The sequence below is a fragment of the Ambystoma mexicanum genome, chromosome 3q (assembly GCF_040938575.1).
Source record: "Ambystoma mexicanum isolate Mex_15411 chromosome 3q, UKY_AmexF1_1, whole genome shotgun sequence".
Lineage (NCBI taxonomy): Eukaryota > Metazoa > Chordata > Amphibia > Caudata > Ambystomatidae > Ambystoma > Ambystoma mexicanum.
In genome coordinates this window covers 378908293-379052471 of record NC_090926.1, presented here as the reverse complement: position 1 = coordinate 379052471, position 144179 = coordinate 378908293, and the positions used below count along the sequence as shown (strand labels likewise).

Below are 144179 nucleotides of genomic sequence, written 5' to 3'. Positions count from 1 at the left end.
GGTCACATTTCAAAGGCAAACTAATCCAGGAGTTTTGTCAGGAAAAGAGCATTGAGCGGCTGCAGCACGTGCCCTAACATTCAGCTGCTGCAGAGTTAATTGAAAGAATGAATGGGTTATTAAAAGAACAGTTGCACAAATCTGGATACGGCAGTTTGGCAGGCTGGCGTGATCGTGTGTTTGATGCGGTGCAAGTATTGAACAATAGGCCTGTGTATGAACATGAAACTCCTTTGATGCGATTAATGACTCCTACTTTACAGGTGCAACCCAATTCAGTCAGAGAAACACTATTGTACTGGGAAATTACTCCAGGTTCTTTAGCTCCCTATCGAGCAACTCCAGAGTCAGCAGAGGTAGACTTGCATTCCCATGAAGAAATCAGATTAGATCCAAGAAGAATAGTTGTAATTGAAACAGGGATTGGAGTAGAGCATATGGGATGGATTGCCCCTAGATCTGGCCTAGTATTGAAGGGAGTTAAAGTGTTGGGAGGGGTAATTGATGCTGATTACCAAGGCGAGATTAAAGTCATCCTAATGAATAGTGGGGATCAATTGTTATCAATACACAAGGGTGATCGAGTGGCCCAATTGATAGTCATTCCCATTAAGTTGTCCATGATTAAGAAGGGGGAGCCTCCTACAGTGTTAACTACCCGTGGGGATTGCGGTTTTGGCTCTTCAGACAGTATGGTACCGGGTGCAAAGGTGTGGGTGGAAAAGCCAAGTGGCCCACCAGTGCCCGCAGATGTCATTGCATCAGGCAAAGATCAAGTAGTTTTAGTTATGGAGCCTGGTAGAAGGAAATGGCAATATGTCCCCGCAAACAAATGTTACCTGAGAGAATGATGTGCAACACTGATATCTCTTTTCTGGGTTTGCTTTGTAGATCCTGTGTCTGGTTGGTGTAACTGCGGCACTAAATGGACTCCATTTGGGCGAGTTAAACAGTCTGCTGCTACCAACGAAAAATGTCACATCTGTGCCAGTGATCAAGGCGATACTGATAGTGATGAATAATGTTGTCCCCAAGCAGCCTTATGCCAGTGCCGAAAAGCCAGCCAGACCGAAGACATGGATTCGTGAAATGTGACAAATACATCAGGAGCAAGTGAAAACAACATTGATGCCAGTCGTGCAAGATACGTTCGTAGGAAGGCGGAAACACTCTCCTATGATTATGCAAGAGGAGAATATGTGGATATATCTGGCACAGCAAGTACTGAACATATCACACTTTTATCTTACTGATGTGCCCAATGCTGAAGCTTTATTGACTACGTGTTTAGTAGCGGTGCTGACGCCTGTTCCGGTTTTAAAGCATATCTTCGGCGTCGCACACAATGATTCTTTAGTTCAAGACTCAGACATTAGACAATCTTTTTCAGTTTATGAATACTGTCGGTTCTGTCAAGAGACTGACAGTAAATGGAGAAATTTGACATGTGTTATTACTTACAATATAACTCAAGGTGATGTATGTTACGTTATGACCTGCAATGCACAAGAAATTGGCAAATGCCGACAAATAGAGTTGACCAATCAGCACAATCATATGATGTTCGAGAGGCGACTATGTTCGCGAATGTCACGCAAATGCACCAGTGTAAATAACACTATGTCCTGCAAGTGATAACCGCTAGTCATTTGAATCATGTGAAACTTCCAACAGGATGGCTCTTTTCATGTGGTAACATTACATATACTATTCCAGCTAACATTTCTGGAGGTCCATGTGCTTTAACCCGATTAGGACTAATGATGTTTCCTTTACATCCAGCGATAACTCGAGGTAAAAGGTCAACTTTTGAATCTGTAGGGCTATCCCCTGACTGTGATTCACATGTACATTTGTTATCAGAAGCTGAGGTTCTAGCATTAACCCTTTCATTAGTGGGAGTTTGGGGTTTAGCTGCTGGAGGTTACAAATCTTTGATGAAATTAGCATGTTTAGTAGTTAAAAGTCTTAATCATACTTCGCAGGCTTTGGAAGAATTACTCCTTGATAGTCAAGTTATTAGAAAAGCAACTTTGCAGAACAGAGCTGCTGTTGATTACCTATTGCTAAAACATAATTTAGGGTGTAATGCATTTGAAGGTATGTGTTGTTTCAATTTAAGTGACCACTCACAATCTATTGAAAGTCATATTCGAGGTTTGTTGGATCTCATTTCTCAAGTGTCTCAAGATCGTAATAGAAATTGGTGGGATTGGTTATTTTCATGGATACCTGATATTGGGGGTACACTACGTTACATTTTTGCTTGCATTTTTATTATATAGTCTATTATAATTGCTTGTTGTTGTTGCATTCAATGTATTCCCGATTTAGTCTTAACATTTCCTAGGTTTTAGAGACCGGTTCCTGTGCTACCAGGTTATGGAAGGTAAATATCCAAGGGTGGAATTGTTATGCTTGATCTAAAATGGCGTTGGTGCGCAATGCATTCTGGGAGCGCTCGGAGCCATGATGGATATTTACTTCATGCCGCAGTGAAAAGCTGCACACATTTTGCTGAGTGTTAGATTCACAGTGCTGAGAAAAATATGCTTTCTAAACCTGGTATGCGGTCAAGGACATTTCTAATGGGAAAGCTAACTTTGTTATGGTTTGCTACTGTTCTCCGCGGAGCGTGTTTTTAGAGAAGGGAGGCACTGCGCTTCTTGGGGGAAGCTCTCGATTGACCCGGCTGGCAACCGACGGCTGTTCCTCAACTGCGCAAGTGCAATTTCCAGAAGGTTCGAGAATTGACTCCCCTTTGTGGAGTGTGTATATATGCGGAAGCCCGGAGGTGGTCAGGTGAGACTTCAGCCAGACAAGGACACTTACGTCCGGCCTTCCTGTGAGCTGTGGTGCTCTTGGCCTGGCTGTTCCCGGGGTCTTCCAGCCGCTTCTGGACGAGATGAAGAATCCTGTTACGCTCACAGTGATACATTTGCTTTTGACTTCTTTACTTCTTCTGTGATCTATGTCCATATTATTTTTGGAGTTATTTCTATGTACTTTTAAGATTTGAATAAATAGCCGTAAAGAGCTGTTTATCTTCTAAGAGTGCGTGGCTGTGAGTTATTGTGTCTGTCTACGTTCAAAGTATTTTCTCTGTAATTGCATTGATGATTTATGGTTGTTCCGTGCACATTTGTGGAGAGCAATACAAATACTGACAACAAAATGATTGTTAGAAGATTGCTCATAATCATCATTGAAGAGTTTTTGAAGTTGCCTGAGTTCAGTGAGGAAAACACAAATACCCCTATCACCTCACGCAGCACATAGATTGGTCAGTGTGGTGTTCTTCTGGCTTATTGAAGACTATCTGCATCTCGTTGGAAGACACACAGAGTGGTGTCATTTCTTAGAGACCCAAGAAATACTGCAAACTTGAAGGGGATACTAGAAGGTATCATGATCCAGGTGGCAATCTACTCTGAAAGAAATCACAGAGCTGTGTAGAAACTTTCCTCCGAGGGACAGATCGAGGAAGTGATTAAAAAAAACTTAAAACTTTGTTCATGCTGACAGGGAAGCTACAATGTCCTCTGGACTGAAGGAGATTTGAGGCATCGATTGGGAACTGGTAAATGAAGCAGAATTTATAGACGCTCACAGAAATCATCTTTTTTCATGATAAGGGAACATTTGCACTGCGACTGGTGGAGAAATTGGTTCGAGAAAGCAGCTAATTGATCAAGGAAGAATGCTGCAGAAGACAACAAGTTTCCAGAAGCAATTTAAAAATGTAGTGTCATTAAAGGTGTTTTTCCTTCCTTAGCATCAAATGATCGAGATGGGCAATCAACGTAGCAACTTCGTGTTGCCCTAAGAGGACAGACAAGCAAATTGCCCCAGAAGCAGATGCTTTAAGATTACCTGTCATTGTATTGTTTACACATGTATTGAATTCATACTCATATTGCTTTCACTGACAGTTAAAACTGCTTTTATGTAGGGGCACATGATGCAAAGGTTCCTATATATGTGTCTGAGCAGAAGGAAAAGGTAAACATGGCAACTACAAGACAACTCAGGCTATTCATAGCCATTCCCGTCCCTAGAAAAAATGGACAGATATCTGAGATCGAAATGGATGTTATTAGTAATGTATCACACAAAACACTTGTTTCAAACACTACTTTTGAATGCCAGAGACAGGGTCGGCGGAACAAGCAAAGTAAAGGGTTGACAAAGGTTAGGCCCACACAGACAATGCATGCAGACTCACCTGGTCCAGTGACAAGAAGCCCGAGCACAAGTCCCACAAGACAATCACGTGCAGAGATAATAGCAGAATCTAAATGGCCGTTCTTAGCCATTGCCAGAAAAAGACAGAGGGATAAAGAAAGACTTGCTGAACTTTCTTCTACTCAGGGAACCCGGATGGGTGTTCCTGAAAATCGACCAGCCAGAAGAAGCTATACCGATGTATTCAGAGATGTGGTTATAGAAAACTACAGGAAGACTTTGAGAATTAAAAGAAGCACCCAAGAAGACAATTATGATCTGTATGATTATCTAGACAGGACAGCACACTTGGGAAACAACATATGGTACCAACACATGAAAGAATTTGGAAGAAGGACGTCAGATGAAGACTGCTTCGTATGTGCCCTCTTGCCATACATCATGGGGAAGTCAAAGATCTTCATTGCAATTGAAATTGATGTCCAGACAGCTCATTGCCTATCACACATAGCTCTTTGCAAAACAAGAGGTCAATTTATGGGAAGTGATGCTTCTCTTAAATGGGCAACTGAAAAGACAGATCCATATGAAGATGACTACATACAAGATATAAAGACAAGAAACAGATCCCATATGAGAAATCATGTGATCAGATATGAGAAACCAGGAGTCAAAGGAGCTGGCATTAGATGTGAAGTGAACAAAAAACTTCATGTCAAAGGAAAATCTGCAGAAGAAGCTCGCAGAGGGCAAATGCAAATTTGGGGAACAGTACTATCACCATACAGATGGGAAAAAGGAGTGGTGATCTTCAGGGCATGGGTAGTTATTGGCTGTTACCAACCTACTATTGATATAGTACAGAATGGAAACTATTGACATGGGTCGAAGACAGAGGATATATACTACCATTAGAAAGTTCTAAGTTTTGCTTCAGGAACAATGGTACAAGAAGAATGGGGGAAAATCAAAACTGTGGACTAGTATTCAATGAACCAGGAATGGTACATGGAACTGCAGTAATCAATGATCACTACTGGGCTTGTGGATCAAAAGCCTACATCAGACTGCCTAAAGATTGGGGAGGAATTTGCACATTAGTGAATGTCCATGTTCCTGCATTGGTGATTCCTAAAGATGACCTGAACATTGATAGTTTTTCAAAAGCAGATGCTCATCTGTGAAAAAGGAGATCTGTGGAACTGATAAATCGAGCAAAAAGAGAGAACTACTTCTCTGCTAAATCAATAGAAGCCTTTGATGCCATCCCGTATGAACACAACAGGCTGTTCAGCCAGTCCTCATCATGGTTCACGATGGTCTTTATGCCAAGAATCCAGGTTGGAGCAAATGCCAAGTGGTTACAAATCACCAGATGGGAATTGCTGCAGACAATTAACACAACTATAAAAGGATTCAATGCAAGCAGAGAAGAACTGTAAGACTAATGGCTCTCCAGAACAGATATGTCCTGGACATGATTACAGCCAAGGAGGGAGGTGTTTGCGTCAAAATTGGAGAAACATGTTACACATTTATACCTTCTCACGATGACGAGAATGGAACTTTAACAGAGGCCATAAACATGCTGATGAAACTCCATGGCAAGATTATAAGAAGTAGAAGTTATTGCTGACGACAGCTGCATTGGATCACTCTTCTCATTGTTTCCACAATGGATGGCAGATATGTTCAAATTTCTTGGAGCTTTGCTATTATTAGTGATGCCTGGATTTTGTGTAATAAATATAATAATCTCGCAATGCAAGAAGTCTGTAAAGAAAGCCATAGGGATGAAGATCATGATCGATGTTGAACCAGGATGGAAGCCTAAAGACTTGACTGATGAAGAAATCAGAGACTTTGTAAAGTCTAGTATCCCTGCACCGAGGGAATGAAATTCCAGTATCCAAAGGACCACAGAAAATATGTGGGAAGATGGATCTACTGCAGTCCAAGTGGACAGTGCACGCTCATGACATGGAACAAGGATGAGCACGTGAAGTCAGCTGAATGCCTGAAGGGAGTCATAAAAATATGGGTCCCTAAGAGGCACTTCTTCAGACCAGGATGTCTAGGAATAGAAGACTATGTGAGAGTGGTCGATAAATCGCCCAGAGGGGGGAGTGTAGAGGAGGAGCCAAGTACCCCCACTCCACCTGCACCACCTACATTACCTGAGAAGTATGAACCCAAGTTTGTGACTTATACTACACGAATAAGAAAGCAAGAAGAAGAGCAACGACTCTGTGCAGTACCCATAGGAATACCTATATCAAAGAGAATATGAGAAGTGAAGTACACATTGAGAAAACCATACCTACATCCAAGACAATATGATGGTCATTTGAATACGATTCCTGATGAAACAAAGAAACGGAATGACCAAGATGAATGGTGACGCCATACGTAATTGAATCGACTCCATATAGAAGATGACCAGACCAGACCAGACAGACGATTTATGAAGAATGAAGAAGTACTAAGGATAAGTGACATCTTGAGATGAAGATAAAGAGATTTATGTCATAAGCATGATGAAGATACTTATTTTAAACGTGTACAGATGCAATGAAAAGCAAGCAGCAAAGCAATCAGGAAACCAACCAAATGCTTATCGTGAATAGATTGCGGCAAGTGCTAACATATACATATATATCTCAGAGATACATATGGATTGAATAAAGAGTGAATGTTCCACTATGTATATATCAGTCTTGAACGACGAGGAAGGCCTCAATTCAGTGTCGCAGTTACAAAAACAATTGAATTAAACAGAATATATTTCAGCTAAGCAGTTGGATGAGCCAAGAGAGCCAAGGTCTTATCAGAACTAGAATTGGCTGACATTGGATACAATTAATGTGAAAGAACAGAAGCTCCTGTTCAAGAAGGTCAAGTGAAAACAAAAGACGTCAGAGGACTATTAGAGAATAAAATCAAATACACGGAAAGGCTCAAATCGTGGTTCCCAGTCACGTGATGGAAGAAAGTTGGACGCATGAGAAGATCACACCTATGCACGAAAGCCAGACAGTACACATACTCCTTAAAAAAAATCCCAGAGAACAGTACAGACTCAAGGCCAACTTCAAACACTAATTGACACTGAACTATTGAGGTGATGGTATCAAGACAAGTTCACCCGCACATGGTTGTTCGAAGCCAACCAATTGTAGAGGACCACGTAGTTGGGGGTCCTATAGTTTGTGTAGCCAATGGGACGTTGTATATTTAGTGACATTCATAGTGGCCATTTTGTAGGGAGGGCTTAGTTGCTCCACCTGACATTAAGTATCCAATTTGTTCTCTTCGTTACTTCATACACGTAGAACACCTATGCTTAATTATTCACTTAGACCCAATCCCGCTTCTCGATAGATTTTAGAAATTTGCTACGTAGGTGGTTGGTATGACGTTGATGTTGGTAATGATGACTTGAGTTGAGTATCGAGTGATTGTTGATGTTCGTTGTACTCCCTGTTTTAGTTACTTGCATTAAAACAGACAAGTTTTGCAAAGCTATTTGTGTCATCTGAATTATTGATGTTTGATTAAAATCTGCATCCCCATCCATCTCCAGGGTATTGCTACTCATCTTAAAGGGCTGGAAGTCTCCAGTTCATCGGTCAGCAGTGCAGTCAGTTGCAGCTCGAGGGGCTCGACTGGCTCAAAAATGTAATTTAAGGCAGACGTTGGTGGATGCTTGTCGATACACTCATCCAAGCTTCTTCACTGGGTTTGTGCCGTTCTTTAAGGTGGACAGCCCAAAGCTGAGGAAGTGTTGCAGGGCAACTGCCTTGTCCTTGGTTTAGTTCAGAGACTCTCTGGCACTACCCACCTTGGAAGCTTGTGGAAAAGCCTAGCAGGACATGCTGTGTGCTGACTGGGTACCGGGTCTGGAGCTGCTGGAGGCTCCCCTGGATTAGGTAACTCCCTCTGTTCCCTTGGTGATGTTTAAGAGAGGTATCTTGCTTCCCTCTTTGGAAATCCTGGCCTTCCTTCACTGGTGGAACATCACCATCCAGTTCACAAATCTTTCATCAGTACAATATTGCTTTTTTTGGCTGCTTTGCAGTAAGTTAAGTGGCCCCTTATTTCATCCAAGGGCCATGCTTTACGACACTTTCTCTTCTTGAGTAAAATAGTCAGTGAAGGGGACATTGGCATAATTGGGGACATAAGGATGGGGGAGTCCATAAAGAGGATTGTTTCTTCTTCTTATTTCCTTCACTTCAGCAGCAATGAGCATCTGGCTGGCATCCCCATGCCCTTTTTCATCACATTTTTAGGGCCTTTCTCCCTGCTCGTAGGCTCGTGAGCAGAGGTCACTTGAAGTGCAGGTGTTTTCCGTACATCTGAAATATATTAAACTGAGTGAGTTTCTTGAAAAATAAGTGTATTTTATTTTCAGCATTTCCACCTTAAACTTAAAAAAGACTACTTCAATACTTCTATTTCTTTAAAGTACTCCTACCTCCTAAAATACTTGCTACAAAATGTCCTCTGTAATTTAATTAAATGGCTGCTTCTCCTTCCCCTTGTGCATACCTTAGTGTCACCAATGTTTATCTATGCTTTTACCTGGGTGTGTGTGACGAATCAACTTCCGGTGCACCAGTCGCCGAGGGATGAATATCGGTTTCTAAACCATTAATCAGCCCCACACCTCCAGTTCACCAGAAGGGATCTGAACAGATTGCAACACAAGTAAATTATAAACCACTTTGTCCAATTTTTGGTGATGTGGACAGAATGGCAGTCTTATCTCTGCAAGGTCGTGGATCATCGGTTAGTTGCAACACAGCAAAAATACAAATATTACCCAATGATAAAAGGGACTGTCCAGTCAAGGTTGTATAAAAATATTTACTCTACTATTATAACAGACAGTTCTAGCACACTACAAAATACAACCCACACTGTAAAGGAACACAGAGGACAGACAGTTTCACGAAGGAAAGGGATGCACTCAGCATACTGACAGGAGGGTAGTCGGTAAAAAAAATCAATCTTAACTGTTCAAGGTTATTTGTTTTCAGCCACAAGGGAGCAAGGGGTTGTAAATGTCACTAGGGGCCTTCGGAGAAGGACCAGGGGGATAGAACCAAAATGTACCTGGTGCTTGAGATGTTCTTGATGCTTAACAGTGCCGTGTCGGTTCCAGGACGCTTTGCAGCTCCAGGACAGAGTTCAAGACAGGAGACAGCTGCGGGTATCAGGCGGCAGGCAATTCAGCAAGCAAGGCTGGCGACGGCTGCAGGTTGGCCTACAGGGGGGTCTCAGGGTCAAGAATCATTGCCTCTGTGGTGGTTGACGTATCTGGAACGCTGGTAGAGGCATCTCGGACGGCTTTAGTGACTGCAATGTAACAATAGTCAGTGGTGCAGTCGGTCGCGGTTCGAGAGCTCGACTGCCTTGAAAATGTCCTTAAAAGATGGACGCTGGTTGATGCTTGTGTGGCACTCTTCCTAGCTTCTTCGTAGGGCTTGTGGCATCCTTTCACGGAGGACTGCTCAAAGCTGAGGAGATTGTTTGCAGGCAACACCCTTGTACTTTGTTCAGAGACTCTCTGGCACTTCCCACCTTCAGAAGTATGCTGGCAGAACATAGCAGGTCACACTTTCTGCCGGTTGGGTACCGGTTCTGGAGCTTGTAGGACGGGTCCTTTTGAGTCTGGTATCTCCCTCGGTTCCCCGGGAGATGTTTAGGGGAGGGAGCTTGCTTCCCTCTTGGAAATCCTGGCCTTCCTTCACTTTCGGAAGCTCTAAGGTAGACTGTACCTTCAGGCAGGGTCCAATGCTGATTTCTTCTTTCCTGCTTCTGGTGAAGCCTTCAGATGATCTGCTAAGTGAGGGGCTCAACACTCTTTTAAAGGCAAATGGGTCCCAATGATTGGTGCAGGCTAAGCCTACCTTAAGGAACCAATCCATGGTTCCCACCAACAATCTTCTGTTATGCGTCAGGTCAGGACCAGAGTGCTTTGCAGCAGGGAAGGTAAGAGGTGACAACATGTACTCCTAAGTCCCACCCATCTTCCTGTCTGTTGTAGATTAAAGTGTCTCTATGGTTAACTGAGCCCTTGAAGTTTGTGGTGAGAATAGACTTCTGTCTCCCTCAAATCACACTTTATCCATCTGAAAGGGGTCCTCTCTGCAGGGGTTGCCTACGGTACATAGTGGACCCAGACATGCCATTTACTGGCCTTCATACAGAGGGATGAGAGCTAGCTTCATGGTGACACATTGCATATCAAAGAGGTGTTTGTTTTCCTGCCCATTGTTAAGTTATGTGACCAGGCCTATACGCTTCAATGAACTCATCAGTATGCGGCGCCACCACACAAAACTTAGACAATAGAACAGAGTGGTTCCATTGAGCCTTTGATATTTAATTAGGCTGGCCATGGGAGGCGGAAGGTGTTGCCCTTCTCCTCTGGATGTTTTTTTTGCACCCACTCGCTGTCACCTGTGAAATAAATGTGACAGGGAGGACTGTGCCTGTAGGCTGTGTCCCCAAGAGTACACTGGACTGTGTGTTTGTTGTGCGGCGACCATTAGAAAATGTGTCCAGATTAGCCCCACAGATTTTCGGAGGTTGTTCTCCCATCATTCCATTTCCTAAAAAAATCATCAAAAAAAAGCCCAGGCGAGCGCACACTCCCTGTGTGGATGGTCAAATCCCTCACATTGTGCCTGTTACATGGGACCAAAAAGCACACACATATATTGTTTTACCCTCGCTTTCCCCGCCCTTTTCATAGGTTCACACCCCATTGTGTCCTTCTTGGTGCCGTGCTGAGCCGAAACATTATCTCCAAATGCTTCTAAAAAGGAACATTTCTCCTTTATCTTTTGATCAAACTGATTGTAAACGATTGTGTCATTTTTATCACTACTGGGGTAAATTTTCCCCTTCTTCATAATCAAAATAATAAAAAACAAAATATATAAGACAAAACCAACAACGACACAAAAGGAACAGTCTTCTTCTTCAGCCGCTCTTCTTTCTTCTTGGTGCATTCATGGACACAATTTAATTTAATTCCTGTAGAAATCAAATGGAGGCAAAAGTCATGATATACTAACAAAGAGAACTGTACTTCCCTAAAATAGGTCTTTCTTCCTTCATCTGCATGGAGGGTGCTGGCCTTGTCGCTTTGTTTTTCCGTGACGTGATGGTGTCATAAGTTTGTTTCCATGGCCAGGTAGAACGCAATCTCATCTTTGTAAAGTAGAGGCAATGGTGCACTATGCTTTCTCTTTTTTATGTAGATTTGTTGGCAGGCCTGCTTTTAGCACTCTTTGTTTTGCTGAACATTTTCTCTGTACATCTCTTTTTGTAGTCCTCCTGATGTCGCCGGACCGTGGTCTCTTCTTTCTTTACTGTGTTTATTCTGCAGAAATACAATTAACACTTAATATTGCGCATCCTACTCTAAATGACTAACCCTGATGCTGAAAAGAAGCACATATGCTATTTAAGTGCATGCAAGTGTGACATATATGCATACAATGTTTGCCTATCTCTTCATTTTTATGGCCCATTATTTCTTTGTTCTTTTCCTAAAACATAACATATATAAAACATACTTTCAATACTTTTCATTGACATAATCAGAAAATAGTTACTACACCTTCTTACACCCAGGAGTCTTCTCTGCCTTCTTCACTAGTTATACATATACTATACTTTATTTGCACATGCTACACTCTACTTCGGAGAAATGCTATTAGTTTGAAACCACTATATCCCTCACTATCTTCACTTGTACTCACCTCGGTCCTCTTTCGTCTAATAATAACCAATTAGGAAATCCACACATTTCTTGTGTCCACAGGTGCCTACCCCTTCCCTCTTTATTCATCTCCCTCTTTCATTCACTAGTACCTGCCTTTTCGTAAATTGTTTCTTCCAATTGTATCACCATACTCCACTAAGGCCATATAACAATTCATCCTGTGCTCCAAAAATGACACTTTCCTCCTCACCCCTCCTTCCTGATCTTGTCATTTGCATATTACTGTGTGCCCTTTTATATTGTGCGACTCCTCCCTTATAATTAAAAAAATGCTCCAAACATACTAAAAGAATCATGTGCACTTTATGATCTCCTATGTTGTGTTTAGCAGGACATGGGATTACTATTGCTTAAATTGACACTATACTTGCTTTGTGGGAATATTGTCTATTATTGTGGGGGTATATATATATATATATATGTATGTGTGTGTATGTGTGTGCAGGGTATGTGTGTATTTGTGTGTGTAAATGTCGCTCTCCCCTCTTTATGGCCATAACATGACAAAACCCTAACCTAATATCCCTATGTTTTTCCAAATCTCGTGCATGATGTCCTCTTTTCACATCTCCAAATTCCCCTCCTCTTCAACGCTTCTAATAGATCACTCAGCATAGGTACTACTGATCCATAACATGCTCAGTACTTGTGCCACATTCTCCTTCTTTCCGTTAGCAATCCTTAAATACTGAATAAACTTCCATTGCACAAGCCTTTGTTTGTCAAATTAATCTATCTGTGTTCTTCATTAAGAGCCATCACTGTTCTTTATTTGTATGCCCTAATGTTTTCAGCTCCTAGCTTGCTTACACTCATTGGTCCTTCTTTCTCATCCATCAGTATGTTTTATCTAAATAAACATTCTATAAGTAATCGTAACAATCTACCCTTTATTCTTGAAAGCCCCGCTAATCAGGGTGTGTGCTCCAGAAAAAAATCATTATTTGGCCTTAAAATACTAGTGTGACCTCTTGTGTAATTACATAACAAATCCCTAAAATAATGCATGTTATCTCCTGGTTACTTACTCAAATCTGTCCCTAATATATCTGTTAATATTTTACAAAAAATGTAATAATGATATAAAAAGCTCATGCTCCCCTATCTTATAGTGTATGTAACGTCAGTCTTGTACTGGTGGGAGTGCTCCCTCTCATTACTATTACTTCCCCCTATTCTGAATACAATTGTTTGTGTAAATGCATGTGCATTTGATGGCCCTACTGCAGAAAGTGCTTATAATTTTGTTAATTCCTGCTGTGCTCATGTTGATGTTTACTGTGATCTGGTGTCAACTGATATTATGTTACCCTTCTCTGTTTGCGTATTTTGCATTTATAATTGTAGTTTTATTCTCGGTGCATACCTATCACCATGTGTGATTTTGGGCATATTATTTCAATGTTTCTGTGCTGTGTAGGAGGGCATATGATCTCCCCCCTCTTTCTGTCGTTAGCTACTCTTCTGCTCAGTGTCCTCACTGTCTGGTTATTTGTAGCACTCTCCTTTGCCTTCATTGCAATCTGCATTTCACTCATGTTCTCCCATGCCTGTTTCTTTTCTTACCACAATTTCTCTCCCTCTCCTTCCTCAATCACTTTCCCATTTCCCTCGTCTAACGTACTTCCTTTCCTTCTTATTGTTACAAATTCTATGAAAATGAACTGTGTGCCTCCGCTCGTCCTTTTGTTTATGTATTGAAACGTCTAAAGGCCCTTCAAGTTGTTGCAAGCATTTCTATGCTCTTTAACACAAGTATGTAAGGCACCTCCCTGTGCTCATTCATTATATGTTAGAAAAAACATTAGACAATGTACCTTTCCGTTTTCCAAATTAATTTTCAATAATGTGCTAAACTTTAAATATGGTACTTTCCATTGCTCAACATGCCTTTCCTCTCTTATCTGTTTGACGAGCCTGTGCTCACTTATAGTATATGCCTTTTAAAAATGCCTCATATATCACTAGTAAAGGTGCCTACAATGTTTAAATGGGATTAAAAGAATTTGGGGCTCTAATGTGTTCTAATATAATGGGCCTCATTACGACCGTGGCGGTCCGGAAATAATGGTGGCGGTAAACCCGCCGCCACCGTTGTTTCCGGACCGCCTGATCCCGACCCCTGCAGGCGGGAGGTGATGTTCCCGCCAGGTCTGACCTGGCGGGTTTAACACCGCCCGCCTGCAGGCGGACGAGGAAACACCGGCAGCATTACAAGATGCTGCCGGTGTTTCCATGATCCCGATTCCCATTGAGTCCCATAGGACTCAATGGGAATGGGGATTTACACCATTCCGCCTCCGTGATTCCCGGAAAACCGGGGTTGTGATGCCCCGGTAATTCCGGGAATCACGGAGGCGGAATGGTAATACGAGTCCGGCGTTAACCAGGCGGTTTTACCGCCTCGGTTAACGCCGGACTCGTAATGAGGCCCAATTTCTATGATCAGGTCCTTAAAAAAAGTATCTGGCATAGCTCCAAAAAATCACAAATAACTAATAAAACCTTAAAATGAGAAGTGGCTTGTGTAATTTTAAAAAGTGATCAAAGGGGACCAATCTGATCCATATATGGGAAATGCAGGGGGCAATTTCTAGTGTGAAAAAATGAGCTCAAAATATGGTTAGTCACACATACATTTTGACCAAAAACTAAAATACTTAAGAATATAGACCCTTACCAAATAAAAACAGGGATTCATACACCCCACAATCCCATACATATCAAAGGCATCCCAAGGGCACCATCTCAACATAACATATAACAATAAATTCCTTCATTTGGTGTTGTTATATCAAACAAACACTGACATCTCTACTCAATAAAAACCATTATTACTGATATATCTCTTAAAAAACCTTATAAATTAAAGTCCATTTAATGAGACCTGGCTCTAAAATACTTTTTTTTAAGGAGTGGAACTGAGCCCTGCCTCACTTAAGGCCCTGTATTAAAAACACATTTATTTTTTACAAAATAACACCACAATCATTCTGATATTTTCTCTACTGGCAATGTCAGTCCAAAATCAATCAGAAATTCACCAGTTATAGTAAGCCAAGCTAAGCAACCATAACTCGTGCCACCACTGTGCACTGGCACTGCTAAGACTAAGACCCAGGACATTAAAGATGACATCACAAATGTTATTGATGACATCACATGTGAAATTAATGTTGATGACAAGTCCCTACCTACAAGGGGTTGTTTTTATTATGTTGGTAACAAGATGTCAGAGGTGATTGTGTAATGTTAAACATGTAAAAACTAGCTAACAATTCAAGGCTTACTACACACTTGTGCTAGTACAAACAATACATATGAAGGCCCACAATGCATATAAAACAGAGGCACATACAGGGAAACTAAAGTAAAGAAGAAAGAAAAGCATCATTAGAAAATGTTAATAGCATGGGTGAGGTCACAGGAAAAGCTGAAGGTGGAACAAAAGACCAAGCAGAGGATTAGAGAGATTGTGCCAGAGGTTAGCAAAGTTGCATTGTGTTCCTGTTTGTGGGAGGACCCATAAAACCCCATACTATCCGCGGAGCGGCCGCGGAGTTGGCAGTTCAGTTGAGTTGCTGCAGTCTGTGGCAGTCTACTCTCTCCTTCTCTACAGAGACCTGAGTCTCTCTTCAGTTGCAGTGTGTTCCTGTTTGTGGGAGGACCCATAAAACCCCATACTATCCGCGGAGCGGCCGCAGAGTTGGCAGCTGAGTTGAGTTGCTGCAGTTTGTGGCAGTCTACTCTCTCCTTCTCTACAGAGACCTGAGTCTCTCTTCAGTTGCAGTGTGTTCCTGTTTGTGGAGGACCCATAAAACCCCATACTATCCGCGGAGCGGCCGCAGAGTTGGCAGCTGAGTTGAGTTGCTGCAGTCTGTGGAGGTCCGTGGACAGGAATGGCAGATCACCACTATATGGAGTCTGAAAACCCTTTGGGTGGTACAGAAGAAGATGGGCGCTGGATGCGGAGTGCCAGCTTATCCTTCAGCAGACCAGAGTCAAACCAGGGCCCCTCGGCCTGGTCGACCCCAGGTTCGCGCGGCGGCCCTCCATTTACATTGTCCAAAGAACCACTGGCCAAAGAATTAAAGGGAACAAGAAACGCTGTAATTGCGCCAACATCAGCCGCATCAGCCGCTCGTGCGAGTCGCTTGCCCCCCCTTCTCCAGGTTTCATCGGCCCTAGCTGACTTGGCAGACTCTAGCAAACTACATACTCCAGCTGTACTGGAAACTGTATAGGGAGTAGCATCGGGAGTAGCAATGGACACAGCACCGGACGTTCTAATACAGTCTGAGCACGTTCAGGCGGTACAAACTCCCGGCTCGCCCCCAGTGCAGCCTGCCGAAGGGCGGTCTGCGAGGGATTCGCTAGCCGGTCCGAGTTTTGCCGCCGGGCTTGCTCCAAGATATGAAGTGCAGCCCTCCCAACCACCTTCATTCAACCTCACCGTTGCTCCGGCGCCGACGACGGGTGTTCGCGGCACACTGTTCGAGGCCTCTGAAGTCCCACTATGAGTCCCGGGCACAGATGCCGCCTCCGCACTTGCGGTGCTGGGCGGCGCGGAGAGGGGACGGGGGTCTCCCCCCCTCGGCATGTCATCTGAGAAAAGGCTGGTGGAGGCTTTATTCCACGCCCCAGAAGGCGTGGCCCTGCCTCCGAGTGGAGTGGCTCCCGGAAGGAGTCAGGCTGACAACGCCAGAGTGAAGAGCGATGCGGGCCTCCCCCTCAGGAACCAGTGATCAAGCAGACAACTCCATAGAAGAACTGAGAGAAGTAATAGAATCTTCTACCTCGTTTTCAGCGACCCCTCCCCCAAAAAAGAAAAACAAATTAAGAACTGGACCAAAAGTGTCCCACATACCAACGTAAAAAAAAACAGAACAAAAAAACCACTCAGCAAACTTTACAAAAAAAAAAAAAAAAAGCTTTGAAGGTCCTGTCCAAAACAAGAATATGTAATTCCTTGAAGGAATACTTTGTGAGCCAAGGAAAAAGAAAATACGATGTTCTAAAAGAACTCACGGACACAGAGATATTGGAAGTTACTATAGAACACCCAATAGGTCCAATACAAAGTCTACCTGCCTTAGTAGCAACAAAGAACCAAAGCAAAGTAAAGGGCCCTTTCAGCGACCCCAGTGCAAGTATCGAAAATCAGAGGCCTCCCCGTCCTATTCTTCCTCCAACAGCTGCAAACTTACCATCCCCAACTAATTCCATTGGTGTCGCTCAGAGTCAAGACCGGGCGCAAGTCAATTCCACTCACCCAATACTCAACTGCTCGCCAACACCAACCCCCACAGAACCGCTGTTTCCGCGCCCTCTCTCGCCCAACACAACACCATCGGAGAGAGTGCAGCGACCTCAATTTTCGTCCGAGGACTTTCTTGCCTCCCCAATTCAGGCAGATCCAGAGGTCAACCACACAAGCTCGCCCCCAGGGCACCCGGTACATCGACCAGTCTTATCACCAATTTCTAGGGACTCAAGCCAACAAAAAGGGCACCACTGCTCCCTCCACTTCCGACTCTGCCTCCAACCACACCAAGAAGAAAAAGCAAATCTGGCGAGCAGCTACATGATGAAACACAGAAAGACTCGCCTCCAAAACGACTAGACCTAGCGACCTTAATGTCTGCAATAACAATTGCCCTTGCCCCGTTCGGCAAACTGCACGAGGCAATAATCGACTCACTTAAGGACCAAACAACTTAACTGGCAATGACTCACACTAAACTGATTTTCCTGGAAGGATATATCACTGCTAAAGAAAAACAGGACACTGAACTGTTTAATAAAATTCTGCTGGCCCCTACGAGACCTGGGCCAACACCGGAGCTTCCATTCCAGAGAACCATTGTTATCAAGGACTCAACAGACCAAGGCTCTCAAACGGAAATCACCAATACAACGAGCAACTGTCGGTACCTAAACCACTAGCGGCAGACATAAGGTCCCTTCCTGGCAATTGTCCTGACCATCAAAGCAAAAAAAAAGAACCCGTCTCACCCTGGTCACCCTGACCTATCCAATGTATTCTCAATTGGAACTAGTAAATAGGGGTCCTCCAAGCCCTTCTCATAATCAAAAGGGCCATCAACGAAGTTGTCAGAAAATTCGAAACCAGCGGAGATCCAGTCTGGTGCACAGACGCCTGCAAAGCGGGCAGAGAAAGCAAAATCCTCTCTACAGGCCGACAAAGCCTCAGATCAACCCGACCAAAAGGAAATTAAAGGACAGACTCAACAAGCAGGCCCCTCGGTCAGGCCAAAAGTGAAAGATCATAAGGAAAGTGAATCCTCGAGGACTACGTCGAAGAGGTCTCCAGCAGAGAAAAGTTTCATCCTGGCCCCTTCAAGAAAGTCACCAATCACAGCAGAGGATTTAATGAGAGATGAAAATCTCATGAACTTAACCCTCCATACATCGCCTACGAGTGCCGTCGACCCCCAAAATTGGCACTTTGGCAAGCAAACCACGTCTACAAAATGTAAGAAGATTGTCTCTCCAGTCTCTGAAAAACGTAGGCGAATGAGTGGTCCTCGCACGGAAGAGACCCAAGCAAACAACTCCAGATATCCAAGAGGTCCGCTAAAGCTGAGAAACCTTTCATCACCTCCAAAAAACCGTCAAAAAGAAACGGACATAAGGTCCTGTGAGAACCAAAAGCCAAGAACCAGAAGAAGCGTGGACAGTCCCCGAAGAGGATCCAGTCCGAAAAAGCAAAGAAGTCCATACAGACAAAAATACACCTCCCGTCTCCACGGGCATCAGCACAACCTGTCTCCTTCCATCATCTTTAAACTAGAACAGATCCAGCAAAACTCCGAAGTGATAAACCTGAACAGGGGCACAGTCCTGAAAATTCTGAAGCACTCCAAAGACTTCAAGCATCTGACGACGGCTGACTTAACGCTAGTCGAGCCGTACCACAAAGGACATAAGGCAAAGGCCTTTTTTCATGTTAAAATACACGATGTGAAGAAGGGTTCCAGAGAAGGCGAATCCGACCTAATCAAATGTGGATACACCATCACAGAGTGGACAAGTTCAACAGATAAAGAAATTGAACACTCGACGAATATGGACCACAGCCAAAACCATCCATAGCGGAAACCCAGAGGAGCCTGCATGATCACCCTAAACCAGCGAGCCATCGGACGGCCACTTTCCATGACCTTGGCGCAGAGGGCAAACGTTTGAACTGGAAAGGCAACCAAAATCCCACGAGCGGGGTAAGAGAAAGGAGAAACCTAAGCCCAGTATCACACGGGACACCTAAAACAACAATTAAAAACGAGAACGGCAAGTCAAATGAAGCGCTGAGTGAGAGGTCCCCTCTTCCACCCCGGAAGATCTCGTCAACATTCGCTCCTATCAAACAACTGCTAGCGTGGTTGCCTAAAGCTCCAACGCACTCGATGAAAAAATAGCAATTAACACCAAGGAGTCTGCTAAAGAGAGAAAAGACTCAACCACCACATTCAGCAGCCGCTCAAAGCATGAAGACGCAAGAAAGCTCTGTCCTTAAAATGATGTCTTGGAACACAAGAGGATTTAGTCACCTAACAAGTCCAGGAGAAGCCAACCTTGCGGAATACGACATCATAACCCTACAAGAAACATGGCTTATCGACAAACCAGGAATTGATGGTTTCTCAGTAATGGTCTCACCAGCCAGCAAAGGTCGACTGGGTCACCCGTCCTCCGGTCTCCTGGTAGCAGTCCGGCTCGGAGCTGGTCTGACAGTTAAGAAACGCCTAGCTGCAACCCAAAACCACCTCCCGTGTTGGTGGAATGGGCGAGACCCTCTGTACAAACGACCAAAAAAAAGGAGATCAATTGGCTGGCCATAATTACAACGTACTGGAATCCGCAGTCTATCACAGATGAGAAATTCCTTAAAATCATCGAAACAGAGATTCTGGAATTTCGGCAGCTCAGGAAGAGCCACTAATCATAATAAGTGGTGACTTAAACGCTAAATGCCCGAAAAATGGCCAGAACACCAACCACTCACGACGACCAGAAATCCAGGCAGAGTCTCGAGGGCAGAAATGGCAATCTCTAATGAATACCAGAAATCTTCACAACATCGAGGAGGCCCTTCCCCCAGTATGCTACATTCCGACCTGGGAAAGAGGCGCTCAAAAGGGGACCATCGACTACATCTTTACATCAGAGGGTCTGCTTACTCGGATCACATCATTCAAAGTCCTACGGACCACTGCCAGTGACCATAATATCCTGAAAATCAGTTGGCCCTCTGAGTTTAGCCCAAGGGAGTACTCGTCTGAGACTACAGAACCCACAGCCCAAGGAAATCATCTCAGACTCACGACTGAAAGGATCAGAGAACTTACAAGAAACTATACTAGACAGCAGTACAGGGAGTCAGGAGCCTTAACGCCTTCATCAGACTACCAGCCTCTCCTACTACCTTACTATTCAAATATTCAGAAAAAAGCAAGGGTCACTACACACCCGATTCACGAGTACAACAGGGCGTTGGTCATTAAAAGGTGAAAACTGAGGAAACTAAAGAGGCAAGCGATTAACTTAAAAACAAACGATGCTGAGAAAAACAAAAAAGATACAAGTCATGGCTAAGATTCCACAGATTTACTCTATATCAACAAGACGCTGAAGAAATGTTAAGGAAAGTGGCGGACAAAAACTCTGGAGCTTTTTGGCAATTGATAAGAAAGAATGACAGTCCCTCGACCCTCCTACCAACTAACTGTGTCACGGAGGACGTCTGGAAATCTCATTTTTCTACCACTTTCAAGCTCCCCAAGCAGAATTCAGTCATTACGGAAGAACCCTGCGAAGTTGCCACCTGGGAAGACTTCTCTGATATTGACAACATTGTGACAGCCATAAAAAGGCTAAAACCCTCAAGAGCACCCGGACCCGATGGAATTACCAACATCGATTTGAAAAACCATCCGATAGAATGGGCCTCATTTATCAGTCAAGTTTTCAAAAACTGTACCCTGTCTAGAACAATTCCAGGCTCTTGGACTACCTCTGTGGTCGCCCCTTTATACAAGAAAGGAGACAGGGCGGTCCCTGTAAACTACCGCCCAATTAGGAGTTGTGAGCTTAAATGGAGTCAAATAATAATTAGTGGGTACGGTGCACATCATCCTATAGGATGGGGAAGCGCCTGCGTGGGTCCGCCCACGCTTTCGATAATTAAGAAGAAGAAGAAGAAGAATTGCTTTGCTAGACACAATCGGAAAGATCCATGGTTCGTTCCTACAATGGAGCTTTCAAACATGGGCAAAATCTGCTCAATGCAACAACCCTTTCCAAGCGGGCTTCATGAAGAACTGTGGAACTACAGTGAATATCATGATCCTTAGTATTTTAAAGAACAAACTCATGGAAGGATCAGGAAAGGTTTTCTTTGCTTTTATCGACCTTACCCAGGCATTCGACCAAATTGACAGGGCGATGCTATGATCAAAATTGGCCACCTGGAATGCCCGAACACAATACTGGACCCTGACAAAGCCCTTCACACCGGAACCTACATGAGAGTTAAACTGACCCAGAAAGGCCTTCTCTCCGAAGAAATACCAACATTCCGAGGAGTTGAGCAAGGATGTCCCCTTGATCCACCCCTGTTTATCTCCTCCCTAGGCGATTACATAGAGAGTGCAAATCAAATAAGATCTTTTCCGCCAAAAATTGGCCAAACAGCCTTGGCTCGACTTCTTTATGCTGATGACATTATCCTCCTCGACCAGACAGAAATTGGCCTCCAAAGACAACTGGATAACCTGGCCTCTTACATATCTGCAAACAATCTGGAGATAAACAAGGAGAAAACGAAAATCTTGATAATGGAAAAACCACCTGGAAAGAAGTCAAAAAAATCAAGCTGGCACATTGAAAAAGCTTCCCTGGAGGTAATCAAAAACTTTAAATACCTGGGAGTAATGATAGACAGTTCAAAAACAGAAGTATCAATGCAAAAGCACCTGTGGGAAAAAACACGGAAGCTAACAACTCAGGCTCTGATCATCGACAGGAAATATGGTCGGTTCTCACTGCTCAGTGGTGCCGTGCCTGGTCTACGGAGGCAAAGCTTTGCCCGCGATCCCATCAACAATCTGGCAAAAATTGGAGGGGTACTTCTGGTGGAAAGTTCTCCACTTTCCAAATTCAACATCGATTGCAGCCATCAGAAGAGAATTGGACCTACGCTCCCTGAAAGCAGTAAAAGAGGCAGGAGAAATGGCCCTTTTCAGGAAAGTGCTCATGTCTGAATCTCCACCACTACACAACCTGATAAAAATGGAAATGAATAACGATAGCTGCAAGATGTTGACTGCATGGGCGACCAAACAAAGAACAAGCCTGGCTAACATTGCATGCAGAGAAGAGATACTGACTCAAAATCCAACCAAAGTCAAAAAGAAAATGGACCAAGAAGACTGGATTGAAACCCAAACAATTGCAGAAAAAAACAAATTACTGGTGCATCTCCCTCCTCAAGCAAAAAAATTGCACGCCACGACTGAAATCATCAAAAGATTTCCGGACAGAGCTCTTCGCTCAACTTTCCTAAGGGCAAGGCTGAACTTGCTGCCAACTAATGAAGTTTGGGCCTTCAGGGGGCTCTCTACGACAAACCATTGTCGCCTGTGCAAAGTTTCATCAGAAAAGGAGTCAATGAAACACCTTCTGTTAAACTGCTCTAAGACTATCAAATGGAGAAGAACGTTCCTCTGCCCTCTACTTGCACCATTCTCTCTGTTTGAAGAGGAAGTGTGGTGGTCCCGTCTAATGAGTGGCTCAAAATCTTCATGGTCCCTAGCAACGGCAAAAATCCTAAAATCCGCCTTGGACGAATGTGCGAAACAAGAGACGGAGTAACTCACAGTGAGCTTGGCCGACTAGTCAGGTCCAACGCCTAAAAACAACAGACTCAAAACAGATAAATCAATAAAGAGAAACCAAAGAAAAAAAAGAAAGAAAGAAGAAAGAAAGGAAAGGAAAATCATTTTGCAAAATCATAAAATTGATAAAAGAAAAAAAAAAAAAAAAAGAAAAATAGCAATAATGTTTATCTTCCTGTATACAAGTGAATTGTGTGTTTGAGGTCTGCTATTGCCGCATGCATGTGCACCATGAGCTGAGACCAAACCCTAAGGAAAGTACTTTAAGAACATACAACAAGGTTAACTTTTTGATATGTAGCAACTTTTGAATTTAAATATTCTGATTGTCAGTGAATAAAACCACCAGGCCTAGATTCTTCAGTGAACCAAAATAAGTGAGCCAGATATGTGATGTCATCAGTGATGTATGTCATCAATTACATTTGTGATGTCATCTTTGATGTCCTGGGTGTTAGTATTAGCAGTGCACAGTGGTGGCGCGAGTTATGGTTGCTTAGCTTACCAAAACTGGCAAATTTCTGAGGTTTTTCGGTTTTACCTGTAACCATAACGTCCCTGTTTTTCCATTGAATTTCATAAGGTTTTTATTAGTGCAACGTAACCATACCATCCCTTTAACACCGTTTTTTCAGTGAATTTCATGGATTTTTACCAGTGCATGCTGTTTTCCTACAATTTACTAATATCATACTTAGCCAATAAGCAATATAATATTTTTTCCAATTTACAAAGTTTCACCTTGACATTCTGCCATTTCCCACCTTGTAGCATCATTTTTAACATGCCTATACACTTTTTGCAACTTTTTTGAAATAATTTTGCATCCGTAGACGTCCGGGAATGTCTGACTTCATCGCAGACCTTCTGGACAGTGCCACGTGACCATACGCTTGCACGCGGCATGGTGATGTGTTCGCGAAGGCGTCTGCACTTCGTGATCGTATCCGTGCTTCGAAGACAGTTCGGAACTGCATTTTCTACTGATCTAGGAACTTTCAACTTCAAAATTTCCCTTGCACACCCCCTACACCTTTTCATACTCATTATCCATTACCAATCAGGTACACAGTACACACTTGGAATAATTTTTATCAAAATTGCTATTTATCTTAAAAATGGCTTCAGTTATTGCCATCCCTCCTCCCCAGCAGCCACCACCAGCTGGAGGACATTCACAACAAAAAAAGTGCAGTACTTTCAAAGACAATGAAGAGGACCAAGAAGATGAGTTAAAGGAAGTGCCTACTTCTAGCACCAAGATCGAATCATGGGTGTGCCAGTTCTTTGCTACTGTTGGGAATGTACCAAAGGCTAAAGCTACCAAAGTGAAATCACCAAGTACAATTTTGTACTCAGTCGCAGACTACCTGGACATTACTCCTACGGGACCACTTCCATGCGCCGCCACACCAAATCCAATAACCGCAATGCTCTCAGAAAGGTTGTTTCTTTCTCAGCAAGTAGTAAGCTGTCTTCCTCCACCTCATCTTCCTCAACAAATACTGTAACCACACAGCCAGATGTCTGCGGGCATTGGTGCGTTATAAATAAATAAATAAATAAATAAATAAATAAATAAAGAGGGTTACGGACCATTATCATCCATTTCAGCCCCTGAAATGGGGGATAAAGGCCATTAGCACCCATGGCTCCCAAAGCGGGAACCCAGGGTGCTAAAACATAGATTTTTCTTCCTATAGCGGGACGCCTGCAGCATCCCGCTGTAAGAAGGAAGGATTATTCTTCCTACAGTGGGACGCCTGCAGCGTCTCGCTGTAGGAAGGAAAATCCTTTTCCAAGACAGCCAACATTGAAAGAGAAGGAGGGCTCCGTACACAGCTCCTCTTCCCTTGCCATGGCGGCCATGGCTCCCTTGCCATGGCAGCCTGCAAAACCCTATGAACATATTACCATAAGCACTTTTTTCCCTTTCAAACCTATCCTACCTTTCGAATAACTTTACCACATAGCCGGTCCCAGGTAGACATAGCCACTTCAAGACCATTTTACATCCCTAGCAGTCATGCCAGTAGCCAGATTGTCTGCATCATGACCTTATGCCATGACCCAGACAATCTGGCTACTGCCCACTGCCACATGCTATACCTTAGTCAACAAAGGTATATGACAATTTTTTGTGCCTACATTATTACAAAGTGTCAAAATGTATGTTCATACAATAGTCATATAACTTAGCCCCCACTTGACAAAATCCATTCAGTATTTAACCCAACAACGAAGGTTGGGTCTATAATCTTTCTCAAAACTTTTGTCCACATTCGTCAAATAGCAACAAAGTTATAAGCCATCTAAAAATGTTGAGACCCCCCCTCTAATTTTACCCCCTCTTGAGAAAATCTCACCAAACTTTAGAAAACCATTTATATCTAGATCCAAAATCGTTTTGTCAAATGTTGGGCAGATTCGTCGAATGACACCGCATTTATATGCCTTAACAATATTTTGGGACCCCCCCTCTTGACAGATTCCCACAAAACCATTCAGGATTAGTTCTAGAATAAAATTGTAAAAGTACATCAAGTTTCATTGAGTGGTGCAAAAGTTATAAGCACAGGACTGTCCCAGGACATCTGGAGTGTTCGCGGACTTTCACGGGGGTGAAACAACACATGTTTTGGCTTCTTATGGCCATATCCACTCCACTCCTCATCCTCCCCACATCCCCAGAGATTGTTTGTTGAGTTTGACAAGTGCAATGCTGCTTTTTAAAAAATGTTTTCACTGCGTTGTCCGCGGACCCCATCTTGCGAATCCAAGATGGCGGGCGTTTCAGGAAAACCGATTCATTTCACGTTTTCTTACCACCCAATCAGTGGCCGCGGACCACACGGAGTATCCGCAAATTGTTCTGGCCAATCAGAGGCCAGTCCGTGGACCGAACAGCCAATCAGAGACCGAACAGGGAAGTGAGTCCGCGGAGCAGACATAGATATCACTAATTTTTTTGCCTTACGTTTTGGACGTTTAAAATAAAACTACTGGATGGATTTACACCAAATTAACAAAAGCACACTTTCAGGACCAAGCGGCCGCACCTGCAACAGATTTGGTGACAATCCGTCTAGCGGTTTGGGCTGTAGGCGCGACAGAAATGTTTCCCCATTATGTCTATGGGAAAAAAAGAAATTTTGGGACCCCCTATAACTTTGCCCCCCTTGACCAAACCTCCCCGAACTTTGCATAAACATTCAGAGTGGCCCATATACTATTTTTGGAAAGTTTGGTGAGGATTCGTCCAGGGAGAGCAAAGTTATAAGCCACCCAAATAAAAGTGCTCTTCCTATGAGTTTAGCAACTTAACCATAACTACATGGCCGCTACTGCAGCAGTAATATATATATATTACATGGCCTGCGTATATATTTATATATATACTCTGATACTTACATAACTCCTAGATTGAAGGCACTTCTATTTTGAAACAACTTCTAATTTTGTGTCAGCATGTATCATGACTCATCAAATACTCCTGATTATTGTTCAACCATAAAAAAAAACATTCTGTCACTTTTCCCCATATTATTTGAAAAATACTTGCAAAAACAACCCAACCCACCTTTCTAAAAAATCCAAACCCTTCATATCATTTCTCCAACCTTCTCCATAAATATTCAACTGGAATCTACCAACCGAAACACGTGTAGACAGTGTTTGACAAGCTGTTTTTGTGCTGTTTAACAATGGGCAAACCTGTATTTGTTGGATAAAGTGTCTAGGATTAATTGAATTATTCATTTGTTGAAAGGATGTTATGATACTTATAACCCACCTGATTATATGATGTGATTATGTTGTGAGTTGGAGAGAATGTGTATGTATGGTGGAATGAATTATGCAATGTTGAAATTTGGAATGTACTTGGTTTTTTATGAGTTTACAAATTTTGTGATAAAATTGATTTTTGTGCAAAAAACGGTTTTTGTAGTACCTTGCCAACCTCATAGCTAAGGTCTGCCTTGTGTTTACCTTCCATGATCCTTACCTGGAGGACCTCTAGCTTTACAGGTACCCTTATATTTTTAACACAAATGTGGAACAGCCATGGGCTCATGTGTTGCTCCCACGTATGGGAAACTCTACATGGAATGGTGGGAGCTCAGAATAGCCTGGGCTGAAAAATATGATCGTCATGTGGAATATGATCGTCATGTGGAACAAGTTATTTGCTGGTATCGGTTCATAGACAATCTATTTTTGTTGTTTGGAAAGGCTCACAGCAACAAATGGATGATTATTTATCAGAACTGAATATTAACTCCTTAAACTTGCACCTCACTATGACCACTAGTAAAGAAGAGCTAATTTTTCTGGATGTGATTCCGTTTCCGGAAAGGGGTATCTTACAGACCAAGCTCTATAGAAAACCGACAGCCTCTAACTCAATCCTTCATGCCAAGAGTCACCAACCCAAGGCTCTTATTAAAAGCATCCACTTTGGTAAACTTCTGCGACCAAAAAGCAACTGCTCAATGGACATGGACTTTGATACAGAATCCAGAAACATTGGCACTAGATTTAAAGCAAGGGGTTATGAGAACAAAGTTGTAAATGCTACCCTACAGAAAGCGAATAAGGTAGACATGGAACAGATGCTTCTAAATATGAGCAAAAGCAAGGGGGAAGCTAATGAAAAGGATACTGTTTAGATTAATTACCCCCTTCTCCAAAACAGCTGATCAATTATGATCCATTTTGAACAGACATTGGCCAATCTTAGAGACAGATAAAGATCTAGCGAGATATGTAGGACCCCATCCTAAAATGAGATTCTCCAAAGCTAAATCCATCAAGGAATTCATAGCACCCAGTGATTCCTTTAAGAACAGTGTCCCAAATTGTATGAGAGCTCAGAAGGGGTTTAAAAAATGTCGCAAATGTAAAATCTGCAATCAGGCCATAGCAGGCAATGAGATTAGATTTGCTCCAGATAAGAGACAAATCTGGGAGATTAAGGAGTCGGTGACATGCACTATTATGTCCCTGTGATCTCATGTATATTGGATGCACCATGTGTCCCCTGAAAATAGGAATATGACAGCACTATAGAGCCATCAAGAACAAACACACTTACTACCCTTTGGCTATACAGTTTTAAGAGAAACATTGAAGTGATGCGTCCCTGTTAAGATGCACTGCCATATTCCTGAACATCGAAGAAAAGGGAATAGAGAAAGGCGTCTCAGACAATTGGAGTCCAAGTTGATCATCAGATTCAATATCCAGAAGCCGAGAGGCCATAAAACAGGAGAAGAGCTGGCAGGACATCTGATGGACAACTAAGACAAAATATTCTCTTCAGTGATTGAGCAAAGTCTAGAGGTTCCTATAGAAACATAATCTAGTGAGATATCTCCACATTGATAGCAACCTTCGCACGACTTTTCTGTGAGTTTGGTGCTTGCATAAAGGTCTTTGCCCACTGGGGCGATAGATAAGCACTGGGTGAGCCAGGTGGTAGCCCACTGGGGCAAGACTACTTCTAGCACCAGAATTGCACGTTGGCTTCTTTAGCCTCCTGGGAGAACTGGGGTAGCTGCATTATCTTCACACTTGCGATATATACTGAAATCTGTGTTAACTATAGTTGTCTAAATGATTTAACATTTATTCAGGCTTTTACAAAATTAGGATTGTTTTGATGTTCCTCGCATCACTTGCATCATACAATTAAGATACTATATCCATTATTTGACCGTGAAAAGGGTCAGGATACTCAGATCCAGGCATTATCATTGAATCATTGGGAGTGTCAGAAACTCCAAGGTGGCTTCCTTTTTAGCATGAAGGATATTGCTATCTTGAAATGTGTGGTCCCATGATCACAAAGTTAATTAATCACATGATGCTAGTGTGACCTTTAGGGACACTATAAAATGGAGCCTGCAAACAGAGATTGTAAAACTGCTCCTGATGAAGCCCTGATTGAGGGGTGGAATGTGTGTTGACTACAGGAATGCTTACTCCCAGGTCTGTTAGTTCCCAGTAAATCCATGTCTGTAAATATTTTTAGACTGTTAATTGAATAAAATGTGAAATATTTTAAACATAGCACAGATCGGGTGCCCTGGTTTCTGGTGGGTTTTTGGCACTTTGTGTGTTGATGTGTAATACATATATGTTCACTGACAAAAAACATTGTTAAAGGGACATTATGGGTAAGTTCCACTACTAAAACCCTATGCAATTCACTGAGAAAACACCTTCTTAAAGAGACCGCTATGTTTCAGTGCAACAAGTACTTGGAAGGAACATTACACTTACTTTGCACTAATAACAACCTATCCATATTATGGTTACAAGTAAAACCATATGAAAACAAACAGAAATTCACTAGTTATGGTAACCTAAGCAACCATAACTCGCGCCACCACTGTCCACTGCTAAGACTAACGCCCATGACATCAAAGATGACATTGGGGTGTGGCCAGCAGCCATCCGATGAGGACGTGAGACCGCGCTGCTCCCGCGCCACTGGCCTCATCCTGTTAAAATCCTGCTAAAATGTATATCCGAGCTGAACCCTGAAATACTCCAGCGGTGTGTGAGACTCTCCTGCACCGAATCGCGGTGCTCCGACGCAAATCCGTAAAAGGAATCGCCGTCCAGATCGAGTGGAAATTGCAGGAACCGTGACAAGTGCTGAGCCCAAGATGGCCGCCATGACTGCGAGCGCGCACTAACTGTCGACCGGCAGCCGGCACACGCTCCACCGGGCCCTGCAGTCAACATCCTGACCACGGCGGCGTGGCGGTACTGTGGTCGCAGGACCAGCCCACCTGGCGAGAACCCAATCGAACCGGGGCCTGAAGAGGGCCCGGGGCGGGAAACCCGGCGTGTCAGTGTTGGCGCGGAAGAAGACGCACGGCGTACCGGCTGGTGATCTGACTAGCGCGCCCCCTACAACCGGAGACGTGGACCCGCTGATCGAGGCCTGATACATCCGGCGATGTGGTAAGGAGAGGGGAAGGGGGGATAGAGAGTGCTGGTGAACCGCCTTCCCTCCCCTCACGGGCAAAGGGCCTCCAGACGGAGCCGCGATCCCCACCTGCGCCTGCTGTGGCCGCTACCAGGAGATAGAACCACAGAACTGCTGAAAGTGGGGCTAACAGATAGTGTTTGGTCAAGGGAATGGTTAAGCCAGCACAAGCATAAATATCCGCCGGTCACAGCGGGCCCAGCACCACCATTAGTGCCTACCCCCAGCACCGGCTGCACCCCCCACCCCTGGGACCAGACACCAGCACACTGCAACAGTACCACGCCAAACAGAGAATGGGTAAGGAGAAGCCCAGGAAAACATCCACACAGAGCAGGATCGAGCAGTATGCAGCGACGCCAGCACCCCGCTCACCAGAGAGGCCACCGCCGGTCGACCCGGACCATGTGGAGAATATTTCCTTAAAAGATATCATGAGTGCCATCACCAACTCCAGGACTTCGATGGAAAAAAAGATGGACAGCATCGGTGCAGACGTGTCCCTGCTACGCCATGATCTGCAAAAGCTGACCTCCCGTACGGGAGAGGCAGAGGCGCGAATCTCTGAAACCGAGGACGGCCTGCGAGGCGTAAATAGGCAAGTGGCGAGTATGCTAGCATGGATAAAGACCCTGGAGGCAAGAGTGGACGACAGCGAGGGTAGATCCCGGCGCAATAATATCCGCATAATCGGGCCTGCCTGAAAAAGCCGAAGGGGAATGCATGGAACTTTTCCTTGAGGACTGGTTTATGAATATTTATGACGGAGAGGCATTTTCTAAATTCTTCTCTATCGAGCGGGCCCATCGCATCCCTGCTGGCAAAGTGATACCAGGAGCTCTTCCACGCACAGTAATTGCCAGGTTTCTGAACTATAGGGACAGAGACACGATACTCCAACTGGCAAGATCGAAGGGCACGGTCACATTCAACAGATCCAAAATAGCCTTCTTCCCCGATTTCACCAGGGAAGTTCAGAAAGCACGACAGTCATTTGACCCGCTTAAGAAACGTCTACAATCAGTGGGTGTCAAATATGGACTGCTCTTCCCTGCCCAACTCAAGATATTCCATGGGGGCACAACTGTGCACTTCACCGACCCCAGAGAGGCGTGGAACTGGGCCGAACGGCACATAGAAGGGGACTGGAACACGGAGGGGAGAAGGAGAGATAGACGCAACAGTCCTCGCCCAGAACGCCCGCCAGAGCAGGGCCAACAGCAGCGTCCACAACCAGGAAGCCCGCTGCGGGGAGAAATATGAACTGGGAGCAGTTTTGGGCAGAAAGCCAAAGCTACTGAGCCTAGGAGCACCACAAAATCTCTCACCCCCCATGCCGACCTACGCACGGAATACAACCAGGCCAGTGGCCGAACAGCCACCCGCCCCACGAGCAAAGACTAAAACCAAAGAAGTCTGCGACAGCACCACGGACAGTTGTGTAAGCTAAGAAGTTCATATGCCACTGAGAGTGGCTTAGTTAAGGTTTACTTGTTCTGTTTAAATTTCGGGCGACAGATACTCCAGGTTGGGTGGGAGTATAGGGAGGGGGGTTAGGTAACACTACCGGGGCAGTAGATGCCTTCAGGGGAACGAGAGATGGAGCAGGGGGGAGGGGGAGTTCTTACCCTTGTTCTGGGTTTTGTCTTTATTTTTGTTCATGTATGGTCCGACAACACTAAATAATCACTCCTACAAACCTGCATCACACGGCGAAACAATAGTTTGTGCATCTTCCCGGAATCCTACACATACTGCTCAACAGCAACCCACCCCCCAACCAGATGACGAATGCTAGATTTGATACGAAATCATTACGTCTCCTGACTTGGAATGCCAATGGGCTGGGTAATGGGATAAAACGCAGACTTGTCACTCAAGCATTAAACAGGCAAGCGCCGGATGTGGCATTGCTCACAGAAACACACCTAGCGGGCACCACATGCAACTTATTTAAACGTGGTAACTATCGTACAGCACTGCACTCGGGTTTTACTTCAGGCTCCAGAGGGGTCCTCATACTGATCCATAAGAAGCTGCCGCTGATACTGTCCAGTGTGTCACAGGACACGGGAGGCAGATTCGTGCATATAACAGTAACCCTATGGAATCGAACCATAACAATACTAGCTGTGTATGCACCACCCGCGCTGTTGCCAAATCTCATAGAAGAAATAACCCCCCTAATAGTACAAGATTCCTCAGACACACTAATCCTTGGTGGCGACTTTAACGATGTTATGAACCTGGGTATGGATCGTACACACCTAAGGGGCAGGAATCCTGACACGCACACTAGGCTAGCCAGCTTCATATCAGCACTGGGACTGAGGGATGTATGGCGTGACCTTCACCCCGAGGGGCGAGAGTACTCTTTCCACTCAGGCGCCCATGCTTCCCTCTCTAGACTGGACTATTTTTTCGTTGCAACCACAGAGGTGCATAGAGTACTTAGTGCCACACTACTTCCACGCGGCATCTCTGACCACTCGCCCCTACTAATAGAACTATCAACGTCAAGGCCTATTCCTCCACCTTCATGGCGCCTTAACAACTATTACTTAGGCTTCCCGGAGCTTGTAGAGCGTATTCAAGAAACCACAACCAATTACTTTGAACTAAACGCTGGGTCAATTGATGACCCAAGCCTGCTGTGGGAGGCGTACAAGCCGGTATTGCGGGGAGAGATTATCTCCTGGACAACGGCGCACAAAAAGGCTCAAATGCAGAAAGTAAATGAGGCTGAAGAACAGGTGGGACGTGCAGAACGCGCACATCTGGCGCGAGATCTGCCTGAAACGAACCGAGCACTGGTCCTTGCCCAAATAAAAATGCACAATGTAGCCCTAGACAACGCTAAAGAGGCGCACACCACGATGCGCGCCAGACTGTATGAGACTGGAGATAAGGCGGGTAAATTGTTAGCCTGGCTGGAGCGCAGGGATGAAGGACACAAACAGGTCAGGATGATCAAACCCGACAATTTGGAACCACTGTGGACAGATCAGGCTATCGCAGAAGGCTTTGCAGCCTACTATGCAACGCTCTATGGGTCACCGGAAGCCCCCACTAACCTCTCTGTGTTGAACGGGATCACCCTTCCCAGCCTAACGGACACACAGAGAGATCTACTGGAGGCAACCATTACTGAAGAGGAACTAGGGTTGGCCATGTTACAACTACATTCTGGGAAAACACCGGGGCCGAACGGCTTCCCGGTGGAGACATGGAAAAGGATAGAACCAAGTGCAATACTTCCACATCTCCTGCAGATGTACACACACTCGAGGGAGTAAGGACAGCTTCCCCTAGACCTAAGAAGAGCAACTATAATAGTGATCCCCAAGCCAGATAAGCCAACAGAGAAATGTAGTTTGTACAGGCCGATTTCGTTAATAAACACTGAGACCAAAATCCTGGCGAAAGCATTAGCAAATCGTCTGCAGAAAGTTATCCTGTCACTTATACACCCAGACCAGTGCGGCTTTATGCCCCAGAGGTCTACGCGTATGAACATACACAGACTGCACGCTGCACTCGAAAAATCCTCCCTATTGCGGGGTCCCCTGGCGCTTCTAGCAATAGATTTTGAGAAAGCCTTCGATTCGGTACACTGGCCAGCACTGTGGGAAATAATGCGTCGAATGGGTTTTGGTGACCAATTCTTGGGATGGGTGCAGCTGCTATACAAGTCCCCAGAGGCCGTGACCAGAGTAAATGGGTGGCTCTCGCAGCCGTTCAAACTGGGCAAGGGGACACGACAGGGATGCCCCTTGTCTGCAATGCTTTTTGCGCTTGCCATAGAGCCGTTGGCGATTCTATTACGAGAATCACAAATGTGGAAGGGCTTCCGGTGGACAGAAGACTGGGAGGATAAGGTCTCACTGTACGCGGACGACCTGCTCCTGTATCTATCAGACCCCACAACCTCTTGTCCTGCAGTGATACGCTTACTGAAGGAATATGAATCCTTTAGTGGTTTGAAGGTAAACTGGTCGAAATCCACACTATTCCCACTGAGAGAGACGGGTAGCGTAGAGATACAGAACTGCCCCTTTCGTATAGAAGTTGACCAGTTTCGCTACCTGGGGGTTCAGATAACGACGAATCTAAACGAGTACGTAGAAAAAAACCTCCACCCAATCATAAACCGCTTTGCAGAGGACGTCAAACACTGGAACGCCCTGCCACTGACCCTACTGGGGAGAGCAGCACTATTTAAGATGATGGCACTACCTAGATTCCTGTACATACTCCAAAACGCCCCGTTACACATCCCCAGACGGGAGTTTCACAGAATTGACAGAATCCTCCGGAAACTCCTGTGGAACAATGGACACCCGAGAATGGCGCTCCACATCCTGCAGCGCTCCATTTGGGAGGGAGGCATAGGATTGCCGCGTATACAGACGTACTATTGGGCGAGTCAGATGGCAGTGATAAATGACCTATTACACGGCAACCCCTCGCTACCCCACATTAAATCTGATACCCTAGATGGAGCAAGCATAACCCCACTAGAGTCCCTATACCAGAAAACTAATAGCAACACCACCAAAACAATGGCTACTTACCGGGCATTAATCTGGGCAGAGGCGCATAAACACATAAACTGGGAAGGGAAAACCACACCGGTGCAGCCACTGTGGGTAAATAAACACATCCCTGAGCTGGATAGGCTCCCAAAATGGCGGAACTGGGTAACTGCGGGAATAACAAAAGTGGGCGATGTGATTCGGGACGGGGGAATTGTGACATTCGAGAGGTTGGTGGAGGAGTTTAACCTCCCTGTCACTGACCGATACCGGCATATGCAATTAAGTCATGCTCTACAGCGGTACTTGCCTGACCTACGGGACATGGCAGACTGCACCCCCATAGAGAGGAACCTGGTACTAGATAGTATAGACGCCAAAATCACCTAAGTGATGTACAATGTTCTCACCTCGTTCGCCACACCGGAGCTATCGAGTCTAAAATCTAAATGGGAAAGGGATGTGGGAGAAATACTGCCTGAAGACTGGATAACAATCCTAATGTACCCGAGGGAAACTGCCATTTCGGCCAGATTACGCCTTGTCCAGCTCAAAATACTGCATTGAGTCTACTACCCACGGGTTGCATTGTACAGATGGGGTAAGACCACAGACCCGAATTGCCTGCGCTGCCACCAGGAAGAGGGCACCTTTTTCCACATCATATGGGACTGTCCACGCATCACGCTATACTGGCAACACTGCTGCGACACACTTAGTAAGGTACTGGGTCGGACTGTGCCCAGAGATCTGAAATTGATGTTGCTGGGTGTCGAGGAAGAGGGTGAGATGTCTCGCACCAACAAGCTACTGTTTGCAACCACCACGGCACTGATCAAGCGCAACATTGCCAAGCTGTGGGGCTCGAATGCAACCTCTGAGCATGCACAATGGTTAGATGATGTAGAAGCATGCATTGCGATGGAGCGAAGAGTATATGCGGCCAGAGGATGCCCTGGGAAAGCGGGGAAAATATGGGAAAAGTGGGAGAACGCACAATAAAACTATTGTACGACACAGGCCGGTGGCCAGTATGTAATGGCAAAGCAAGAGTGCACAAGTATTTTCTCTTATGATGTTATTGATGGTTGGACCCCCTCAGGGTCACTGTTCTTTTTGTGTATTATGTAATAAAATCAATAAAATTGTTTGATCAACAAAAAAAAAAAGATGACATCACAAATGTCATTGATGACATCTCTGATGTCCTACAGATAGCAATACACATAAACATCCTACCTGCTACACCCTATAAATACCCAGCATGTCCCTAAATGGTCTGTGCATGTGTGTTGCACTATTAATCAATACAGAAGTGGCAACGGTGTGCATCAGACACCTTTGCACATGCGCACAACATATTCTGCTCAAAACCTGTCCTGCGGACAGCCGTCCCAATGGGGAACATGGGCAAGGTCACGAGGCGACTGCACCCACGCACGTTGGCTCTTATTCCGGCTACACGATCCTGATCCTCGAACAGTGGAAAAGTACAGTGTTGTGCAATGAACAGAGTATTTTTTCGTAAAGTACATGCTTACAACCACACCATTGCACATGTATATATGTTTTTGAACACTGTAGGCCTGTTTTCTGGGTGCAAGGTCTCCACAGAAGCCCTACAAGAGTAGCAGGCCACATAGGTTTGACCTGTAATTGATGTTGGACCAAATCTGCTGTGCTACACTGCCTTTGCAAGTAATGGCAACCATGTCAGTCCGGCTCACTACACGCAGTAATGGAGAAAAGTATTAAATGGCCTTCCTGTGAACCACACCCTCAGTTGCAATGGTCCCCACTGTTACATTCACATGGGTAGCATGCTGAAAATGGTACTATGTGGCACGTGCGTTTTCCCAAGTACGGCGAGGGTCATGCCCCAATAAAGCAGAAACATTCCTTCTTCCCTTTCCACTTCCTTCTTTCCAGCATGCCGTCATTGGGTACTGTTAGAATGTTCCACACGAATCAACCAATCACATTGAAGAGCTCTCCATGTAACAGTATCAGTTCTGTACACCAGTCCTCTGCGTACACACCACACCCACACCACACCCAGAAATGGTATTGCGCAATACCTCAGCCTGAACAGTCCCATTTCCATGGCCATCCTCAAAATCCCGGGATGTGGATTTTGTTCTGCCTGCAGGCGTGAGGGAATAAATTGCAACCAGGGTAGGGGAGTTCGTTTTTAGGGGCCGCTTTGAAAAGAGCCTTTTTTTTGTAGGTGCCTATAGTGAAACACCTTCTTTTCAGTTTTTATTTGATTTTGTGTTTTCGTGTGCTCACAATGTTACAGTAAACTCTTCACTGCATCCTGTAGATGGGCAAACAAAACAGCATTACCAATGGGCGACAACGAAATGCCATTTGCTTGGAAAAACTCCACATTTCCACAACTAATGAGGTCATTGTTGCAGAAGAACATCCCACAAGCGAACAAAAAAGTATACATGCTTCTGTTGATGAGTCACCTTCAACCTCTGCCTCGAAAAAACAACTTCCGGGAGCATTGTCCCATACTCTTCTTGGTGTTATGGATGAGAAAAGCACCTTGGCAGTGAGGAAAAAGCCTCTTCACCATATTCAGCAAACTCTTCAGTTGAACAAACCTAAACAAGCCACGTAACCCATATGCATACGGTCATAGTGCATAACAATAACATCGACAGTAGCAAAAGTGAATGCATATCGGCAAAACTGTGTTCATAGATAGCGCACCACAATGCGTCCACTCCTTCCAAATAGAAATTGCCATCAAAGCATCTTTCCTTGGCATACTTGTGCAGATCTAGCACAAACGCATCACCCAAAATCAACACAATGCGTTTCACCATGTCAGCCAGCCTCACTATGCAGAGTAATGTACAACAGTATGACCACCCCTTCCTGTGAACCACACCCACATTACCTGATTGGATAATCCCCACAGTCCCATTTCCATTGGCCAGCATGGAAAGATGCGCAGAATGTGGCACTTGCACTTCCCAAAGTAGTGCGCGGGCCGCGCCCCACTAAAGCAGGAGCAGTCCTTCTTCCCTTTCCACTATTTTTTCTCCACCACTACCTCATTGGGTACGGGTAAATAGTCACACACACATCCACCAATGCCATCCAAGACGTTAGCATCTAACACGGGCAGTTCTGCAAAACACTTCATATGTACCGTTGCAAATTCAGCCTGCAAGTGCCCTCTCATTCAAAAGCACACCCAGTAGAAAGTTCAGAAAAAGATTGCAAGATTTGTGCATCCACATTCATCCACATGAGCACCCATCACCACGAAATGGAGGTATGAAAACTTTTTCGGCAGTATGTTTACAACTGTGTTATAAGTGCCTTTGTGCATGATATCTGGCACTGAGCGTCCATTACGTTCTTTAAAAGCATACTGTTTTTTTCCCATCCCCTATCATCAAGTTGCACTTCAATGGTATGTGCTTGCAACTTTTCCATTTACCCATATCATATACATTGTAATATTGAAACATGTTTTCCTTCCTACAATTCTACCAATTATTTTCCCCACTAACTCATCTTCTAAATAAATCGTAGATATATGCCAAAAAGCAGCACTGAATCTATCTTACCAACCTAAAGCAAGGTCCCAACAAGGTCACTGTCTGCATAGCTGTGCTTCTGTCTAGCCTGGACTATTGAAACAGGCTCTTGTTAAATCTGGGCGCTTCTACTCTCTGCCCTCTGCAACTCATCCAGAAGAGGACTGCTCGACTTGGCCTTGGCCTCAAGCCCAGGGATGGCACCTCTCCTACACTGAAATGTCTGTAATAGCTCCCAGTGGCTGCAAGGAAATAGGTGAAAACCCTCTGCATGAAGCACAAGGCCTTCTGGGCCATGGCACCTCAATACCTTCAACTGTCACTTCCTATATATCTCCCTGCTCGAGCTCTTCCCTCATCCGCCTCCAACTCCCTCAGAGTCAGTCGCTTCTGCAAGCAACCAGTTGGTGGTAGATGTCTTTTTTGAGGCGGGGCCTCCCTCTGCAACAGCCTCCCTGCCTCTCTGAAACTTGAGGAGAACCAGCGCTGGGTCCGGAAGCACCTCAAAGCCTTTCAGTAACAATTAGCAGATTCCACTAACATACCACTGCCTCTGCCACCCCTACCCACTTCCATTCACAAAGCATTATGTCACAGGCAACCAAACCACACAATCTTCACAACATTGGGCCTACTCCCAGGAAGATACAGAAACCAGAATATCCAAGCACATAGAAGATTCACTTCAACCCTACCCTCTTCTATACTGACAGTGTTCCAACACTGCACACAGTGGGCACACTGCAAGACTTTTCACTGCACAATCTCCAGCCGTACACCAAAAACCGTAGGAAGTTCTAATAATGAGTGCACCCAGGGAACCAACAATAAATGCATGTCAGCGCACTTCTGGTGCTCTATGCAGAGTAAAATGTGCTCCACAACCATTCTGTAAAGGTGACCACTGTCTGAGAGATGCAGTGAAAACTGCATTGCTGCGGTGGGTGTGGTGAAGGCCTTGGCTTTTGGTGCATGCCCTACGGCCTTTGGCCATGCACCCAATATTCTAGGCCTTGCCCACACCCACTGCAACGTAATCCAGCCATGCATGGCAACATGTCACAAAGTACCACAATCCACACATGCACCACAGCCACCGGCACTCCTACCCACCCTCTGCACTGTTATACAGGTATGCATAGAAAGATGCACCTTTTAGCAGAATCTACAAACTTAACACTGGGCCTCATTACACGGATGGCGGAGAACCATGGTTCTAAATACCGGCACCGCCTTGGCGGAAAGTGGAATTACCGCCCCATTCCAAGGTTGGCGGGGCGGTAATTCCCCCTTCCATCACTGCCCTTCCCCATTCCCATTTTTGCCCTATAGGGCTCAATGGGAATGATACCGGCACCGCCTTGGCGGAAAGGGGAATTACCGCCCCATTCCAAGGTTGGCGGGGCGGTAATTCCCCCTTCCATCACTGCCCTTCCCCATTCCCATTTTTGCCCTATAGGGCTCAATGGGAATGGGGAAGGCGCTAATTACGGTACCGCAAATTGCGGTACCGTAATTAGCTCCCTGGGTCCCTTTGCGGGTTGGTTTTTAACGCCTGCAAAAAGCAGGCGTTAAATCCCCCAACCCGCAAAGGGACCTCGTAGTAAGGCGGTAAGGATTTACCGGTACCGGTATTTTACCGGTACCGGTAAATCCTTACCGCCATCCGTGTAATGAGGCCCACAGCCTCCAGCACCCCTACCCACTTTCATTCATATACGATGGTGTTACTGGCAACTGAACCAACCAACAGTATATGCATGGCAGCTGACTTCTGGTGCTCTATCAAGTCTAAAATGGGCTCCAAAACCATTCTGTAAAGGTAAGCACCCTCTGACAGATGGAGTGTAAACTTCATTGCTGCAGGCCATGTGGGCAAGGCCTAGACTATTGGGTGGATGTTCTATGGCCTATGGCCTTTGGCCATGCACCTATTAGTCTAGGCCTTGCCCACACCTACCGCAACGTAATGCAGTCATGCATGGCAACATGGGCCCAAGTACCACACTCCACACACGTACACAGCCACCGCCAGTGCTACCCAACCTCTGCACTGTAATACAGATATGCATGGAAACATGCAACAGTTAGCGGAATCTACAACCATAACACAGACTCCGGCACCCATACCCACTGTAATGCACATAGTATAGCTCCCAGCACTCTATTCAGTACACAAAAGCAATACCTGATACGGCAGTACAGTAGTCAGCACTCCGCGCAATAGACAGTACGCAATCCTATGCAATATGCAGTTTAACCCGTATCCACTTCTATGCACACACTATTGAGGAATTGCACCCACTTCACACACTGCAGTATCTATGCATGTAAAAGATGCACTTCAACCCTACCCACTTCTATACTGACAGTATTCCAACACTGCACTCACTGCACACACTGCAGAGCTGTTCACTCCATAAGCTGCAGCCATGGAGTAAACAGGGTTGGATGTGCTAAGAAGCACCACACCCATGGAATCAACAATGTTGCCAATGCTGAGGAACCACACACAGAAGCAACAATGGCAAACCTAATTGCAACCACAGCACATAGTTGTAGGTGCAAGGCCTCCATCCGTTCAGCGAATGGTCTGCGGGCTTACCACATGCAATACACCGGAATACACAGTATCTTACAATGTGCATATCATGTGCGATGCACTCTCCTGCTGCAATTGAGCTCCCACCAGTCACCATGCAAAGAGGTGTCTGCACAGCTATCGTGCAGTAACGAAGTCTGCCTGCATTCAGCACACACAGTAGTCGCCTTTGCAGAGACCTGCGAATTGGCACTGTAGGCACGGATAATGCAGGCACATCAACGTCTTTGTTCACCTATTGACATATCTCATATGCATCACTTCTCAGTCTCCCATATGGTATGGCATTTATAACGCGTCTATACACAAGTGTTTTGAGGTGCGACGAGGAGGGGAAACAGAGGGAAGAACAGATAACGATCATACTAGGCCAGGTGACATTCAGATTGCGCAAGTGCATGGGAAGGGGGAAGGGAAGAGTGTGTGGGGGAAGGAAGGGGGGAAGTGCAGTACATGGGATAGTAGAATACGTAGCTAAATACAACAGCCGGATGGTGGCAAGTGCAAGGTAAGAGCAGGCATAAGGGCTGGTAGGGGGACTGTAGGGATACAGAATACAGTCTCCAGGTGCGGGGGTTGCCAGTGAGGCAGTTCAGGTGTGCAAGTGGTGGGGCCTGGGCCCGAGGTCAGAAAGATTGGCCAGGTAGCCAGTGAAGATTTAGCCAAGAATTAGCAGGGGATGGTGGGAGAGAACGCAGAAGCAAAGAGGAAGGTTTTGAGGTGCTTCTGAAACCGGATATGGTTCTCCTCAAGTTTCAAGGGGGAAGGAGAGGAAAGGAAGACTACCTCTGAGGAGGTGCAGCTGGTAGTGTGACTTCTTAGAGACGTCATAGATTTGAGGAGAGAAGGAGAGTGTGGAGTCGAAGATGACCCCGAGGTTTTTAGCCTTGCAGGTGGGAGCAGGAAGAGGGCCAAGGAGTGCACAAAAGCAGTACCTCATAGTGGAGTACAGTAGGCAGCACTCCACGCAATGGACAGTACACAATCCTATGGAGTATGCAGTTCACCCCTATTCAGTTCTATGCACACACTATTTGAATATGGCACCCACTACACACACTGCAGTATCCATGCACATAGAAGATGCACTTCAACACTGGCCTCTTCTATGCTGACAGTGTGACAACACTGCACTCAGTGCACTCACTGCAGACCTGTTCACTCAGTAGCTGCAGCCATGGAGTACACACGGTAGGATGTGCTAATAAGCACCATACCCATGAAAATGGAATGAACAATGTATGCAATGCTGACAAACCACATGCAGAAGGCAACAATGTGAAACCTAATTGTAACCACTGTACATAGTTGTCAGTGGAAGGCCTCCATCCGTGCATGGAATGGGCTACAGGCTTACCACACACAACACACCTGAGTACACGCTATCTTACAATGTGCATGTCATGTTCAATATACTCCCCTCTGCAAATGAGCTCCCGCCAGTCACCCCAGAAAGAGGTCTCCACACCAGCTATCATGCTGTAACGAAGCCTGCCTGCATGCAGCACACATGGTAGTTGCCTGTGCAGAGACCTGCGCATTGGCGCTTTACACACGGATACTGCAGCCACATCAACGTCTTAATCCACCTATTGACATATCTCAGATGAATCACTTCTCACTCCCCCACCCTTTCCATCCCTTCTTCCCACCGCCACATGGCGAAATACATGTTTTGCAATGCACTCCCCGTCTGCTATTCAGCTACCACCAGTCAGCACAGTAAGAGGTTGCGGCACAACTTATCGTGCCCTAACGAAGGCTGCCTGCATTCACCACATATGGTAGTCGCCTGTGCAGGGACCGGCGAATTGGCGGTGCGCATGGTACTGCAGGCAAACGACTGTCTTCATCCACCTAATAATCACACAGCTCAGATGAACTACTTCTCTCTCCCCCACGTTTTCCATCCCCTCTTCCCACCTCCACATGGCATACATTCTGGTTGTCAGTCCCTTTCGGCGCAGCGCTGTCCTCCGATACACCATGGCGGCGTTTTCCTAAAACTTTGACACACAGCACGCTTCCCTCCAGCCAACCATCGGCTGCATCCAAAGTTCACCGACAGCACGGCGTTCTGCGATTCAATGAGCCTTCTGTCCGAGGAGCGCATAGGGAAATGGGTCCGCAGAGCGGAGCCAGATATCACTAATTTTAGAAGCCATACATTTCAGTGCTTTGCAACAAAAGTACTGGTTGGATTGCCACCAACCACACAAAAAATCTTTCTGACAAAAGCCCCTGCCGCAAATTTGCTGCAAATCCATCCAGTCATTCGTCCTGTAGCCGTACGCAAATTTTTCGCCCATTCAGCCTATGGAAAAAATATATATTTTGGGACCCCCGTATAACTTTACTCCTCTGCACGAAACTTCACCAAACTTGCCGAAAAAATTCAGAGCAGGCCATATACTTTTTTTGCAAAGTTTGGTGAGGATATCTGTTTTGATGGAATGAAGTCAGCTTGATTCCTGCACCCGTCTCCCCGTCCCGCCACTCTGCCGTGCATCATCGCATATAATCAGAAAGGACCTTGGGCTCTTGTCACCTTTAATCTGTAAAAGAATCAAAAGTGGCACTTTGTGGTCAGCCAAATGTTGAAGAGGCCAGTTCCTAGCCATAACTCCATACAGTCATCCTTCCCTGGAAATACATATACACCATGCAAAAAAGAGACACACAGGCAGCTGGCTGGGAACAACTTGTTTAATTCCCTGTCTCACAGGCTGGAAAACATAGATCTATCTCACTGCATTTCTGCATCCATCATGATTTTACAAGGTGGCAAAAATTACACAATAGTTTATGCTAATATGAACCTTCCTTTTTGATAGGCCAATTTACTTAAAGGTTAACTACATCACTTGGTTTCCATTTTCTGTCACAAATGACCTAATGTATGACACATTGCTCTAGACTTCTTAGCACACTGTGTCCAAAGTCATCTCATCTTGATTATCTGCTTCTGCCCACTGTCAAATTTTATTTATAAAAAACTGTTCAACACCACCATCAGAAAATGTATATTCCTACCATTTAAACTGCTGAATCACTACATACGGGCTTCTGCCCAATGCACTCCCTTTTTTGCAAACAACACTCTATTTTCTGTTTGCTCAACACTTCTAAATCTTCATGGGGCTTTGTGGACTTTAGCCATCTGTAATGCAATGGCTGCCTTTTTCTGACCTATATTCTGTGTTAATTATGGTGTGCATAATGTAAGCATTCCTTTGTTTATCTTGTCCCAAATAAATGTGTGTAGTGTCACCTATTTTCTAATGTGCATGCCTATAATAAGGCCAGCCTGGCTGCCTCAATGAACAATGTTTCTGATTTGTATAATGTTTGACAGGAGGGCGGGACACATGACATTGAATGACATTTTCATCTGTCTATTACCAGGGAGGGAGCCGGTCTACTCATCTTCAATTACCTGACATGGTAATTGTTCTATTGACCTTCCAAATATGAAATACCATGTACTTTCTACCAAGGTTTGTATCTGTCACTTGGAGATCACACATACCCACACACACAAACACACAGACATCTCTGCAGCAAGTCCTCACCCCACAGAGCTATATTGCCAACATAGTCTTACATGTTGATGTTGTATGTATTTGGAACACACCACACTAATGAATTGCTAAATTATATGTAGACTTACAGGTTGTTCCACCAAGTTTGTCACCTTCTAAAAACATGCATTACTGTAGGCCACTGGTTGTAATGTGTGCACAGTTGTCTCCCTTCTTTGGAGACTGACTGATACATTTTTAATCCAGATATTTGTCTGGATTGCCTTGTAATCACTTTGCAGATACACACTCTCTGTTGAGCCCTTTTGCTCTTTCAGGGCCAATCATACCTTTGTATTGTTAGGCTGCTTTACCATGTGGTTTGGTGCTTTGCAAGTCAGCTTTATTGAACACACAGTACTAGAGTAGCTTTTGAACGACAGCTATATAGAAGAAAGCATTGAAGTTAGCAATAAAACTGAAGATAGGGTAGAGTGAGATATAGGGGGTCCTTACGAGTGCAGTGAAAGTTCCACATAAATACTACCACACTTTTTTTTACTATTACTGCCACTTGTATTGGCTTCAGATTTGCATGATTATGAGGGGTGGTAATGTGAGGTTAGACCCAATTCATGGAGTCCCACAGGACAGGAATCCATTGGGTCTTGGAGGAATTAAAGCAAGGGGTAATTCCACCTGTGGTCATTTGACCAGTTCCTGGAGGTAAAGTGGAATAAATTCCTCCAATAAAGTGATAGAGGTATGTCCAGTATGTTTACCTCCGAACTATGCCGATATGGTAAACGTGCCAGTAATTCCATTCCCAATACATTCTAACGGCACCACCATAATTGCAATGCTCCTCGTCGTCTACTGCCTGAATTACAAGCTATAGTGACAGGAAAGCAACCAAAGCATGCATTCCTGGCCAAATCACTTTACATCAGTGTTCAACAGTTTTGTATCTGACAAAATCATTATTGCTTTGAAATGACTGTTGTAGGAATGCACACAAATCACTCCTGCTTGGCTCAACAGTCTCCAGTGTTTTAGTATACACATATTAATCAGGGCGCAAGTCCTAAATAAAAAAGTGGTGGGGCAGTGACGCACACATTGGGAAGTGACGTCACAAGAATGGAACATAGCAGACACGCAATGATCTTTTCCTACAGACATCATCTTGTCTGTGGCTAAGCATGACGCCTTTCAACCGTGGAACCCAGGCACACTTTAAGTGTGTGTTGAAAATGTTAATTTTTTTTAAAAAACGGGGGGAAGGCGTCTGCCCTCTCAAAATAGTTGGCACCCGCGTGGTCCTGCGACTTGAGCCCTGGACTAATAAAGGTCCAGCGAAATCTATTTTGAGCCATGGTTCTCTACTCATAGACTAAGTTGAAATAAATGAGACTACAATGCTAGTAATGTGGCTACAGTATGGATGAGGCGGAGGGATGAGAGTGCAAATGAGAATATTGTGTATGAGGCATAAAAGGTTGCTAGTCTGAGATACATCCTGGAAATGAAAGGCCTTGAAAAAAGAGGTCGGACCACACAGCAGTCACAGGCATATAAAGCTATTGCCTCTATTAAAAGTTGACAATAAAGTGCAGGTTCCCAACTCATGACACCCTCCTCTTGGCTACACTGCATACAAGCACCTGCCCCTTTATTATTGACTAAGCATACGCGCCTGGCCACCTACTGCATCGACTGAGAGACCGAGCCACTAGGATGCTATTCTTGTGGTCTGAACCCTTTCCAGCTGATTAATATTTGATACTGCATAATGCTTGGTGCTGCCCTACACCATCTTAAAACCCCACTGGTGCATCACAGCCCTCTCCATGACAGTGAAGAGACCACACACCCATTTCATTTACTAAGACTGCATCGATCTTTCATATGTGTGGGTCTCCTGAGGTGCCCCAGATTGTGGGATTTCTCCTGCCATGCATTGCTTTTGACCGCACTGACAAAAGGTCTCGAGATTCAATGTAGAGTCCTGCCAATGCTCCGAGCCCTCATGGGCGAGTGCCCTGCTTTCTGACTGCCTGGGCCACAGTGTGAGCCCTTAAACTCTGGTCTGAAGATGTCTTCCCTTTGACTGGATCAACCGTGATCTGATGGTGCCTTGGTACCAGTCAGCGGGCTTTGGACCCAGAACTGGATTTGATCTGCTGTAATCTTAGTCTCGGGTGGAGACTAGTATGCTGTTTATCATTGAATAGTCTTCCGGGATACTAATCTCTTAACCACAACCATTTTGTTGTAATCCAGGAGTGAGATGCTCCTGTACTATTTGGACACTATTTTATCTTTAGGGCTGTTTAATTCCACTGTTGTTTTTGCTATAAAAAAAAAGTTAGGGAAGTTTCTTCTGTCAATTAATGAACATATTTATTCCAGGAGTCTCTAAATCCAGTCCTTGGGAGCCAGGACCACATCAGGCATCCATGCTAGGTAACATATGTATATAGCATGTGTAAATAACTTTCCTTTAGATTCATTATATGTCAATGTATTTGGTGTGGCAATCCTAAAAATATGGAATTGATTTGGCTCTAGGGGACCAGACATGGTGACCACTGATATTTGTTAAGAATTCATTGTTTTGTTGGCACTGTATCTATTTCCTGTGCTGGAATCTGGATTTGCCTAACCGCCTTCTGCACAGTATGGCCTGAGTGTCCAGCTTCAATACCAAAAGGTGAGCTATGTGTTCTAGAGAACCACTCGTTTGGCTGGAGATGAATTAATGCATATGCTGGGGAGTTTGGCGCCCTTAAGGAGCATCAATTATGCAGCTTGCCAAATATCCATGACTTTTACAGACCAGCCTCCTGGTCCCACAGTCAGCAACAAGTGCCTAAAGATGTGCCATTCTCTTCTCAATCTCTTACTCGGCATCTTTACGTTCTTAATATACCCACACGCACCACATCTAAAGCAAACAAAACATTCTAACACAGTGCCTTGTGTTGTAGACTGTGTAATACATAATTACCCCATGACCCCACCGTCTCATCCCCAATTTGTGAAAAAGATGGCAGGCATTGCTTTTCCTTCTATCAATTACCAGCAGGTGCACAATCATTCTGGGTAACTTAAATACCTGGGTGGGAAAAGTGTCTTCCATCAGCCAGAACCTGGTCACTGATGTACAAATGTAGATTTTGTTTGAAGTGGTGCCAGGACCTGCCACTCCCAGTGCCGCGCCACCATGTGTTAATCAATCCCGAACAAATGCTAATGGTTTAATTGGTCGGGCCATAAGGCAAAGCACTTCGAATGTATTTTTGCGCCACTTTTCAAGGGGCTGTCATAGCCGGAAAGGAACGTCACTGTGGCTACTTTATCGAAAGCAGTGGCTTGTGTCTGGCTGAAATCAGTTAGCTGCCCTGTTTCGAATCAGCTTCCAGGTCTTTCTAATCTTTGGAACTCACAAGACCCGGCTTTTGTCACTTAAGAACGGACAGTCCACGGAAACGACAGGATCTAAAATGGTTCACTCACTATATCACCTGCAACACATCTTCTCTAGGGTCCTGGAAAGCAGTGGCGGCTGGTGACTTTGAAAGGTGGTGGGGCGTACATTGCTTGGTGCAAATTTCGGAGTGAGCGAGCCCAACCCACACTAAGGGGGGTCCGTGGGGTTTCTCCCACGTGAGAAAACGTTTGAAAAATGGCTTCCAAAATGTGCAATTTACTGTCCAAACCCACAGAAATGACATAAAAAGCATTAGGTTTTGCATACTAATGGTGGTACATTATTCTTACGTGTGCAAGTATTATGATGTAATTTATTTGGACAATGCTCTCCCTTCCAGACCTATCCGTGCCAATTCCACTTGCTGCTGCGCTGCCTTTCATCCTTAATAGAAGTATGTACGGAACTTAATTGGATTGGCTGGAAAAGACTCTGGTATTTAAAACGGGGAGGGTTAAGCACTATGAAGAAACACTTTGTCACCCCCTCTCTCCTTGATGTCCTCTCGTCCTTTCTTTCCTCACTTCTGTCCTTAATTCTTTCCTCCTTCTTCCCACTTCCCCCTTCCCCTTTATTCCACTCTCCCTCATTCCTTTCTTCTCTGCTTCCTTGCTCTCTGCCTTTATACACTTTCTTTCTCCTCTCTCTCGCCTCTTTGTACCTCACTTGCTCGCCCCCTCCACACACACACACACCTTTCTCGACATGATCTGCCCAGGCAGTTTTATATTTCACTTTTCCGCAGATTTCCACTTCTGTTTTCTCTTCGACTTAACTAAAAGAGAATTGTTCTTATCTGTGTGTTTAATCGCTACCCCCACACCCACACACACAGGGGGTCTCTGCCTCCTGCTGTCCCTTGGTGCAGAGAAGGCTGCCTTTAGGCACTGTCTCTTCGTTGTTCTGCCACTTAGTGAAGAGGAAACACTGTTTGCGGGGGGTCACCAGGCTTCCACCTTCTCTGCAGTGCATGGAGGGAGTGGCAGGGCAGGGCCCTCATCTGGGAGCTAGCTCTACAACCAATCCTACTCTTGCTCATCCTGCTCATTGTACTATTCTATCAGCGTGCCAGTCTTTTGGATGTTAAGACTGTCAAGAGTTTGTCCTTTTCGAGTACCCGTTGCTACAGTTACTGTCTCAACGCATTAAAGCACTCATTGCCTGGCCACCCCCTCCCAATAGATGTCCAACATTCACACACTGGGTAATTGGGAACCCGCAGATTGCGCGTGTCCAAGGGAATGCATTTCAGGCTAACCTCAACCCCCTTGCAGTCTCAAGCCACTGTCACTTGGACCTACCACTCTGCATGGACAATGCCCCCCCATCCTTCTATCCCTCGGTCACCTTGCCCACAGTCAACCTCCGTAGCGTCCTCTCTGACAGGTGGGCTCGGCAGTGCCAGGGGTAAGCTTCTGCAGTGTCTGTAGTGATGGTAAAACTCGACCTTTGCAAACAACCCTCCATGCTTGCAGGGACCGCTTGAGCCTACCACACTAGTGTGCATCTACTGCAAACACTACCCATGGAGTCCTAGCAAACTGCTCTCCTTTCACCCTGTGCTTCCCTTATAAGTCAGCTGCGCTGTGTCCAGTGGCCAGCATCCAATTATGTCAAACACCCCCGGACCCCCCACCCCGCCTGCCCCTCTAGAATCTTCCCTTAATAGTGTTTGCTCCTGTGTACCTGATCCTTCTCCTTTACAGACCAGGGACTGGACTCCCAGGCAGGGTCACAGTACATCACTTTCTGCACAAGCCTCAGCACTCTGATTGTGAGACCACTGTGTAGTATTTGGTCACAGTGCATACACATATTTACTTAATATGTACTCTTGTTGCAGAGGGAAATCATTTTCTGCAAGGGGCTGTCACCTCATCCGTTTCTTGATACAGTGAGAAAACGTGCAAAATATTTACATAATTACTCCATGAAGCACACGCTGCTATAGTTCTAGCGTTTCAAAGCGCTGTCAATAACTGTTGTTCTACGATTACCCAAAAGTATCGCAATGAATAGGAACTTAACCCACTGAGCTATTTGATCGCAGAAATCACATCTTGCTGTCTCTTGGGCCAGTGCCGAGACAGAAACTGGCTAGGAAGGGCTTAACGCCCACACATTTAGGAAGTTGAAGACAGAAGGCAGCACTCATGCCCAGGGCACTACAGCAAGAGCCCTGTCCAGTCTCTCACCTGTGAGAGCAGAGTGTCTAGGGTGAAGCAATCCTGAATTGGCCGCAGCAGCCCGGACTTCAAATCAGAAATCTACTCTGCCAGTATGGGGATGAGTGCAGAATATCACTTTTTGTTTTGTTAAGGGTCTGTTATGAGGCCAGGAAGGGCCGGCACCCACGTTCATGGAACAAACGTCTACATTGCAGGCGGAAAATGGGGGTTAGAATGAATTTGCATTACAAAAAAAGGGTCCCCCACTAACAGAAATGGCAAAATGAGTAGGTATTCAGCAATGCTGAATACCGACTTGTTTCACTGGATTGCAGGTTTACTAAGCCAGCAATGGTATGCATTTGTGGCGTGCCGTGGCTTCCCCTCTGCTTCATGGTATTCAAGGGCCTATTTAGAGAAGTGCACAATTGCTCAAAATGGTCCCTCTCACATGTTAATTATGCCAAGCTGAATAGGTACCATAGGACTAGGGGATCAAGGATGCAAAACTTGCAACAGCTTTACAATCAATCCGACAGCAAAAAACACCTTGTGCAGTGATATACAACATTTCACAGGTAGTGTAAAAAAAATAACTGTGCAACGGCAACCACATGTGTCGTGCTGGTCAGCACAGTACGTAACCTGGCCTAGACAGACCGTCGACACAGAGAACCACTACTACGCCCGACATTCCCTGGGGCAGTGCTCCAGGACAGGCCTGGACTGGGAGCACTGTCCTGGGGAATGAAGGGCAGGCAAGCACCTCTCAAATTACACGTAATTAACTTACCCTAATCGGAGGTAGGCCAGGTGCATTCAACTGGACCCTCTTGAGAGAACAGTGTTCTGGGCAGCAACATTCAGACGAAGTGAGAAGGTGGAACAAACAGGATTTCCGGCGTCACAGGTCTGGGCCCAGCCAGCCACACTGAATGTCATTGGCTGGCAAACAGCCAATGACATTGCAGTAAATGAATTGTTGCTATGCCGAAATTACAGCAGCAGGTCACGTCAGCTCCTCAGGTGCGCTATTTGCGCACAGATTTATCCTGGCGGGGCCACCCCATTAGCGCCCCGTCAGCCTCTACAATGCAATGGGGGTTACGTAAAGTGCGTGGAGCTACGAGCTCCACGCATTTTACAGTAAAAAAGCAGCGTAAAATGGGACGCGCCCCTCTGTGCAGCCTACCCAGCCTTGATAAGACGGCAGAGAGTGGCATATTTATATTTTCTTTTTGCCGTTAAGCAGCACAGTGCAGCGCTGCTAAAAAATGATGCAGATTGCAGAACTGCTCTCTGCACACTTGTGTGTGTCACTCCCTGCATCGAGGGGGCCATGGGTGGGGGGGCGGCGCCCACCCGCCCTATGTAAGCAGCCGCCACTGCTGGAAAGGTACTGATGGAAATCCCTTCTCCCAGAAATACGTTGATTGTATCAGCGTCAAATAATCAGTAACCAGGCTGCCATTCGATTGGCCAATGGGATCTATTTCTCAAATTGAACTTAGTGGACTTTGAGTGCCCCAAACAATGCCAGGGATGTCATTTATGGGTCGCCAGATGTCACAACTGCGACCTCTGAGGTCTCCCTTGCGACCTCTACAAAAAAACAAATAAATAAGAAACAATAGCAATACCAAATAATGTGTCTTTCTGGAATTCTACACAATAATTGCTAGATTCATTAAAAGTTTATTTCAGGCACACTTCAGGGGATGAGTCACTGATTTAGTCTGCTCTTAAACGCCTCAACTCAGACTATTCATTCTTCTGAGGTCGATCAATGAGTACCAACACAGGTTGGGTGATATTGGGTGTATATTTTTTCTATATAAAGCGCTTAAGCGTAGGTGCTATATAATAACACATCATAATCATTTGGTCATGGACGTCTGCTTGCATTCACAGTAATTTGGTAATATGGGCCTCTACACACTGATCTTAACGATACATATGGCGATCCATTCTTGTATGAAATGTAGATCACATTTTAGTGATATTGTAACCATATTTTTCGTAGTATACAATGCTATGTGATGCAACTTCCCGTTTTGTCAACGGGTGAAAGGTCGTGTTCCATCACTTCCTGTGATATCACTTGGGGGTGGGGTCAAATGACATCACTTCCTGTGATGTCATCAGGGGGGTTAAGAGTCGTGTGATGTCACTTCCGCTACCCCTGGCATTTTGGTAAAATGACATCCCTGAACAACGCCCCAAAATAGCTCTTTCTTGAACTATTCTGGCTCTATCTAATCTGCCGCCCTACTTGGCTAAGGACCCAGATATTGTACTGAAATAATGTCTCTGATACATGACAGTATCTCAAGAGCTCCTCGACCACCACTCTCACCATCAAAGCCTGATTATTTGTCTGTTCTCTGCCCATTACCCTGGCAGTGATGAGTAACCCTCGTTTTCATCTTTTGCCGAACATTGAGAGCAAAATTACTAATCTAGTATTGTAAACGCTCATGACAGTACCGGTAACATGTATAAAATCCGTTCTGCGATCTGTACAAATTCTACCTTTTCCCTCTGGAATAGACCAAGCATTGGAACACACCATGGTTTCTCAATACAGTAAGAAACCTTCCCTGAACATCTTTGGTCCTATTGCTGGCTGCTCTGTCTTCGACCTACCTTGCCCAGCCAAAATCCTAGACCAGACAAGCCTTTGAACAGGGGAATCATCATTCACACCAACCACAACCAGTGCGTCACCCCACATTAGCCAAGACATCTTCATGGCCCAAGTTGACGACCTGAAACCGACAGCAACACTGATCCTCATTCCAACCTGGACTGCATTTAACATCATCTACCATTCAGTACTGTGAGATAGCACATGGCAGGTCGACCCTAGTGGCAAAAGGCTTAATGACCACACACTGAAATCGGCTAGATCCAGCCCCCTTTGCTCACGAGGAAACTAAGGAGGACAGGTCACAGTATACCTTCCGGGGCATATCTTAGACCGGAACTTCAGAGGTGTAATTATGATGAGATTCCCCACTAGTAATGTGGCCAGTGTTATACTTTGGATTCTTGAGCTGCATTATAGTACACCACATGAACAAAAACTCCTTAGAAAGAACATTGTGATGGCCAGTAATGTTAACAAACTATTACCATTTGGGTCGTCTAACTTCATTCATTCATTCATTCATTTATATGAATTCAGGAAAGCACGCACACCAGAGCTGCTCTCCTGTCCAATGAAAGATATGAGATTTGTTTGCCTTTTTAGCTCATGTTATTTTGCTTCCTTATACGATAGTGAAATTACATTTTCCCAAAAAAATGTTTATCTGCAAAAATCAGATATTTATATAGCACCTTAGTCCAAAGCACTTTACAGAGCACATATTTACATATAATATCACCCAACAGAAATTGGTACGAATTTATCAACCTCAGAAGGGTGAAAGGCTGAGTTGTCCTTGCCAGGATTCGAACCTGCGACCTGCAGATTACGCTCAGATCCCAGCAGCAAGCACTCAACCCGCTAAGCTATCTTATTATATACAAGGTGAAGCAGCCCTGGAGACCAGGAAGCGGGGATAATTTAATACTTGACATTTGGGCAGCCTGCTTTATAACCTGCCTGTCAACTCATCTCCATTTTGCAAGTATCACCCGCTCAAAACTCTGCTCTCAATCAATTACGGCACGCCCCAAACTCATCCATAGACTTCAATGGGCCCACACCCACCAAGAATAATGTATTTCACCTGCCTTGGAGTCTCAATAGGTCAGGATGTATGAGATCTACAGGGAGGGGACTGCATTATTGCATTGCTAAGTGGCCCCAAGACATGTCTGACACCTCCATCTAGCTCCAGCTGTTCTGTTGACAACAGTTTGCATTCCCAGACTTTTAGTTACTTTCTCACCACTCTCTGTGGTGCTTTTGAGGCAAATATATATATTTCCACATATAATGTCCCTGCCTTGTTTCTTTGCATAGTTGTACCTGTACAGTATGCCTTGACAACTATGTCACCCAGGGTGAGAGGCATACCAGGGAGACATCTAGAGCCAGTCCTACCTCTGACATGGACGGTGTAGCACAGAGACCCAAAATCCTGTCCCCACCCCTTGTGCCAGCATGTTTGTGTACAGACCCGTATCCCCATATGGCAGTGGCTAGTACAATTTATCAAGTTATGATACATAACTAGTTTTTGCCAAAAAGTTGAAATGAGAACAAAGGATGGTAATAAAGGGGAAAGACAGATGGTGCTCCAAAATCCCTAATCCAATCCTGACTGGGGGCGGAGAGAGAGAAAGAAACTGTCCAATCCTGGCGGCAAGTAATATTGAAGGGTACTTCCCCTAGATTGTAAAATTAGTGATGCCATTTCTGCTATATAAGGGGGACTGTACTAGGACTCAGGACAGACAACCGGGGAAGACAGAAAAAGGAGGACGGAGAGAAGGCTGCTGAAACTTTCCATCTTTGAGAGTGCAGTGACCAGACCCTTGCCCTATCTTTCCAGAGTGTCCTGAGATCCAGCTGGCTTTCCTGAAACATACACAAAGGCTTGCTATGTAAGTAGCAATAGCCCCAGCCCTAAATTGCATAAACCCTTCAATTTTGTAGCAGGGCATCCAATATTTCCACATTAAAAACCCCAAATTGCCCATGTAGTTCAGCCATCTCCCCATAGAAGAATCTCTTGTATGCCTGTGTATGTTAACATATCTCCTTTGAAAACCCCCTCATTTTACTGTGTAAATTCTCAGTATTTTTGTAAGTAAATCAATTAGTTCCCCCATTGAATTTCACGGATTGAGATTCTTGAGATTTGAAATCAACCATCCCTGTCTAGTGTTTTTATTTAATTGTTTTGGTCATTAAAGTGTTGCCTCCAAAGATTAATTCCTATTGTGAGCTGAAAACCAAATTTGTCCATGGGGCCTCATTACAACCCTGGCGTTGGACCATGGTGCTATTAGCACCATGGTCCATGCCGGATTCCGCCATGGTGGATGGCGGATTTACCGCTCCATTCCAAGGTTGGCGGGGCGATAAATCCCCATTCACCATGGCCCCTTCCCCATTCCCATTTTTGCCCCATAGGGCTCAATGGGAATGGGGAAGGCGCTAATTACGGCACCGTAGATTACGGTGCCGTAATTATCACCAAGGTCCCTTAGCGTGTTGGACTTTAACGCCTGCAAAAAGCAGGCGTTAAAGTGTGAATCGGGCGTTAAGTGTTTAACGGCACCGACACCTTTTATGGCGCCGTTAAACCCTTAACGCCAGGGTCGTAATGAGGCCCCATGTGTCTAAATTATGCCCTGCTAAGCGAATTTTCATTTACCAGTGTCATTCCTATTTGCATCTGTCCTATTAAACTCAAACCGTTGTTCCCATCGTGAGTAATCTCTTTGCCCAAAACCTACCTGTTGGCTGCCCCTGTCATTTTCACTAAAAAACGATTTTCCTATGTGCCTTTCTCATTGTTGCAAGCGTGTGTGTCATTTCCAGCCCCAGTAAAATTAAGGTGATTCCCATTTTCGTTTTTCAAAAAATGTCTTTGCATCCTTTAAAAAGCATTTTTCCTACTGAAGTCCCCTTCCCCTATCATATTCTGGGCGCGGATTTCTAATTGCATTTCCTTCATTTTACATTGCTCAGAGTTTGCATGTTACTTCACAGCCCCATAAGAAACTAGGGTGATTTGTCTTCTCGTTTTTCAAAAAAATTCTTTTAACCTTGTAAAACTTGTTGTGCCTAGTTTATATCTCTTCCCCTACTTTGAATTGCATTCCCTTTATTTTTTTACATTTTCTTTCTCATCTGCTGCCTGTGTTCAAATCGAATTTCCTAAGTATGCTAGCTAGTCTGTTTTGAAGCCCGATTTTGTCCTTTAGTGTAAGCAGCCCAAAGTACCCTTGTGTGCTGTCCGATAGCAGTAGTATTAAATCATTGAAAACCCATTTTTCCATTGTTGCGGGGGGGAGTGCTTAACTGTCGGTGCTATCACTTTGTGGTAAATTGTTCTTTTTCTGTTCTGCCATTTAAAAAACTGGAATTAACTTTAATAGTATATCTTAACATGGTTGTTTTGTAGAGATTATTGCATTTTGTGTTGTCACAACATTGGTGGCTGTGAACTTGTTTGATTTTCCTTTTTCATTAAATAATACATTAATAAATATCTTATTAATACACACCGGCCTGGTTCCTAGTCTATTGTGACACGGGGTGTTTGTGGAAGTTGGGTGCGAGACGGGTTGGAGGCCTACTCAAAAAGAATATGTAGTATATTTTTAAAAAAAATGTTTTATTGTGCTCCACATCCATTGTATGCCGTGTAATAAACCATGACAGGGTTGCTGTTGGTACTCTTGTTCAGAAGAGAATGGCCTGGCATTTCAGTGCTGAACTGCCCTTGGGAAGGACAAAGACTGATATGTAGTGGAAATTTCTCTTCTGTGAAAGGATAGTAAACTAAAGACTCTGGTTGAGACTCAAACCCGGGATATAGGCCGGTAGAGAGCAACAGCCAGAACCCCCTTACCTTGATTTCATTGTGCCACAATAAATGCTTTGTTGCAATGTGTCTATCTTTCCTATCTCCATACCATGCTGTTCAGGATGTTTGTTTGCACACACTTAGAATCCTCAACCTAGCCTGTGTCGCATCTAGATAGAATTGTAAATGTTAGCATGTGCCACATTATAGATGGAATTCTTAAGGTTAGCCTGCGTCCCATCTAGATAGATTTGTAAAGGTTAGCATGTGCCACACTTAGAATCCTCAACCTAGCCTGCGTTGCATCTAGATAGAATTGTAAATGTTAGCATGTGCCACACATTGGGCCTCATTACGACCTTGGCGTTAAGGGTTTAACGGCGCCGTAAAAGGTGTCGGTGCCGTTAAACCCTTAATGCCCGATTCACACTTTAACGACTGCTTTTTGAAGGCATTAAAGTCCAACCCGCTAAGGGACCTTGGTGCTAATTACGGCACCGTAATTTACGGTGCTGTAATTAGCGCCTTCCCCATTCCCGTTGAGCCCTATGGGCCAAAAATGGGGAAGGGGCCATGGTGAATGGGGTTTTACCGCCCCGCCAACCTTGGAATGGGGCGGTAAATCCGCCATCCACCATGGCGGAATCCGGCATGGACCATGGTGCTATAGCACCATGGTCCAACGCCAGGGTTGTAATGAGGCCATAGATGGAGTCTAGCCTGCGTCGAAATCTAGATAGTAATATGATTCAATGATTGACATACGATTCGCCGACCACACCTGGACCGACCAAGCATGCAATCATGAATCAATAACCAACTCACTAACAATTGCACCCCTCTGCATACTCCTCTCAAACTCCAAACAAACACAACCACAACTCTATAACACAACAAACCGCACAAACTTCAGCACTTCAACAACAAAACAAACACACATAGACTCGCACAACAGCACACGATGGCTATCGAATGGAAAGCACCCCAAGCCCAGCCAACGGACCCACTGGGCTGAGGCCGCCAACAGCACATCACTGCTCTCTTGCACTTTCCCAGCTTATTCCCACTAACTCACCCCCCCCCCCCTCATTCCCTTTTTCAGAGCAGCCAGAGCGCATGGGGACCACTCCGGTGGTGATAGTGCGCGGTACAAATATCCTTTTACATTAATATTAGCATTAACATGTATGAGGTAACAAGTGCCCAGAGTACGGGATGACGTGTGAGCACGCTGCTTTCCCTGCGCTACTCTAAATTCTTTAATACATGATTATGAACCCTCCCAATAGTATGTTTTTTTCCTGAAAAGTAGGTCCACGCAGGCTTGACATGTGGCCAACTTTGCACCAGACCTGCATAGGAACTGGCCTGCTATTAAAGCTCAGTTACCAGTTTAATGGTATCCACCACAGAGTGTAATTTGCTTTCTGACTTTGAGAACATTCAGACATGTAATTGCCCATTTTACTCTATTCAGTAAAGTAGCTCAGTGGGTTGAGCGTTCGCTGCCATGTGTGTGCTTTGTCCAGGTTTCCGGGTCAAATCCCGGCAAAGCCAACTCATCCTTTTATCCTTTTGAGGTTGATAAATGAGTACCAACACAGGTTGGGTGACCTTCTATGTATATTTGTTCTTTATAAAGTGCTTAAGATAAGTGCTTATAATAACACATCATTACCATTTGGCCTTGGACGTCTGTTTGCATTCTCAGTAATTTGTTGATATAAGCATATACACAATGATCTTAACTATACATATGGTGATGCATTTTTGTATGAAATGTATATCACATTACAGTGATATCGTAACCATACTTTTTGTATTGTACTTTGGAACAATGCTTTGTGATGCCACTTTCTGTTTTGTCAAGGGGTGAAAGGCTGTGTTCAATTGCTTCCGTGATGTCACTATGGGGTGGGGTCAAATGGCATAATGTCCTGTGATGTCATCAGAGGTCAAGGGCCATGTGTTGTCACTGCCACTACCCCTGGCATTTTGGTGAAATGACGTCCCTGCTCAAGGAACTGATATTTTTTTAATATACAACAGAGGGAAGAGAAATCCTGGGGAAGGGACTCACCCTCTGGAACAAGGAGCTCTATCCTTCTGGAAATTTTGCGTTGGAGTTGTGCATTTTCCTTTTGAACATTTCTCAATCACTCCAGGCCAAAGATATTACCTTTTCAACTTAGAGCTTATTTTGTTAGAGTGTGAGGGCCAGAATAGTACTTTGGACAAGGGATGGTTTTGCTTTGGACATTCTGACATGAACAGACCCTGAGTTTTGGTTTTAGGTAGAGAAAGACTGATAGTGCAGGGACAGAGAGGTATTTCCCCACCCCCTTTTATTTTAATAGAAGCCTTTGACCAAAACCATGAATCCCTTGTGTCTGAGTCTGTCTCCACGCACAGAGCAGAGCTGCAGTGACAGAATGCATGAAAAAGAGGGAGAGCTGGATGCCCTTTTCATGTGTGACCCCTGGCCAATGTAAAACGAGAGTACAGTCTGCTCTGGGTCATGTTACCAATTAAGGTTACTTGTTTTTTCATTATTATGAACAGACAGGCAAGATGTTTTGCGTTATGTGGATACAAATGGAAGCTTTTTTGGCTTGTCAAACAAGTATGTGCTTTGTACATTTTTAAAAGTGTCCAACTGTCCTTTTAAAAAAAAAATAAGTAATCAATCAACTACTGTGAGCTGCAGTGGGGACTTGGCTTTAAAATGCACATGAGTCATCATAGTTACCAAATTCCACATTAGCACATTCCTGAAGAATGTGAATTTTGCATAGGAAACCTGTCACTGAAGATGTACCTGCTGCCATGAGCCATTGTACTATTAAGTTATTTCTGCTGGGCAGCCCTTATCTGACAACAGAGCCGTAAAAGGTAGCTTTGAGCATTGACACTGTAGCGAGAACCAGGCAGGAAGCCCATTCATGACAGCTCTGTCCCTAACTAGCAACCCCAGACCAACCGAACGCTCTAAATTCGACAACTGTGGAAAGATTGGGAGTGGGAGTCGGGGGAACATCCCACATGTCCCCCTGAAGCCATGTCGCTGTAGGCAGCGGCCAGGCCGAAAGAAGCTCCTAACCCTAAGGTGCTACAAAGAGACACCGGACCGAAAAATGTTCAGGCTTGGGTAGTTTGCAGGAAAGTTCATTTATTTAGGGGGATCTTTACAGGCTCACCCTTCACACCGGGTGGCACCTCATAAGATGCTTGCGTGACAGTGCTCCTTCTCAGCAGCAGGGGCATTAAGGTTTTAGAATTGGTGGTCATAACTGTAGATTGATAGTAAAGACATGTCGTGCCTCCATTGAGTAGGTAAGAAGAGGATAACGCGGGAAGATGCAGGGTCTAGCTCCAGCTACTCCAGACGTGATTGAACAGAACATGTCTTTCCTGATTGGACTCCACCCAGGATTGAGTGCAATGGAAGCTGTCACTCAGGGAGGTGCCCAATCAGTTCCTTGGGCATGTGTATAAAAGCTTAGGGCTCCCATTTCTCGCTTCTTGTATTGCCCGCGAGCTCCTGCCTTTGACATGTGTGCTCGCGAGGGCTCCAGATCAATGGGACAGTGGGAGCTGAGGTCCACTTGAGCAGTAGCTGGCTGGCATCTCACTTTAAACGCGTCCACGTTACGCAACAGTCCTTGAAATCCCCTCCTTTGAACTGTTTCCATTCATTTCGCAATCCACCCCTTGCTGGCAGGAATCCCAGGACTGCACTATGCCGAAGTACCATAGCATCTGTTGTTCACACCTCCTTCTATCAAAGCCATTCTAACAGAAGAGGAAATGCAGTTTAAACCAGCAACACATCTGGAATTTTGTTAATATCACTGCCTCCAAATGCTCTTGACTTGTTGCTTAACAAAAACGATGCTAAAACTGCTGGCGGTTTAACATTTAGTGTTGCCATAAAGCCAAGAGGGATCAATAAAGACCAAACACATAAGTGGAACCAAAACAAAGATGTATTAAGGATGTTTACAATAGCGACCTGACCAAACAGAACACCTTGTTTTACATAAGTCCCCCTTTACCATTTTGGTTGTTGCCTTTCAGAGGAGTCAACAATGCAGTCCCTCTTTGGGACTAAGGTCCATAACCCCATGAATCTGACGATGTTCTCCCCTCGAAAAGGGATTTCCAAGCAAATAGTCAAATTACCACAATGGTAGAACGGCTTTCTCTGCGGTTCAGCAGCAAAAACTCGATGTTTCAGAATTCTCCATTCGGACTCTCTTCCCGAAAATATTCTGGTATCAGTCGCTCAAAGTCCTGGGGTTTCAGTGGCCACACAATGTATTCTTGTCTGGCTCTTCTTGCCGTAGTTCTGGACCTCTGCTCCTTGTCTAGATACTTGAAAGGACCCTTCGCCTAGTGTCCGGGACTTACGGGCCACGTACGTTAGGCCTTGGAAACAGCAGTATGAGGAGCAGGATAAGGCCAAACTGAGCCCCAAATCTCCCACCAGAGGACTGGACAATTAATATTCTATATTGGCAGGGTCCAGGGTCCCTTTTTCACCTCCCTGTCGCTGGGTCCTGACTCTAGCCCCCAAAACAACATCCTTGTCTGTTTCTTTGAGGATGACCTTGTGCCTAAAGAGACTTTTACAGCTCCCAACCTCTCCTATGTCTCTTTTGCTCCTCTTTCATGCTGCTCGATGTTATGCAACATGCTTCCATCCCTTCTTCAACCACATCCCTGAGGAGTCAAATGTATTTACTCCTTTATTACCTCTGTCTAGCCCTTGCTCCCATCCTCCTCTTTATTAACCCATGCCTTTATTTCGTCACTCTGCATCTTCTCTTTTCCCTTAATTTCACCTGCAACATCCTCTTGGATTTAGCAACTGCTTGCATGTCTACTGTTTACCACTTTCTTTTTCTCCACCTCTTTCTTCCTTTGCTCATGCTAGTCTGTACCACCTCCTTCTTACTATGCACCACCTCCTCCCTGCTCCATCTGACCTTCTTTCTCCGTGCATCTTCCTTCTTCCTCCTTCTTTCTCTACAGCACTTACTTCAGCTTTCCAACACAATTTTGTCCTCTGGCCTTCACTCTCCCGTTTCATCTGTTCAGCCTCGGCTCAGGGGCCTGCTTTATCCTCTAGAAGCAGCTCATCCATGCAGCCAATACACCCTCAGCACCATGTCTACCATTCACCTCCTCCCCCTTCTTACGCAGGGCTCCTGGGCAGCTCGGGCTTTAATGCAGGAACAGGATTAGTGAAAGTATGTTTTGGTTTGGTTGACTGGTAAGTGAACTACAGTGTTGTCATGTGATTGCATGTGTAGCCGGTCAAGTGGCACAGCGAGTAGAGCGCGAATCCCGGCAGGGCCAAACTCAGCCTTTCATCCTTCAGAGGTCGATAAATGAGCACCACACACCGTGGGTAATAATAAGCAGCGCTCAATGCAAAATTATTATTATTATTATTGGAATAACGTGGGTACTGTGACGAATAGTGGGACTTCCCAAGGAGGAGCTCCCTATCCCCCTGTGAGGCTAGGGAGGTGAGCCCACTCAGCAATACCGTCCCTAGGGTTAGAGGCAATTGGGAGCTTGCCGGGAAAGACTCCCCCTTGGGGACAAGGACTACAATTTGCAAGAGGATTCTTTAGAGAACCTACCAAAGTACCATCTTTAAGACTTCCTGATAACAATATCCATCAAGAAAAGGCCAATATTTCTTATTGCTAAACTGTAAGGGAAAACCTCCTTAATAACTTCAATTCCACTGGGACGAAGAAGAGGACGTATGGAGGAGAAGAGAATCCACCACAGAAAGAGAAAAAGGAACATATTCCTATGCAGGGGAAGCCCCACGGCAATCTCAACCCAGAATGGGGAGGAGCCAGGGGAAATGAAAACACAGCCTACGAACTTCAAATGCAGACACATGCTGGCTACAGAGAGCAGCAGAGACGTGACACGCAGCATCCTACAGCTGTGAGGAACCGAGAAGTGTCAGTTGTGCTACCGCTGGTAGCAAGAAGCCGAATGAACTAAAGCAGGATGCACCATGTCCCAAAGCCAAGGAGGAGAAAGATGCCAGACTGGTGGCGTGATCACAGGAAGTTTGTGGTGGACACAGAGCCTGATAACAATGCCAAAGCCATTCAATATACACTGGTATCTGATATACCGGAGCTCCATCAAAGTCGAATGAAGGAAGAAGAAATAGATGAGGGACAAGGAGACACCTGAATGAAATAAAGAAAGTTGATCCTCACCAAACAAGAAACACAGTGATGTTAACCCTACGAACTGAAGGTAATAGGAATAACGGGAGACCAGGGAGTGAGAGATAACAATTATTGGAATGTTCATACTCATCACAGACAAGAGAGAGAGAATATAACAAAAATATAACGCTGTCGGAAGCGGCCAGATTACGGAAGCTCTCCTTGGCGAACGTGAGCTCCGGTCAGGTGCGGCTTGACGCGTAGGAGAGGTCCCGCCTAGGATCTAGGACCTTTCCTCTAATCGAGCAAATCGTGCGCCGGAGAAGGCTCGGCTGTGAATCCGCCCGACGAGCCTGACGAGCGTGTGGAGACTGCTACCTCGCGGGTAAGAGGCGGGTAAGAGGCGAGTGCCGCGGCCTTTAGTACGCCGAGACCCCGTACTGATTGGCAAGCGTGGGAGACGCAACCTGGTACAGCCGCAGCCAGCCTTTTTCTGCCTTGCCCTGCCCGCCTGCCGGCGCCTCTACAAACAGGATCGAGTGCTGCCGTATCCTGAGACAGTCATTTACTGTAAATCAGGTAATGGGCATTTGACAATTGTCTGCGGGCAGAGCAAGGGTATAGCAGGTATGCAGGTCCAGGAAGAGGAGGTATAATAGAGGACAGCAGTCTGAAAAGGGGGAAGGAGGCTTCCTGCCCGCCTCTATATTGAAATTGCTGCATTACCTCCACTGCTCCCATTGGCAGAATTAGGTAGCAGAGTACAGACTAACCTTGCATGAGTACTCATCTTATGCTGGCATAGGAAGCGCCCCCTGCATAGTACGACAGCAGTTAGCCATACGGTAGCCACCTGAGCTGTGGCTTGAGGCTAGGACCTTTCTTTCGACCGGACCTGCATCCGTAATCTGTCTCAATTATATCTATTGACCCTACATAGTGTCTAAACCCTTGAACTGATGGCACCCTCTAAAAAACCTCCCACTTCCAAATACAATCTAAGGGAAAAGAAACAGGAGGCTGCCCTAGGGTCTATAGTGGAAGAAAATAAAAGCAAGAGAAATAAAGGCAAGAAGGGTATCCCTGCTGACCAGGGAAAGATCACGGGCTTTTTCCCGTTAAATGTGCCAGTGGACATTAACTCCACTACTCTGGAGACACCCATGGAACCAGTGGTCAACATCTCTAATCTGGGCAGTTCACTTAACTTTGAAGACATCGACAATAACTCTCTTCTAGACTTGTGTCTGAATATCCAGAGAGGTATGACTCCTCAGATAATAACCCCACCGGACAAAGGGAATCTCCCAAAGCCTGAGAGCCCAGACAAAGAAGATGGCAAACTGCCACCTCATGATGGATCACTGATGAGATTATCAGCCTCACCTAACCTAGTTATAGATACATCATTGGCATCTGGCACAGAGAAAACCAACAGTAATTCCCCATTAGTGCCAGAAATTGCTGAACTACAGGCATCAGTGGCATCTTTACAATTTGCATTAAAAATATTGCTACGGATGTCTGGGCGAATATTGGCAAATACCGATGTTCTGATCAGTGACCTAGAGCATAGACAGAATCTGGCCGAGGAGGCGGAAAACAATTTAACTGAAGCCATCTCAATGGCAAACGAATTGCATGAGCCACAAACCATAGCTCCAAGCATAGAAACAACTGAATATCCAGAGATACTGCCAGAGACACTGCCTCCTCGTAAGCAGCGTAAACAACGCAAGAGGGCTAAGGTAGCATCCTGCGGAGCTAGAACCAGCAGCCAGGGGGCGTCACCTCCTGAGACGGGGAAGCCCATCCATCGCTCAAGAAAAGCAAAAAAAAGAGCTGCTCGGGCAAAGAAACGGAAAGATCTAGGCAATGGACGTCTAACGAGCTGGTTGATCGCCGGGGATACTGAAGCCCTGGACGAGGTAGACGAACGTGAAAATACAATGAACGAGTCCTTATTTGAGGACGACATCGTCCCAATAAATACTCCAAAAACAGCTAGTAAACATGGAAGTCCAGATTGCTCTGTATTCTCAATATCGGATCCCATAAAAGAAAATGATACCGTCTGGGGCAACCGTACCTGTATTATAAAAAATCTGTATCAACCTGACAAATGTTCTTGGCTCTCACGCTCGGAATTTCTGAAGAGATTGTTTTCTGTTCCTCAATCGAGAGTCTTACAATCCGAGGACTTTCAATTTTTAGAACCATTGACGGGTACTTACCCCAAGGTATCTGCTCTACATTGTAAATTTATATCCACTGCACAATTGTTAAGGACATTTAAAAAAGAATTGTCAATGGTGGATATCGAGATAGATGCTGAACCGTTATATAATGAGCCAGGTGGCTCCGAATTGGAAGCTGTGATCGATAGATCGACCGTTACCTGTCTTAATATACCAATTGGAAAGAAGGTGGACATGACAGAAGTACAGTCTGTTTTGAGGTGGTTGACAGAGGCTCTTCCCAAGGTCACAGCCGGACATTGAAAATTACTGCTGGCTTCATGGAACTGCAGGGGCTTTGCCCATCTCCTAAATGAAGATGGACCGATTACACAACTATCTCATTACAATTGTATCTGTCTCCAAGAGACTTTGGCAATGAATCCTCTATACCTGGATGGTTACAAGGGCCATCAGGTATGTGCCTAAAGAGGAGAAAGAGGACGCCCCTATGGAGGGTTATGGATTGGGGTAGCTAACTGGCTTGGTTCTAGAAAACTGAACGTGAACCAAGAAGATCAATTGCTTGCAGTTGAAATAGTAAAAAATAAGGAGAATTCTGGTAAACTGCTAGTTGTCTGTTTGTATAACCCTCCGGGGGCAGTGTATAGAGAGTCCTTACAGGAAGCATTGCATGAGCTATTAGCCAGCTGGCTCACTATTGAAGGAAATGTGGATGTTTGTGTGGTAGGAGATTTTAATACCCATATGTTAGGAGGTGAACAGAGAACGGCTAATCCAAAGATATATCCTAAATGTGCCATGGAACATCAGAAAGTTGAGAGCGAAGGATTAGATTGGGTATATTTTTTCCGCAAATGGGAGCTAGAGATGATAAATGGTCGTACCAAAAGTGATCATCCGGGTAGACATACTTGGAGGAACGGAGCAATGGTTAGTACTTTGGACTATGTTTTCGTCTCTCCAAGCATGCTTCTATCAGTCGAAGATATGATAGTAATCCCCAATAATTGGAGTGACCATGCAGTTTTAGCATGCTCTTTTGACAATATAAAAGTTCATACTCAATCTTGTATGGTAGGGGATTTAAAAATTAATCATGCTGGGACCTGCATTCGCTGGTCGGACAGGAATGTATCACTGGCTACAGATTCTCTAAATAAAAACTGCTACCCCAACATAGAAGAATTTACAAAAATGTCTATTGATGATGTAGAGAACTGGATATACCAGTTTTCGGATAAACATGCTGCAACGCCTACCGGAAGCATGATCAGTGATCAAACGAAATATCCCATTTACGACAGATACATTCGAGATACCAAAAGAACATTAAGAGCTAATTTAAGACGAGCCAAGAAAACTAGTTTAACTTGGGAGATATATACTCTAACATCTAAGAAACTGAGGAACAAATACAGGGCCGACATCAAGGCAAAGAGATGCCTTGATAGAAATAGATCTTGGCAAAGGCTGGTGCAGACTATTTGCTCTCGGAAATCCAGTAGCATATGGTCTCTCCTTAATGAAGCCAGGGGAAACAAGGCTCGACAGTTAGCAAACACAATATCTAGTGCTGAGTGGACCAGGTTCCTGGAAAAGCGTAATATAGATTCTAAATATGATGAGATGACTGAGATTGGTAATACTCCAACTGACCCTTCCATAGACATCTCCTATGAATCCATCTTCCGTACGATTAAAGCACTGAAATCTTCCAGAGCACCTGGACCTAATGGTCTGGCCAATATTGTAATAAAAAGCAACCCGGAGTTTTGGTCTGTAGTAATGAATATCTTGTTCACAAAAATTTTGAGCACAGGAAAAATCCCAAGCTCTTGGCAATCGGCCATTCTAATTCCTATATTCAAAAAAGGAAATAGACTCGATCCCAACAACTACAGATTACTTTCCATGTTAGATAGTACAAGCAAAATTTTCGCCTCACTCTTATTGGGAAAACTCCAGAAATGGGTTGACCAGGCCAATATATTGTGTAAATTCCAATGCGGCTTTAGAACGGGGTACTCCACTACCCACAACCTATTGGCTGTGGACTATATGCGTAGTAGGGCCCTACAAGGTGGGCAACCCCCCCTCTACGCTCTCTTTGTAGATTTCAAAGCCGCATTTGATTCCATCCCACGAGAAAAACTCTGGACGAAGCTACGAAAATTAGGCTGTCCAGCTGATCTGCTGTATTACCTTAGGCTGCTACATCAGAACACTAAGGTGAAACTAAAATTAGACCAGGACGGTCATATGTCGGAGGAAGTACTACAGAATAGAGGGGTGAAGCAGGGATGCGTGACTGCTCCACTTGTATACAATCTATATGTCCACGACATCCCTTTGAAAATAGCTACTGCAAAAAATTGCCCTCCTAGCATAGGTAAAACCCCTTGTCTGGTGCTTGCATATGCAGATGATATAGTTATATTTGATCATACTTTCAGTGGATTACGACGTTCGGCAATTGCCCTTTGGGAATATTCAGCTCATAACGGGCTCACTATCAATGCGGAGAAGACACAAGTGATGAGATACACAAGTAAAAGATCTGCACGTGTACTGCTTCGCATGGATAGTGTTGTAATCACATATGCCCCGGTATATAAATATCTTGGGATAGAGCTAGAACCCAAAGGTGACTATAACACATGTAAACATCACCGGAAAACAAGAGCAGCACAAATTACTGCCCTCTTCAAAAGCTTCACAACTAAACAGGGAGGTTTCACTCTATGGGGAACCCGCCATCTTTATATCCAGTTTTTTTCCCCCATGATAATCTATGGCCTTGAATCCCTGATTAAAATGGATCTAGACTGGCTACAAATTGTGGAGGGAAAATTCTGGCGAAGGATCCTGGGCCTCCCGGCTTGTATACCCATGTCGCTATTGAGACTGGAGCTGGGGCTTATATCGTTAAAAGCGCAGGTACTAAAAAAAAGGATGGGATTCTATTTAAAAATGGTGTACGGCAAGGGTAATGCCTTACTAATGTCATTCCCTTTGAAAAGTAACACTGAGGGTCCCATTAGAGAATTTAAAGACCAAATGGAACATTTACTCAATGACATCTGTTGGAGACATCGTGAAGGATCATATACTGAAGCGATGCAATCTCTTATAGGGAGAAGGCTAGAGCTGTGGGACTGGCTTGAAAATTTTGACCATTTAAGCAAGCTAAAAAGATATAGCTTTGTGCAAAATAGACTATACACTTATAAGAAACCGCAGACATATCTGTTGCTATGCCCATCCCTTAGGCTCAGGAGATTTATATTGCTATTAAGAATTGAATATCTTCCCATAAGGATGAACACAGGGGTAATAGATAAGCTACCCAAAGATCAACGCTACTGCCGTCTCTGCAGGAATTTGGAACATCTTGAGACAGCTAAGCATGTACTCACAGAATGTTTGGCAATGACAGATGATATAATTAGGCATCTGGGAAAGCATGTACATAACATGGAAACCATAGGTGACATGCTTTTCTGGAATCATTGTATCAACACCAACAGCATAAGATTGTTAAAAACACTCTACTCTATCTGGCTACGGGTAGAAGCTAAGTTGGGCATATCTATATAATGCTTGTTGGGAATTGGTCAGGTTGCGCTCCTATATGGAAACTGAGATATTGTTAAGGGTAGCATAAAATAGTTGATCATATACATGACTAGGAGGCAAAAGATTAGTACCTATGGTTTATTTGGCAGACGATGAATTACAGAGACAGTGAACAAATCATTATTACTTTGCATTATTTGAAGTTGAATTTTTTTAATGTATATATATTGTATTGTATTGGAATTTTACTCAATGTATGGTTTTAGTATATTGATGAATATGTGTAAAGTTTATTATTTAAACTATGTCACATTAAAATTATTATTATTATAACAAAAATAAATGAAAATGATTGGATGGTACCGATATATGATAAATACAAAGAAGGCCAAGAAACCTGGGAACAAGTTGCACTTTGTAGAAATAGACCCAAAGAAGGCGACCAGGAGGAATATGGACTGTGAACTGGTTAATAACCCAGAGGTTGTGCTCTAAGTCTGTTAGTGAAAAAGAGAACGGTCAATCCTTATAGTAAAGACAAGAGAAGAAACAAAGAAACAAAAATCCAAAACTCTAATAAGAGAACTGTATGAACTGATAAAACTGTTCACTAAAGAATATCTAAAAATTCTATTCTGAAAAGTGGTTGAAAGAGAAGTCATGGAACCTCAGGAGAAGGGAGCCATTCTCCTGACTTTGAGTTGTTTAAAAAGTGGTAGCGTCAGAAAGGTTATCGTTGGATGGTGGGCGGTTTCATTTATAGACATTCACTGGTGACTGACGTGCACTGTAGCTAGTTTTGTTAGGTAGGGGAGCCTTGTAGAATTGGGAAAGATAGGCTTTATTCCTATTCTTTAATAAACACCTTTGCTCTGGAGTTACTGCAACATGCAGCACAGATCCTGCTCGCTCCCAGAGCTGCCTGACATGTGGTTGCCGTCAGCCTATTCCTGCTCCGTCTGTGTGCTGTGGGCCTAAAACCGATATGTGCCTTTTGGGGCATTTTGCACTGCAAAGGTGTTTGAGTGGTGGTACAAGAAATCACCCCCTTAAAGGGATAGGTTAAAGTGACCAGCCCCTGTCAAACATCTCGCAGAGGGTGTTGCAAGTCAGGGGGCCCTTCTCACGTTGCTCTCTGGGCCAGTCTCACATCGCTGGCGATGGCACTTGGCCCCCTTGTTTTCCCCACGCTGTACCCCAAGTGCCAGGTAAAGGGCTTCTTAGCAAGTGGTGACACTGATGTCCTTGGGCTATGGTGCGGTGTAAGCAAATAAATAAAATTAAAAAACAGTGCACAATCTACTGCACTTTCCCCTACGGACTGGTGATGCACAAGACAATAGCGATCCATTTCTTATTGTTGCCTGAGCCACACATTAATATATTGTCTCATGTTTGCATAGTGCCAGTGTGATTGAACTGTACAATATGTTGCTACATTAACAAATAAATAAAGAAGATGACTCAAGTGGTATTTCAAGAAACTTTCAATCCTTTTGTTTTTACTTTTTTTAATTAGTGTATACATGGTTACCCTGCGCAACCTTATACACTTTTTTCACCTTTTAATGATAACATTATACAATTCATCACCTACATTTCATATAAAAAGAAAAAGAATGGAAAAATTGAAAAATCTGGAGGTAGAAACCTCAAAAATAAGTGTTAGCTCTTCCCCATCGCTGATGCTTTCAAGGACCTCCCCAACTTGCATTTTCTCAAAAACAGTTTCCAGATGTTTCCAGAATGTAACAATGACTATAATTAGACGGGTCCTTCTGGCATACATACATTTATTTCAAAACGAGTCAATTGTTTCTGGGAGATCGTCACTTAGGAATCTTCCAAGAAAGTGCTTATGTGCTTTTTCTGTGTAACTACAACTGAGAAAGATGTGTTTCATTCTTATGGGAAAGACGAGAGAGGGGGTCCTTTCTTAGTAGTCGCATTCTAGGCCCCATAGCCTGCAATAAATGTCAGGTATATTCTGCTCGTGTGTCTGTCAGGAGAGGAGAAGAACGTTGAAAGCCTGGGATATGTTTGAGATATTCGCTGCAGGATTGTAATGTTTGTAGATGCATGATGTTTTTACGCCAATCCTATGATCTAGCTCTTTTTTTGAGCTTTTGCCATTGTACCTCTAAGGGATCTTCATTTCTTGGGGCAAAGCCAATTCGTACTAAAAACGGTCTAATTATTGTATGTATTTTTTATTTCTTCACTATGTTCTCTCCTGAACGTTTCTTGAAATACTTTGGTGCGGCTTACTTTCCTTAAATTGAATTATTTGCATGGTGAAAGTGGCCCTTCGTATCAATAATTCCGTGCATGGGGGTGTGAGACCCCACTCTCATCTAACTAGTTCTATTGGGGCTTGATTTGGCTTCTCCTAAACAGCTGTTCCAAAAATGGGACTGGGAGGATAGCTCAGCTGCATCATGATTTCCTTGGAAGCAAAACAGCACGGAGCATCAGGGGTTCGATACTGGTCCATGCTTAGAAACCTCTGGGTTTTAAGCGTGTTATAAATAACCTATCATATCGTCCATTTTAGGGTTGTTTCAGGGTGAATTGATGTACTTTGAAGTCCATAAAGAACTGATAACAGAGACTCTTCAATGGTGCTATTGAAAAGCCGAGAAACACCTAGAGCTTCTTATTTACGGGACTCAAGGTCCCAGAGCATTGTCCGACCGTTAATGCTAAACCTTTTATCACAAATGAACGGTCATGGAGAAGTTATTAAACACAAATTCCCATTCATATGGTATCTAGGTACCAGTCTTACACACGTTTATGCTCTCCCTAATATGAAGCATACCCTGTCGCTGCGCATAAAGTACCTTCTCTCCCTAGGCTGCGAGTGATGTGTCGCCTATCTAACAGTGGATAGGGAAGAGCTGACCCTATCTAGACTTCTTTGATACCATGTGATCAAAGCATACCAATAAAAGTGCTAAAAATAAACATAACTGTATAAACTATTCAAAAGAGACATTAAGTTCATTACATCTGTCTCTATCTAAAGGGCTGCGTGCTGTCCTCACAGGAGGATTTCCTTCTATATTTTAATTACCAATGTCGCGAGGCAGGCACAGCCACCATAAGCCTATACAGTGTGATCAGCGATCTAAAAATGCTCTCATCAGAGAACACAGCGTAAGTCTAGCCTGAGCTAGTGTAGCTCTCTAGTCAGACTATCACTATTGCTGGACATGTCCAAGGTTGATTCTATTGGGCATTGTCTGCGGCATGAGGTCACTCATGCCATATGTGGGCGACCGGTTTCAATGATGCTTATAATTGGGGTCATCTTCTTCAGGGCCTGTATTTTTCCAAGGAAGACTTCCTTTGAGAGATTGGTCTATTGATCTCTGCAGCACCTCTGCTCCCTAGGGGTAAAGATACAAAAGCAGGGAATCAGGGGTTGGAACATACCTCTGAACAATATCCAAATGCCAACTTGGTACAGGATATTGGAATCTCCTTCATCAAAAGGTAGCTGTGTGCTATAGAATGACCGGAACCCCTCTATTGGCTCCAAATTCATGCACTTGTGGCGAGTGGTCCCACACAAGTGCACGTATTTGTTAAAAATCATCATTTTCGTTTTAATTTGTATTTATTGTACTAGGTCGCCTGCATGCACAATCCAGCCAACATAGATGTTACCCAATTTTTGGGGGAAAGAGCTGGCTTTATCTAACACTTCTTTTAGATCACTCGGGTATACGTTAAATAAAAAGGGAGCAAGGATACGACCTTGTTTCAAACCTTTGTGTCTCAATTTGATACAATGTCCCATCTATCTAGTCTCATTCTGGCTGTTGTATATTTCTATAGCATTCGTATGCCTTCCACCCAGCTCTCGTCTATTACTCCATAAGCAGTTGCGGCCTATGGTGTCACATGCCGCATGTGTAAGGAGATTGATTTTAGTGAGGCCTGTTCTGAGCAACATATTAAAAATTAATCAATTAACAGAGGTTGCACAATATTCTCTGAATCCCATTAGGTTCATAGGAAACTAACCAATGTCCCTTGCCCACCTTTTTAGTCAAAGATGCTGCTTACATTATCCATGCAATACAGCTACAGGTCTATGTATTTTTTTGGTCCAGATCTCCCTCTTTTCTATTTGTTGGATTCAGTATTGCAGTTCTCCACGAAGCTGGGATAGTTCTTTCTGAAATGCAACAATGGTATAACTTTCAAGTCCCCACGCCATCTCAACTGAAGATCACATCCACGTAGAAGAACGGAAGTTCCAGTTTACCCCAATTACTCTGGAAGATATGAAGAATGTACTTGCCACCATTAATTGTACCTCCAGCTCTGAAAATATACTTCCCCCCAAATTAATCATAGACAATGCTGAAATGTTTGCCCCTTACCTCTGTCGTATGACAAACTCCTCTTTTAGAGACCGCAAAGTCCCAGTAGAAATCATGACTGTCATGGTCCCTCTCCAACCACCCTACTGCTCTACTGCTACACCACACTGCACCCTCTGCCCAGCTGCCCTGCTGCTTGACTGCTACCCTGCACTGCACTCCCTCTCTTGTTGCCCTGCTGCTCTACTGCTTCCCCACACTGCACTCTCTCTCCAGCTGCCCTGCTGCTCTACTGCTACCACACACTGCACTCACTCTCCAGCTGCCCTGCTGCTCGACTGCTACCCTACACTGCACTCCCATCTCCAGCTGCCCTGCTGCTCTACTGCTACCCTGCACTGCACTCTCTCTCCAGCCGCCCTGCTGCACGACTGCTTGCTACCCTGCACTCCCTCTCCAGCCACCATGCTGCTCTACTGCTACCCAGCACTGCACTCCCTCTCCAGCTGCCCTACTGCTCTACTGCTACCCTGCCCTGCATTTTCTCTCCAGCCGCCCTGCTGCTCTACTGCTACCCTGCGCTGCTCTCCCTCTCCATCCTCCCTGCTGCTGTACTGCTCCCCACACTGCACTCTCTCTACAGCCACCCTGCTGCTTGACTGCTACCCTGCACTGCACTACCTTTCCAGCCACCCTGCTGCTCTACTGCTACACCACACTGCACTCTCAGTCCAACTGCCCTGCAGCTTGACTGCTACCCCACACTGCACTCCCTCTCCAGTCACCCTGGTGCTCCACTGCTACCCCACACTGCACTCTCTCTACATCCACCCTGCTGCTCTACTGCTACCCCATACTGCATTCCCTCTCCAGTCACCATAGTGCTCAACTGCTACCCCACCTTGCACTCCCTCTCCAGCCACCCTGATGCTCTACTGCCACCCCACAATGAACTCCCTCTCCAACTGCCCTGCTGATCTACTGCTACCCTGCACTGCACTTGCTCGCCAGCCGCCCGGCTGCTCGACTGCTACCCTGCACTGCACTCTCTCTACAGCCTCCCTGCTGCTCCACTGCTTACCTGCACTCCCTCTCCAGCCAACCTGCTGCTCTACTGCTACACTACACTGCACTCTCTCTCTAGCCGCCCTGCTGCTCGACTGCTATCCTGCACTGCACTCTCTCTCCAGGCGCCCTGCTGCTCGACTTCTACCCCACACTGCCCTCTCTCTACAGCCTCCCTGCTGCTCCACTGCTACCCTGCACCACACTCCCTCTCCAGCCACCCTGCTGCTCTACTGCTACCCTGCACTGCACTCTCTCTTCAGCCACCCTGCTGCTCGACCGCTACCCAGCACTGCACTCACTCTCCAGCTGCCCTACTGCTCTACTGCTACCCTGCACTGCCATCTCTCTACAGCCTCCCTGCTGCTCCACTGCTACGCTACCCTGCACTCCCTCTCCGGCTGCCCTGCTGCTCTACTGCTTCCCTGTACTGCACTCTCTCTCCAGCTGCCCTGCTGCTCTACTGCTAGCGTGCACTGCACTCTCTCTACAGCCTCCCTGCTGCTCCACTGCTATGCTGCACTGCACTCCACTCCATCTCCAGCCCCCCTGCTGCTCTACTGCTACCCTATACTGCACTCTCTCTCCAGCCGCTCTGCTGCTCGACTGCTACCTTGCACTGCACTCTCTCTCCAGGCACCCTGCTGCTCGACCGCTACCCCACACTGCACTCTTTCTCCAGCCTCCCTGCTGCTCTACTGCTACCCCTCCAGCATTAGTACATTATTGCAATTTAAATAACGTTTCATTGATAGGTAGACAACGCATACAACAATATTACAAAGAGGAATTTATTGTCACTATCCCATGTTTATCTTAATTATTAACTAAATGAAGGGCACTCTTGGTACTGCACAATGTTTCCAGCAATTTTGCTTGCAATAGAAAGAGTATTAAGACCCAATAGCTCTTCCAAATTCTACAAGGAAAGAATGGAAAAGGGACGAGAAAGCGAGTTAGACAGTGGGGAAAATAGGGTTGTTCCCAAACCTATCAATGAAGGTTAGGTAAGAAAGAGCGACTCGTAGCTGGTTCAAACGCTATTGGGAAAGATAAGAGAAGTAGGTAGGCTATGAGACAAAGACGTTGGGTTACCATATGACTTCAGTACATAGACCCATGTTATAACAATACTTGCCAAATGGCCTGAATGCATGGCCATTTAATGGCAAAATCTGCCATGTGTGGAGATACTTGTGTAAGGTTTAATTTTCTTAAACCGATTCACAATAAATTAATATGCAAATAAATAAACACATGCAATCCACTATATAATGGGGGCACCAGAGTACAAGATGGCAATATCTAGAGAATGGCATGACTGCGTAGGCCTGTGATGGCGAAAGCTGCCTAATGGTGTGAGCAGGTGGGCATACACGGATAACGCCAGGCAAGTGGTTGGACGCGGGAGGGAAAGGTAATGTGCAGCATGCTCACTTCCGGGGTGGGGCGATGCACGTGACAAGTTCCAAACCCTGGTTAGGTTGACTAGGCCCTTCATCCTTCTGCCGGCAAAGAATCAAGTACCGTCAGTGGGTGATAGCACTGATTATTGCAGCGCTTAGAAGCGGCCCTCCTACCTCAAGCTCTATAAAAGTCACCAGATTACTATAATATGATCAAGTGCAAGGCCAATTTATTGCAATGCCTAGTGAATTGCGTGAGTTGTTGCCTGAAGGCGAAAGCTGACATTTTGTGTGAAGTATCTGGCGAGTACCTGGCTGTGTGTTATGTTGTGTTAACATATATTTATATTGCGCCCATCACCACCGTATTGGTCTTACATTGCCTAGCTTTGTCTTGGCATCGAGCTATTGTGAGCCAGCATACCAGGCAAAAGCTAGCAAGCAAGGGTAACTTGGGCATGCGATTGTAGCACTGGGGAAATCGTGGGGGTACATGGGCATGTGATCTCAATGCCTGCAGTAGCAAGAAAGAAAACATTTTCACCACACACGTCAAAGCTGTTGGCTTTGTTAATGCTTGTCTTCTACCTTTGCACATACATTCGCTTCACAGTAAAAAAACACACAAACACACACACACACACACACACAAGAAATTGCTCCTGGACACAAACAAACACTAAACAAAGGCATTCACCAGGCATGACTGCATATGAATCGTGAAATGTACTGGATATGTGGGAAACGTACAGATATTGTGCCTGTATAATGCCGACCAGGGGTGGACTGGCCTATAGGGAACTCCGGAGATTTCCCGGTGGGCCTCTGCACCCTGGGCCTCATTTCTGTGGTAAATGTTCTCATTGGAAAAGGGTTGGGCTTGCTGAAAATGTGTCATATGGGGCCATTTTTAACTTTATTTCCAGGGCCTCTTTTGGTCCCCAGTAATTATTTCCAGGGCCTTTTTTAGTTCCCAGTTCAGCCCTGATGCCGACTGCACGTTTACTGTACAGTCAGCATTATACAAATTGGGACTCCCATTACTGTGACCAAGCAGAGCAGGGGTCACAGGCGTGTCCTCCGCATACCGCTGTGATAAGCGAGGGTAAAGAAAGTTACCAAAAAAAAGATAAAGGACCCTGTGGGGTCAGCTGAACTGACGGCGCAGGGGTAGTGGAGATTCGGCAGCGTACACAGAAGTGTTCCACCGTAAAGGTAAGTGGGGGCGGGAGCAGGTAGGGCAATGCGGGCCGGGACATGCAGGCAAACGTGATCTGATCACTGATCACTGCGCCATACCATAATTGGAGTCGACATTTTCATCGGTGGAATTACGGGCAGCACAGTTATAGCATAGATCCGATATTTGTGCTGTTTTCATAGATAAACAATTATAAATTGTATGGGTTGTCATCCCATTTCTCTTTAAAATTGTCCTGTAAAATGCATCATATCAGCACATTATTTAAAACAAAAATGTTGGGGGGGGGACCTACGGTTTGGTTGGCTGCTCATGCAAATTTGAGAAAAAAATGTAGTGCCGTTTACTGAAAACATTTACCACCCATGTGAGGCTCACCTATAAATCAATTAGAACCTAGGTGCCCTTTCAGGGCTACCACCCCTGCAAGCACCAAACCCTACCTCTGCCACGTGTTCCCCCCATATCACATCCACACCCCTGCCCTGCCTCCCTCCTGCCCCGTCAATCTTTGCCTCATGGCCCATCTACCCCATGATCACTGACTGCTACCTCACGTATTGCTCTGTTACTTTTTATGTTCTGTCACCCTTTGCAGTCCCTTTCTCCCACTGCTCTGTCAACTGGTCCCCTTCCTTCTGCCCAAGTCCATTTCTCGGACCAAGCAAATCTCCAACCTGAAGCAAGCCTTTGCATTTTAACACCACTAACAGGCAGCATCAATATGCAGGCAGAGGCAGGGGGTAATAGCCTGCCATGACAATGTCCATCTATCCCCATGATGCAGCCAAAGGCTTAATACTGTACTGCTTTTATTTTTTTTAGAAGACTTTTACCTCCTACATTACCATCTCTTTATGAAAGTAACACCCTCAAACTGCACCAATGTGAGGAATTCGACCAACCGCACAGGGAGTGGGTGCTCGCCTGCGCTTTTTTGATAATTAAAATGAATGATGGGAGATCAACCTCCAGAAATGTGTGAGGCCATTCCACACACATATCCTCTGCTCAGCGCACAAATTGCATAGTCACGTGTACTCCAGGAGGACACAGCCTACAGGCGCTTTCCTCCCCTGTTATGTTCAGCTGGAATGTGACAGCCACAGGTACATCAACGCATCTCAAGAAGGCGGAAGGCACACCTTCCTCCAGGCATGGGCGGGATATCAAAGGCTCCATGGATCTGCTTTCCTATTGTCTAATCTGGCTGGTGGCAATGCATACTAATGAGAGATAATTGAGGCAAGCCTTGAAGTGGCTTGGTTGCCGGAAAAGACAACAGGAAAGCGGGGCTAACACCCCTTTGGTGTGCAAATGTGTCAACTTGAATCTAGTTCCCACTGTATGAAAGGCAGGGAATGGCATGTCTGGGTCCATCACTTGGCATAGGTACCCCTGAAGAGAGGAACCCTTTCAGAGGGGAGAAGTATGTGATTTGAGGGAGACAGGAAGTCTGCTCTCACCACATACTTCAAGGAAGTCCTGCGCTTTAATCAAGAGTCACAGAGGGCTCAGTTAACCAGAGAGACACTTTGATCTACAACAGACAGGAAGATGGTTGGGACCCCTTCCCTTTGCTGTTGTAGAGCACGCTCGTCCTGATCTCATGCATAACAGAGATTGCTGGTGGGGACCCAGGATTGCTTCCTTAAGGTAGCCTTAGCCTGCACCAATCACTGGGGCCCATTTGGCTTTAAAAGAGGGCTGAACCCCTCACTTAGCAGATCATCTGAGGACTTGGAAAGGAGAAAGAAGGACTCATTTGGACCCGGGCTGAGGGTATAGTCTACCTTACATCTTCCGCCAGTGAAGGAAGGCCAGGAGTTCCAAGAGGGAAGCAAGATCCTTCCCCTAAACATCTCCCATGGAACAGAGCAAGATACCAGACTCAGGGGATCCGTCCAGCAGCTCCAGAACCGGTACCAAGCCAGCACACAGCATGCCCTGCTAGGTTCTGCCAGCAAGCTGCCTAGGTGGGAAATGCCAGAGAGTATATGCACTAAGGACAAGGTCAATGTCTGCAAACACTCTCCTGAGCTTGGGGCCGTCCACCTTGAAAGGATGACACGAGCCCTGCGAAGAAGCTAGGAGGAGTGCCACACAAGCATCAACCAGCGTCCACCTTTTAAGGACATTTTCGAGACAGTCGAGTCCTCGAACCGCTACCAGCTGTACTGCTGACTGTTGTCACAACGCAGTCACCAGAGCCGTCCGAGACGCCTCGACCAGCATTCCAGACCCCCCCAACCAGTACAGAGACAACGATTCCTGACCATGAGCCGCTTTGTAGGCCAGCCTGCAGTCCATCGAGCCTTGCTTGCCAAACTGCATGGTGCTTGATACCCCAAGCTGTCTCTCGTCGCAAACTCTGTTTTAGGAGCTGCCAAGTGCCCTTGAACCGCCCTGATGCTGTCGACCATCAAGGACTTCTTAAGAACCAGGTACATTATGGGTCTGCTCCCCTAGGGAGAGTTATGACCCTTTGCCCCTTGGTGCTGAAACCAAATAACCTTGAACAGTAAAACTGATTTCTTTACCAACTACCCCCCTGTCAGTTTCCAGAGTGCACCCCTTTCCTTCGTGAAACTGTCTGTCCTCTGTGTTCCCTTACAGGGTGGGTTGCATTTTGTAGTGTGCTAGAGCTGTTTGTTGTAGTAATAATAAAGTTGATATTGTTATACAACCTTGACTGGACAGTCCCTTTTATCATTGGGTAATAATTGTATTTTTGCTGTGTTGCAACTAACCAATGATCCACGACCTTGCAGAGATAAGCCTGCCGTTCCATCCATGTTACCAAAAATTGGACAAATAGGTTTATAATTGACTTGCGTTCCAATCTGTTCAGATCTCTTCTGGTGTACTAGAGGTGTGATTAATGGTTTAAAAAACGATATTCATCCCTGAACTACTGGTGCTCCGGAAATTGATCTGTCACACCCACAACACTTGACAGTGTGATCATTGCTGAACAGGGACGCTTGCATTCCAAAATTGAGGTGTGGTGGTTTATGATGGACTAAATAGACCTTTTCTTTGTCTGACTTAATCAAGGGCCAGAGACAGGCTGCTGGAGTATGAGGTTGTGGGGGCATGGGTGGAAGACAGAAGTAAATGGCCAAAGGGAGACATATTATATATATTTGAGTAAGGGAGGAATTGGCATTTGTGTATCATCTTGTAACAGGTGAGTAGGTTAATAGGATATTTTTCACAACCTATCTATACCAGTAAAGGTCAATGTAAATCACATGCATGAAGCTGGCTGCTGAGATACAACCTATCTATGCCAGCAGTCTCTGAAAGGGATTTACATTGACCAACGATACATATTGAATGATTGGTCACTTTAATCCCTTTTCAGAGATGATAAACACGCATGGACACACACACTCATGCCCAGAAACTCACACGGACATACTCTGATCCAAACATATGCATGCGTACATGCATGGACAGCTGCAGGCTCACTCAACTAGTCATTCATGCTATAGGAACCTGGTCATTCCCTGGAAAGATGTCCTTCCACTGTGTCTCTCCCTTCCTCAGCACTAGCACCAAGATGCCTTTGGGTGAAAGGGTGCTCTATACATTCTAAACCATAACATTTATAAGGAGCCAATTTGCAACTCAGGCCCTCCCACTCACAGCATTCATGCACGCATCCCTCACCCAAACAATGGTCCCCAAGGTGCCCAAACAAGAAAACCCATGTCCCAAATACAGAATGCCAATAACCAAGACATGAATCACTAAAGGCAATATCAAACGTACCCTTGATCACTAAAGTGATTGATAGGAAGATCGCACATCAGTTACAAGACTCTGAATCACATGACATCTTAACCAATGTTCTGTCTGGTTCCAGATCACTTAAGGGTGCATATGTAAGACCTCCATAAAGCAACGGCAGCTGGTACCTTCCCAGAGCCCACTGGTGTAGCTCCGGGACTGAAGTCTTACTGTGTTAAACTAACAGGTCATTTCTCTGACTCCCGGTAAGGCTGTCTCTGGCCATCATATTTCTGAGGTTGATAAATTGATTACCATTGAATTAGGTAACAGTGGCACGTATTAGTTATAGCACTAAATGCAGTTGGCATTATTTACAGCCTCTGCCATGGCCGGTCACCCTGTTGACATTTTAAGATTAAACACATGGTCATATTCTGCACCACCACTACATGGGTGCAATCCCTCCCATTAGAGAATGCACAATACATCCAATAGAGAAAGTTTACAATTGTATGTGGAGTACTCCAGGGGTCTTCACTGTCCCCACTACTCTTTGACTCTCTCTCGCTCATATTTATCTGTCTGGCTGGTACCTGCTGAAATTCCAAGAGTACACCGATGGACACCCCCATTCATTGAGATGGGGGGGGCGGGTGGTAACGCGGCGAGCATTTCATCATTTCTGAACTCTTGCTGTATTGACAGGGATGGAGGAAAGAGTTTTGTTTGCCTGAAAGTTTGAAAGAGGGAGACTCTCCAAATCAGTGAACTATGCCCTCCACACAACTCCTCTGCATGGCCCCTAATCCAAGGCAAACAAACATTCCAGGTAAGGGCAGACTGTGACCTTTGGGTTTTGTTAAACTCTGCACACCACATCCAGCCCAAATGAATGAACTTACAAAGGCTTCCACACACAGATCCTACCACTCAACTCCAAGAAAAGCAGATCAAGAGCGCAGTCCATAAGCGAGCAGGCGACTGCAACCCACAATACTCAACAGCAGAGAACAGGGGTGCAAAACTAATCCTGGGCTCAGAAAATCAGACCGTAAATAGCCTCTGGGCAATTTGGGTGGGTTCTAGGGCACAGTGTTCGGTGTGTTCCCGCTGCTTGTGTCCCCGTTTCCGCCCCTTCCCTGCACACCGTGCGGTATGCCATACTCACCTCGCACTGTTCCTTTGGAAATGTGGTTGCTCCGTCTGCAATCTGCCGAATGGACAGTATTTCGGGTCAACGCACTCATCCCCTCTTCCAAATAAATACACACTACCAACACACTGGTACTTGTTGCAACCTTTCCCTTACCCAATCCACAACACGATGTCACTGCCAGTTCCTAATGGTGATTTATAGCAAGTGGATAAACAGAAAAAGAATTGGGCAACTATAAAATAAAACGGACCCTCCAATGTTCTACTGGGCGAACAGAGAAATCTCTGGGCTTCTACGTGCAGTGCAAAACGTCTTCCAGTGAGTGGGCCCCTGCTACTTCTGCAAACTCTCCCCCCACTGCATTGCAGAGTACGCACTCAAATACATAACTCACGCGGTAGTCGTAATTGGCAACTCTAAATATTAACATTTTGGGCACTGCAGGAACCTAGATCGTGCATTCCATGAACTTAGAGTAGTCTTGGGTGAAATGTTTCAGAATGAATGTGAATCGCCTTCATTTGCTGGTACTTTGGAGTTGTTTGCAGGCAGTGGTTGGGCGGGAGGGAGAGTTTGACTACTTTTATTTTTCCCTGTTAACAGTTCCATTCTTTATGCAAATATTTTTACCATTCCAGAACTGTTCTTAGTGAAGGTAAAGCACATTTCACTACTTTAACACCCAATAGCAGTTACAGCTAAACTGAAATCTGTTTCAACTCAATTGGCTGTCCAGCAGCATGGCTGCAACCTTTGAACAATGTGTTGTATGTTGCTCCTCGCCTGGGTCACAGTTCCACTACTTTTGTTGGTACACTTCTGGGTGGAATTATTAAAGGTGTATTATTATGCATTGCTTTCTTTTCAAAACATTGGACCAGAGCTATCATGCTAGAGGGATCTCCTCCAATTTACATCCAATTTCAGAATATGACGCTCCATTAACAGTTGCAGTAAATCTGTTGCCACTGAAAAAAGCATCAGTTACAGAATTCACCACCACATTTTTTCCACACTGCCAAACTTGCAATGAGGCCCAGTGACTTTGGTGGGGACATGAGTGCAGCCTTTTGAGTCAGAAGCAAATGTTCCAGCATGACACAAATAGATTCATGACTGTGCCCCAGCCAGTCCTGGTCTACTCCTGATGCATATCCCAGGTCAGCCGGGGCAGCAATGAACCGGCCATGAAATGACCTGAGCGATGGAGAGAATAAACTCCAGCAGACCACAGGACACAATCCACACCACATCTACGAAACCAAGAAACCAGCCAAGACACGCGGGTGCGTATCACACTCCATGCTTATGGAAGATAGCCGAAGGCACGACTACCCACCCGCGCGCATCCGCTATCATACACTACTTCACATCACACAACACCTCTCTCTGCCATAAGAATGCAGCTATCACCCACGACAAAGAAATCTGTCTTGCTGGATACATAATGAGTCTCCCGCACTCGCATATTCTCCAGATTACCTCACAGCACGCATCCACATGCCAGCTCAACATGCGTAGCTTGCAGGGACGTGGTCACCCCTTACCTTCGCATTGGCTAAAATGCACACACGCATTGTAAACTCCTCTGACAAATTCACCATACCTTTGACTTCGGCCCCCAGAGGGCATTCACCTACAGCACTTTGAGGCCATAGCAATGGGAAAAGGGGCTATACCAATGACAAATTACATTACTGGAAGTCTGACATTGTTTAGCTGAGAATTATACTAAATACTGTGTTATAGTGTTACAAAGAATGAGAGAGTGAGTGAGTGAGTGAGTGAGTGAGTGAGTGAGTGAGTGAGTGAGTGAGTGAGTGAGTGAGTGAGTGTAACCATGTATATAGCATGTGCCACAGCCTGAACCACCTCTGTTCCCAGTTGCCCTTTGCTTTCTTTCAAAAAGGACGTAACCTCAGCTGAACTGTCAGGTTTCCAGTTATTAATCTAATGTTGTTACATAATAATATTGGCTGCACAGTGGCAAATATTAATTGTAAAATTGTCCACCCAGTCCCACACAGAAGTCAATTTGAAGGCTCATTTTTGGAGCTAAATCGCATATTTTCAAGTAATCCATTGCAATTCTCCAATGTGCTTACTTTTGGGTGATTCAAATAAGCTAATAAGCTTTCATCCAGGCTGTATTTATTTTAATCATGTATATATATATATATACATATATAAAGGAAACCTGCTGAGGAGGACGGGTAGTGTTTTTGTTTAACTATTTTAGGACCTGAGGGAGCACCTGAAATTGCCTGCGCGGGGCACAAAATACAGATTGTCTTCTCGACTGCTTTAACCTATGCCTACAGCACAATAATGACAGAAGAGAAGTATTTTATCTTTGTAATCATATATACAGAAAAGACCACCTGCTCATATCCTAAGACCATATAAATAGCGAAGATTAGTCCTTCTCTTATTTCCACAGCTCACTCGTCCCCTGCATGGCTTTCCAGACTGCCTTTATTTTCACTGCAAGTTCTTGGTGGGATATGGAAGACTCAAAGAACTTGCCCACATTCTCATCGACACAAAAATGTAGCTGACACTTTAAAAAAACAAATGTGCAGATCATTTTTGAAAAAGTTCTCCTGGTCTAAATGAGAACAAACAAGTTGCAGCCTTGGGTGTTCTGCTACTACCACCTCTGTCAGAAGAGTAAAGGATAGGTGTAGCTGTGTGTGAAGAAGAGAAGATATATCTGTGCGACACTGCACTCTTTAGGGAGAAGGATATTTATTTATTTACATTTTTAAAGCGCTCACACAGCCCAGGGGCATCGAGGCTCTGTTACAGGAATATGTTTTAGTTGCATATTTATAACACGCTTAAAAACCAGAGGTTTCTAAGCACGGCCCCAGGGATCGAACCTGTGTTGCTTCGTGTCATCTTATTTCCAAGGCGAGCACGTTGCCGCTGAGCAATCCCCCGGGACTCCATCCATGTCTGAACCCTATGGGGAAGTAATATATTTTGGTTTGAAAGCTATGCGTAAAATAGCACTGCCCAAATATCAGGAGCTAGAGGTTTGTATTTGCATTAACTTACATACCCAAAATGCCTTGCTAATGTGGCTCTGAACTGGAGGTGAACTTCCATCAAAGGCTACCAGGTGGCGCTGTGGCGTATACGACTTGGCTCAAATGCTTTATTTAGCTTTCACACTTGAGGTCAAAGGGTCTTTTTCAAGCTTTTTTAATCCCACCATGAATGTGTGAGCGTTTGCTACTCGCCCCAATGCTCCAACCTCAAGGCTGTCAGGCTGTACTACACTGATGATCCCCAATAAGCATGAAGCCCATATGCTGTTGTCTGCAGTCTTAAAAACGGCTTTTCTTGAGTTGAAGAAGCTCTGCGTAAAATATGTAGAAAAAGAAAAAATCCGGGACTCAGCGGCACCAGTTTAACAGTCATTTAAGTGTGTTATATTGTCACACATTAAATGATGAGGTAAAGCCCATGAATGATAACATGTTTCGGCTCGCTCAGAGCCTTTTTCAAATCTGGGCCGAATTTCGATTAGACAATCCGAAAGACTAAATGTTAATGTAGTAGTAACGGGGTCAGATCCCCACAACTAAATCTTAGATCAGCGAGCAAAGACAATCACACGCGTTGGCAACAAGTCTTTCGGATTGTCTAATCGAAATTCGGCACACATTGTACGTTTCAAGCCAAAGACACCTTGGGTTTAGTCCATCCTCAACACTTTATAAAAGATGGCTTGAATTGTGTACTTTCAAACCATCTTTTATGAACATAGAAATATGTTACAAATGTCTATGTTTATAAAAGGTAGCTTGAAAAGTACACAAACCATAGTAAGGTATGCACACACGTGTACGTAACTTACTATGGTTTGTGCACTTTCAAGCCACCTTTTATAAGCATAGAAATATGTAACATTGCCTTGTTTATAAAAGAAGGCTTGAAAAATACACAAACCATAGTAGTACGCATACAAATATATAAATGCTCACATACATTTATATATTTGTTTGCGCACCGTACTATGATTTGTGCACTTTTAGGTCACGCCCACAGTGGATGCCACGCCCCCAAACGAGGGCCCCCCCTCAATTTCTTACCCCACTTAAAGCACTGCCTTAAAGCGTGATGGTTTATCTATATACGTCAGAGCTCTCCCGAGCCACGTCGCAGAATTTCGTCATATTCCAATATTCCACAAGCAGCTCTGCCAAAGCACCTCAGTTCTGTCTGTTGCACGAGAGCAAAGGTCCGCACATGTCTCTACAGCTCGGCCAATGGCCTCCCGGGTGACCTCAACACGCTGGGGAGAGCCTGTCCTTCAACCCTGAACCGCTGGCTCCGATAACGTCGTCAGAGCAGGTGGTGTTGAACCGGCGCATGGCGGGTTAACTTGACATCATTCCTGAAATTCCTGCCCGACCCTGATTGGCTGCATCTCCCCTGTTATTTTCCTGTCACTGTGCTTGAAGGTGGCAGAGCGTGCGAGACACGAGCCGCGACCACAGCAGCAGCAGCAGCTGGGGAGATTGGGAGCGCGAGCCTGTCACCAGGCGCAGGGGAGAAAGCACAGGGCGCCCTGCCCCTCCCCCGCCCGTCACCATGATGGGAACAGGGAGAGCTGGGGCTTTGTGGGTTTTACCCCTACTGCTGTCAGCCTTCACCAAGGCACAGCCCGACCAGCAACAGGTGAGGCGAGGTTTCAGAACAGGGACATGTACCGTCTGCGTGTGTGTGTGCGTGTGCGTGCGTGCATTAGCGCAGGCATGTGTGACGTAGGGGGTGAGGGGAAAGCGGTAAAGGGAATGGGCGGGGCTATTCGTGCCGTGGAAGGCTGCTGGTTCTTGTGTGTAGGAGGGTGAGGGTGAGCGTGAGGCAGGCTGTGGAAGGCTGCTGGTTCTTGTGTGTAGGAGGGTGAGCTTGAGGCAGGCTGTGGAAGGCTGCTGGTTCTTGTGTGTAGGAGGGTGAGCTTGAGGCAGGCTGTGGAAGGCTGCTGGTTCTTGTGTGTAGGAGGGTGAGCGTGAGGCAGGCTGTGGAAGGCTGCTGGTTCTTGTGTGTAGGAGGGTGAGCTTGAGGCAGGCTGTGGAAGGCTGCTGGTTCTTGTGTGTAGGAGGGTGAGCTTGAGGCAGGCTGTGGAAGGCTGCTGGTTCTTGTGTGTAGGAGGGTGAGCTTGAGGCAGGCTGTGGAAGGCTGCTGGTTCTTGTGTGTAGGAGGGTGAGCTTGAGGCAGGCTGTGGAAGGTTGCTGGTTCTTGTGTGTAGGAGGGTGAGCGTGAGGCAGGCTGTGGAAGGCTGCTGGTTCTTGTGTGTAGGAGGGTGAGCTTGAGGCAGGCTGTGGAAGGCTTCTGGGTCTTGTGTGTAGGAGGGTGAGCTTGAGGGAGGCTGTGGAAGGCTGCTGCTTCTTGTGTGTAGGAGGGTGAGCTTGAGTCACAGTCAGATGATGGTGATCTCTTTGCGATTTGCTAGTTAGTGGCGTGTTTTGGTGTGCCAATTGTCGATTAAGAACCTTATTGGCTGGTTGGCTTATTGTGTGAATGCGTGCACGGTGTGTCAACTGTGTCGTATGTTAAGACTTGTGGTATATAAGTGGTTATAGAAAGGCCTGTTTAGCCAGATGTTCTCAGGGACTGGCTGCCCACGGACTATTATTAATTGAGTTGGTCAGCCTGGGTATCAGACGCGCCCTTCAGGGACGTGATGGAGGCGTGCTTGGTGCGTGAGAATGTGTGGCGTCTGTGCAATGTATCCGTCTTTTGTTGAATGATATCTTAGGAGTAAACCATGTCCTGCTCTGTGGCCTGTGAGGCTCTGCTGGTTTCATGGGAGTGAGTTGCGTTGAGGGTGGAGTGTGTGCCAAGGCTGCGTTGTTTAAAGAGTGGCACCGTGGGCTCTGTATGGCATTTGACACAATGTTGATTGCTTGATATTGAGGTGCTGGTTTGTCTGGTGCATTCACTTTAGTTACTGCTGTTTACTAGCAGGCGTGTTGCCCTACGTGTGGCCTATGACTCTCTAGGGATGTGTTGCCCTACGTGTGGCCTATGACTCTCTAGGGATGGTGCAGGATGTTAGGGTATTTAATGTGTTGTTCTGCTTTCCTGGCACGTTGGTGTGATATGTTGCCCCCCTTGTGAACCGTTACTAGAGTATTACTGTATACCTCTGTGATGTCTGTTTCTTCTGTTCTGATTCGCTAATGCTGTTTGGGAGCAAAACAATAGTAGTGAGTGTCAATAGTTTTTAGCTCATCCCTTACCAGGGGAGGCCTTCAACAAATAATGGCCCTAACTTCCCCCGTCAGTGTTTCCATCATCTGTCTCCATTTTATTACAAAACAATTCAGTTTACCTACACACAATATTATAGCATAAAATACTAAAATTCATACTTAAAACCTGCATATTAAGTACACAAACATTAATTAGTTACACACAAATAAAAAACAACACCATGATCATCATTTTAACCAGTATCTCAATGAACTGGTTGACACTAGCGTGGGGGGTTTGCCACACACAATTCACACGCTGTGTGTCCAGCCCAACAAGCTATACCGCCTTTGGCTTGTTGTAATGTACTGTATAGGTGGGATATCCCCCAGTGGGTCCTGCCGATGTGAGATTGGTGGAGCAAAACAATGCCATCTGTTTTTAGAGCGCTATTGGGTGCGTGATAGTGGGGTGATTGCTATGCGTACGCTGTTGTGCTAGCTGTGTTCGAGGGTGCCATTGTCCCATCCTGTGATTCGTGTGTGCCATGCTCCTTGCATGGGAAGGTGATGTCAGAGGTCTATGCAGTCTGCGTGACCTTTGGCACTGAATTGGATGCATAAGAATGTGGCAAGTGTATTCTGCTATGTTTGTGGTGTTGTGTTGAGGAAGGGCATTCTACCCACCCGCCTACTGTCTCAAACCCCTTCCTAGGGATGGTCTCGTTCTTTTCTTACCTGCTTCCTCTGCAGCAGCCCTTCGCCCGTCTTTAAGGTTGGCTGCTGGGTTGCTCATTGGTGGCTCAGTTGTTGCCCTTGAATTGCCTCTTTCTGCTTGGCCTGACAACTGTCCCATGTCTAATTGCCCCTAATAGTTCACAGGCAGGGAATCAAACTGTTAGCTTCCACCCCATAGCATAACAGAGCGGGACTATTCACCCACGACGGCGGTGTTGCCCCCAAAACCTGTAGAACACTCTGCTGGTTGCTCTCGACAACCCACTTGACCAATCACCCAACCATGGTTGCTAATCAACGCGAGGCTCACACTTTCACCTTGACCCCGTCTAAAAGTCAGTCAAGTGCTTAGAAGTAACTCGAGAGTGACATCTAGCACTCTACAAAATACCTGCATAGTGCAATCTATCCCATGAAAAAGCAGACATGTTTATAATATGTCTGTATCACATTTCCCTGAATAGTCCTTCTATTTAGTTTTGGCAATTAGATAGCATTGTAAGTGCTGCCTATAAGCCAAAACTATTGGCATTGGACATGAGCTAGGAGAGACGTCTTTTGAAGAGGGACACACGGACTGTAGGTGTTGTTTGGGTTTTTACCATCCCCATTCTCAGCCCATGGCCATGCTACTTCAACCCACCACCTCCCCAAAATACCCTGGAAGAGATAGTTCCATGGTTTTAAGGGGATACACATTTTATTCTTAAGCAGTCTTCTGAAAGTTGGACTCAAAATGTAGGCCCATGCAGAAGCTGCCTGCCCCCCTTTCCAAAACACCCTGTTTGAGCTACCTCTGTGCTTTTAAGGTGATGCCAAAGCTATTTCTAAGCAGTCTTCTGAAAGGCAATGTCTTAAGTGCAGCTGTAAACCAGCACCTAGTGTAATAAAAACATTGTAACCAAGTGTGCCTTCAGCCACTTGATTGATGAGCAGTGTGTGTCTCCTTGCACTGAAAGGAAACAGTGGAAAAGCCACCAGGGCTCGCTCTAGTTATATTTGACGGCGCTAAGAGGTACTAACACCGCTTGCCATCTGTTACTCTTATTATTGGGAGGTAGTACCATTATGACAGTGCCTGGAAAATGCATATCCTGTGCCACTACAAACGCCAAAACTGTTGGCTTTGCCAACACCTCTTTATTTTATATGCTTAACCAGTACTTGTAATCCATCTGAAAATTTCCAAACCAAAAGACCTCCTAAGTGCACTATTCAGAACTATCTCCCAAGGATCCTGTAGGCAGATAGGAACCAAGAACACCAGCCATCTCGGTTCATCTCTTAAAACCCTGAAAAGTTTAAGTAACATTATATTTCGAGGCAGACATTTCTTATCGCGCTCCTTGAGACCGTCCCTGGGTGGTAGCGGTGCGCTTTAAGAGTCAACATAACACAAGTCACCATAACATTAAGAAAAATATAAATGCGCGACAACTTCAAGACTGCAGACTAGACATGTGTTCTTTTACTAAAGAAAACCTGTGCACTTAAGACACGACCTGCCTGCCCATCTGCTGTAGGTAAACCATGTCTGCTCTCAGCTCTTGCGCTCCAAACCAGTAGTGTCTGGGGAGCTTCCAGCCCAGTGGGCCATGAGGAGACATCCAACATTGGAAGCGGAACCAAGCCCACGACTTCAGAGAGGTTTGGAGGTTGGAGGGGCCTTCTCCCGCCAACGCATTTGTGTAAATTAGAGGCGGAGGGGAGGGGGGGCATTTTAAAGCACATTTCTATTAATTCATAGGACACAAGGTTGTAGGATTGACATACAGCTCTGAAAGGGACCACGTGCAACAGCTCTGCAGCAGAACAGTTCCCTGCAGCAGCGCATCACTTGTGAGCACGTTAGCAAACTGTTTGCTGAGTAGAGTCACGTGGTGCACAGAAGACAGCTGTGCGTGTCGTGTAATAAGCGCAGACATTCTCATCAACACATACGTAGCTGATGCAGTCTGGCACCAGACCGCTAGGAAAATGCCACATACCAATCGCGTGCTTGCAGCAATAAGGGCAGTTTCATGAGATATACTCACACAAGACACCCTCGCTGTGCCAGGAGGTGGGGTGCAGCAGATGGGTCCTGTGTTAATTAACTAAATACCATCAGAATTGCCCAAAATAAAACAAGATCAGGAAGAGCAGGCAGTGCTTGAGGAGGCGCAGATGGAGTTTCAGGAGGCGATGGGGATGGGAGGTGGAACACGCTGGTCCTTTGGAGGGGGCTATGTCGGGGCAGAGACATTTGGGGCATAGCTGGTGAGGGCCATGTGGGGGGTGTAGCCTCCAAGCAGGAGGGGGGCGTGGTTGCTGCAAAGACACTTCAAAGGTTTCTGCAGAACGTGGAGCAGTCCATGAAGCCTGGAGCCTTCAGGGGGGCAGTAACACCCCGGTAACAGGGAGAGTTAGCTACAGAGGTGAAGGCGGATGGCAGCGAGAGGCAACAGCAGGAGGTGGTGCGTATGCAGGAGCCCCAAGAGCAGCGGGCAGAGGAGCCAGAGATGTTCCCCCAGCAGATGGCACGGAAGGAGGAGAGCGGGGCCACTGCACCCTTGCCTGCCCTTGCAGCAGGGGCAGGGCAGGTTCGCGCTTTCCTCGGGAAGATTAAGGTGGTTCAGACGCAATCTCGCCATGGCCCTGGGACTGCTTCGGCTTGCTGGAGGGAAATGGTGTCAGGGGGCACACATGCAGAGTAATAGGCAACCCGCCAAATGAACCAGTGCACACGCACTGTAAAGCGTGGCGCAAGGATTTCTACAAGGGGCCAGATTACAGAAACTTTGCACCAGTGCAAGTGCCAAGTTTGCACGGTATTAGCACTAGGGCAAAGTTTGCCTTTTTTTTAAAAATAAAACACTGGGGGGCATTTAAAAACCACTGCACATCGACAAGTGTAGTTTGACATATTAAAAGCACCAGGAAAAAAATTACCTTAGTGCAAAAAAGGTGCATTTTCACTACATTTTTGCACCAGGGCAAAGTTTGCCCTAGTGCTAATATGGAATGGTATTAGCAATAGGGCAAACTTTGCCCTTATGCAAAAATGCATCAACAATGTATCTTTTTAGCAGTAGGGCAATTTTAGCCCTGGTACTTTTAATCTGCCAAACTGCACTTGTCGATATGCAATGGTTTTTCAATGTGTCCCAGTGTTTTTAAAAATAGGGAGAACTTTGCCCTGGTACTAATACTGTGCAAACCTTACACTTGCACCGGTGCAAAGTTTCTGTACTCTGGCCCAGGGAGCGCACACCAGCTGCCACAGACCCAGCTACTGAAGCGCCCTCCAGTGATGACGATGCCGAGGGAGTGTAGCCAGCTCACCAGTTCATCACCAGTCACACTGTAGCAAGCAATCCCCTCACTCTCAGCCAGCCCATAGCTTCACCTCGTGGCAACATCCACTAGCAAGGATGCGTTGTCCCTGTCGGCACTGCAGAAACTGCTTCAGGGTCTGGAATTATTAGTGCAGGAGATGTGCGACCGAGGGACGAGGCATGCAGACACGCACTGCCTGCATTGCCTGGCGTCTGTCTGTCGCAGCTGAACCCCATGGCATTAGTGGATGTCATGAAGAGGCACATGCTCCAAGACCCTGCTGCCCTCTTATAGGTGACAGGTCAAGAGGGTATAGAAAGGGGTGACATTGGCAACTGGGAGAATCCAGATAAAATGCCGGAGTGGCATCGCTGGTAGGCAGAGACAAATGAATCGAGACTGGGCCTCCAGCTTCGGTCCCAAGAACCTCGAGTTTGGGAGAGCATCTGTAGTTGACGTGGGCGGGAGCGGTTGCACTTCAGTGCAATGCACTGAACATTTCCTCAAGCAACAGGTGTGTTTGGAGGTTTGGATTGCACGTGGGAGGGGCCGTGGGGAGCGGGGGCAGGCCAGCTGGGAACATTGTTCCCCTACTTCTTTTTGTGCACCTCGACCACTGGAGAGCATGACTAGGAGTTAGAGAGCTCTTATATGGCTGGCAGGCCAAATGCATCTCGGATGAAGGAAAAACAAAACTTTTACTTTTGCAATGCACTGAATCACTACTGTCAGGGACAAAGTCGGGATAGGGAGATTACATTGCGGCAGAATTTGTCGAATTTCTTAAGAGGAATTTGGCCACCAATATATGTGGGGGGGGTAGGTAATCGTTTTATTAAAGAGAGGGGGAGGTGGGAGGAGCTGCGGGGGTCTCCCCACTGGTATATTTGCAGCCAAATGTAAAAAAAAAAATGAAGAAAGAAAATGAGAGGAAATCTAATTGGACAATAAAACTCGACCAAATCATATGGAACCTCAGGCACCTCTCCCTGTGGCCCCCTTCTTTGTGAGTGGAGCTGGCTTGGAACCTCAGGCACCTCTCCCTGTGGCCCCCATCTTTGTTCATGGAGCTGGCTTGGAACCTCAGTCACCTCTCCCTGTGGCCCCCTTCTTTGTGAGTGGAGCTGGCTTGGAACCTCAGGCACCTCTCCCTGTGGCCCCTTCTTTGTTCATGGAGCTGGCTTGGAACTTCAGGCACCTCTCCCTGTGGCCCCTTCTTTGTTCATGGAGCTGGCTTGGAACCTCAGTCACCTCTCCCTGTGGTCCCCTTCTTTGTGGGTGGAGCTGGCATGGAACCTCAGTCTCCTCTCCCTGTGGGCCCCTTCTTTGTGGGTGGAGCTTGCTTGGAGCCTCAGTCACCTCTCCCTGTGGTCCCCATCTTTGTGGGTGGAGCTGGCATGGAACCTCAGTCTCCTCTCCCTGTGGTCCCCTTCTTTGTGGGTGGAGCTTGCTTGGAGCCTCAGTCACCTCTCCCTGTGGTCCCCATCTTTGTAGGTGGAGCAGGCTTGGAACCTCAGTCTCCTCTCCTTGTGGTCCCCTTCTTTGTGGGTGGAGCTTGCTTGGAACCTCAGTCACCTCTCCCTGTGGCCCCTTCTTTGTTCATGGAGCTGGCTTGGAACCTCAGTCACCTCTCCCTGTGGTCCCCTTCTTTGTGGGTGGAGCTGGCATGGAACCTCAGTCTCCTCTCCCTGTGGTCCCCTTCTTTGTGGGTGGAGCTTGCTTGGAGCCTCAGTCACCTCTCCCTGTGGTCCCCATCTTTGTGGGTGGAGCTGGCATGGAACCTCAGTCTCCTCTCCCTGTGGTCCCCTTCTTTGTGGGTGGAGCTTGCTTGGAGCCTCAGTCACCTCTCCCTCTGGTCCCCATCTTTGTAGGTGGAGCAGGCTTGGAACCTCAGTCTCCTCTCCTTGTGGTCCCCTTCTTTGTGGGTGGAGCTTGCTTGGAACCTCAGTCACCTCTCTGTGTGGTCCCCTTCTTTGTGAGTGGAGCTGGCTTGGCACCTCAGTCACCTCTCCCTGTGACCCCCATCTTCGTGAGCGGAGCTGGCTTGGAACCTCAGGCACCTCTCCCTGTGGCCCCTTCTTTGTGAGCAGAGCTGGCTTGGAACCTCAGTCACCTCTCCCTGTGGCCCCCTTCTTTGTGAGTGGAGCTGGCTTGGAACGTCAGGCACCTCTCCCTGTGGCTCCCTTCTTTGTGAGTGGAGCTTGTTTGGAACGTCAGGCACCTCTCTCTGTGGCACCCTTCTTTGTGAGTGGAGCTGGCTTGGCACCTCAGTCACCTCTCTGTGTGGTCCCCTTCCCTGTGAGCAGAGCTGGCTTGGAACCTCAGGCACCTCTCCCTGTGGTCCCCTTCTTTGTGAGTGGAGCTGGCTTGGAACCTCAGTCACCTCTCCCTGTGGCCCCCTTCTTTGTGAGTGGAGCTGGCTTGGAACCTCAGGCACCTCTCCCTGTGGCCCCTTCTTTGTTCATGGAGCTGGCTTGGAACCTCAGGCACCTCTCCCGGTGGTCCCCATCTTTGTGAATGGAGCTGGCTTGGAACCTCAGTCACCTCTCCCTGTGGCCCCCATCTTTGTGAGCGGAGCTGGCTTGGAACTTCAGGCACCTCTCCCTGTGGCCCCTTCTTTGTTCATGGAGCTGGCTTGGAAACTCAGTCACCTCTCCCTGTCGTCCCCATCTTCGTGAGTGGAGCTGGCTTGGCACCTCAGTCACCTCTCCCCGTGGTCCCCATCTTCGTGAATGGAGATGGCTTGGTTCCTCAGTCACCTCTCCCTGTGGTCCTCATCTTCGTGAATTGAGCTGGCTTGGTTCCCCAGTCACCTTTCCCTGTGGTCCCCATCTTTGTGAATGGAGCTGGCTTGGAACCTCAGTCACCTCTCCCCGTGGTCTGCATCTTTGTGAATGGAGCTGGCTTTGAACCTCAGTCACCTCTCCCAGTCGTCCCCTTCTTTGTTCATGGAGCTGACTTGGAACCTCAGTCACTTCTCCCTGTGGTCCCCTTCTTTGTTCATGGAGCTGGCTTGGAACCTCAGTCACCTCTCACTGTGGTCCCCATCTTCGTGAGTGGAGCTGGCTTGGCACCTCAGTCACCTCTCCCTGTGACCCCCATCTTCGTGAGCGGAGCTGGCTTGGAACCTCAGGCACCTCTCCCTGTGGCCCCTTCTTTGTGAGCAGAGCTGGCTTGGAACCTCAGTCACCTCTCCCTGTGGCCCCCTTCTTTGTGAGTGGAGCTGGCTTGGAACGTCAGGCACCTCTCCCTGTGGCTCCCTTCTTTGTGAGTGGAGCTTGTTTGGAACGTCAGGCACCTCTCTCTGTGGCACCCTTCTTTGTGAGTGGAGCTGGCTTGGCACCTCAGTCACCTCTCTGTGTGGTCCCCTTCCCTGTGAGCGGAGCTGGCTTGGAACCTCAGGCACCTCTCCCTGTGGTCCCCTTCTTTGTGAGTGGAGCTGGCTTGGAACCTCAGTCACCTCTCCCTGTGGCCCCCTTCTTTGTGAGTGGAGCTGGCTTGGAACCTCAGGCACCTCTCCCTGTGGTCCCCTTCTTTGTGAGTGGAGCTGGCTTGGCACCTCAGTCACCTCTCCCTGTGCCCCCCATCTTTGTGAGTGGAGCAGGCTTGGCACCTCAGTCTCCTCTCTGTGTGGTCCCCTTCCCTGTGAGCGGAGCTGGCTTGGAACCTCAGTCACCTCTCCCTGTGGCCCCCATCTTTGTGAGTGGAGCAGGCTTGGAACCTCAGTCTCCTCTCCCTGTGGTCCCCTTCTTTGTGGGTGGAGCTGGCTTGGAACCTCAGTCACCTCTCCCTGTGACCCCCTTCTTTGTGAGTGGAGCTGGCTTGGAACCTCAGTCACCTCTCGCTGTGGCCCCCTTCTTTGTGAGTGAGCTGGCTTGGAACCTCAGGCACCTCTCCCTGTGGTCCCCTTCTTTGTGAGTGGAGCTGGCTTGGCACCTCAGTCACCTCTCCGTGTGGTCCCCTTCTTTGTGAGTGGAGCTGGCTTGGAACCTCAGTCACCTCTCCCTTTGGCCCCCATCTTTGTGAATGGAGCAGGCTTGGAACCTCAGTCTCTTCTCCTTGTGGTCCCCTTCTTTGTGGGTGGAGCTTGCTTGGAACCTCAGTCACCTCTCCCTGTGGTCCCCTTCTTTGTGGGTGGAGCTGGCATGGAACCTCAGTCTCCTCTCCCTGTGGTCCCCTTCTTTGTGGGTGGAGCTTGCTTGGAACCTCAGTCACCTCTCCCCGTGGTCCCTATCTTTGTGAATGGAGCTGGCTTGGAACCTCAGTCACCTCTCCCAGTCGTCCCCTTCTTTGTTCATGGAGCTGGCTTGGAACCTCAGTCACCTCTCCCTGTGGCCCCCATCTTTGTGAGCGGAGCTGGCTTGGAACTTCAGGCACCTCTCCCTGTGGCCCCTTCTTTGTTCATGGAGCTGGCTTGGAAACTCAGTCACCTCTCCCTGTCGTCCCCATCTTCGTGAGTGGAGCTGGCTTGGCACCTCAGTCACCTCTCCCCGTGGTCCCCATCTTCGTGAATGGAGATGGCTTGGTTCCTCAGTCACCTCTCCCTGTGGTCCTCATCTTCGTGAATTGAGCTGGCTTGGTTCCTCAGTCACCTTTCCCTGTGGTCCCCATCTTTGTGAATGGAGCTGGCTTGGAACCTCAGTCACCTCTCCCCGTGGTCTGCATCTTTGTGAATGGAGCTGGCTTTGAACCTCAGTCACCTCTCCCGGTCGTCCCCTTCTTTGTTCATGGAGCTGACTTGGAACCTCAGTCACTTCTCCCTGTGGTCCCCTTCTTTGTTCATGGAGCTGGCTTGGAACCTCAGTCACCTCTCACTGTGGTCCCCATCTTCGTGAGTGGAGCTGGCTTGGCACCTCAGTCACCTCTACCTGTGACCCCCATCTTCGTGAGCGGAGCTGGCTTGGAACCTCAGGCACCTCTCCCTGTGGCCCCTTCTTTGTGAGCAGAGCTGGCTTGGAACCTCAGTCACCTCTCCCTGTGGCCCCCTTCTTTGTGAGTGGAGCTGGCTTTGAACCTCAGTCACCTCTCCCGGTCGTCCCCTTCTTTGTTCATGGAGCTGACTTGGAACCTCAGTCACTTCTCCCTGTGGTCCCCTTCTTTGTGAGTGGAGCTTGTTTGGAACGTCAGGCACCTCTCTCTGTGGCACCCTTCTTTGTGAGTGGAGCTGGCTTGGCACCTCAGTCACCTCTCTGTGTGGTCCCCTTCCCTCTGAGCGGAGCTGGCTTGGAACCTCAGGCACCTCTCCCTGTGGTCCCCTTCTTTGTGAGTGGAGCTGGCTTGGAACCTCAGTCACCTCTCCCTGTGCCCCCCTTCTTTGTGAGTGGAGCTGGCTTGGAACCTCAGGCACCTCTCCCTGTGGTCCCCTTCTTTGTGAGTGGAGCTGGCTTGGCACCTCAGTCACCTCTCCCTGTGCCCCCCATCTTTGTGAGTGGAGCAGGCTTGGCACCTCAGTCTCCTCTCTGTGTGGTCCCCTTCCCTGTGAGCGGAGCTGGCTTGGAACCTCAGTCACCTCTCCCTGTGGCCCCCATCTTTGTGAGTGGAGCAGGCTTGGAACCTCAGTCTCCTCTCCCTGTGGTCCCCTTCTTTGTGGGTGGAGCTGGCTTGGAACCTCAGTCACCTCTCCCTGTGACCCCCTTCTTTGTGAGTGGAGCTGGCTTGGAACCTCAGTCACCTCTCGCTGTGGACCCCTTCTTTGTGAGTGAGCTGGCTTGGAACCTCAGGCACCTCTCCCTGTGGTCCCCTTCTTTGTGAGTGGAGCTGGCTTGGCACCTCAGTCACCTCTCCGTGTGGTCCCCTTCTTTGTGAGTGGAGCTGGCTTGGAACCTCAGTCACCTCTCCCTTTGGCCCCCATCTTTGTGAATGGAGCAGGCTTGGAACCTCAGTCTCTTCTCCTTGTGGTCCCCTTCTTTGTGGGTGGAGCTTGCTTGGAACCTCAGTCACCTCTCCCTGTGGTCCCCTTCTTTGTGGGTGGAGCTGGCATGGAACCTCAGTCTCCTCTCCCTGTGGTCCCCTTCTTTGTGGGTGGAGCTTGCTTGGAACCTCAGTCACCTCTCCCCGTGGTCCCTATCTTTGTGAATGGAGCTGGCTTGGAACCTCAGTCACCTCTCCCAGTCGTCCCCTTCTTTGTTCATGGAGCTGGCTTGGAACCTCAGTCACCTCTCCCTGTGGCCCCCATCTTTGTGAGCGGAGCTGGCTTGGAACTTCAGGCACCTCTCCCTGTGGCCCCTTCTTTGTTCATGGAGCTGGCTTGGAAACTCAGTCACCTCTCCCTGTCGTCCCCATCTTCGTGAGTGGAGCTGGCTTGGCACCTCAGTCACCTCTCCCCGTGGTCCCCATCTTCGTGAATTGAGCTGGCTTGGTTCCTCAGTCACCTTTCCCTGTGGTCCCCATCTTTGTGAATGGAGCTGGCTTGGAACCTCAGTCACCTCTCCCCGTGGTCTGCATCTTTGTGAATGGAGCTGGCTTTGAACCTCAGTCACCTCTCCCGGTCGTCCCCTTCTTTGTTCATGGAGCTGACTTGGAACCTCAGTCACTTCTCCCTGTGGTCCCCTTCTTTGTTCATGGAGCTGGCTTGGAACCTCAGTCACCTCTCACTGTGGTCCCCATCTTCGTGAGTGGAGCTGGCTTGGCACCTCAGTCACCTCTACCTGTGACCCCCATCTTCGTGAGCGGAGCTGGCTTGGAACCTCAGGCACCTCTCCCTGTGGCCCCTTCTTTGTGAGCAGAGCTGGCTTGGAACCTCAGTCACCTCTCCCTGTGGCCCCCTTCTTTGTGAGTGGAGCTGGCTTTGAACCTCAGTCACCTCTCCCGGTCGTCCCCTTCTTTGTTCATGGAGCTGACTTGGAACCTCAGTCACTTCTCCCTGTGGTCCCCTTCTTTGTGAGTGGAGCTTGTTTGGAACGTCAGGCACCTCTCTCTGTGGCACCCTTCTTTGTGAGTGGAGCTGGCTTGGCACCTCAGTCACCTCTCTGTGTGGTCCCCTTCCCTCTGAGCGGAGCTGGCTTGGAACCTCAGGCACCTCTCCCTGTGGTCCCCTTCTTTGTGAGTGGAGCTGGCTTGGAACCTCAGTCACCTCTCCCTGTGCCCCCCTTCTTTGTGAGTGGAGCTGGCTTGGAACCTCAGGCACCTCTCCCTGTGGTCCCCTTCTTTGTGAGTGGAGCTGGCTTGGCACCTCAGTCACCTCTCCCTGTGCCCCCCATCTTTGTGAGTGGAGCAGGCTTGGCACCTCAGTCTCCTCTCTGTGTGGTCCCCTTCCCTGTGAGCGGAGCTGGCTTGGAACCTCAGTCACCTCTCCCTGTGGCCCCCATCTTTGTGAGTGGAGCAGGCTTGGAACCTCAGTCTCCTCTCCCTGTGGTCCCCTTCTTTGTGGGTGGAGCTGGCTTGGAACCTCAGTCACCTCTCCCTGTGGCCCCCTTCTTTGTGAGTGGAGCTGGCTTGGAACCTCAGTCACCTCTCCCTGTGGCCCCCTTCTTTGTGAGTGAGCTGGCTTGGAACCTCAGGCACCTCTCCCTGTGGTCCCCTTCTTTGTGAGTGGAGCTGGCTTGGCACCTCAGTCTCTTCTCCTTGTGGTCCCCTTCTTTGTGGGTGGAGCTTGCTTGGAACCTCAGTCACCTCTCCCTGTGGTCCCCTTCTTTGTGGGTGGAGCTGGCATGGAACCTCAGTCTCCTCTCCCTGTGGTCCCCTTCTTTGTGGGTGGAGCTTGCTTGGAACCTCAGTCACCTCTCCCTGTGGTCCCCATCTTTGTAGGTGGAGCAGGCTTGGAACCTCAGTCTCCTCTCCTTGTGGTCCCCTTCTTTGTGGGTGGAGCTTGCTTGGAACCTCAGTCACCTCTCTGTGTGGTCCCCTTCTTTGTGAGTGGAGCTGGCTTGGAACCTCAGTCACCTCTCCCTGGGGCCCCCATCTTTGTGAGTGGAGCAGGCTTGGAACCTCAGTCACCTCTCCCTGTGGTCCCCTTCTTTGTGGGTGGAGCTGGCTTGGAACCTCAGTCACCTCTCCCTGTGGTCCCCTTCTTTGTGGGTGGAGCTGGCTTGGAACCTCAGTCACCTCTCCCTGTGGTCCCCTTCTTTGTGGGTGGAGCTGGCATGGAACCTCAGTCACCTCTCCCTGTGGTCCCCTTCTTTGTGGGTGGAGCTGGCATGGAACCTCAGTCTCCTCTCCCTGTGGTCCCCTTCTTTGTGGGTGGAGCTGGCATGGAACCTCAGTCACCTCTCCCTGTGGCCCCCTTCTTTGTGAGACGTTATCCCGCCTTAGAGAATCTGGCATGATGGGGCGGGGCATGATTAACAAAGTTTGAAGGCAGAGGTCATGTAAGGTTGCACTTGCAGGTTGTTGCGAAATGCCAACGGTTGCATTGAGGTCAGCTGAAGTAATAAGGCAAATGTGCAGCAGTTAATGGATGCTTGTCAATGTTGAATGTTTAAGTTAATTTGACATTTTGATGCATGGAAGCAATGTGGGTGATCTTTGCATTAAGAAACCTATATCAATCACTACTGTCAAACTCAAAGCCGCCACCACCACCTTTCCCCATAACATTCCATCTGCGTGAGATGCCCGCGCATCTTCATCATCCGATGACTCCATGGTGTGTTCCTCCAAGTGTTTCATCCTGCCGTAGTCTTAGGTAAGATGATGCTCGTTCATTTTTATAGAAGTAAGCTCTCTCTCTTGTCTGTCCTTGAGGCGACTCCTGTTGTTTTATGCAATAGCACAGGAAGAAAGGAATACCACGCTTATGTACTAAATACATTAGTGTGTGTGAGTGCTACACCAGAATCCCCACTCTCATTCTAAACTTTTCTCGGGAGGATAGCTCAGGGGCAACGTGCTCACCTTGGAAGCAAAACGACACAGAGTAACACAGGTTCAATCCCCAGGTCTGCGCTTAGAAACCACTGGGTATTTAGCACCTTATAAATAACATACCATTCATATGCATTGTTGCACAAGGACTATTTCCAAGCTTGGCACTAGGACTCAAGTATTTAGCAGTCACTAATCAATAATCGATTTGACCCATTTGACCCATGAAAGCACGTCATGTTTTGGAGCTCTTTCCCCTTGGTCAAGTGCTAGGACCTCATGGCCAGGAGTAGCACAATTGTGCTGTGGAGTTAACAAGAGCATGTCGTTCTTCCATGGGACCTGCCATCACAAATCAAATTTACTCCTAAATGAATGATTTCAAAATGAACGAAATTCACTATGGAGAGAAACAGATTGTTTTTTGACTCCTGAATTCTTGAGTGCAAATGTCAAACTTATGTACAGTTGTAGTTCACTATTCGATGATGTGTCCGGCACAATACCCTCAGCAGAACTAAATACCCATTCACAATGCATGCTGACCACGGGCAGCTAAAGGTATGTACAGATGGCCATCCTGACCGCCTGCCAAGCCAGAATTACAGCGCACCACCATCCGTACTCAGTTGACATGTGTCGTAAATATGCATCGACCATCTGGTCTGCCGATTGCCTGCTGAATTATCGTGGGTACCCAATGCATACAGCAAGAACAACTGGATCAGGATGTCCCACTGCCTCTCACCTGTTTTCCGCTGTAACAAAGTGTGTTGTGCTGCCCTCTGAGCCAGTGCTAGAAGTTGAGGAGAATGACTGCCCTATAGCTCATTTTGCAGCTGTAAAGACCCACAATGAATTGGCGACTTCTGACCTTTGACTGCCTCGTCTTGTTCCATCTGGGATTCTTTTAATAATACAAAAAATACATGTTCTTTCTAGAAAGGGGTGCCTGCTACCTTTTTAGTATTTTGCAAGGAACATGGGGTTGGTCACCCTAAGTTACGGGGAACCCAGACGTGGAGCCCTTGCTCACTGTGCTCAGAGAGGCACAGCTCAACCTCACTGATGAGGCCCAACAAGGCTGAAACACCTGTCTGGGGTTGCTGTTGGTACTCTTGTTCAAAGGAGGTTTGCCTGGCATTTCGGTGCTGGACTGCCTTTCCGGGCGAGACAAAGACTGACATGCAAATGGCTATTCCTCCTTTGTGAAAAGTAGAGTGAGCAAAAAGCGATGGCTGTGGAAAAAACGCAGAACAGGTTATCATGCCATGTTCTTTCTAGAGAGGGGAACCTGCTACCTTTTTTGTTTTTTGTTCTTTTAATAATGCACTTCATTATTTTTATTTTTTAATGCACAGAGCAACTACATTGACCAAAAACACTAGTTAAGAAGCCACACGTATACACAGGCAGCCAGAAGACCAGATTATACACAATCAGGTTAAACCAAACGCTCATTTCAGCCAACAGCCAAATTAACAAATAGGCTTTTAAACATCTCTTTATTTTATCTTTTCACATCATTAACATGACAACCCTATGCATTTTCTCCATCCTCACGAACATCCCATTTGAAACGTGCAACCTTGACTTTAAACCGTGGGTCAAGAAGAGATGCAAGATGGTAATTCCGTTAGATTCCCCTTCATCGCATCACTGTGTAAGGGTCATTTTATGGCCACTTGCCCTGCTCCTGTATTGCCTGATAGGTCATGCTCATGCATTGTTTTTGATAGCTTTCATTCCAACAGACACCATTGCCAGCATCTCTCTAAGTGATATAGTGCGCAGGCTAACATGCTGCGTTGCCAAGTCAAAAGGCTGTAGTAAAGAGCCAACGTTATCCAACGTTTGACAGTTTAGGTGGGCCCCCTTCAGATGTCCACTCTGGTTATTCCAGTAATCGATTGCAGCGTTGCATTGTTCACAAAGACACATTATATGGGGGATTGAAAACCATCAAGTCAATATTTAGGCAATATGACCCAAGGATGGGGGCCATGGTTATAGACCCAAGCAAAGTGAGGGCTTTAACAGAGCGCCAAGGGCATTACCCGACTGGTAGAGGTCCCCCTCCAAGGGCCAAGGTGCCATTAATACCCCAGTACATCGTACCACGGTACTAATTGTAAGAATGGCGCTGCAACTGTTTCTCAAATCCCTTTCCATGGCGGCCATTAACCCAATGCAAAAAAAAGTCAACAACAAAAATGTCCGCTATGGAAAGGGCGAAGGGACTACACGTAGTCCCGTTTCCCTTTCCTTGGTGACCAGTTCCGGAAAGCACCCCAGATACCGCAGAGGCTCAGTACCTTTTCGGGTAGGTAAAACCCAGGCGAGCACCAATGCGCTTGCGTTTTACAAGCTCATTGACCCTCGCCGGAGACTAATGTGGTTTTCAGCAGGTTGTAAGGACGGTTGTGGCATGTGAGCAGCTTTCCTAACATATTTCAAGCATTGTGGCAGTGGATATGGTGGGGGAAAATCTTCTGAGCCACATTTGCCCAATACTGACTTGCAAAGTCATCCAAAGTGTTAGAGGACCTGGACAAAGCAGGGCACTATCCTATGGTGTCTTCAACATCAGACCCACTGTCAGCTGCCACAAAGCCCACTTTTAAATCACTAATGCCAATGTGCCTCCAACCTCCTTGATTGCGCCCAGAGATCAAGTCCCTTGATGAGAAAACATTCCATGCACAAAGTGGCCTGCTGGTGAATAGCATTCTGCTGCTGCTCTCCTGTAATTTGTTGAAATGTGGGGAAAGGTGACCCTAGGTCACTGCTGTCCATGAAGTCTGTGCCATGAACACCTTTCGACATGTCTGTTGTACTGCTGTGGGACGTTGGTGCAAATATGTCTATTACCTGAATTCCTGGGATGAGAAGCTGACGAGCCGCCTTTTCTGTTTGCCAAGCGTGCAGATGATGCCATCACATGTGAGCCCGCGAGGAAGAGTTTCGCAAATGTATAGCTGGCTTACCTCGCAAGATGTGCTTGTTGCTTTTGTGATATGAAATAACTCCACAACTCCACACAAATGGGGATTAACCCTGACCTCTTCTGATTCTTGTGGTTGGCTCAGTACACTTTGCACTGGATGTTGGATGGGTGCTATTGATGTGATTGAATGCAAAGTTGTACTTGTGCATTTTCTGAAAGAACTGTGCACTAGCACGCAGAGAGTGTCTGAAGATTGCCTCCCATGCACATTGCTTGTACTTGACAATTACCTGGGGTTGTCAATGCCTGCACCCTCTTCTTCTGCCCCATTGTCTCCCTTGCTGTTTTCGGTACCCACTGCATCTCACCCTTGGATCGGGAGACAGAGCATAATCGTTGTCATGCTCTTCAATGTTGTCTGTTTGCAGAGGAAATGAAAGGTGTGGAATGTTCAGGAATAACCTCTTGTTCCTCTCATGTGACTTGCTCCCTTTGTTGTCTTGCTGATGTCATCTCTTCTCCCATTTTTACATTAGCTGATGGAAGCTTGCCTTCCCCCTTCTCCCTAGCCCCCTGTTCCCTCGCCTCTTCATCTTACTGCTGACTAATATGATTCATGTAACCCTCTGGCACCTGATCCTGATGCAAGTGCAATGGTGGGGCATGCATGATTACATTTCTTCCCAATGTGCCCGTTTCTTTTTAGACAGATACCCCCCTGCTCTTTGCAGAGGAAGAGATCCGTGGCCACTGTGGATTGGTGGGGCTGTCGCAGAGACCCATGTACCATCTGCACCTCTTCACGGTGTACACACACTGCAGTATCAGTGCACTTGCAAACCATCCAGCAGAGGCCCTCCTCTTGCAGAATCCCCCACACCCACTACCCCGTGTGGGTCCTTTAGCAGATTCAGACACATTCCTTCTCTTCACCGCTGCCCTACAGTAAGCAGACTGCCCAATACTGCCTTGGCGCTCTCCCCAACCTATGAAACCGCCATGGTGTTCTCAGTGCTTTGGCCTATGGCATATGCACATTTCATTGATTTGGCATTCTCCGCCACCTACAAAGTGCACTTGTGCTCAACTCTGCCTTGGCCTTCTCCTCTGACTACAAATTGCATGTGTGGTTCTCATTGCTTTGACATTCTCCTGCCCATACTAAATGCACATGTTCCTAACGCTGCCTGGCATTCCCCTCCCCCTGCAAAATGCATGTGTGCCTAACAATTACTTGGCATTGTCTCCGCCTAGAACCCACGCATGTGCCTAGCACTGGATTGGCATTCTACCCTGCTTATAAAATGCACATGGGGTCCTCATGGCTTCTGCCTTCCCCTCCACCCACAAAGAATGTCTCACTGCTTTGGCATTGTGCTCCATCTACAAAATGTACGTGTGCCTAACAGTGCTTCTGCTGTTCTCCCTCCTATATAACACACATGTGATTTCCATTGCATTGGCTTTTTCACTGCTTGCCAAATTCACGTGCACAAACTGGTCTTGGGGTTCTCACTGCGTTGGCTTTCTCATCTGAGTACAAAATCCACATAGGAGTTTATGTGGCTCCAATTCATAATTTGGTGGCAGGGAGCCAGTACGTGTTGACATGCACGTACGTGGCTCCCCGCCGCATTTTTGTCAGTTGCATGGCGGAGTACTAAAGCGCAATGCAAAAGGCTGTGTACCCGTGGGTGAGCATGCTAGGCAGCATTTACAATATATCCCTATGGGGTCTGCCTGCTTTATGCTGGTGGAAAGCCATACCGGTGCAAATGCTGTAGAATTTGTATGGCAGAAAGGAAGGGAGGCAGTGGAAACTCAAGTTGCATTCCGCTCCTCCTCTCTGCCGTACAAATGCTTGAAAATGGAGTAAAAGCGTTATGCAAGGCTTTTACTACATTACATTAACATTAGGGCTCATATGACCATGAGCCCCATAGAGTTCTCACTGGTTTGCCTTGTCCTCCACCTAAAAGAAATAAGTGTGTCTTATACTGCTTGACTATCCATGATTGATTGTGCTCCCCCTTCAATGGATAATCATGTGCCCCGACCCCACACAATATTCGACCCTAATTCCATGAGTCTACCGTGGCCTAATATTGACGTAATGCCACTCCATCCTACATTATTACTAATCCTAAACTACCCTCTAACTTCACAAATGCTCCTCCCTAACTGGAAAGAGTTGGTCATTGCTCTTCAAATTGCAACCATACGTGTTCTGAGCTTGTATTCACCAGGGATGTCATTTGCGGTCTCCCTTGCTAACCCTAAAAAGAAAACCTTTTTTTTTTAAAACAGAAGCTTCTGGGCTGTGGCCAGCGCCATGTGTCTTCGTTTCTGGAGTGGCAGACTTTCAACCAGTGACCCTAAATAACAAAGAATATGAATACCAACTAATTTGTCTTTCTGGAATTCTGTACAATAATTGCTAGACTCATTAAAGGTTTATTTCAGGGACACTTCAGGGGGTAAGTCATTGATTTAGCCTGTACTTAAACACCTCAAATTTACAATGCAGACAAAAACCTCCAAAAAGCATTTAGAGTAGAATAAACATCCATTTTGGACTATGTATTTTGATTTTCACAGGTTGCAGTTATAGCATATTTTTTTCAGCCGTTGTGTCTGTTACGATCCTCACAAGACTTCCCATCTCAGTGTTCTCTGTCTCTTGACACAATCTCTGTGCCTAAAAGCTTGTGTACAGTGTAGAAGTTTTTGACCATAGCACATAAAGTGGCCCTTGATTTCATTGTGTCACAATTAATGTTTTGTTGTAATGTGTCTATCTTTCCTATCTCCCTGGCATGATGTTCAGGATGGTTGTTTGCATGGATGAGGTTACGAGTGCCCAGAGTACAGGATGCCGTGTGAGTGAGCTGATTTCCCAATGCTATTCTAAATTCTTTAAAACACAGTTATTAACCATCCCAATGCTAAGTATTTTGCCAACCTCTGAAGACTGAAAAGTAGATCCATGCAGGCTTGACATGCAGCCAACTTTGCGCCAGACCTGCAGAAGAACTGGCCTGCTGTTAAATCTCAGTTGGTATCCACTACAGAGTGTAATTTCCTTTCTGACTTTGAGAACATTCAGACATGTAATTGCTAATATTATGATAGCTGGTACGATAGCTATAGCTGGTAGGATAGCTCAGCTCGCTGCTAAAATGTGTGTGTGATCTGCAGGTTCGAATCGTGGCAAGGCCAAGTCAGCCTTTCATCCTTCTGAGGTCGATAAAGATAGTTTATGTATATTTGTTCTATATAAAGTGCTTAAGCGTAAGTACTAAATAATAACACAACATTACCGTTTGTCCTTGGATGTTTTCTGGCATTCACAGTAATTGGGTAATATGGGGCTATACACACTGATATTAGCGATACATATGGTGACCCATTCTTGTATGAAATGTGTATCACATTAGTGTGATATCCTAATCAGATTTTTCGTAGTGTACTCAGGAACAATGCTGTGTGATGCCACTTCTGTTTTTTTCAGGGGGTGAAAAGTTGTGTTCCATCTCTTTCTGTGATGTGACTTCGGGGTTGGATGCCATCACTTCCTATGATGTCATCAGATGTCAAGGGTCATGTGATGTCACCCCTGGCATTTTGGTTAAATGATGTCCCTGGTACTCACCTTCCTTTGTGTTAATGCAAGATTGAACTTGCCCGAACCTCATATCTCGAGAAAAGCTTCAAATTTTAACCTGGCCAAACCAGACGAAATTTTAAAGGTTAAGTTTAACACAAAGGGGCAGATTCATGGAAAAGAGTGCATTTCCCTGCAAATTCTGCACGCCGATAATTACACTGCACGAGCCTGCGCGCTGAATAAAAAATGCGCGCCCTGCGTATTCATGGGATTTCCTGCACAAAGTACTGTATACGCAAGTCACGGCAGGAACAACCCCATGCAAAGCAAAAACAGCCAGAACAGCACATTTGCGTTATGCCCCGGGCGTAAATACATGCACCCTTCAAACAGTGCGTGTGTTCTCCCGCAAGTGGCCCTGCATCTCGGGGACCCTACGCGGGGTCCTCCATAACTGTTACCGGCACCCCGACAACATGCGTATGATGTATCGTAAATCAGCGAACCCCCGTAAGCCGTTCCTGAACCACACTACACTGCGTACACGCACCCCTAACTCTGATTGGATTCCAGGCTGTGTACAATCACCCCTAAATCCAACATGGGAACCCCCCCTCTGCACTGTGATTCCTATGCGCAAGTGTACTTACGCCTGCCTTCGGGTGGTGGATAGATGGAGGGATTTACATGGGAATTTCACAATCAGGAGGTTGCACGGTTACATCCATGAATAAGCTTTGTTGTGTGAATTTGTAGGCGCGCTATGGACTGCATGCGGCCAGTCACTCGCAACGCCCACTTTTTCTCTTGTTCTTCCCCATTTTCCAAGTTCTGCCCTTTACTCCGCCCTCTGCGCAGGCCTCGCCCACCTCTGCATGGTTTCTCACGCAAGGCACTCGACCGCTCGCAGAGATGTGCTGAGCCTGCACGAAGCCCACGCGAGTCAGGAAAATGTGCTGCGCAATCGATTCAATGAATCGACGAATAGGGTTTTGCATGCAGAATAGCGGGCAAATCCATGATTTTCCAGGCAAATAATTCCATGAATCGGCCTAAAAGTGTTTGCCACATACTATTGCTAAGTGACCTCAGGAAGTCTCCGGCATATTGAATTCAACTATAAACTCCACACATTAGTTGGTGCATTAAGAGAAAAGGTGGTACAGACTGCCAGGAAATAGAAACTTGAGTCTGTTTTGAGGTTTGCATTCTATAAGCACGTGGTTAAAATGAACAGAAGCCTGGCCAGTTTACTGCTGACGTATTCTCTGCACTGCCCACATTGCCCACATTCATCCCAGAGGGACCCCAGCTCACGTGCTTGTGCTTTCTATTCCAGGGGTTGGAAAGCAGCAACACCAGCGTTGTATTTGTGTATTCTCAGAGTCATCAATGCAATTGTGTTCCTCTTTTCATTCAGTTCTCATGTCACAGTGCAGCCCTTTTTGTGTTTTACCCAGAAGTTACAGAATTACACTACGGAAAACATCTGTTTGTGCACCCCAATAATGACCTGCAGACACCCTCTTTGTTCACTGAGACATACAAGTGCTGATTCATGGAACTTTTAGCGCAGTGTAAAGAGACTTTGCACTGCCAACAAACACCTTGATTCACAGAGCGGAGCAAAGTGTATTTTTGCAGTGCAAAGTCACTTTGCACTAAAATTCCATCCATCAGGCCCAAACAGTTCTACCAATGCACATCCTGCTATTCCCATAAAATAACAGAACCGCAGGACCACCTGCAATCACAATGGCAAGTTAAAGTTCTGACTTTCAGGGAAAGACCAGTAAATCAAACACATGGCCGGAAATGATATTCATGAAATCTGTCACCGGGACCTGGTAAGCAGCTGGTTTCCAGGCAACGCTAATATGAGGAAAGGCGTCACTGCTCGAAGGGATTTGGAGGCAGGAAGCCAGCTGTCATCGCGAGATTGTAAATGTGAGGCGGCCAGCCTTGCCGGATGCGCGGCTGCGGCCTGTTCCCGCCCACTGTAGCTAAGCGCCCCTTGCACTGATGGAGGACACCTGCAGGCAGAAGGTTAGGCTGTATGCGTCGCCAGCTTCCATTTATTCATCAGTCTGAGCAATCTACTTTTAGAGGGACCCGCGTGTAATATGATGGTGTGCGAGCAGAGGAGAACACGGTTCCTTTATTCCATGAGTCTGGCGCCTACTCCTTCGGAGCTGGCTGCAACAGCTGTTCTTGATTGTTCCCATCAAGTACCTGAATAATCGCTTTCACAGGGTCTGATTTGGCCTTTATTCCTTGGGCCCTGGGCGATACTCCACGTTAATTTGCAGGAATTTGCATTGCTCCTTTCTCGGTTCCGATTAACTTGCAATCGAGGCTCTCTTCCGTTTCCCAATAAATCAAGACGCCATCTTTGAAATATGCTCTCCTTCATATGATGAAGTACTGAGATGCTGATGACAGGCTGGGCGGCACCCCATTCTATCTGTACACGTCAACAGCGTCCTATAAGCTGTCAATGACTTGGACTGTTTGCTCAACAGTAGTTGATAAGAAGCATTTCGTAAGTGAAGTTTGCTGAAGCACACTGCTCTTTTTAGCATGATATTCAACGCTGAGAAGCTTGGTATGTGATGTTAGGCTCCTGTGGAGGCTTCTGATATCAATTCAGATTCTTTTCTTCAGTGTCTTTAAAAAAAAATAGAAAACTAATTTGCCTAAGCCATTTTATGGCCTCACTAGGCACTGTCATCCTTCCGATGTCAATTCCGATTATCCTAGTGAGCGATGGTGAGTCATGATTCTATCAATGGTAGGAGCTGACTATTTCGCATTTTGCTTTTATTTATTAACATAGCAGCAAGAAAAGCAAACATGCAAACTAGTGCTCCCACAATCCCCAACTCATGCTCCTCCCTCCTTCAGTCCTCCAATCATCAGCCAGTCTCTCCTCATAAGATCCTCATGGAATCGGCGGTGGTCCCCTTTTCCCAGGCTGCGACACCGGGAGGAATCCCTGACCGTCGTGTGGAACCACTAATAAGGGGAATTTATGCACCGTTCCTCTTCCCCGATCTAAGTTCAAGGCATCCAGAGCCTCCTAAGTGCAGAAGTTGGGCGTTGAGTCACGACGGAAGGCGATCGACCTGAAAGGGCCGCCAAAATGTCTGAAGGTCTTGAAAATCCAAATCCATGGGAGACAACCACCTGTCTTCCGGATCCCATCAATGGAAACAACACCAATCTTCAAGGTTGTTGGAGACTCCGGGAATGAAAATGGCAGAATGCAGAACTCCCAAAATTGTTTTGGCAGGTCCCACAAGTCCCTGGACTGTGTGACCCCCAGTTTGTTGATATAATGGACTGGGGACTTGGTATGCATTTGTAGAGTGGTGACAGAGTGCCAATTGTTTTTGGCAAAACTGGTGACTCCAAAGAACCCAGCAAGAAACTATAAACAATTGATATGCTTTGGAGACTGCATGTGCGACCCCCGCCTTCCAGTGGAAAATTCCACCACAGCATGCAGTCCATACTGCTGAGCCTGGCATCTGATCCCAAGACAAACCGGGGGTCAACACCGAAATGTGTCTGCCCATTCAATGCAGCAATGCTGACTCTTCTCTCTATCTGTTTATCTCTCTCTCGCTCTCTTTTGCTAATTCTTTCTCTGACATCTGTGTCTCTCGTTGCTTCTCTCTCTGTTTCTGTCAATACAATTTTATTCAGTTCAATGGTGCTTTATTGGCATGTGCTGAACAAAAGGGAGAAACTCAAGAGCACAGAGGGGACACATGAGTTATAAAGCTGTCACGTAAAAAGGGGGGTCCCCTCAGTGAACAAATTCAAAATGTAATTCTGTTGAACCACTCTTGTGTGTCCGACTCGTGATTTATAATTTTTTTTTCTATTTCAAAAAAATATTTTCAAATGTTATAACCTGTACAATAGGCCTTCTAATGTGCATTATTTGTCTTGATTCACTGGTCTGAGAAGTGGTTTTTTTACTGTTCTATTCATTTAATGTATCTGTGTAATTTGAAGTAGATTTTACTACAATTTTGATGTGCGTTGTTGTAGGAACCATGGGCCTACTGAATAAATAATCCATTTTATTTTCAATTGTGTGCCATACAGAAGATTTATTCAAATATAATTGATGATAGCCACGTGTTCTAGCAGGAGAGTGGTTCAACAGAATTGCATTTTGAATTTGTCGCCTTTTTGTGTGGCAGCTTTATTGGCATGAAGCTGCCAGTATTGCTAAAGCTTGCTTGCAGAGGTGATTTAATTCCTTACAGGTTTGATCTCAAATTTCTGATAGTGGTTCTGTTAGTTCATCTCTCTGTCTGTTTCACATACTATCTTTTGCTCTATCTCGCCCCTCCTCCCGTCCCCGTGGTTCTGCTCTATTTTTACTTTGCGTCTGTGATGTGACTCTTGTCACCCATTGTGTCTCCCTTCCATTGTGCTCTTGTTTCCTCCTGTGCAGAGGCCGCACTGCCTATGCACCCTCTTCAATGGGAGTCGGCCTCGGACTCCACCAGTGAAGGCAGAAACACAGCCTGATACTTGAATCAGGTCTTTGTTTCTTTCCACAGATAGGCCCGTCTGCTAATAGCACGCCCACGCGCCTCGGGCCAAGTGTGCTGGCTGTAAATGCTTCCTCACGCTATGGGGTGCATGCCCCTCTAAGGGTGTCACCGTACCCTCAGTCGGGGCAGGACCACCCCACAGAATGGAGACCACTGGTTTAGCAGGAATTCTCTTGGCCTCCAGTTCTAGTGTTCAACAACAGAAGAATTCACTATTACCGAAACCAATGGAGAGGAAGGAGGTAGGAGGGCTGTTCTATATGGTTGCTAATTAGGTGCCATCCCTGATGATTTGGACTATAACTCCTATCTTCCTTTACCAGGGACTATGCTCCATAGGGGAGATGAGAGCTGTAGCACTAATCATCTCTGGTGGCCCATACTGAGTAAGCACAGATCCTCCTCGCTGGCTCCACTGGCTGAGATTCTCTACCTGACCACATTCCCACGTATCTTCTCCTATCTATAGCAACTTCCTATTGCTTCTGAGCCACTTCAGCTATGTGTTTTTCCCAGCCGCAATATCTAGGCCATATTCATTGCTGCATTGTCTTCGCTAGACTTGCTAAGTTTCTGTCACTGGCCTTATGAGGTAGGCATAGTGCCATGACCACGCTGCTACGCATCTTCAGCTGACCTCAATGTCTAGGAGCAATTCTCTGGAGCCACACTCGCCATGTATTGCTTCTTTGCTATAATGGGTAAGCATATTTTCTCTGTAAGGTGCCCATTGAGGCCAAACTGCTTAATGGCACCTGAGGATGAAGAGGGGATGGAGGACGAGGGGATGGTGATGGCTATCAATAGCCATGCCATTCAATACATTAGATTCCAGGCAATGCAAATGGAATTCAATTCAACTGTAATGAGAATTAGTACGCGGGGCGGGGGAGCCAACCAATCAGGTTGCTTGGAACACAGACTGACACTGCTATTCTCTGTCTGCGTTCCAGGCGGCCTGCTTGCTGCTTCCGGCACCAGGGGCATTGCTAGGGGGTGGCTAAGGGGGCTATAGCCCCTGGTCTTTTGGTTGTAGCCCCGGATAGAATCTCAGGAGCTACAACCAAATGGCTAGCTAGCCCCCAGTCCCGACACTTCTGACATTAGTGTAGCCCCGGGTCTTTTCCAGACCTAGCAACACCCCTGTCTGCCACCCTGCCATCTTGCCCCCGTCCCTTAAGTTTTATTTGTTTTGTTACTGCACCCACCTCCCAATTGCCTTTTGTTTCAGCTGCAGGAAGCCGACGCCCCTGCTTCTGCCACCACGTTCCCTCCAGGCCACCACAAAATTGTAAGACGACCTCCTTAAGGAGTCTCACCTTCCATCTCCGTGGTGGACATTTTATGACAGTATTTTGTTTGAATGAACGGTACGCCGCATGGCGTCCCATTCATTCAAATAAAATACACTGCTCTCAGCACCCCGGGTAATTGGGTTGGCAACCCAGGGTGCAAATAGCATGAACACCCTCTCCTGCTTGCCGGATCGGGTATTAATAAGGAATCGGGTATACATTAAGGTCAGGGCTGTCCAGAATTTGAGCTGATTTTCTCCAAGCTGGATACCAATTGGAAAGCTTGTTCCAGAAATAGGGACCCAATACAGATAAGGTCCTGCCACCCTACCCCTTTTCTTTAAAGGGTGATCTTTACATTTCTTTACCTGAGTTGGACCTTCACAGTCTCAGAGGGGTGTATTTCTTGATCCAATTCCTGTAGTATTATTGACCCTTGTCCCACTAGGCCCAGTGAGTGTGGGCACTTAAAGGAACATCTGGGCTCCACCAGTCAGTTTGAGGATATTTTCCCTCAGGTAAATTGTCTTTCAGTCTAAGGGGTGTCAGTCATATTTCCCGGACACACTGGAAATGTATCTTTCTCTGTCTATGTAAGCTAGACATCATATCCTGGCCACAATATCTTATATTAATATGCTTTTGTACTGCTCCCATCACCACCATTGTGGTCTGACAATGCCATGGTTGTTCTGGATAGTGGCGTATTGCGCCCCAAATAGGGGTTACCAGAATTTGGTCTGTGGGGCAAAGGGATGGAGGATAGGTGCAATGGGAGTAGCACAGAAACTAAAAGAAACAATCTGAAAGGTTGTATAAGTGGCTTCAGGGGCACAGTAGTCTAACATATTTTCCTGACCACATTGGCTATATGTATTTCACTGGCCTCCCAGGCAATACTGTTGTGGTTGTGCACTTCTTCTTCCCTCTACTTGTATCATACTCATCAAGTCTGTAATAGATTCAAACTTTAGTGTGATGTATTTTAGAAGAAAAAAACTAGGCAATCTGTTGAACTTTGTCCATTTAGCACTGGTCAGACGGATGCAGGTGAGACGCGCCCAATCAGCTTGATGGACCTTTCTCTCTTCTCTGGTGTTTCAGGTGGACTGTTACAGCTCTGTGGATGGAACAGTGCATAACTATGGGGCTCTCAGCATCGACGGGGGGCAGTTCATCCCCTTCAGACAGTATGCTGGGAAGATGCTCCTCATCGTGAACGTCGCGACCTACTGAGGGCTCACCCTGCAATATTTAGGTAACAATACTCACGTAATACCAAGCGTAGCAAAGTAGGTGTGTAATGTACAGTGCACAATCTTATAACCAGCTAGCAGATACCAATTTGCCGAACTCTGATATCATCTCATTATACATGAAAGACTGAGTTACTGCTCTCCTTGTCCAAAGTTAACCTTGACAAATATGATGCTCCTTAATTGATGCTAACTATGCCCAGAAACCAATCTGTGCCCGAGGTCCATCTGCAGCACAAGACCTATGCCTGACTCGAGCCCATAGCAACAACTTTGAGGCCCATTCCTGCTCTAGACCAATTGCTGCTTGGAGGTTCATCTGCAACCCTGAGACCCATCTTGAACACTTGGCCCGTCTCTGCTTGAAGGCCCATCCCTGCTTTGAAGCCCATCCTTACCAAAGCCCTTCATCATCCAAGAATGATCTTCCCCTGAGCCCCTTCCCAGACAGCAGACCAGACATTTCATCGATCCCAGGCCCATCCCTTCCCCGAGGTTACTCGCCATAATGGGAGCCATCCTTTCACCAAGTCTGTTCCTGCTCTGAGCCCTATGCCAGCTCGGGGGCCAATCCCAGCTTGGAGAGCAATCCCCAGCCCTATGCCATCCCCATCGCAAGGCCAATCCCTGAACCTTACTCGGATCAGAATTTGGAACTATATAAACGCTGCTTCATGTGCAACTTTTCATTAAAATGAATTCCCACTGCATTGCAATTGCAGATAATCACAAGACAAAATGTGCATTTTGTTTTACGCTTTTTGGTTCACAATCATACCATGGACACAGTCATCATTTTCGCCATGTGCCCTCATTTGCTTCCCGCAGGGCATGCAGAGTACTGGTATTGCTGGTGGGTGGAATCTCGAGGATATTTGTAATTTTGGACACAAAGAGTTAGTCAACTTTTTTCTCTTACAGAACTGAATGCACTACATGAAGAACTTGGACCCTATGGACTCACCATCCTGGGCTTCCCTTCCAACCAATTTGGACAGCAAGAACCTGGAAACAATGACGAGATCCCCCTCGGGCTGAAGTGAGTATGACTCTCGAGCCATCCTGAAGGCTCAACGGGCTGGTAGTGGGCGACGGCTTCACGTGGGCCATGGCATTGATGTTCTAGTAGCTGTGGCACCTGACCATGGAGCTTGGTGTGCGATGCCATCCTCTGAGGCATGTCACTGGTCTTTCTTATGCGACCTGCACATGCAGCGTGGAGGGTGATTGCATCATGCAAACCATATCATTGGTGTTCTGGTGGCTGTGACACCTGAAAATGCAGTTTGCTTGCTCAGTGGGTGATGGCACTGCGTGGAACAGGTCAACAGTCCAAATGGTGGATGTGGGACCTGAACGGCGAGGCCGCTGGGTGATGGCTTCGCGGGTGCTGCAACTGTGAGGTCAGAATGAGAAGCTCGGGGGTGAAGGCGTCAGGTGAAGTGCCTCACCAGTCTACTCATGTCCTCAAGATCTGAGGAGGGAATGTGAGCGGGTAATAATGGTTTGGGTATGTTTGACTGATTTTTTGTTTTTTTTATTGTGGCAACCTGACCGCAATTTATTTACTTGTGGCCCAATTTAAATGCATATGCGTTTTTTTGGGGTGGGGGGAGTTTTGTCCCCCACCTCCAATTTTAAGGAAGCTGGGGACACCCCCACACCTCAAAAACTGCATAATATCAAACATGTGGAGCGGGGGACACCCCCAGAACCCCTTCTCTGCAGGGTTGGTATTTTGCAATGTATGCAACCAAATTGCCCCAAAGGCCAAATCACCCATGCAAAATTCAAACAAATTGCTCTTTCGGGCAATTGTTTTAAGTCAAACAAGCCAATACCGGTAAGAAGTAGCGCAGCTTTGAGGAAGGAGAAAGATTTCAGCTGAGGGTTGTTTTTGTAAGTGGGGGACAGGCTGCATTCAAGGCATTTCAAGGTGCAACTCTGGCTCTCAGTGCTATATTTTGTATACAGTAAGTGCGCTTATGGAGAGACCATGCTGCCCAGCATGGGACCTTTCCTAGATTGAAGAGATGCCCAGCACTAGGGTTCAATTGTTAAGACCTTCTTCATCTTCTTCCTGACACATGAAAGTGTCATCAGATCTTAGAAGGCGTCTGCCCCTTGAGAGCTGAGCACTTCCACGAGGTTCAAATCCACCCGTTCCCTGTCTTTTCAATAATTTTTGAAGCACGGATTTGGTATGATTTCAGGTTTTTGCAACATCTCCTGCGTTTATTTGTTAGACGGTTTTAAGTCCTTCTTCATTGGTGTCTGTTAGCCTATAGCCGAGCATGGCCTGTGACTGGTTTGGTTTGTGGCATCTTTGAGCAGTGGCTGAGAGACCCCTGCTGGCGCCTCAACAGTCTTACCATTCTGTTACACATGTTCTTTTCCCAATATCCCCGTTGCAAAAAAGATCATCTATTCCAAACTAGTCCAATTGAGGCAATTCTTTTTTTTTCTCGAAAAACCAATCCAGTAAACAGGCAGGAAGGTCACAACATACCTGGCAGAAAACACGCAAGAGGGTAATCCATAAGCAGATCAAACAAGGCAGAAGGCAAAAGGTCAAAGTCCAAGGAGTGACCAAGTGTAACAGGAATCATATAGCACGCAACGCTGCTCCACGCGGAACTTAAGACACAGATGCGAGGCACTGCAGCTCTAAACGCGGCTGCTTTCAGTTTCACGTTCGGGAGAAGCCGCCATGTTGTGATGTCATGCTGTGTCGCAAAGGTCAGGCAGCGTGCTCCTTGGTTTGGCCTGCAACATCCAGTCACCATACATTTGCATGGCGGCTTCTGTGTCAAGATATAAATGTCCCAAGTACAGGCCACACGGGGAGGAGCGGGCCGAAAATGTCATCAGCAAAGGGCATTAAGTCGCGATCAGGGTGGGGGTGGTCAGCCTGTGCATTGGTGAAGGGAGGGAGAAGGGCAGGGATTATGGGAATTTCCTCCAGATAATGGAATAGGGGAGTCATGAGGGCGGGAGGCAGGATGGGGTGCTCCCCAGAGAGAGCAAGGGGAAGCGAGTGAGGCAGGGTGGCCAGGGGGTGGTAGTCACCCATCTCAGATCACCTGCTGCATGACAAATTGACACATACAACCGCCATAGCGCAACACCTTATACTCCCAAGCCTAAGATCTGCATCTTCCTTAGGAAGGCTGTCTGTAATGCCCTCTAGAGCGTCCCCAAGCTCTGGGGTAAGCTGCCCCCTTCTTGGTACCAAGTGTCAACGTGACGGCACGTGTCACTTTTGATGACCAGACCCTCAATGTCGAGGCTGCTGATGTTAGCAGCATCAAGGCTGTCAGCCTTGGGTCTGTTGATATTGAGACAGACAATGCAGGGAGGACATTTCTATCCTGGGCATGTAAAAAACAAAATCTGCCCATTACCATCCCCCCGCCCCCTATGCTCCTCCCCCCAGTAATAATGGACATCCACTGCATGGAGATCGACTTCAGAATCCCTTACTGTGAGCATAAGAGAGCGGATACATGAACCATTAGAATGATAACACGCCCCCACCCTCCCACTCCCCAAGATGAAAATGACTTGACACATGCGAGAGCGTTATTTTGGTTTGTTTAGTGATACATTGATGATTTGTGCAGGATTCAAACCTATTAGCATAGCATAACATTTAGGCTGTGAGCCTAGAAGGAGTGGCATGCCTACGCAAGCTGTGCCAGGATCCCCAGTAGAGTTTATTTGATGACTTGATGTCTTCTTCTTTCCAAATAGGGGTCCTTTATGCATCGTAAGGTGGACCTTGGTCAATCCTTGTCCAGCCTGTTCAGACAAGGACTAGAGGCCTCTCGCAGGGTACCCTCCGTTTATTAGAAGTCATCCACCAGTGTATTCTGGAATCGCGCCAGGTGACAGGCCTGGGGCAGCTTCATTTGGATCCAGTGTTTCAGTTAATGTTCAAAGGAAGAGCAGACACATCCATTCAGGGTGGATGGGATGGGTAAGGGAAAAGAGGGATTAAAGTAAGGTGAAGAATGCTTTCTGTACAGGTGGCATGGCAGAGGTCTCTTGCTGACCTCAGCCAGGGCCAGCTAGCCCATAGAGCTTCTGCCTGGAAAGCAATTTCAGCCAATGTTGTTTGCCTGTCCTAGAACCGAGGAAAGCTGATCACCAATCAATACATTTGATGATGTATTTATTTTAAACATTCAAAAAGTGCCTTCCCGACACCACTCGGTTCATCTGACTGATGTGCAGAATAAACAGGAAGTAGAACCATGCCTAAAATAACGCTTTAAACATTTAAAAACAAAAGCAGCAAAACAATCCTACATCACAGATAAAAGGACAGTACAACTATGCAAACAAATATTCTAAAACCATGCTTTTCGTTTTTTTCCTTAAAGATAAATAGTCGCTAACAGAGGCAGGGAGTTCTTTCCAGTTACAAGCAAATAAACATGAAAAAGCACAATTAGCCATAGATGAATTATGGCAACACTGAACGTCTAAGTGAAATTGGATGTGACTGGGAATTCTTTCTACAATAAAATCAATTTCTTATCAAAATAAAGCAGGGGATCTAAATGAAGAGCTTTACAAGCAAGACACAAGACGGTACACTGGATGCGTGTATCCAGGGGCCCCCAGTGAAGCTGGGCCAGTAAGGGATGGGTATGATCAAACCTCCTGGCTCCAGTTGCTATCCTGGCAGCGGCATTGAGGACCGCCCTCTAAAGAGTGAGAGTGGATTTCGGGAGGCCAGCCAGAATGCCACTGCCAGAATCAAAGCGAGAATAAAAAACAAGGACCCGCACCAACAACTGAAAATCAGAAGCCAGAAGAAAGGATTAAACAGAACACAAAAAAGAAAGTAAAAAGTATCAGTTTTAACCCAAGGCTAAATATGAAATTTAAAAGGAAAGATGACATTCAGTCAAGAGAATCAGCTAGGTGGAAAAGAGAAGTAACACTCTCATCAACAGCTGCCTGCTCCAGAAGCCAAAGACTGCGAGGCAAACAATTGCTTTTATTTTTTTTTTAAACGAAAATGTATTTTTGGGGAAGTAAGATTAAGGCAAGGCCTCTCCATCCACTCATTGCTTCTAAGGATGCAGCCATTCATGCACCTAATGTCTTATAAAGGTATGATTGGATATTGTTGGCATACTGGTGGAGGCCCCCATCAGATTTGGCAACCAGATTCCCCCCCCAGGATCCATGTAAAGACCAAATTACGTAGACAACAGACCTGACAACAGACCTGATGCCTGGGCCACTTGGAATGGGACAGGCTCTGATTTTGACCTACCATTACTGACCAGCAGCGGGTGGACAGCCAGGAAGGAGAACCAAGATAGAACCAAAGCACCAATACCCAAGTTGTCCAAGATGTTAAGGCGAGCCCTTTAATCAATTATGTCAAAATTACAAATTCCATATCACATCACATCAATTGTGTCAAAAGTCACTAAGGGATCCAGAAGAACCAGGCGGCAGGCCTCGCCCAATCAAAAATGGCAATCATTCCAATACTCTTTCTATAGGATGTCTTTTTAAAGAAGTGGGCATGGCTGGCCAATCTTTCAAGATACAGGAAAAACGCGCTGAGCTAAAGAAGAAATAACCAGCTCAGACAGAAGTTCAACCAGGAGGGAATCATTTTGTTTGGCCAAAGAGGAAGGTAGGTGATTTGCTGTATACCAGTTTGACATAACAAGACTATGACCTACAGAAGAGACATAATACAATGTAGCTGAAACAAATAGCCTTTAAGGGCAAGACTGGTGGAAGGTTTGGGTGCTGCAGATTCAGTAACTAAAGTTACAGCCCAAGGTATCTTTTTTGCAGTATGTCTTGCTTAAGACTTTCCAACCTAATTCCTAGTAAAATAAGCAAGTGACACACTCTGCATAGCTATCCAGTAGCCATCACGATTCACCTCCCGTTACGAGCCGCATGATCAAAGCCTTGTGGGTGTGCAAGTTAACCCAAATGCAAGCTTTTAGCTCCAGAAATGTATCCTTGTCATGCAGGACAGTGCCATGTCATACATAGCTTCTTCATCGCAAGAGAGGCCGTTATTAAGACTGTAGACAACTGCATACAGGTTTCACTGTTATTGGGGATCATCAGAGCAATATAACAGACCTGTCATTGGACCAATGGGAGCCTGTTTGCAAACACCAGCAAAGTTAATGTAGGTTTAAAAGGGCTAGGAAAAGATCCTTCCACCTGAAATATCTAAAAAGAACAAGTAATTGGAGCCAAGACGAACATGGCACGGCACCACCAGTAGTCATCATTTTAAGTTCACCTCCAGTTCAGAGCCACACATGCAAAGTATCAAGAGGATGCAAATTAGCGCAAATACAAGCTGTATTCAGTACCTAGCAAGACAGCAGCACCAAAGATACAGACTGTGGTAGAGGAGCAACCAGGACGGGGTCTGTTAAACCAGGAGTCAGGCCCACATGTTATTGCTGTAAGGTTTCTTTTTTTTATTTTTATTTTTATTGTGAATCTGGTTGAAACCAGTCGACCTTCCACACAACATTAAAAACAGAAGCAATCATACCATACCATACCACACATATAATATATAACTTTCATATTAAAACGGCAAAAGCATAGGCAAAACAATAAAAGAGCCTAACCCCACAGAAAATATTAAAATACACATCTTCCCCTATAATCATATAGCGGGCTATGCACACTATAAAATTTTCAGATTTCATTAATAAATGTATATTCCAAAGTCACATATGTGCAAATATGCTCAAGTCAATTGTGCAAATACGCAAATGTGCTATGAACACAGACATATTAATCCAAGACACTTCACCATCTGTGCGCACAGCAGGTATACATGTGTATACAAACAGACACACACACACACTGGCACTTCTTACCACCTCCCCTCTCCCCCGTGCTCACACCATGTACAAACACACATTCATCCAACGCTCAGGGACTCCCACTTTGGGGGTATTGATATTTTATTTCTATCGCACTCGTACACAAGTGTTTCAGAGCGCGACAAGGCAAGGGAGGGGAACAGGGGAGAACAAAACAGCGATCTTACTAGGCCCAGTGACACTGAGAACGCGCAAGTGCATGGAAGAGGGGGAGGGGAAAAGTGCATGGAAGGGGGAGAAGTGGAAAGTGCAAAGCAGAGGAGAAACAGATAAATAACAATAAATAAATAATAAAGGCAACAAACAGTGGTAGTGCAGCCAACAATTTGCAATTGCTAGGTTTAAGGCAGCAGACTGGGTCGGTCTGATAAGTGCAGAAAGAAAGGGGGGGGTGTATGGGTACACATACAGACCCCAGTGCAAAGGGTGGCCCGGAGGCAGTGCGGGAGGGTGGCAGGGTGAGCAGGTGCCAAGAGAGAACAGATCAGCAGGGGAGAGGGGGAGGAAAGGCAGAAGAAAAGAGGAAGGTCTTGAGGTGCTTCTGGAACCGGAGATGGTTCTCCTCAAGTTTTAGAGTGGCAGGGAGGCTGTTCCAGAGGAAGGCCCCAGCCAAAGACAGAGATCTACCCCCAGCTCGTTCCTTTGAAAAACGACTGACCCTGAGGGAGTTGGAGGTAGAGGATCGAAGAGCTCGAGAGGGGAGGTATTTGCGGAGGGATAGCTGAAGGTATTTTCGACCCAGGCCCCAGAAAGCCTTGTGCACAATGAAGAAGGTTTTGAATTCAATCCTTGCATCCACTGGGAGCCAATGGAGAGATTTCAGAGCTAGAGAGATACGATCCCAGGGCTTGAGGCCAAGGACAAGTCTTGCAGTCCTTTTCTAGATTAGTTGCAGAGGGCGGAGTGTAGAGGCAGGTAGATTTAGAAAGAGGCTGTTAAAATAGTCCAAGCTAGAGAGAACCAGAGCTTGGGATACCATGAGCTTCTGGGGGAAGGAGAGGAAACTCAGCGTACCTCTGAGGAGGTGCAGTAGGAAATTTGACTTTTTAGAGACCTCAGAGATGTGGGTGGAGAAGGAAAGGATGGAGTCAAAGATGACCCTGAAGTTCTTAGCCTCGAAGGTGGAGGTAGGAGTGGCAAGGGAGGCTGGCCAGAGAGTGAGGGGAAAGGATGGTGAAGGTGTGCCGATGAGGAGGATCTCCGTTTTGCTGGCATTCAGACAAAGATCATTGGCGACACACCAATCTTGAATGGCCGTTAGGCAATCAGAGATGAGAGAGGGAGAAAAGGTGGCAGAGGGCAGCCTGAAAAGGAGTTGAGTGTCGTCAGCGTAGCACTGGAAATTTGACCAGAAAGTGGCAATGCAGTGGTCGAGAGTTGCCAGGTATTGGTTGCAAAGCCAGGGTGAGAGGTTAGACCCCTGGGGAACACCACAGGTAGACAGGAAGATAGATGAAAGGAAGGACTCAAGTTGGACCTGGGAGGGTCGATCTGAGTGGAAAAAGGTCAGCCAGGCCAGAGCCTAATCAGTGATACCCAGGTTTTCACGGAGACGGTTGAGCAGGATGGTATGGTTGACCGTGTCGAAGGCAGAAGAGAGATCGAGGAGGATGAGGGTAGAGGGAATGTTAGAGCCAAGGTTGGAGAGCAGATCTTCACGGATTGTGAATCTTGGACCCCCGCTTGGTCACCTCAGCTTCGAGCCAGCTCTTCTTTTCGGTGTAGATAGCGGCAACGTACAGGAAGCAGGGAGGGGCATTGCGGGGTGTTGATTGACATGCCCCTCCCTGAGACCCAGAGCGTCTGCCCATAGGATCCAATGGCAGGTCTGGCTGTACCGTTGGATCTTATAGAAAGGCGGATTTCCACGTATGCCTGACGGAAATAGTGTAGATGAGAGCATTAGGCAACATTGTGGGCGCCTAAACATTACAATCCAAGCGGAAAGAGTGGTGACTCAGCTTTGCCTTTCAAAGTGGCTCCATGCTTGCCCTGACAGTACCCTAAATGTGTCTGTGTTGGCCTTAAAAAAGCTGAAGAGGTTTTCATGAATTGAGGAATATAAGCTCACCTTTACGGTAGAAATGCCACTGCAGCTTATGTTGACCATCGCCCAAAAAACCAGTCCAAAACACCGACTTGTTTTACTCGAATTCTCGCGGGATTGTTGCACCTTTTTTCTAATAAATAGATGGGGGGTTGGGTTCGGGTATAAATGAAAGTGGATGGACGTGAGGGGGTGCCTGCAGAGGGTCTCCCCCTGCATTAAACAAAGACAAAAAGTGGAGAAAAAAAACGATTCGGTGTTTTGGGCCTCTGTGTTTTTAATTCGTTATTTTAACGTAGAACCCTGGCTACAGTATCCAGAGTTCATGCCCTTTGCTTATGCCAGAGCTCAAGTAACTCGGCCGCAGTGCCCACAGCAGTTTTCCCATTATCACCTTACCTACCGGAAATGGCCCTACAGGCCATGGCCTGTATCCATGTTCTTTTCCTATTTCACACTGGCCATTGAGTGCATCTATCACCCCCACCCTATACCTCCACACAGAATACCTGTCACCGAAGTGTCATCCGTGATGCTGGTTTTGAGTGCATGGGTGAGATCGTGAGCTGTGCTTGCGTGGGAAGGTTGGTGGGGTTGGGGCAGTGGTGACTTCATAGTTTTGAATGTGCAGCTTATAAATGTTTTTTTTGGGGGGTTTTAAATCACAACCATAAAATCTCTTCAACTTTCAAAGTGGTTTTGTTAATGTGGGCGTCTATTTGTTCACAGTAAACTGAATGAAATTCAGAAATGGAATCATGTTTTTTTAGGAGGTGTTAAATGCTAATTAAACATGGATCATATTAACTGCTGCGGGGAGACGTGTTCTGGGATGTAGGTGTTCACTCCTTTATTCGTTGCTTTATATAGCGCCTAGTCCAGCGGAAAGCTATGCTTCAGTGCGCTTACTGGGGAAAGAACAGGAAGGTGATGGAACTAAAGAGATCCGGAAGTAGTTCAGACAGCAGGTCCATGGGAGCATAACCTTATATTCGTGAGGTCTGAATCCATGCATTTCTTTGTGGCAAGGGTGTTCCAGATTAGGAAGCCTTGAAATCCAGTGTCTTCTCCAGAAAAGCCGTGTTGTGTGGTCTGGGAGGTCAAACTAAGACGTCTGGTTGGCTGCTAATACAGTGTCACTGTGTCAGGACTGTGGCCACGGGCCTGTTTGGGGAGGGAGGGAGTTTGACCCCAAACAGCCCCCTAGGTGCTGGAGTGTGTGCGGTCAGGCCCACTCCCTCCCTGTGCTTACCTGCGTGTGGTGGACGCAGCGGAATCCACCGCAGACAGAAAAGGAGTCGTTGGGGCTGCGGCGCATCCCGGAAGACGGTGCCGGTCCGCGCAGCAACAGGCGGTAAAATATCAAAGGGTGCAGAGAACATAACCACACCGATCACAGGTGGAGGTAGAAAACCACACCTCAGGATGCGGCCTATGTCACAACACCAGCCTGACAGCAAATGGGGCGTGGCTCCAGCAGAGAGGGACAAGGTCTGGTGTATCCCAAGTTCCAACAAAAAAAAAAACACGAGGCCTCCAGAGAAGTGCAAAATAAAACTAGGCTTGTCCCCAGGATTAGACATAAAGGATCAGAAGTTTCTTGCACGCCTCTACAAGGCCATTGTGAGCGGAAGGGGGATGGGACTTACAAGCCCCTTTCAGCCTCCCAGACCTTTCCGCTGTAGCAATTGGACAGGTTAAGTGGCCAATCCTGGGAGGGGTATTTCAGGAGGTGTGTGTGAATGGTGGGGTGTCGTTTAGTTGGGTTAGGACAGGAGGAGGATGAGGAGGTCCGAGATGCCAGAAGAAGTGCATGAGGAAGGAGCGCAGAGGGTATTGGAGAGGGGGACCCGTGAAGTGTTTGTGTGTAGGAGTGACAAGTGAGTGTAGTGTGAGTAGAAGGAGGGGGTGGTTGTAGTGGTAACTGTGCACAGTGATAGTTGTGATTAGAGGAATTTGTGGGAGTAGGCGAGTAGGGGTGGGTGACAGTAGTAGTGGCAGTAGAGGGCGAAATGGCGAAGTGAAAGTGGGGAAGTGGTGTAAAGGCAGTAGTACTAAGAGGTTGTAGTAGAGAGGCGGTAGTCGTAGTGGAGTAGGAGTAGTGGTAGAGCGGCAGTAGTAGTAGTGGAGAGGTAGTGGTGACAAGGAGGTAGAACAGTAGGGAGCAAGGGAAGAGTGGCACTTTGGAGGTAGTAGGCAGTCGTGACAGTAGTGAGTGGAGGAACTGTGAAACAGGAGGAGAGATAACATCAAAGGGTGGTGGTAGGAAGACGGAGTGTGAGAAGCGAGGGATACACGAGTGGTCGGAGGAGAACATTTGGGGACCCAGTGTAGGGAAGGGTCAGGTGCGAGAGTGTGTGAACGACGAGTAGGTGGAACAGTGTGGGTGTCGGCACTATCTCCAATACCCCAAGAATACAAAGTGGGATGGATCAGGGGAAGTGAAAGGGACCATGGGAGTTAGGCATCCACCGACTCAGGGAAAATACCAATAGTTCTAGCAAATGAACAGACAGATGCGCGTCACTAATCGGTAGTGCCTAACATCCACACTATGGAAGCCTGGCAGAGGGTAAACTGAGGGAAGTAGACAGAGGGGAAAGGCCCTAGCGCCAACTTCCCTGAAGAACCTGATGGGCCTACAGACCTTTTGAATGCAAACCCCAGTTACTCTGGCTGGATTAAATCTAATAAACGCCCTCGGACTATCAGACAGCGTCCGCGTGATTACTTGTGGCCGACGCCCCATTGTGAAAGGCTTTCTCTTCCCAGCGCACTGTGATGTGTGTAGGGAGATGTGCAGCATGGAAGGTAGTGTGAAATGGGTGCTTTTGGAAGATGCAAGATTGGGCATGCAGGGGTATTCCGTGTGGTAGGTGGTCCCAGTCAAAGCTTACAAAGCAGAAGCTCATTTTTACAGGCATTATTTCTCAAACTATGAAGCTTTTCAAATAGTGCCTGTATTATCTGACCATGTCCATGCTAGGTTTTGAGGCATTTGCGTCATGAAGGATTTTGGGAATACCGGGTGTGGCAAATACAGCAAGATAAGGGTTAACTTACCGAATACCTTCTAAAAGTTACAGCGTAAACGTAAACAATATTTCTTCATCTTACATTTAAAAAAAAAAAGCTCCTGCAGGCCATAAACATTTAGTTGTCTTCACACATGGGATGAGAATGTGTGCGTCTCTGGACATGCCGCATGAACTGGAGAGACAGCAACGATCCGTCTGTGTATTTTCTACACTGCAGCAACGGGAATGGATGCGGTCTGATATGCACTTCCGTGCCACAAACAGGGACGAAAACGCATTTTTAAATGTTTCAAAAAACAGACTTGAGCCTTTCAGGAAAATTGCACGCAGTCCCATTTTTTTTTCTGCGCGTGATATTTCTTTAATACTCCGTGTCTGTGAAGGGGATCAGTGCGAAACACACCATTGTTGGAGAAGGCCCCGTGATTGGGCCTGAGGGAATAGTAATGGATGCACGTGGGCAATGCTGCAAAGAGCCTAGGGAGGCCATTGAGCGACGCAAGGTCTACCATGACGTGAACCTGTTCTTAGGCCAGGGCTGGAAGCTGAAACGGCAACGCGTTTGCTTTGGAAGCAAGACAACACATAACCACAAAGGTTCGAATCCTGGTCTCGCACAAAAAAATGGTCTCCGGTATTAAGCATTATAAAAGAACATTTATAATTATGGCGACACATTGGGGTTATTGTTGAGGGTTATGGGGACTATCATATCAGATGGCCATTGGTAAATAGGGTTACAAGACGACGAGATGCTGAGATCCTTGCGTCATAATTTGGAAATATATCAGAGACACTGTACATGCGCGTGATCTTTACTTCTAAATAAACAGCTGTGCCACTGAGAGTTATATGGAATACATTTATCAGTAAGTGGATTCAATTTTTGAGAATAGAAAAAGAATGTATACGTTTTCTGAAGGGAATCGCGCGTGGCTTTCACGCGAACTGTAGCAGTAGCCGGTGAAACAGCAACAGCTGGAAAACAAAACAGCACAAAATGGCCACACCATGCATGAAGCAATGCTGGTCTCGCGATTAATGAAGTAGAAAGAGAGTGGGCGGGGTCGGCCAATAGAAACACACATGTATCAGGGAAAATAGCACATCCCCCAGCAGCTGAGATGAATGATCTAGATGACAGCTGCTGTAGCAGAATGTTGCATTACGAGTCTGAAGATAACTGACCTAAGGTAAAGCACAGTAATGTAAGGGGTGCTTGGGCATGAAAGGCCTGGGCATTGGGGTTGGTGTGGTCTGAGAAGAAACCTGTAGTAAAGGACTCTGGTGAGTGTTGGGGTGTAAAAACTTTCCAGATAGGAAGACATTCTGCTGACTATTGGGGGATAATAGGTCGTATCTGCACTTTAATGGCTACACAGCTTGTAACATAGTGGGACATTCCAGACAGTGTTTGAAGTTGAGGATATCATCCCAGGAACATTGTAGTACACCATGTTAGTAGTACACTACGGTTGTCTATAAAGTGCGTTGTAACCTGCAATATTAGAAGGCTTAGGCCACTATGGTTGTCTGTTGAGTGATTTGTGTCCTGGTATATAATAAGGTTTAGGCCACTATGGTTGGTGTTGTGTGATTTCTGGCATGAGATATAAGAAGGCTTAGGCCACTATGGTTGGTGTTGGCTGATTTGTGGCATGGTATATAGGAAGCCCTAGGCCACTATGGTTGGTGTTGGGTGATTTCTGGCATGACATATAGGAAGGTGTAGACAACTATGGTTGATGTTGGGTGATTTGTGGCATGGGATATAGGAAGGCGTAGACCACTATGGTTGGTGTTGGGTGATTTCTGGCATGACATATAGGAAGTCTTAGACCACTATGGTTGGTGTTGTGTGATTTCTGGCATGAGATATAAGAAGGCTTAGGCCACTATGGTTGGTGTTGGCTGATTTGTGGCATGGTATATAGGAAGCCCTAGGCCACTATGGTTGGTGTTGGGTGATTTGCTGCATGAGATCTAGGAAGGCTTAGGCCACTATGGTTGGTGTTGAGTGATTTCTGGCATGACATATAGGAAGGCGTAGACAACTATGGTTGATGTTGGGTGATTTATGGCATGGGATATAGGAAGGCGTAGACCACTATGGTTGGTGTTGGGTGATTTCTGGCATGACATATAGGAAGTCTTAGACCACTATGGTTGGTGTTGTGTGATTTCTGGCATGAGATATAAGAAGGCTTAGGCCACTATGGTTGGTGTTGGCTGATTTGTGGCATGGTATATAGGAAGCCCTAGGCCACTATGGTTGGTGTTGGGTGATTTGCTGCATGAGATCTAGGAAGGCTTAGGCCACTATGGTTGGTGTTGAGTGATTTCTGGCATGACATATAGGAAGGTGTAGACAACTATGGTTGATGTTGGGTGATTTGTGGCATGGGATATAGGAAGGCGTAGACCACTATGGTTGGTGTTGGGTGATTTCTGGCATGACATATAGGAAGTCTTAGACCACTATGGTTGGTGTTGTGTGATTTCTGGCATGAGATATAAGAAGGCTTAGGCCACTATGGTTGGTGTTGGCTGATTTGTGGCATGGTATATAGGAAGCCCTAGGCCACTATGGTTGGTGTTGGGTGATTTGCTGCATGAGATCTAGGAAGGCTTAGGCCACTATGGTTGGTGTTGAGTGATTTCTGGCATGACATATAGGAAGGCGTAGACAACTATGGTTGATGTTGGGTGATTTGTGGCATGGGATATAGGAAGGCGTAGACCACTATGGTTGGTGTTGGGTGATTTCTGGCATGACATATAGGAAGTCTTAGACCACTATGGTTGGTGTTGTGTGATTTCTGGCATGAGATATAAGGCGGCTTAGGCCACTATGGTTGGTGTTGGCTGATTTGTGGCATGGTATATAGGAAGCCCTAAGCCACTATGGTTGGTGTTGGGTGATTTGCTGCATGAGATCTAGGAAGGCTTAGGCCACTATGGTTGGTGTTGAGTGATTTCTGGCATGACATATAGGAAGGTGTAGACAACTATGGTTGATGTTGGGTGATTTGTGGCATGGGATATAGGAAGGCGTAGACCACTATGGTTGGTGTTGGGTGATTTCTGGCATGACATATAGGAAGTCTTAGACCACTATGGTTGGTGTTGTGTGATTTTTGGCATGAGATATAAGAAGGCTTAGGCCACCTTGGTTGGTGTTGGCTGATTTGTGGCATGGTATATAGGAAGCCCTAGGCCACTATGGTTGGTGTTGGGTGATTTGCTGCATGAGATCTAGGAAGGCTTAGGCCACTATGGTTGGTGTTGAGTGATTTCTGGCATGACATATAGGAAGGCGTAGACAACTATGGTTGATGTTGGGTGATTTGTGGCATGGGATATAGGAAGGCGTAGACCACTATGGTTGGTGTTGGGTGATTTCTGGCATGACATATAGGAAGTCTTAGACCACTATGGTTGGTGTTGTGTGATTTCTGGCATGAGATATAAGAAGGCTTAGGCCACTATGGTTGGTGTTGGCTGATTTGTGGCATGGTATATAGGAAGCCCTAGGCCACTATGGTTGGTGTTGGGTGATTTGCTGCATGAGATCTAGGAAGGCTTAGGCCACTATGGTTGGTGTTGAGTGATTTCTGGCATGACATATAGGAAGGTGTAGACAACTATGGTTGATGTGTGGTGATTTGTGGCATGGGATATAGGAAGGCGTAGACCACTATGGTTGGTGTTGGGTGATTTCTGGCATGACATATAGGAAGTCTTAGACCACTATGGTTGGTGTTGTGTGATTTCTGGCATGAGATATAAGAAGGCTTAGGCCACTATGGTTGGTGTTGGCTGATTTGTGGCATGGTATATAGGAAGCCCTAGGCCACTATGGTTGGTGTTGGGTGAATTGTGGCATGGGATATAGGAAGGCCTAAGTCACTATGGTTGTCTGTTGAGTAATTTGTGGCGTGGGATATAGGAAGGCTTAGGTCACTGTGGCAGTGTTTGGTCATTCACGGCATAGGATATAGGAAGCATTGGGCCAATATGGTTGTGCATTGGGCGATTTGTGGAATGGGCTAAAAGGTGTTGTTTGCGAGAAAGCCCTGAATGTAGGTGGTTGCTGTTGTTGCTGGGCACTCCTTTGATACAGTAGAATCGTGTACACTGCAGTTAATGTATGGGTGTGAGTTCTAGGGTATAGTAGCTCTTCATTTGTTGCTGCTTGATCTTGAAAATGTGTTAATTTAATGAAAGCCATGGTATACCAACAGGCGGGGTGAAATGAAAGTGACAATGCTGGGGTCTGTACTTTGTGAGGCGTGGCCTGTTACACCACTGTGCACTCACACCTGGGGCCACCATCATGCTCTTCAAGCAGAGGTCCACCTTCGAGCACGAGAAGCAGCTTATTTAGTTGGGCAAACTCAGTGTCCAGTCAATATGTCTAATGCATTTTTTCGAAATGCAAACATGTCGAAAAAATAAAGTCGAAAACATTTTTTTCGAATGTATTCTTTTTTTATTTAATACGTTTTTGGGGGGGTTTTGTAAGAAAAATAAAGTGTTAAAGAAAAAAAACTGGGGTTTGGGAGGGAAGGAACCCCCCTCATAAAAAAAGAAACATTCAAAAACATTTTTTCGACTTAATTTTTTAGACATTTTTGCATTCGAAAACATGTAATTCGAAATATTCAATATAAACCGGGCAACTCACATGATCTGGCTTCCCTGTTTAGGCGGGCACAGCGGATCCCTTTAGGGCAGTGGATTCCTTGGGTGGCAGAGGGCACAGCAGGCAGTGCGGAGTGGAATGTGAAATGACCCAAGCAACGGGTGGGGGGGGGTGAAGAGGGCAGAACGCAGAGGAATCCCGTAGGGGCACTAAAGGGCCACCCTGTTTTGTGGGATTTGCATGGCGTGCCGAATGCCTGACCCTCAAGGCACTCACACCAGGGGAGCCTGCTGTTCTACATGGCCCATCCCTGCCGCGCCCCTGCATCCATGCCCAGTTCCTCCCTCTCCCCCGGCACCCTCAGCAGATGATTAATAATGGCATAAGCAGTTACAGACCTGGGGCCTTGAGAAAAGGCACACACTATTATTCCATCACCGCAGAGTGATTGCTCAATCGCCTCTCGTTGGATGCATCAATTACAGGAAAATACCTGCAAAGCGTTGCATGGCCGAGGTGGAGACGGTGCACAGCAGTTGGAAGAAGCATTGGCAAAGCCAACAGTTTGGGCTTTGGTGTAGCCATGGGATAGGCACTGCCGTCATGATATTACCTGTCCACGACATGGCAACGGTGCGATTATCAGGACCTATTATAGCAGTGCCTGATACATCCACAGCTAAAACAGAGATGCAACAATTCTTTGTCATTGCTTATTCATACATGAACTTCAGTGAAAGGAACAGAAAACCACCAAGTGGCTGGATGCCCACCTGGTTATGGCATGTCTATCACACCAGCACAAGGTTACAGCTGCAATTAAGCCATTAACTCTCAGCAGACAGCTTAGAATTAATGCTGGCAGACCAAAAAGATCCCTGGAGGATGCGCTGTGGGTTAGGAGGAGAGCTAGTGGGCGGGACTATCCACAGGGATTGGCATGGGTAGTCAATGTGTGGGTGAATACGCAAAGAGCACCCTCAAGCTGTGTATCAATCCTCACACGTTATCTCCCTCCTAGCTGTTCTCCAATGCAATGGATTTCGATAATAAGTGGTGCTTGGTTTCTGCATTCGAGGGCACTGCGCATGAATGGCATGTCATTGTGGACAAGAACGGGTGTATGTTTGAGTAATTGTGAGCCCTTGTGTGGGTCGATGCCGGTTGCTATCGACACCTAGGCAACAGCCATGTATAATAGCCGCTCTGCAGCTCACAAGCACTCTGTGCCCTGTCCACCTCATACTCAACTGTCTTTTTGGCTAGCTAGCTTTGCACTTCCTTCCGCTGCTGTCCCTCCCCTCCACTCCGCCCACTATTTGCCCATGTAATAAGGGTGACCAGACGTCCCAGTATTTGCTGCTCTGTCCCCCTTTCTCAAGATTATGTTTCCATTGCAATCTGCAGTGGTCCCAGTTTTTGGTAGCTGGTCTTCAGAGCTGGCAGGCAGGAATGCACAATCTCGCGCAGAAGAAATGCTGCATTTTACAACTTAAGATAGTGTTAGTTTGTGATAAATTAATTATAAAATATGTTTCTTTGAACAGTAAGACTTAATTCCCCTTTTCTCCAAATGCTACTGAGGTGTAGCGCCTTGCCAGCCACTTTCAAGAGTTAGTTCTACTTTTATGTTAGTTGCCCTGTCCCTGTTATTTCCTTTTTAAATCTGGTCACCCTACATGTTATCCTAGTGTGCTGTGCAGATTTGGGGCCGTGTGGAGCCTGCATACTGTTGTGGTAGCCCCGCCGGGGTTCCCCTGCTAGTGCCAGGTCATCCCCCACCCCACCAGGTTCTTGTGGGCAGATCATGCCATCAGTCGTGCTATGCAAGGCATTACATCCCTTGGGGCACGACTGTGTGTGCATGTGGGTGCTAATGCTTGCAGATGGCGGCTGCTCATTATTATTATGGTATTTATTGATCACAGACCTAGCTTCGAGAAGCAACGCAGCGCTTTACAGAGGGATCCATGCAACCTTGTCACATGCTTGTATCCTTCGGTCCCACTGGGGCGAGCACGCAGGTGTGTGTCGACTCGTCATCTTTCTTCAGGCCCATCACCTCACGTGGTGGGGCATGCATGCGTGTGGTGTGGGAGTTGTGTTGATTTGTTTCTGGATCTCCATCACACTGGCTGCCGTGAGGTGTGCACATCCCCATGCAACATGCTGACGCACTGCTACTTGAAGCCCAGCTGGCATATCGTTACTAGGCAACTTCTCCATCGACAGTTGGAGATTATTTGTTTCTGTGCCAAGCAAGCCAGCTAGGATTCTGCTCTCCTCTTTCGGGGTTCCTCTTTCCCTGGACTGTAGGTACACTGTGTTCTCAGGTTGAACACTCTGAGTGTGAGATACATTTTTGGTGCAGGTGGGATTCACGTTGCTAGAACTTGTGGCTAAAATGGCGTCCTTTTAGTTGGTGACTGTTGCTTAACCCAGACTGTATTCTTCTGCTTGACATTGCAGATATGTGCGGCCCGGTGGAGGATTTGTCCCCAATTTCCAGCTATTTGAAAAGGGAGACGTAAATGGGAAGAAAGAACAGAAATTTTACACCTTCCTGAAGGTGAGTGTGATTGCATGCCATCCCGGGGTGTATGTACAGTTTTTGGTGAAGTTACCGGGGCTGCCCTAGTATATGTAGATCTCCAGGAACAACCTCTCAGCACACATATTTGCCACATTTGCTACAGCTTGTCATGCTGTATTTTCTATGCAGGGGAGATACGTTTGAACATTCAATATTACACGACCTGGGACATGTGATCAATATATTGATGCACTTTCAAGCCCAATTTATTTAATCCGTAGGTGTTTAGCCAGTGGGGTGCAGGTTAACATTTTTTTTTTTATTGTATTGTCTAAAGCACGGACCTCGCTCGAGAGCAGCGGAGCGGTATATACAGAATGTGGGGAGCCAGCCTTTGGGCTAGCAGCTTTTAACAGTAGCACAGCACTATGCGTGGAGGTCTATGTGTCAGTTAGTACACCTATTGGGATTAGTCCGTGGTCAGCAGAGGAACAGCAGCACGTTCAGAGAGGCGTTCACTGTGCAAGAGTAGAGGGCGAGTAGGGAGGGGCTAAAAACAGGTACTTAAATGAGGATGACAGCAGGGCTGCAAACGCACCAACTATAACGGGTGGAAAACTATTATTGTTATTATAAGGGTATTCATTGAGTGCAGCCCCAGCTTTGGGAAGCAATGGAGCATGAGTTGACTAACCAGATTACTGAATTCAATTAATCATACAATGCAAGAAATGAACATTTGATTGAAAATTGCAAAAGACTGCTCCAAAGTGGATTGCGCCTGGCACAACCCAAGGATCATGATCACTATTGCATTTCTGATTTAATTGTAGAATACAATAGGGAGATCCTAGCACCAATGAAAACATATGCTGAACTTCTTATAGCCGAAGAATCACGGCAACCCATTCCTTGCTTATTCAACGTTGGGTATATGGAAAAAGGCCACCTATTCAATTATAGAGTACATGGAAATGGTCGACGTGTACATCATATCAATGAATTAACAGACATATACAACGTTTCAGTGTTCTGACATGGTCATCTTCATCAGGACCAAAACGAGAAGTCTTTATTTAGTACCACTGATGCATATATTATATGATATGATAGTTTATTTATATAGTGCCTATACACAATGTGTTTCAAAGCGCTTCAAGGCAAGGGAGGGAACAAGGGGAAATACAATGACATTCTTACAGGCCATGAACAACAAGAATGTGAAATTAACTATCGTACTCGGCCTGACGACATTTCAGATGGTGCAAGAGCTAACACATAGATATGGAAGGGAGGGGGAGAGTGGGAAGGAAGGTAAACAGATAGGGGACTACCGTACTAGGCCTGACGACATTTCTGGTAGAGCTGGAGGTTAACAAAAAGGTGAGGGAGAGGGATGCAGAAAGGGAGGGGGAGGAACAAAACAAGCGACTAACATACTAGGCCTGACAACATTTTAGATAGTGGTGGGGGGGGAGAAAACAAGTAGGGCGGGTGAGGAGACAAACAAGGTTGCTATCATACTAGGTCAAGGACAATTCTGATAGAGTAAATGCATAGAAGAAAATAAGGGGAGGAGGAGAGAGGAGGAGAGAACAGAGAGTGACCGGTGAAAAAGTGGAGAAGCAAGAGGGGAGAGAGAATACAATTGCAGAAGTCAGTAGTAACACATAATGTTGCGAGAGAACAGCAAATGCAAGCCAGGATTCAAGATGAAAATTGGAACAGCATGATTCAAGACCACCATGAGTACAAGATGCTGGGGAAGTCCACCATGAGAGTTGAGAGAGGGTGACGCGCTGTGAGTCAATGGAGTCCATAAAAATCAAATACCAGCATTGGCAAAAGCCGTTGATGCTGAAACCAAGGGGATTGGCCGATTGACACAAACCCAAAACTAAATAACAAATAAGACAAGAAATGAATCACTATGGGACCTTCATTGTGTACTAATGATGTTAAAATTTTCTGTAAACCATTTGCTTACACACTTGTAAAAGTATTCAAAAAGATGTGCCCAGGGCCACCTTGAAAAAACAAAGATAACCAATCAGTGCAACTTCCCTGTTCACCTTTTTTGAAAAATATTATTTAAAGAATTAAAAAGGGAGCTTACCGCTCTCAATATTGACAGACTATTTTGCATGGACCTGGCAGGACGAATCAAGAAACCGAATGGATTAGCCTAGGGACCACTATGTGCCCATCCAAAGAAATTATTTGTTCAAACGGAGCATAGAAATGAACTGCAGATAAACTACTGCCAGAAATCATCTATTATCTATACACAGGCAGTATCACGCGATCACAAAACGATTGCTGCAGAAAAATCAAAATTCTATGCTAACAGGATTACCGAGGCGGCATGCTCCTCTCGGGAGTTGTCTAAAGTTGCAAAAGAGCGTTCGTCCCATCCTCAAAGAATGATTGAGAATACGCCTGATTCTCAAGCAGTGTGATGCGATCAGTGCTTTCTTTTCTGACAAGATCAGTGGTATTTGGCAGGCCATCATCAAAAGGAATCTGGTTTCTGATGATGACACCTTGATGGTTAGCCATCCCAGGGAGGCGGTTACATCTAATCCAGCTGGGGTTTTTCAGCTGGAATTTATTGATGATGCTACTGTTGTAGGCACCTTAAATGTGCTTAAGTCAGTTTCTCCTCTTGATCTGATACCCCTTTATAAATTAAAAGCATTCCTATGATTACTGCGGCTCTACAATTCTCTTTCTCCTCAGAGGAGATTTCTGCTCCCATGAAGCATGCATTGGTCACTCCTCTCCTAAAAAAGCCACACCTCAGTCCTACTTTGGTTGATAATTACCAGCACATTTCTTTGTTGCCAGTTTTAATGAAGCTCATGGAGGCTGTGGTCACTCTTCTTTTTCACCAGTTCTTGGAAGCCAATAACTGTCTGCATTAGTTTAAATCAGGCTTTAGGCCCATGATGGGCATGGAATCAGTCATGATCTCACTCTTGGATGACCTTGTATTTCTCCAGGACTGCCGAGGGTTTGGAGTGTTGATCCTCCTTGGCCTCTCCATGGCCTTTGATACAGTTGATCATGGCATTCTGTTGGCTCGCCTGGAGCAGGTGGGGATTACAGGCACTCATCTGGAATGGTTCAATTAATTTCTTGCAGCGTCCACTCAAACAGTCTCTTTTCAGGCGTGTTGCTCTCTCCCCTCAGCTCTTGCTTGTGGTGTTCCCCAGGGGTCAGCCCTTCCCCTCTTTAATTTAACCTGCACTTGTGCCCATTGGCAGGCCTTATTTAGAAGTTCAGAGTCCTGTTTTATACCTACGCCAATAACACACATTTGGTTTTGGAATCTCCTACGACTGAGCTGCCTGCTAAACTAAGAAATTGCCTCACCGCTATAGGCAGGTGGATGTCTGCCAATTGGCTTAAACCTAACAGGGAAAAAAACAAAGTGTTGATGTATGGTCCCAGGTAGGTATTAGTTCCTGGAGATCTCAGTTCTGGCCTGACTCTGTCAGCCCTTGCCCTACGCCCAGCATGTCTGTGAAATGTTTAGGAGTGAGGCTTTTGCCCAGTGGCTCTCATCAAGACCAGATATCAGCTGCTGTAATGCTAGTTTTGGCAAACTCAAAGTCTTGAGAAAGATTTTACCATTACTGCCGACTGAAAGCCGGTCCAAGATAGTCACTTCTGCGATAGTGGGATGGCTGGACTACTGCAATGCGGTCTATTTAGGGCAGCCAAAACATCAGATCCAGCGACTGCAAGTACTTCAAAATTCAGCAACCAGATTGGACCTGAATGCCCCTAGATTGGCCCCTTCTGCCTAGTTGTGGCACCAACTTCACTGGTTTCCAGTGAAGGCCCTAATTGAGTTTAAAACTCTGTTACTCATCGGGCTCTTCATGATACGGGTGCCAGCTACTTGAACAGTAAGGTAGAACGCTACCATCCCACTAGATGTCTTTGTTCATACTCACTTGCACTTGTCAGAGTACCGAGGTATCAGGGGGCCTGGCTAGGTGGCCACTCCTCAGTGCTATGGAATGGGCTCCCCTTATCTCTGAGAGCCATTGAGGAGTATCTTCCTTTCTACAGGGCACTTAAGACCTGTCTCTTCTATAGTAATTATTTTTTCATGGTTAGGGCTACCCCTTTATTGTCTGCCAGTGTTCAGCGCCTAGACGCCTAAGGGCCTTGGTTGCGCGTTATACATTTTGTTACATTACAAGTAAAAGGTTAGTAAGACGAGCCATAAAACGATCGAGAGCAATTAAGAGATGCAATTTAAAACAATGGATAAGAAAGGAATGTAAGAAAGAGTACACATTTAAAAGGGGAAAATCATAAAGAGATGGATTAGAAAGAGAAACAAGGAAAGGATAAGAAAAGGAAACAATAAAATGATCAAATATTTAAAAGGTAACAATGAAGGGTACTGGGATTACAACAAGCATCTACGGATTAGGATTGGTCACAAGAATGTATAAGAGATAAGAAAAGACAGAAATAATAATAATGTGTTATAAATAGATACAACGAAAGCATAAACTATTGCAAAGGGAAAGAATAACAGATTATAAGGGGAAGCAGTAAAGGGACACAGGATGGAAAAGTAGCCAAAAAAAGAAATTAGGAAGAACAATGGAAGAAAAGGGAGGAGGGCAAAAAACAGTGAGTGAATGGGGTCTAAATAGACATATTTAAATATTAGGTGGTTAGAAAGGTAAACAAGAAAAGGATAAATGATGAAATATGTGAATCATAGAAAGCTTTCCATCATCAAAGGAGACAGCGAAATGACCAACGATTAAAGGTAATAACATGCAATGGAAAAATAAGGGACCAGGATGGAGCAATGATATATATCATTTGGTTTTGTTATAGTGTAGTAGTTGCCGTTTGCATGGTTTCTTCGTTCTTCTGTAAAAAGGTGGGACTATCAGCGATTAGTGGGAAGATGGGGAGCAGTGCAGAGGTCATCGCTAGATCTGCTGCAAAGAGTGGTCGGGAGCTACCATTGCCTGCTTGCTGGTGTGCATATGCATTGCGGGCAGTGGCAACTACCATTGCATTTGCGGGTGTGCATGTGCATTGTGGACAGCGATTGAGGAACAATTTAAGGGTAAGAAGCTCAAAACGGAAATCAAATAAATATAAGTGGTTAGACAGGGAAGCAATACATTAATATGGGAATAAAAGAGAAGCAATAAGCAATTAACAGATAGTACATTGCAAAGGGTATGGGTTATGAGAGGTAAACAAAAAAGAACTAATGGTAGAAACGGAAACAGATACAGATACACACAGAGATTTAAGCAATCAAAAAGAACAAGAATGGAAACAACACAACTTGTTGAACCTGGAAGCCAAAGAAGAAATATGTTGTCACAAGGTACCAACGTTTTTAGATTAAAGTAGGGTAAGAGAGTGTGATTAAATAAAGTTTGAGAGATCAATGTATTAAAAAAGATGGACTCATGATGATCGGATGGTGCTCTCAATTAGGGTTACTCTAAGACAGGGTTCTGCAACCTTTGGCTTTCTAGATTCTTTCATTTACAACTCCTATCAGCCATAGTCAACTGGGAGAGGGCTCATGGGAGTCGTAGTCCAAAACAGCTGCAGAGGTGCAGCCAAGATCCCCTTCAGCTCCAGAACTGTGACACATACCTAAACGTTGTTCCTAAACACCTAACCAGTTCTCCTGTCTTCTTCCTTGCAGAACGCCTGCCCACCGGTTGGCTACAGCTTTGGCAATCCCACCAACCGGCTCTTCTGGGACAACATCAAGGTCAATGACATCAAGTGGAACTTTGAGAAGTTCTTGGTCGGCCCAGATGGGAAGCCTGTGAAGCGCTGGCACCCACGGACCAACGTGTCGGTGGTGAAGAAAGATATTGTGGAGTACATACGCTCTACAAGAAGCCCACAGAAGAAGATCTTCATGCAGACAGAAACCAAGTAGAAGTCCAGAGCTCAAGCAGAGGAGGGGAATGGTGGAGAATGTGTCGAGGTCGGACAAAAGCTGAGGGGACAATATGTCAGGATTGGTCAAGAGTAGGAGAGAATGTCTCTGGGCCAGCCCAGAGTATGGGGAAGAATGTGTCTGGGTCAGCCAAGAGTATGGGGGGGAATGTGTCTGGGTCAGTCAAAGGTATTGGGGGTAGAGTATGTGTCTGGGTCAGCCAAGGGTATGGGGGTAGACAATGTGTCTGAGTCAGCCAGGAGTATGGGGGGAATATGTCTGGGTCAGTCAAGAGTGTGGGGGGTAGAGCATGTGTCAGGGTCAGCCAAGAGTGTGGGGGGTAGAGCATGTGTCTGGGTCAGCCAAGGGTATGTGGGTAGAGAATGTGTATGGGTCAGCCAAGGGTGTGTGGGGTAGAGCATGTGTCTGGGTCAGCCAAGGGTATGGGGGTATAGAATGTGTCTGGGTCAGCCAAAGGTGTGGGGGGTAGAGCATGTGTCTGGGTCAGCCAAGAGTATGGGGGGCATGTGTCTGGGTCAGCCAAGAGTGTTGGGGGTAGAGCATTTGTCAGGGTCAGCCAAGAGTGTGGGGGGTAGAGCATGTGTCTGGGTCAGCCAAGGGTATGGGAGTAGAGAATGTGTCTGGGTCAGCCAAGGGTGTGTGGGGTAGAGCATGTGTCTGGGTCAGCCAAGAGTATGCAGGGTAGAGAATGTGTCTGGGTCAGCCAAGGGTGTGGGGGGTAGAGCATGTGTCTGGGTCAGCCAAGAGTATGCAGGGTAGAGAATGTGTCTGGGCCAGCCAAGAGTATGGGGGGTAGAGCATGTGTCTGGGTCAGCCAAGAGTATGTGGGGTAGAGAATGTGTCTGGGTCAGCCAAGAGTACGGGGGGTAGAGAATGTGTATGGGTCAGCCAAGAGTATGCGGGGTATAGTATAGGTCTGGGTCAGCCAAGGGTATAGGGGGTAGAGAATGGGTCTGGGTCAGCCAATGATTTGGGGGGTATAGAATGTGTCTGGGTCAGCCAAGAGTATGCGGGGTATAGAATGTGTCTGGGTCAGCCAAGAGTATGGGGGTAGAGAATGTGTCTGGGTCAGCCAAGACTATGGGGGGTAGTGAATGTGTCTGGGTCAGCCAAGACTATGGGGGGTAGAGAATGTGTCTGGGTCAGCCAAGGGTATGCAGGGTATAGAATGTGTCTGGGTCAGCCAAGAGTATGGGGGGTAGAGCATGTGTCTGGGTCAGCCAAGAGTATGGGGGGTAGAGCATGTGTCTGGGTCAGCCAAGAGTACGGGGGGTAGAGAATGTGTATGGGTCAGCCAAGAGTATGCGGGGTATAGAATAGGTCTGGGTCAGCCAAGGGTATAGGGGGTAGAGAATGGGTCTGGGTCAGCCGATGGTTTGGGGGGTATAGAATGTGTCTGGGTCAGCCAAGAGTATGCGGGGTATAGAATGTGTCTGGGTCAGCCAAGAGTATGGGGGTAGAGAATGTGTCTGGGTCAGCCAAGACTATGGGGGGTATAGAATGTGTCTGGATCAGCCAAGAGTGTGGGGGAGAATGTGTCATGGTCGCCAAAGGCACAGGGAGGTGGGGGGTGTCAGGGGCAGTCGAAGGCACAAACTTCTTGATGGAAATTATAAACAGCCCTGGTTTTTCCAACTCATTTTTATGCCATTTAAATGTTTGTCACACGCTTTTGATAGGAAATTGTCTGATTTCTAAAATATGCAGAGATGGCAAAAAACAGTGCCCGTTGGGACAAAGGTGTCCCTCCAAAGACTGTGACGTGCTGAACCCTTTCATTGGTCGTAGTGTGCATGTGTGTAGGGGCGCAAGTGTGTGATTGGAAAGGTTGTGTCTCTACTGTGGCACTTTGGGAAGTGCTGCAATAGAGGCCGCACAGCATGGGTTGCAGCGGGCTGCCTATTCACGATCCAGCGGGACTGCATGCTTGCAGAGGCCTAGAAGTGACTGTGTGAAAACCAGAATGGGAGCGGGCGTGCAATAGAAAACTGGAGCATGTGTGTATGAAAGTGTGAACAGCAATGCCGATTACATGATGGCGGACAAAACAATGTGAGTGAGTGCTGCTTCCTTCAGACCCAGACTGAGATGCTGTGCGCGTGGCGAATGGCCGAGGAAAGGGCACTGAGGTCCCATCAGGCAGCCCCATACTCACTGGGGCATTTATGATCATGACCAGTCCTGTCCAGAGACACGGACCTGCAATTCCCCCCTTAGAGCCAAATCAAGGAGACATTTCTTAAAAAGGTTCCTCGTGGTCAAGGAGCTCCCTGATTGCAACACAAAGGATATGTAAACAACTCATCCCTGTTTTGTGCCTAAAACCCAAAGGGTGTAAGCGACCTCTAGGGCAACATGCATGTGGTGATATGAGTACAGGGCGGTGGAGGAGGGGTGCCTGGAGAAGTGAGGGGCTCACCAGTATGAAAGGCAGGTCCAAAAGCACGCAGTTGAAGGACCAGCCCGGATCCCAGTGTGGCCCCAGAGCAGCCCTTCTAGTGCATTCAGTCTGCTCTGGGTATCCCACTCTGGGGTGATCACCTCCCAGTCCCCAGGAATCTCTCACTAAACCATGCCATTGTTGCCAATGCAAAATAAAAAGCAATTTCTGAAAACAAGCCGGCATGTGATGTTTTTCTTGGAGTGGAATGAAGGCATGGTGGGTGTGGTCTCAAGGTGCACGTCACTCCTACGTCTGCTCGGAAGTAAAATGTTGCTTTTCTTTCTGCAAATTGGAAAACCATTCAATACAAAATCACATCGCTGCTCTTGAGCTAGATTTGCACTTTACGCAATAACATTAAAATAACCCCTCGCTGCCTCCACCAACAATGCTGTGCTACTGTATAAAATGCTAAGCCCAATTCTGACACCCTCCTGTTGTAAAGCACTCCGCTGCCCTTGAGCTACGTTTGCGCTATAAGAGATAGAATCAAAGATTATGGTTTGCGCTTATAGTGGTACGTATTCTGCTGTTTTAGGTGGACTGTGGAAATGCTGATGTTGGTAATACTAATAATAATAACTTAGCATTTATATAGTGCTACGAACCCTAAGGTATCTGAGCGCTGCTTATTATTACCCACGGTGTGTGGTGCTCATTTATCGACCTCGGAAAGATGAAAGGCTGAGTTTGGCCCTGCCAGGATTCGAACCTGCATCAGGCTCTGAACAAATGTCAAAGGGAGCGCTCTACTCACTGTGCTATCGGACCGGTAGAATGGCTAAACACTGAACACTCTTGAACTTTTCTATCAGGACACCTTGTCCAGCTATTAGCAAATGAAAATGGGACAAGCCTCCTTTATGTACCCTTGGTGCAGGCCATACGGAAGACTGGAAACCCATTTGAAGTGGTGAGGGATATACGGGCATCAAAATATCCAATCCTATATTATACTCCAGAGATAACCAATCTAAGGTCCAGCGATAGGAATGACAGTGACAATGGCTAACCAAGTTGCAGTTTATGAGAAATCTTTGTTCATCTCTTTGCTCTACTGCAGTATCTGGTGTTGCTTTGTCATAGTTTTCTTCCGATCTCCCTAATGACAAATATTCTGTATCATGGGCTGGGAAGATATCTTCCTCTGGGCTTTGGGGTTCCCCAAGGCCCTGCCCTCTGCTCCTTGCTCTTTTCCTTATATATTATGATTCCCTATTCTATTATTCAGTCATTTGACTTTTCTTACAATTTCTCTGCCAATAACCCTCAGATCTCCTTCGCATTTTCTACCTTTTCTGATATACTTAATTCTTCTGTTTCTGATTGTCTCTGAACTGTGAACTCTTGGTTGCTTTCAAACTCTCTTCAATTTAACCTTTCCCAAATTAACTTTCCCCTTTTCCTTATTCTCCTTCATTTATTCCCTTTTATCCTGATTCTCTCTCCTTGTCCATGTTTGCTCATAACTTAGGTGTCGTCTTCGTGCCTTCTTTTTCTTTTTCTTACTAAATTAGCACACAGGAAGGGAGGAGCAACCAATCGGGTTGCTCGATTCGCGGGCTGAATCCCAAGATACAAGCCCACATTCCAAGCAACCTGACAGTTGCTGCCCCCCCCGCAATCTTTCCCCACTGTCCCATCCCCTTTATTTCCCCATCTTTCCCTTCCCCACTTACCGGTTGCCTTCAGCGGTGGCAGCGCCCCCACCACTGCTGCCGCTCTGTCTTCTTTCTGCCGGCCATGGAAATGGAAGAGGGGCTCCGATGAAACCCAGTCTTCCAGCACTGTGGCCGGCCATCTTGAGTGTGTTTTTTGTATGAATGAATATGAGTCGTCCCATTCATTGTTTTACAAAAATTGCTATCAGTACCCCGGGTTTCCAGATTCGAAACCTGGGGTGCTAATAGCCATAAGAACCCAATCCACGGGCTGGAACGAGTGGTAAAGGCACTGGGTGCCTCGTTAAAGGCCCTTGCTATGCTCAAGCCTATTAACTCGGGCCTTGGGCCGTTACCACACGTGCCAGCTCATGGAACGGGTACTTATGGCTAAATTGTTGCACCCATTCGTTTCTGTTGCTTTCAGCTGCTAAAACTCGAATTCTTACACTTGTATTTTCCGTTCTTAATTATTGTTCTGTTTTTCCTGTTGAGGACCCTAATTATGCTCCTGTTCCTCTTGCGCCTATCTTTAATTCCACTATCCATTTGCTTTGTGTGCTCCCGTTTTGCTCTCATACTGCCCTGTCCCTCATCATTTTTCATGGACTTCCCTTTTCTGCTCATCTTCAGAAATGGTTTCTGTGCATTGTTGAGCTTATGGCCCTTAGGAACATGCATATGGAATGGATGGGATTACACCAGAGTAATTCTGAATCCCAATAATTATCTAAAACAGGGTGGTTAGAACAAACATCAAAGGACGTACGCTCAGTCTCTCAATGATCTCCACACAAAGTATGGTCCTTATACTAAATAATGTGTCAGAGTGGCCTCATACTATGGGGCAATAGTGAAAAACCTATCAAGGGTCGGGATTGGTTAAGGGAAACATCTAAGTATATATTTCTATAGGAGCTAGGATTGTTATTGGCTGCCCAGTATCAGGTGGACAACTTATGTCTACCTCTAAAAACACGTAATTTCAGAAACATAACATACAGTTTCTCATTGGTTTTCACACTATAAGGTCCTTTGTTATATGGA

At 46.3% G+C, this 144179-nt stretch overlaps 1 protein-coding gene across 2 annotated transcripts; it reads left to right on the top strand.

Annotated features, from left to right (window-relative positions):
* Positions 1-85610: 85610 nt before the first annotated feature.
* Positions 85611-141646, top strand: GPX3 (glutathione peroxidase 3). Of its 2 annotated transcripts, none has more exons than XM_069654026.1 (5): positions 85611-85844; positions 113747-113900; positions 114820-114937; positions 132994-133093; positions 138765-141646. In XM_069654026.1, exons 1-5 carry the CDS (start codon positions 85758-85760, stop codon positions 139005-139007), a joined length of 702 nt encoding a protein of 233 aa, XP_069510127.1. In that variant the 5' UTR covers positions 85611-85757; the 3' UTR covers positions 139008-141646. The 2 variants fall into 2 exon arrangements, with proteins under 2 accessions (XP_069510127.1, XP_069510128.1); XM_069654027.1 differs by lacking the exon at positions 85611-85844 and adding an exon at positions 108781-108819.
* The last annotated feature ends 2533 nt before the right edge of the window (positions 141647-144179 follow it).